Source organism: Leptonotus elevatus, chromosome 4 (genome assembly GCF_054856555.1).
Source record: "Leptonotus elevatus isolate MCC_2025b chromosome 4, RoL_Lele_1.0, whole genome shotgun sequence".
NCBI classification, from domain to species: domain Eukaryota; kingdom Metazoa; phylum Chordata; class Actinopteri; order Syngnathiformes; family Syngnathidae; genus Leptonotus; species Leptonotus elevatus.
The window spans coordinates 4,011,089-4,133,793 of record NC_141242.1 but is presented as its reverse complement, the minus strand read 5'-3'; the positions used below and the strand labels follow the sequence as shown (position 1 = coordinate 4,133,793).

Below are 122,705 nucleotides of genomic sequence, written 5' to 3'. Positions count from 1 at the left end.
TTGTTAATATCTTTATGGCTCTCTTTTGTAGAATAAAAATCAGTTTTGTATGTGTGGGATATGCTTTCTCCCATATTTCTACATAACATTTTTAATTTTTTTGTGTGTGTGAGGGACAACCAACCAGTAGTTCAACAAATTCTTCACTTTATTTATTATGGCATTTGATATTGCTATTTTTGATTTAACATAATTTATTTGCATTTTCCAATTCAATTTATGAACAGGGGTGTGTAGACTTTTTTTATACTCACATTTCTAAATACATACCACACATACTTGTTTATTTTATTATTTTTTGTTTTTTGGGGGGGGGGCATTTAAGCATGTTTTGCTGTCAGAAACAAATAATATAATAATAATAAAACAATTAAAACAGTGAGGATGCACATAAAATGCACTTCCTCTAATTGGTTCCCATTCGTGCATGATTTCAATTCAGCAACCTTCCACCAAAGTAAATCCAATTCATGCTGCTGCTGCTGCTGCCCCCAAAAAAAGAAAAAAAAAAAGCCAACTGTCATTTTCAAGCAAAAAAAAAAAAAAAACTTTAAATCACATCCTCCTTCCCCCCGACGGGCCGGCAGCGCACAATTAGCGGGGCCGTGTGCAATTAAATGCAGAAAGGAGGCAAACGGGGCCAGCGAATTAGCATTTTCCATCACCATCTGGCATGGGCGCAGGCGAGCGGCAACAAAGGCGAGCTGCACGGAGACGAGAGGCGAGTGTGCCATCGCATTGACCTGCAAATCAGGCTTTGTCACAGAGTTAAAGCTCCCTGACCCCCCTTTTACACCCACACCTTCTTTTTTCTTTTTCTTTTTTTTTTTCAAGCCCACAGTGTGATGAATGGGATGCTAAATTTAGCCTGGTGTTTGTTTTGAATGTGCAGACCAGACACTATTGGACACCGCAAGTCCATCCAAGATGAATCTGCACTTTTACATCCGTCTCGTTAGTGCCACCGTCGTCTTTTCCAGAAACAAATACACCGAGTTGACAGTCGACATGTGAGTTTATGATTAAAAATACAACAATTATATCCAAAATTGTGCATTTTAAAAAAGTCACGATGTTTCATTTAAGAATACGTTTATTATTTGAGAGCTGATTCTGCATATTTCGGTTACCTTTTACTGCAGTGTGAGATGGAGTAGTAACAGTTCAGTTGCAATTAAAAGCACATCCGCGACATTTGTCAAATGAAAAACAGCATTAAAGCGCTTATATATATAATGACGAGATTAGATTGTGCTGAAAGTGAGTGCGACTGAGAGATTACGAATGTTCACTTGAGTGGGATTTGGGGCCTGAGGTGCAGGCACACGCACGCACACACATCTTTCGGTTTGTTTTCTCTCTCTCTCTCTTTCTCTCTCTCTCACGCACACTCACACAAACACACTCACTCACTCACTCTACCTCTCTCATTCCACGCACACACAAAATGTGAAAAAATTAACTCAAAATTAGTGCGTTAATATTGAGTTAATTTAAAGTTCCTTTAATGGCACGAATTTTTTTTTAACGCGCGATACTTGGAAAGTCTGTAGTCTGAAAGTCGCAAAGCAGCAGACACGTCCCCGTCAACATTTAGCAGTTATAAATGTCATAATAAATGCATATATTTGTGTAGACTGGGGTCAAGTTGTATTTTACTTTTTTTTTTTTTACTCCATGTTAAAGTTTAGAGGGCTCTTAATATGAAAAGAAAAATGCACTGAGCTGTCACCAACTTCTTACATATGCAATTATGCTGTCCAGTGGCAGAAAAATGACCTCAACACAAATTAATATCACACTTGCTTTTTTACAGCACAGTACATATTTTTAATGTCAACTCAATTTGATGAATTATTATGAAACTACTGTATCAACGACTAAAAGATGCAGCCATATTTATATTAGTTTAACATTTTTCCCACTTTTATGGTAAGAGTATGAAAACTTTAAGATTTTATTGTACGTTTAGAACAGATATACAATTTGAGATTTAATCGTGAGTTAACTGTTGTCATGCGATTAATTACGATAAAACATTTTCTATCGACTGACACCTCTCATTTAAATTATATATGATCAAATAAAGTTAACAACCAAATATCAATTGGTGTACTGTATCGTAATTATATTGCATACATTTTTTGGGGGACGATTGAGTGTAATAAATATTATATGTGTGGGTATGAGTAATGATTTATAAATGTTAGCGAGTACAGATACCAGGTATCGGTATCGAGCCTTATTTCAAGCTATCGGTATTCGTGACAGTTTGCCCTTTTGTTGCCGTTTTACGAACTACAAATTAGAAGACAATAAACTGCCATTAATTTCACGCAATTTCATGAATTTTTTTTTAATCAGACTGTACATTAAATGCAATCATTTAAATATTGTACCACAGTTTTTTTCTTTCAATTATAATAATATAAAAATAATAGAATGTCGCCAAATAATAAAATAAAACAAACGCTACACACACGCATAATGCACCGTTCATCCCATTTACAGAGCGGCCACGACAATGCCGATTTTCCCCTTTTCTCTCCCCCCTTACATCCACTTTGTATTCATGCGGCGTGGGACAAAAGGGGCCCGCAGGCGGCTTCATCCACGCAGGAGGCGACATGACAGGGAACTTGTGGCTGCTTTTTAAAATATCTTCTTTTCTGCCTCCTTTATTTTTGCATCTCTACTTCGGTGCATGTGTGTGTGTGTGTGTGTGTGTGGGGGGGTGTGTGTGTGTGTGTGCGCGCAACAAAGGCGGAGGAGGAGGAAGGAGGGAGGTGGGTGTTAATCAGACTCCCACCCTCATCTAATTCACTTTGCGCTTCACATGCATCAAGAAGATAATATTTAACACACAGATGACCTTTTTTTTTTAAATGTTTGAGAAATATAGCTTTAGAAAAAAAATGTGGTTTTGTGGCACAATACAAAACTTTGATTTCAGAGGCCTTTCCTTTCATTCTTTTTGCTTTTTATCTTCTTTTTCTTTCTTCTCCAACGGCTTCTTCTCAGTTTGTGTCAGTCACAATTCTGGTTTTCACTTTCTTTCTTCTTTTTTTTTCTACAATTCTGTTCTTTCTTTCTGTGGATTTGCGCAAGGGAAAAATAACTTCTGAAGACACATAAACCACATTAAGCCTTTTTTTCTCATCCCCTTTTTTTTTTATGGCCATCCTGCAGATTTTTTTTAAATCCCCTTTCCGACCTGACGTATGGTCTTCCCCTCTTTTCCTGCTCTTTCCAACTCCTCAAGAACAGTTGAAACCCCGCGTGTCTTCTTTTTTCGTATGGCATGATGAATTTTTTGCTCAAAAATTAAGAATGGCACATACTTTTAGTGATCAAATGTAAGAAATACAGTTTACAACAACGATAAAATACAATAACGTAATTTAGAGTAAATAATCCTAATTTAGGGGAAGCCGTGTCACCGGCACAATTGAACTCAGGCCCTTTGTCACAAGTTACCCCAAGCCCACCATTTTGAAAAAAAAAATGCATCCCCCAACTGTTTTGAGCTAGCATCATGCTAACCATTAAGACTCATGATGTAGCTTACTAAAGCACTAAAACATGCGCAAACTGTTTTCAAAGTTGTCTATAATTGTTCAAACACAGCCAACAAAAAACCTTAATCATAGAAATGTAATTTGGAGGGCAAAAAACACGTTTTTTTGAACTTATATGTTTTTACCTCTCAAGCCATGCGTCTCCCTTTTTTAACCGGATGAGCAAAATGGATGTCTCTTCAAAAATATGTGGTCACATGACCAACTTCTTCTATGGTTTTCTAAATACCCCACTCTCCCCTATTGAACATTAAAAAAACATTTTAGGTTAAAAAAAACAAAAACTATCTAATGATAGCTTAATACAAAGCGAGTAGAAATGCTCCGTTTTGATTGACACTGTCTGTTGAATAGCATCTTTGTCATTGTGGTTGTAGGCTTGTCATATTTTGCATTTAGAAAAGATCATATTGCACAAATGTTGAATCTAACCACATGTTTACTATTGTGGTTCGACTTTGCAGTTGTTTGGAATGTGCTTCTTCATACCAAGAGCTGTTTCTAATTTTGGTTGGCGTTTCGAAGATACATGAAAGGATTTGAACAAGATTCCAAACTTCAAGTCCACAATTTGGTCAACGAATGAAGACATACGTGTATTTTTTTTAAACCATGAGAGCAAAATCTAAGATAATAAAATAAGGCGCCGTTTTTGATTTGACACTGTCACATTTTGTGGTTATTTAGCTACACAAGGTAGAGTGGAAATATTTTGCTTTGCCAAAATATTAGGAACAGCCCTGGTTGTAAAGCAACATTTCAAATCCAAAACTCCTTTCAAGGCAGAATCTCCATGCATTGAATGACATCCGAATGTTTGGGTGTACCTAATGAAGTGTCCAGCGAATGAAGCTGGCTTCGTTATGTTGGCCGTTTTTTTGAGAATCGACTAAAGTTATCCTTAGAAGAAGATTTAGAGGCGCTTGAAACGCGTTACCCCTTCAAGTAAGATGAACATTTGCGCCAATTAAGAGCGCATGAAGCGAGAGGCGTCCTTCTCAATGGAACACTCTGTTTCTCCACTTGAGAAGGTTTAAAGGTCACGCGGGTGATCGGGAAGGAATCTCAGAGACAGCAAAGGAGGCGCAGTTGTATCTTGACTTACGAGTTTTTATTCTGTGACTAAGCTCGTAACTCAATTCCACGCGATGGCAAATGAATCCCCCCCCCCCCCCCCCCCCATTGATTTGAAGTGAACGGCTGCTAATCCAATCCAACTTGTCACAGAACGTGAGGAGCGCACGTTGCGTGTAAACGCGTGCGACTCGTATGTTCGAAAGAGCATTTTTTATTTCAACTGCGAAGCAGTCAGTGACTAAAGCCCAGTTGAGCAGCGTATCAACGCCTTTGTGCACTCGCCGCTGGCCTCTTGTGCTGTCCTAGCGAGGGAGACCAAATACCAAAAAATACCCCAGGTTAGCTTAGCGCAGGGGTCTCCCAACCTTTTTCCCCACCGCGAGCTACTTTTAGAAAAGCAAAACAGCAGAAAGCTACTATATGTGTTTCACAAGATTTCTTTTATAACCAAATTTGTGTTATTTGGCTTCACTTCAAACACAACAGTGCTTACAAAATATATACGTGGGCATATTTTTTTTATTTTTTTTACCAAAATGATGTTGAATATGCTAGTGGTGCAACGGAAGTCATGGTTTGAATCGGATGGTTTTTCGGATCAGCAAAAATAAATAAATAAATAACATAGTACTTGTCTTAATTTCTTTTGTAAGACACTTTTGTCCATTAAAATAAATAAATAAATAAATAAATAAATAAATAAATAAATAAAATGTCTAATATGGCAGTTTAGGATTTAGGAACACAACTTTAAGTGCAAAATGAAGCAGATACATTCTTATTTTATACATGGTCCATGTGTAAAATAACAACAACAACAACAACAATAATAATAATAATAACAATAATAATAATAATAATAATAATAACAATAATAACAATAATAATGACACGGTATTAATGGCTTAAAGTTGTGTTCCTATAATCTAAACGGCTCTATTTGACATTTTGAGTTGAATGTTTTTTTTGTTTTTTTTAATACATTTATTTAATGGGCAAAAGTGTTTTATAAAATAAATGAAGGCAAAGTCCTATTTATCTTTTTCTTCTTCCTAATAATGAAAATAACTCAAAGTGCAATTTAAGGCACATTCCCTTCCTTTAAACATGGAGAGGGAATAACAAATTAGCCTCGGCCCAGAATAAATAAAGCAAGTTTATGTTACCAGCCAGGCACCCGCTACTAATGCTAACAGCTAGCTGCTAGCCACGAACGTCGGAGATTTGTGCTGTGCCATACAATAGCGGCGTAATTAATTAGCGGTTTCCTAGCGTGCTAAATTAGCAATTGAATATGAGCTAAGGATAGAGTTGTTTTGATTGTTGTCGTAATTATATAATGTCAATAAAAAGTACGATAAAGAAATCCTAAACGGCGAAAAGAAAGTCAAGGTAGCCATTACGCCATGACGCAGCTCAACTTCAAAGTCTACTAAGGCTATTTGCATTTCCGTCAGTGTATTATTTGGTCAACTTTATTTTGAAGTTAGCCTTAACTATCTTGCCGCGAGATACTCAAACTACGCCACGAGCGACCGGTAGCTAAACCTGGCTTAACGCTAGCTAGCAGTTGGCACGACGCAAGCGGATAATCTAAAATTGTTCCAAAAGAAGAACCTGGTCTCTGTTGTTGGCCAGTGTACGGCGAGGGATCCTGGAGGTTAAAGTAAATTATTTTCACCTAAAAAGAAAATGGCTGCTTTAGCGTGTCGGTGTACACACTGCTATGTAAAAAAAAAAAAAACATAAATTGTCACACGTGAGCTGCCGCTTAAACAACATCCAACATGCCAGCTGTCTCTTTGTTTTCCTGTGCAGCTGACCCCCCCCCCCCCCCCCCCATCAAACCTCACACATACACAAAATGGCCGCCAATACGTGAGCATCAACATATGGCGGATCAGAGACACAATGAGGTTTTAGATTCCCACACATGAGACACAATTGAAGCCAGGGATGCCGTGACATGGTTGCCTTCACGGCATACACAGTCAGGAAGTGGGGGGGGGGGGGGGGGGGATGCTTACTCGGACAGACAACAAAATCAATATATTGATCAATCAGGGGTTGTAGTAGAGCTCTTATTTTCCCATACACTCACACAAATTGCTGGGTTACAAATGATTATTTCGCACATCTTTATAGGATGTTATTTGCTTGCATGTTTTTGTTTGTTTTATTTGATTGGTTAATCGTTGCACTTCTAATCTTCACATTCAGGAAAAAAAAAAAAGTGTCATCTGGACTAAGATGACCTTGATTATAGATAACTGAATTATCTTTATTTATTATGTCTGTTTTGTTGCAATTTAGTCGCAAGTTTCTTTGTATTTTTTGCAAATTTATAAAAGCTCTCACAAAACCAAAGCATTGTTTTAATTATCATTAGTAGCAATAGATGTATGTAGTTATATTAGTAACAATGGCAGCTGTTTGATAGAGAATGATTTTACACTCTAAAAAAAGTAACCCAATTATGGATCAAAAATGGGCCGATCTACTTTATGGGTCAATTTGACCCAACATTCTGTGTTATTTTATACAAAATGACCCAATTTTTTTGACCCATGTAAAGGATCTGACCAATATTTATGAGTTGTTTTACACTAAAAGGGCCATTTCTTGACTCAAAGTTGGATCAAATAAACCCATTTTTGACCTATAGTTGGGTTATTTTTGATGCGGCGGGCCACTAAAAAATGGATCACAGGCCACAAGTGGCCCCTGGCTCAAGGATTTGAAGACATTAAATATACACAGACAACGTATGACGACAGTCTTGACAGATGTGAAAGATTTGTGGGTCAATAGCGGTCTACACTCTTAAAAACCGTTAGGTCAAAAATTGACCGATCCTCTACTTGGGTCAATTTGACCCAACTTTAAATCAAGAAATGGGTCCATTTTTGATCCATAATTGAGTTACTTCTGACCCAACTTTTTTTTTTAGAGTGCAATTATTAAATCCTGAAATATGACCGACATGGTTGCCATCAGCAGCTCGTCGTTGGTCAAACAATCTCGTGGGGCTCGTCCACATACCGGAGCCGTCAAAATCTCATCGCTCGACTCGGTGTCGGGCTTTGCAAGCGGGCCGGCATATGCGGCCCCGCAGGAAAGTGGGGACCTCGCTCTTTGTGGCGGTAATTGGTGAGAGAGGACGGAGGAGGAGTCAGATAGCGCCATGACACTTGAGAAATGAGATCTAACTCCGGCCCAGTGCCAGTCCTGACCGCCTCCATTCTTCCCCTCGCGCCTTTTGTCCGGAGCCCTTTCAGTCCCTCGGAGGCAAACCTGTTCCCCTTCACTTCCCGCCTTGCGCGGGGATGCCAGGCTTCTGTTAGGCGTTTTTTTTTTTTTTGTTTATCTTGTCCGTCCATCCATCGTCCTTCCTCGCCTCGTTTCGTCTTCCCTCAATCATCTCGCCGTATAAAAGTTGGGCTGGAGGCCCCGCAGCCGGCGTTTCAGGCCTGGTCACACAGCTATGGGTGCACTGACTTGCACTAATGCTATTCACGCCTCACTTTTGCCCGTCTTATGAAAGGGGGCGGAACGGCAGCCTTTAGGAGATACGCCACAAAGGGTCATCATTCATCACACGGCACAAAAGTGAACAGCTTCGTCCTGCTCAAGAGGTGCAACGGCGTCATTTTTTTTTCAAACCTTGTTGACTTGTCACTAAAATCTTGTTTTGCAGGAGGTAAACCACACAAGTCCAAACATCTTTTTTTTTAAAGGGATACTTGAGCCATTTTCAGCAGTAAAAAGTTATCATTTTGTATAGAATTAAATGGATAACAATTAATACCTTTAAAAACAATTTTTTCCACTTGTTGTTGACTGAAGATGACATCACCTGTGCCGAGGAAGTAGGTAACGACCAATCATCCAGACGGAATCAAAGCCGGCTTCGTTCCTCAAACGAATCTCGTACATACAGAAGCATTTCAAGACCGGACTGGTCGACATGACTTGACGGGACGTAAGTAGACTGGTCGCCATGACTGGATGAGACATGGTTAGACTGGTCGCCGTGACTTGGCGGGATGTGACTGGACTGGTCGCCATGACTTGACGGGACATAGGTAGACCAGTCACCACGACTGGACGGACGGGACTGGTCGCCATGACTTGACGGGACATAGGTAGACCAGTCGCCATGACTGGACGGACGGGACTGGTCGCCATGACTTGACGGGACGGGACTGGACTGGTTGCCATGACTTGACAGGACGTGAGTAGACTGGTCGCCATGACTGATGTGACATAGTTAGACTGGTCGCCGTGACTTGACGGGATGTGACTGGACTGGTCGTCATGACTGGACGGACGGGACTGGTCGCCATGACTTGACAGGACGGGACTGGACTGGTTGCCATGACTTGACAGGACGTAAGTAGACTGGTCGCCATTACTTGACGGGGTGTGACTGCACTGGTCGCCGTGACTTGACGGGGCGTGAGTAGACTGGTCGCCATGACTGGACGATATGGGACTGGACTGGTCGCCATGACTGGACGAGATGGGACTGGACTGGTCGCCACGACTGGAACGAGCGTGATGTGACAGGACCTGATTTGCCTTGACTTGACTGTGATGAGAACGACTTGACTGTTATGAGGACTTGACACACGAATTTCACAGACAATGTACCCACACCGACTGGACAAACACGACATACTAAATACACAAACACTAATGTGACACACCTGGGGAAGGGAAGACACACAGGTGGACGTGGGTAGACATAACGAGACAAGGGAAGAAACCAGGAACACAAGACAAAAACAACAAGAACACCCATAACAAACAAAATCCCAACCCCCACAGAACCGGAACATGACATTATATCATAAATACTATCGGTATCAGTCTTTGGTATCATGGTGAGTACTGAAGAGTGAATGCTCATACTACACTTATCAGCGGAGTGCAGAATCTGTCTGCCTGCGCCACCAGAATCACATTACACCACCTGCGCCACAACTTAGACCTGGTTTCACCGAGTGTCACGTCCCGTCTGCTTTCTGTCACCAAATTGCCGTGTAACAGAAAACGCCCACAGTCCGCCAGAATGCTCAGCGAGGTCTGCCAAATTCCCAAACACAGTGAACTAGACTTGCCCCAGCATGAAAATGAAGACGGGCCAATTTTGACACCAAGCACACGCGCGCCTGACTCCCAAAACCGGGCCTTTAGTGCCAAGTGTCTCGTACTGATATGAATTCATCGGGGAGCTCGCGGGTCACCGGGCCGCCATCAATCTCCTCTTCTTCCCCGGCTGCTCCCTCTCACGGGGGCCACGGGCTTTTGAGACCAGCGGCCGCTCACAACAATACCCAGAATGCTGCGGGTTCTTGTCGGCCTGTCCTAATTTGTGGCTGTCGTCCCGGAGTTGAATTCAACCGCCGCTGGCTGCTTGACCCGCGGCTTTATGCCGAGGGGATTAGCAACATCTTTGAGCCGCCACGCAGGGCAGAGCCAATGGGCTGATGGGCAGCCCGCAATTACACAGCGGGAAAGGGCCCATTTAAGACACATGTGCGCGCACACCAAAATTGCGCGTCGATGGAGAGGTGGCCGAGGAGGGGGGTGCGAGACGGGAAGGGCGGCTCTGATGGGGACTTGAGCATAAAGGGAAAGCGTCTGTGTGTGTTTTGGGGAGGGTTTTGTACGTCCACACCGCGCATTCAGCCGTCAATGCGGCGGCTTAGGGTCAACCAAATGCCACTGTGCCCCAACCAACGCTGGCAGACATGAAACGACCACATGTCTACCAGGCAAATGGCATCGCGGGGGGGGGGCGGGCGGGGGTAATTCCAAGTGACCAATGTCTCGCAGTGTGTGGGCTTTGCGGGGGCCAAAACACTCCTTGGCAACACTGGGGGAGTGGCTCGTACTGTCCAGGAGTAATTATCTGATCATTGTTTTTAAAAGACGTAAGAAAGATGACTCTGACGTGAATCCATTACGATGATTTTGGCCTTTTGTATGGCAGAGAAAAGAAGAGGACGGAGAGCGGGTGAACTGGCCGCTTTATTAGGTACACCAGCACAGCCAAATATACAACGAGGGAGCGCTATCAGTGTTTACAAAAGTCATTCAAACACAAGCAGCGCCTGCCTCCTCTTGCATAACTAATTTGCAAAGTTATCATTTTTCAAGATACAAGCTGTTGTTCAGTCGTTTTTTTTTTTGTCTTCAGTTTTGGGCAGAAACTTGTAGCAAACTTCACGGAACAAATTCATTATTTGCATTTTATTAAATTGTAGTATGTTGTTAGTAAGGATGTTTGATACTTTTTTTTTCAGACTGACACTGATACTCAACTCTTGAGTAGTTACCGATACTGATACTAACTCATTCACTCGCAGTCATTTTCACTGAAGCAACCCTCTTCGCTCTCGACTGTTTTACTGGATTTTGACTGATTTTGCAAGGCCCACAGAATATTGTGTATCTGTTTCCGTTTTGCAGAAATTAGCAATAGAATATAGCCAAGTTTCATCATTATTCACAAATCTGTTTAGAACAGTGGGGCCAAGAGCTCTTTTGCAACATGGCCCTGGCTGATCTCTTATACTCTGCTGCCACCTGCTGGCCGTCTTTTGTAATGACTACCGTTGCTTTAAGCTTTCTCTTCAGTTCAGAGGCTGCCTTAAAGCCTTCTGTATGCTCTAGCATTAAAAAACGATTGAAAAACAAAAACAGATAAACACGTTTTTGGGACTATGGCAATATTCAAAAGAGAACGTGTTTATCCATTTTTGGAAGCAAATGAGCTAATTATCAATACCACTAATTCCCCCCCAAAATGATCATTTAAGACCTATATTTCAATATTATATATTTTTTTTACTTTAAAATTATTTTCCTTTGGGCTTTTCCCTTCAATAATTGAAATTAATGGCAATTTTCTATTCCTCTAATTTCTCATTTCTAATTCCTGATACTGGTATCGGCCATCGTCTCGAGTATCAATACCTTAAATGAAGGCTGGTATCGGCACCGAGACCGATACCTGGTATCAGTACTCGCCCATCCCTAGTTATTAGTGTATATTTCTATAAAATACAATAATGTAAAATAAGTATTGTGAAGAAAATATTAATCACGATTATTTTGGTAATAATTGAAATCACAATTAAGACGATCATTTATTTTTTGGTACAAACCAAAGAAAATGTTTAAACATGAAAATTATTAAGACAAATAAAATAATTATGCAAGTTCCTTTTGGATGAGAAAAAAAGATGAGTTATTTAAACTTTTTTTTTTTAAGGTGCAAATGTATAAATTTAAATGACTCAAACAACTCAAAATTACTATTAATAATCTTTTTTGTACAATTATTTTGATTTTGTAATTAACAATTTAAATTGTAATTGAATTTCGATTAAATGCACAGTCCTACTATACAGTGCTAATTTTGGTTGAAATAGTTTTTTATTGATGCATTTGGGGGTGCTTAGAAGGATTAATGACATTTCCATTTCATTGATATATGAATATTTTTGAGTTACAAGTCAAGGCTCCTCTGCATAATACAAATAATAATCTTATCTCAATGTAATCCCAAATCTACTTTATGAGAAACAATGGCCCATTTATTTAAACACAAAGTTGATATTTGCAGGAATTGAAGTAAGACGCCAGGGGAGCTTAAATAATCATTTTTAGGCCAGTTAAGTGAATTTGGATCACTTCCCACAACACACCTGTTGCTCATTCAATTTGTTGGAAATCATCCAGACGCGGTACTCCTCATGTCAAGGCTCGGCCACTCGTACCGCCGCGCGCCACTGCAACAATTACACTCGGCGAAGGACAGATGCACGGCTGCTTCTCCGTGAATGGCTCGCGGGGCTCTCCAAAACTGTACACACACGTGTGCACAATGGCTGAAAGGCTGCGCGTAAAGCTGGATAACAACAAGCAGATATGCGGCAAGTCAAGCGCGGATCAGAATTGGCAGCGTCAATGGGCGGCGCACAAAACCCCCCCAGCGATGGGAAAAGGGGAAATTGGCAAAGGCAACATGCTCCCCTGCCATCCTCCTTTGCCGCCTGCCCATTGTTTCACAACAGATGCTATGTTCCATTAAGACGCCGTCAGCTGCACAAGAATGGCACCAAATTTGTCCACAATGGGAGACAAAAAAAGGGGGGGGGAGGGGGAAGAAGATGCACTGAAAAGTCAGCACCAAAGCTCGCTACGGGACTTGTCCAATGTTAGAGCTGAAATGGAAATACCAATAATACAGTAAAAACAAAAAAAATCTGTAAATACAATGTAAAGAATTTAATAGTTTGTCCATCATGATTAATTCATTCATTGAGACTCGTTCTAGTGTGCGCACCATGGCCACTGGGAGGCAGTATAATATAGTCATGAAGCCACAAATGAAGAAGACTTTCACAACTACTGAAAGTGATTGTAAATTACCGTAATATTAGTTGTTATATTGTCCATCTTCATGTGTTTGTGTTCAAATATGCTTAAAAGGATATAGCGACTCGCGTTGCTATTTGGTAGCCAATAGCTATTTATAGAAAAATAACAAAATAAGGAAAACTAAACTCGAAAAAAAAAATTACGCTAACGAAATTACAGTAAATAAAAATGAAAATTGGGGTGAGAAGCTCGGTTATCGGGGAGGGACTCAGTGTCGAGCCGCTACTCCTCAGCGTTGAGAGGAACCAGTTGAGATGGTTCGGGCATCTGGTTCGGATTCCTCCTGGACGCCTCCCCCTGGAGAGGTGTTTCGGGCATGTCCCACCGGCGGGAGGCACCGGGGGACGACCCAGGACACGCTGGAGAGACTATGTCTCTCGGCTGGCCTGGGAACGCCTTGGGATCCCGTCGGAGGAGTTGGCTGAAGTGGCTGGGGAGAGGGAAGTCTGGGCTTCCCTGCTGAAGCTGCTGCCCCCGCGACTTGACCCCGGATAAGCGATAGATGATGGATGGATGCATAAAAATGTTTTTAAAAACACAAACTGAAACTCATCTTACATTTCTATAATCGTTGTGAAAATGCCCTTTGTTTACATTTCTGTCAATTAATATCCCACATGAGCTTTCAGTGTTCATTTTAAACATATTTATTTCTGTACATCCGTAGCTACAAAAAAAAAATTAAGGTCAGTTGTTTGATAATTGTAGTTTACTTTATTACACAATACTTGGTGACCTTTTTTTTATTTTTTATTTTTTATCTTGCTCTTGGCAAATACTTCATATATTACAAAATTAAAACTAATACAAATTGAACTAAAATGAAGCATTTTTGAAAAAATTAAAATGAATAAACATGAATATGTTCAAAGAACTGATTAAAACTAACTTTAAAAAATAAGATTCCAAAATGAACTAGACTAAGTGCAATTTCTGCAGCGTGGGAATGCTGTAAGCTGAATGCTAATAGACGAATGCTAAACTGAATGCTAATAGCTGAATGCTAATGAAGTAAATTGAAAGATAAATGATGTGAAAATTACAAAATTAATTCTAGTTGAAAGATAAATTAATAAAAAGAACACAAGTTGAGGCAAGTTGAAATTTAAATTTTTAATTAAATTAAAAAATATATATTTTTTAATTTATATGGAAAAGTGTTATCTGAAAGTACCCTCCATTCATTTAGATGGTAAAGTGGAACTAATGATATCCAATGTAAAAATGTAAAAAAAAAAGAAGTTATTCACTCAATAGCGCCACCTGAGCATGCAGTACCCTCCATTCACTTAGATGGAAAAGTGGTACATGTATACCCCTTAGCATAATTGCCGTGGATATTTTTACAATATACAGTTGGAGGTCGGATTCAAACCCGCAACCTCCTGGTTACTGTACAAGGCAATTGACCAAATGCGCCACTGAGCAGTTTCAGACAGCTGGTAATGATGCTCAGTTGTATGTATGGAAGTGGGCGTGAAAAGCTGGACTTAGAAAAAGCTCCATATCATGAAAATGAATGGAGAAAAGTTGATATTTAACGACAAATTGTGCAAATATTGTAAGTAATGTGGAATCGGACAATAAATACCCCGGAAGGTGTGAATTTTTGAAGCACGTTTTAAACTTGAACGGTGTAAATCGGAAGTATTATGTGGGAGTTGTTTCACGGCAAAAAAACTGCGGAGAATAAAAATCACAATAATAAAAAATCCAATACTATTGTAAGGCTGGTTAACATTAAGATAGCAGAAAGCAAATTGATGTGGCGTGTAAGATAATGACATCTTTGTCTTCTGTTTGTGTGTTCTGGCCCATGTTTAGTTTGACAGTAATCTTCAGATGGGAGCGGCAATAAACAGTGTGAAGGTTTTTTTTTTTTTTTTTTTTTTTTTTTTTTGTGTGACAATTGTTTACTCTCTGCCAAACTGCTGCTTGTCGTGCAAACAGAAACTATCCCCCTTAACACAAACACATCAACGGCCTCGTCAGCCATTAGTCAAGTGAAATGTGAGACGAGACATCCAAGATAAATATTTAGAGAAAATTCATCTACGATTGTATGAATGATCCATCCCAAAATCACTATGGAAACACCAAAGACCGCAATACGCCGAGACCAGCGCACTTGTCATCTGCAGGCCAGGCGCCCTCCCGGCCCAGATGGTGGCCATGCAAGTGCATAACTCACTTATCTGTCCACGGCCTCTATAGGAATGCTTAAAGGCCTCTCCAATTCCCAGTGGACGTCACCAAAAAAGACATGAGAGGGAGAAGCAACGCCATCTGCTTCCAAACACTCCCCGCAGCTCTCGCGTCCCAGTCCGTGTCCCCCAAAGATTTCGCAACCCCCTTGGGATAAAGTGGCTGGCGATGGCGGCGGGCAAAGGGTCGCCGAGGTGAGCGTTGAGGACGAGAAGATGAACGGCGAAACATCAATGGGAATGACATGCCATGGCATCACAGCGACGAAAAGGATGCTTTGGAGAAGCAGCGTATTTGCAATTGGAACTCTGGAAAAATGAAAAAGTGCTGATTTTGGAATTTCTAAATTGGAAAATGAGCCACAGGAGGGCCGAGTTAGATTTAACTAGTGCTGACAAGAGATTTTTTTTTTTTTACTAATTACTCTAGCAATTTTTTTATAATTAATTACGATTAATCACAATTAATCAAAATTTTCTGCTTCTACTTTTTTCTGAGTTAGATTTTAATTAGTGCTGACAAGAGATACTTTTTTTTTAACTAATTACTCTCACAATTTTCATAATTAATCGCGATTAATCGCAATGAATCGCATTTTTCTACTTCTGCTTCTAATTTTTCCCAAGTTTGATTTTAATTAGTGCTGACAAGAGATTTTTTTTAAACTAATTACTCTCACAATTTTTTGTAATTAATCGCAATTAATCGCAATGAATCACATTTTTCTACTTCTGCCTCTACTTTTTATCCCGAGTTTGATTTAAACTAGTTCTGACAAGAGATTACATTTTTAAACTAATTACTCTCACAATTTTTTGTAATTAATCGCAATTAATCACATTTCTACTTCTGCTTCTACTTTTTTTTCCGAATTTGATTTTAACTATTTCTGACAAGATATATATAAAAAAAAGTAAACTAATTACTCAAAACTTGTAACAGATGTTGCTTGTGTAAAATTTGGGAACGAACGTTAAATCATCAAATAGAAAGTATACTTCGCATCAAAGACTGACTAACAGCGTTCTTTGATCGTTAAATACTGTCAAATACAACAATGCAAATGAACATATGCTAACTTGTCGCTGCCACAGTCAACCAAGTCATACAGTGAACATAAAAAGTCTACACACCCCTGTTCCAATGTCCAGTTTTTGCAATGTAAAAAAATGAAACAAAGATCAATTCAAACTTTTTCCCACCATGGAGGTGACTGACCTGTACTGTACTTTTTCAAACAAACTTTTTGACAAAGTGAGTAAAAATAAACTTGGCGTCGCAATACTTTTGTCTGAATTTAACATGGCAGCGCATACGGCCTCTGGCAAGTGTGTTTCTGAGCAAGTGTCGTCTTGTGAACGTGTGTGTATATGTTTTGCGGAGTGAAAGGCAATTGTGGATTTTCAAAAGGAGGGGCGGCTTGTGGCTCTTGGTGAGTAGAAGTGTGCGAACGTGCGTTATGTGTCAGTGTGTGTGCGTGTGTGTGTGTGTGTGTGTGTGTGTGTTTCGCAACAGGCCAGCATGAGCGAGGAGCGCTTACTTACTTACTGCCGGTTCAAGTATGCCCCCATGTGACCGTTGTGAGAAGTCGTGGCCAGGGAACGACAGACTTGTTGTTTCACATCAACCCGCCCTTCATGATCTTCACCAACTAGATTAACCAACTAGTTAGCCGTCGATGACGTGCGAACGAGGACAGTACTGCTGAAAATGGAACCGACACACGTATCTCCTTTGACTACGGTCAGCCAATTACATCCATTTTGTTCCGTTTCGTTCCATTGTCATTAGCCAATCAAAAGGCGTTAGCCACAGGGCGGCCATTTTATCACTCCCATCTCGCGAGCAGACTACTGTATAAATGACTAATATACGTACAGATTATATTATATTATACACAGCTTGCAGGCTATTATCATCTAAATCATGCTGTTTCTACAAAGTACGGTCTCAAATGTTTTTTTCGAAATTCCGAAATGTAAATGTTTAGGAACGTATGCCGAGAAACGTTTCTTCGGAGTGGTCATATGGCAGCCTCGCGGCATCGAAGCGAAGCGACTCCCTTGCAAACGTCGGTAAAACCAAATTAAATACAGTATATTATGATGTACACAGCATTGTATTGGACATATTTAAAAATAATAATAATAATACATTAAAGAGTTGAAAGTACAAGTTCACAAATGCAATTTTATTGTGCAAATCTGGGAATACGTCCCACGTTTTGAAAGGTATGCATCGTTAGGAGGCAATTTTAAAAGTTACATATCTTAAATACAACATAGCTTATTATAATTGCATCTCTCAGCCCTCAACTGACGTTGGTGAGTTAAACAAAACATTTAAAAATCCCTTTTTTCTCCCTCCTCCTCCCTTTCTTTACATCTCCCCCCCAGGGGAAGAAAGGGAGGAAGAAGGGGAAAATCGTACCCCCTCACCTCAAACCTTCAATATCTCAGTTGGTAGAGCGGAGGACTGTAGCGGTTCATGTCTTCAGGTCGCCGCTCAAAACCAACTTTGTGGATGAAAAATACAAATATTGTGAAAATTCACTCTGACGTCATTCTGGTTCTCGAGGTCTGCCGCGGATTAATAATTGAATATCCACATACTTTGGAGAAAAGGAAGGTTTCGAGATGAAAATTAAATCCTAAGTTGGTTTATGGAGTGGCGAGTTTGATCCCTCCGAGTGGCCTTTTTGACTGTAAACACTAACAGATGAAATCTCCGTCTTGTAGTGGATTTGCACCTCATTGCACAAAGTGCTGAGATTTGAAGACAGCGGGATCGAGCAAAGTAAGCAAACAAAAAGCCCCTGGGACGAACGACGGAGACCTTGTGTGTTTGTCTTTTTGTCACGACATCCAAACGCGCTGCTTTGTTTTGCCCTCGTTGTCAGATCGCCGTAATGAGCGGCCTTCTGAGTGCTTTTTGCGCTCCTCCGAGTGATAAGCCGCCGTGATCAAGAGGGCCGTCCTTATCGGCAAGCGCAAGGCATCAAAACCGGCCGCAAATGTTTACGACGTAGCCCCGGAAGTGCGTCTTGTATCTGCTTCCTTCCTGTCTCGCTAATCTCCCAAATCGTCTTCCTGTTGCCAAACATGCGCCGACGAGGTCGGAAACATCTCGCCACCAAAAGCATTAAAAAAAAGTGTGAGAAGAAATGACAACGGAAAACATTTGCATGCATGTACCACTACACTGCTCGTGCTTTCAGACGCCGTATTTAAAGACACAACATCAATCTATTTGTATCAGGACATTTGGCCGACGCAATCTAGCCTGGAAACGGTATCGGCGAACGAATGAGTCCGGTCACAATCGCAATCAAGCGCATTTCTGAGGCGGAGCAAAGCTGACCAAACAGGCAGTAGAAAGAACCAATCAGCGACGAGTGCGCACTTCCTACATGTTTTGACCTAGTTCACTTGCCGTAGTTGGCGAACAAATATGGCTGAGCTTCTGCGTATGCGTGCCGGAGATCGTATAATCCCAGAATTGTGGGCACAACTGTCCGTCACATATGTTGACATTTTCGCTGTAGAGGCAGAAAATAATGGTGACATTTATTCAAATGTATTCATTCGAGTTAGGCTGCCTCAAGATGGCCGCCGGTGGCTTCACTTCTCCTGATGATGATGTATTGACCAGTGTTATTACAGTTTTATCATTTTTATTTCATTTTAGTTTTTTTTTGTTTTCAGTTTTTTAAATTGAGTTAGTTTTAATTAGTTTTCAGGGTGATTCTGTTAGTTTTTATTGGTTTTAGTAAAAAAAAATAGTTTTTATTAGTTTCAGTATTTGCTGTGTTAATTTTATTTATTTATTTAATAAACACCATGGTAAAAATGAAAAAAGTAACTAATTTCTTACCAAGCGTTGCATTTCGGCTGAGTTAAGTGAAAAAGCGATGTCGTCTGAAGGTGCTTTTCTATTGGATGCTGCGAGATGAAGACACTTTCAAACGTCCTTATTCCGGTTAAATAAATAGACTTTAAATCACATTTAAAATCATCTCCAAAGGCTCATGCATTATATTAATTATCAAAGACTAAAACGAAAGACATTTTCGCTATATGTATAATTTGTTTTATAAACATAAAAAGTAGTTTCAGTTAGTTTTTGTTTTTTAAAAAGCATTTTTGTTTTTATTTTATTTCATTAACAAAATAGTTTTTTTTTAGAATTTTTGTTTTTTCGTTGTCATTTAGCGCTTCTCCCAGACTTTTTGTCATATACGTTGGTATTCCTGCCGTAGAGGCAGAAAATAATGTGAAAACGCCACGGAGAAATCAATGTATTCAAGCTAGGCAGCCTTAGCGAGTGGCAACGTAAGATGGCCGCCGGTGACGTCACTTCTCCTGACAGCGAGTAAGCGGCATTGTTAGTCCAAATGAAGCTTCCGACGCCATCAGCTGCTTGGGCTTTAATGCCCCCCGATGTGAGCGAGTCTCGTTAAATGCTGAATAAAAACTACCGTCTCTCCCGCGCGCCATTTTGAATGTTAGGATGAGCTTGCGCCGAAAAATGAAGCGACTCATGAAGAATACGTCGCAGCAAATAAACAAATTTGAAGTCACGTTTCGTTTTGAACCGGGCCGAACGAAGTCTGTCCAGACAAGACAAGACAAGAAAGTGGGTGTGGCTTGCCAGGCTAGACGCGATCCTGCCACATCTGTCCGCGTGAGCAATTAAGTTCACGCCATAACATTTCGCGCTGTAAATCAGAGCCTTGAGGGCGAAGCGTCTTGTGCCCTAAGACGGTTTTCGTGTAAACCTCACTGGCATAATCAAAGTGACTTTGATCCAGCTGCAGCGTCACATCTGGGCCGGGCTGCGATGCCACAGCGCAGATGTGGCTCCCAACGAGCAACCCTCAACAAGGCCAGACACGAAAAGAACAGAGGGAGAGCGAGAAGTGACTACACCGCGTCGCGTAAACGCCGCCTCGGAGACATCTGTCGCGATCAAAGCGTCGGTGAGAATTTGCGGGTTGGCTCGTCGGAAGTCTTTCTGACTGTAACCCGGTGCAGCTTGATGGGAGACGTGACGCTAATGTGCTAACTTATGACGCACAAGAGTTTGTGTGTTGTTGAGCAGAGGATCGCAGACTGATATGGAGATATTTGGGGGGTGTTGGGGGGGGGGGGGGGGGGTGGTTGACAGAAAATATCACTTTTCTAGTCATTGAAAAAAGAAAAAAGAAATAAATATATATATATAAAAAAAATATAGGGGACACAAAGCGGTTAGTTAGCACATCTGCCTCATAACTGTGATGTTTCGGGTTTGAATCTGAGCTTGGGCCTTCCTTTATGGAGTTTGAATGTTCACCCTGTGTTTGTGTATGTTTTCTCGGGGTACTCAAGTTTCCTCACAATTCCCCAAAACGTATAGAGATCCTGACGTTGACGTCACGCGTCCCAAAATGGCCGTTAGAGAAAACGACAAACGCCACACTTAGACAATGATTGACAGCTGCCAAAATTGAGAATGTGATTTTGAATGGATGTTTGTGCTCTATGATTGGGCGTATTTAAAAAAAAAAGTGTTTGAACTCATTCACTGCCATTGACGGCTATAGACGTAAAAAATAATAATAATAATTTGATCTATTTCTATTAGTTTAACATTTTTTCCCACTTTTGTTGACAAGAGTATGAAAGCCTACAGATGAACAGATATAAAATGTATGATTAATCGTGGGTTAACTAGTGAAGTCATTAATTAATTAATTACGATAAAAAAAAAAGTATCACGTGACGCCCCTCATTTTTAATATTTTTTTTTATGGCGTCAGGCGGTTAATTTTTTTAAAATTGTAATTAATCGCATGACTTCAATAGTTAACTCACGATTAATCACACATTTTATATCTGTTTGAAATAAAATGTTTTTTCTAGGTTTTCATACTCTCGTTAAAATGTTAAACTACTAGAAATAGCTTGAATGTATTTTGGACGTCTATAGCCGTCAATGGCAGCGAATGAGTTAAAAAGTTTAAATGTGTGGGAAAGGTCAAACTATTACACAAATGTCTGATGTGGTCTCTCTATTTCTCTACAACAGGTGGCAATGGGACATTCCGTATCCCTCGTTGTACAGCTCAAGGTGTAGTTTATCCTATAACTTCATATTTGCAGTTATCCATCGAGCCTGGTTGGAAAACAACATGCAGTACTGTACAAACACAAAGCAAGTGTCCCGGCCTCCACCCCCGCCTGCTGTGCATTTGCACGTGGTACAGCCCATATTGCTCAACGGCGCAGGGTATTCAAGGTCGCCTGGAAATGAGAACATCGCGGACCCGAAGCAGGACTGATTAGAAAAACAAATGTGGCAATCAACTAAAGATACTTTGTATGGAGGGAAAAGCTTCATTTTTATCTTTATTTTTTTCATTCATTTTGATTTAGTTCCACCCACTATTGGTGAAATAAAAAAAGCTATTTTGAAAACACTTAGACATATTAACTCATTCACTGCCATAGACGTCAAAAATTCATTTGAACTGTTTCTATCAGTTTCACATTTTACATTTTTTTTTCAAGAGTATGAAAACCTCGATTTTTTTTATTGTACACTTAGAACAGATATAAAATTTGTGATTAATCGTGAGTTAGCTATTGAAGTCATGCGATTAATTACAATTAAAAAATGTAATTACCTGATCCCCTCATTTTTAATAATTTCTTCTTTTTTTTTAATTAGAAGCATCAGGCGATTTTTTATTGTAATTATTCACATGACTTCACTTGATTAAACACACATTTTATGTCTGTTCTAAATGTACAATACTTTTTTTCTAGGTTTTCATACTCTTGATTGAACAAAAGTGGAAAAAAAATTGAAACTAATAGAAATAGTTCAAATGAATTTTTGACGTCTATAGCCGTCAACGGCAGTGAATGAGTTAAAATACACTTTTTTAACAGATACGTTAAAAAAAACATGATTTAAGGTAACATTTGAACAATTTATTGTGTCATTATACTTTTACATGAATTGAGTATTGTCCTCGAATGACTTTATACAGAAAAAGTTCAACGCCCCAGATATCAATTCGTTTTTTGTTGTTTTTTTGATAGTATAAATTGCGGTATTCCTTGTTTTCACTCTACTTTTCTTTCTCTTTATTGTTTGCCACTTACTGGCCTCCTCCTCCTCCTCACGTTACTCCCACACCTCCTCCTTATTTTCATTGTAGCACTCGCAAGGTCGGTCAACCCGTTTTTTTGTTGTTTTTTTCCCCCAGCACACCGCCTATCTGCTCTCTCTCTCTCTCTCTCTCTCTCTCTCTCTCTCTCTCTCTCTCTCTCTCTCTCTCTCTCTCTCTCTCTCTCTCTCTCTCTCTCTCTCTCTCTCTCTCTCTCTCTCTCTCTCTCTCTCTCTCTCTCTCTCTCTCGCTCTCCCCACACGACATCCTCCCCTGCCCTCGCGTCTCTTTTGGGTCACTTTCACCCTTTCGCTCCTCTCCATTTCTTATTATAGACAGCCGAGAGAAGCTGAGGGGTCCTTTGGAAGCGGGCCAGTGCAAACACTGATATCCAAAATCCTCCCCAAATAACCCGACTCCTCCTCCTCCCTGCCTCCCTCCTCTGGCACTTGTCCACATACAAAAACATGCACACACACACACACACACACACACACATTTCAGAGCCGTACTAAATGTATGAAAAAAAATCTGACGCAACGATCCAGCAAATGTTTCTTATCATATATCTTAAGCCTTTGTGGGTCAAATATTTCGGCTTTTCCGAGGTTTTATTTGCAAGGAGGCCGAACTATATCAAGATGCAGATGTATGGCGCTGCTAACCCGTCCATGCATTTTCTATAGCGTTCATATAGCGTTGAAATGTATAACATTGAGTATTCCGTCCTTTTGCGCATATTTAATGACATCCTCAGTGACACGATCCTTCGCAAAGTTTTCGTCGTACCGCAACCTGCCGCACTTGTCTCCGATGTGAGCCTTCCATTGTTTCCACGCACACACATGCTGACAGCTCGTTAACGAGCGGTAATAAAGGTGCTGTGTAAACACATCTGTCGGCGCTGAGTTAGCAGACAGTAAAAAAGGGGCGGCCTCGTCTGCTTGTAAAAAAGTGCGTCCCGGCAGGCCGAGGCACAGAGTGAGCGGCCTTTATCTGCGCGTTTGTCCTTGGTCTTGCTGCGCAGCTGCTTTGCCAGCGTCGTGTTTGCTCGTTTGCCGTTTTGTGGAAGTCTTGTTTGAGGGATGCGGTGGGGAGGTTCACTAACAGCGACGCCCCCTTTTTTTAACCTCCTCGTTTTCACAGTCCGTACTATTTTCGCTCAATCTGCTTTTCAATATTCTCTGAACACTCTGAATCCCACTCTGCCCAACTGTTGTATGGTGTTCCACAGGGTTCAATTTTGTGGCCCCTGCTCTTTTCATTGTATTTGCTTTCCCCCCTGGGTTCCATCTTAAGAAAGCACGGTATTTCCGGATGACAAAAATAGATGTACACTGACAGAAATATTTAAGCCTAACTTTTAAGATGTATGTAATTTTTTTACATAACAAATTTCCATGTACTTTTTTTTAAAGATTATTTTAACACAAACCTACAAAATAAACTTTATATGATAGATATTCATTAGTAGTAATAAAACCTATTTATTTGAAATGCATAATACTCAAGTTTAGTATTAATAAAAATAATAATAAATAATTACTTTTTTTTATTATTACGTTTTTGGGATGTCTGCATTCCGTGTTATCCCAAAAATATAAAAACAATGAAAAAATGACGAAAAAAAGTGTTTTTCACATTAGCAGCAACGATACGCTATTTATTGTGTATAGGTTACCTGATTATTATGCAATTCAAACAATATACTTTATGTATTTTAAATAAATACTTTCATTATTATCAATTTAGAGTAATTATAATGTATTAATAGTAAGTACATAAGCCTGAGGACTATGCATTTCAAATAATGGGCTTTATTAGACTAATGAATATGTATCATATAAGGTTTAATTGGTAGGTTTGTGTTAAAATTATATTCAAAAAAAGGAAATGGGAATTTGAAAAATAAAATTACATAAATCTCAAGTTAAGCTTAAATATTTCTGTGAGTGTATGTAAGGTTATGTTAAAATAGGGTTAACTAAACTCTCAATCAATCTTCTTTTGTCCAACTTGATGTTCTCTAACAAAGAGCTGCACGGCCCGTAAATATCTTTTAGCCCATTTATGGCGTTTTACATTATATGTTAGCATTAAGCTAGCAGACGTTCATTGGACAAAATTATTTGGTTTGTTTGAACATTTTGATATTTAAATACACAACGTTTAATTCGATTAGGGAATGGTTTCTGCGTGACCGCATCTGCATGACGCACTGAACAGATGGGAGGGAGGGCGAGGACGGGGAGGGGTGTATCGTTAGCACTGCACCAGATGAGATGACACCAATAGCAGCGATTAAAACAATCAATAGCGGTGATTAAATGAGACTTGACACAAAAGAGAGGACGCCGCGACAGAAGTTCGAAACACGTCCCAGAGCGCTTCTTAAGAGCTCCCGGGGCTGCGGTGACACTCCTGATGCGCTAATGAGAACAGCTTGACGTGAAAATAGCAAAAATCTGCATATAACTGATGCTCATTGAATTGCATTGGAACAAAAAAAAAGTTGGAAACCTCCAATCTAGCTTCTCTGCGAAAAATGGGTTTTTATCAACCTCCCCCTGAAAATTAAAATGAAAAAATACAAGTCTTAAGCTATTAATGCTCGTGAACGCTCCGCCGTGCAGCATTATGTTGCCTCAAGATTGAGAGTCTGGATGTTATTTAGTCAATAACAACTAAAAATGATCAGGTCAAATGCATTTGAGTAACTCTGTTTTGATAATAATGGATTGAATTCTTGACACGTGTCAGCCATAAAAAGTGCCTACAGATTCCATTCCTAAAAAAAAATAAAAGTGACTCATCATTTTATTTAGTGCGTCACCCATGGCTCTAAGATCTTTGAAAAAGAGCTTTGCAAGATGACGTAACCAAAGACTTTGGCTTTTAGGTCTGCCATTTAAAAATTTTCAAGATATTAAATTAGCATTCGAAAATGATCTCGCGGCGTGTTGAAATTGGCGCACAAAGTTTTGTGATAGTAATATAAGGTATAGTACCAACTGGAATGATGTGTTGTTAATGTCATTTCTTGAAAAGTAGTGGGTTTGTAAGGAAGACCAAAACTGCCAAAATAAAAATAAAAATAAATGACTAATAGTGAAAATAAAAACGGACATAAAAAATATATTTTTTATTTATTTTTTAATTCTATTTTTTATATAAATAAATAAATGAAATTTTAAAACGGATATAAAAAAGAAACATATTTTTTTATGTCCGTTTTTATTTTCACTTCTATTTATTTATTAATTTTTAATTTAAATGTGGGATTCTGCCCATCAGCAAAGATATGCAGCTTGTGATTGCTGACGTTTTTACTAAATCTTCGTGGTTTTCTAATAAGTCAGAACTGGCGAATACACAACCCATTCTTCAAGATATGCACATTTAAAATATGGATTTTTTTTTCTGACATCTTGGCTTTAGTTCCTCCTTAGCTATGCATGCATTTTTTGCTTTTTCCCATGTCTATTTTTGGCCTTTTCAGAAAAGCGAAGAAGCACATCTCGAGGAAGTTACAGTTAATTAGCACTGTCAGCTGCTATTAAGCAACTTTTTTTTTTCTGAAACGAGAAGCACTTTCACTCCTTACTAAATACTTTCTATTTATAGACAATATGGAGTGATGAACGTGGAATGGAGGCTTTTGCAGCGTCATGCTTAATTGTAGGTTTTTCTGGGAGCTCTTTTGTGTGAGCCACGGTTCACATCAGGCAATGCCTCCTGAGAAAGGAACATTCCAAAACTGGTGTGTTTTTATTTTTATTTTTTATGAGGGACAGAGCAGCTTTTACCAAATCCTCCAATCTTCTCACATTGATTGGACTCAAGGTTACAACTTCAAGAATTTGTTAGCTTAAGGGCTCACGTACTTTTCTTGCAACTGTCTACTATATATATATATATATATATATATATATATATATATATATATATATATATATATATATATATATATATATATAGTGTCAAGTCTGTCACTGTATTGTCATGTCCTGAATCTTTCCTCCTTTTGCGAGATCCGCAGCATTCAATGAAGCAATAACCAGAACGTTAGCAGTGAGACAAGTCCAGACTTGTTCTCATTCAACCCTTGCGAATTGTTTACGTCAAATCAGCAGCACACCGCAGGCTACTTGCTGGATGAGGTGAGCGTGTTACCCACAATGCACGCCTGTTTTGGCAACACACAGTATATCATTGAAGACGAAACTAGCGAGCGGCAACGCTGACTTCTCTTGAAATCGCATGACCGCGAACGTGACGGCAAAGAGTCAAAGCTGTTTTTCTTTGTTTTGATCCGCGCACCGAGAGCAAAGAAAGTACGTGACGTGAACACCTGCGTGGGTCCAGCTGGACTGCACATTGCTTGATGAAAAAAATCTCAGATCGGAGGGTCAGCTGACACACCTGTTTTTGCTCTTTGGTTTTGTTAGGTTCACTGGCAAATCAATATATAAAATAATTTTAAAAAAACTTAAGTGAAGATGGCTGAGGGGTAAATTGTCGCTGATGGTTGGGTTCATTGAGGACTCAAAAAGTGTCTTTGAAGTTGAGCAAAACATATATAATATTAACTCATTCACTCTCATCCATTTATACTGATGCAACCCCCTTCGCTCCCGGCTGTTTTGCTGGATTTTGACTGATTTTGCATAGCCCGCAGAATATTGTGTTATATTGCTTTAAAAACATGGAACCTACCAAAAGAAAGATGAGAGTCTCTTCTTTCATCAGGAAAATTAAAGTATACTGTAATTGTATATGTTTCCGTTATGCAGCAATTAGCATTAGAATACAGCTAAGTTTCATCATTAGTCACAAACCTGTGGAAAACACTGTCAAAAAGAGCTTGTTGCAACATGGCTCTGGCTGATCTCTTATACTCTGCTGCCACCTGCTGGCAGTTTCTTGTAATAACTACCATTGCTTAAAGTGAGTGTAGTATAAATATAAGTTTTTGGGACCATGGCAATATTTAAAATATAACTTTTTTATATGTTTTTGGGAGCAAACGAAAAAAGTTTGAGGTTAAATAAAGACTCAAAATTGTCTTTGATGTCAACAAGAAGTTAAATAATTTGTCTTTGATGTTTATGACAATGGCCGTTCCAATTAATTAATTAATTGGCTTTGATATTGGCAGAAATATGTTAGATGATTGAAGTTTACTAAAACTGTACTGTAGTAAAGTTTGTCTTGGTGTTCGGTTCTCTGAAGTCTAAAAATCGATGTTGACGTCTTCAAGTTTTTTCAAGCCTTTGGTCTTTGATGTCTATGAAAAATTGTTTGGTTCATCGAGAACTCATATTACATGTGACCTCACTAGTCTAAACATAACATTCTGATTAATATTAAATTTGTGGAATATGAAGCAAAATCCAGCCGTTTTTATCCATCTCAGGGGGCGGCCATTTTGCCACTTGCTGTTGCCTGAAGATGACATCACAGTTGTTCAAGGCTCAGGTAAAAACCAATCAGAGCTCAGCTGTTTTCTGAAGCGGCGCTGTGATTGGCTGTTACCTGAGCAACATTGATGTCATCTTCAGTCAAATAGCAAAATGGCCGCCCCCTGAGATGGATCAAAATGGCTGGATTTTGCTGCTTAACTCATATTTAACATGCACAATATTAACCAGAATACAAAATTTACACTAGTGGGGCTGCATAGAACATATTATTGTAAAAAATAATAATAATGGGGGGTTGACTTCCCCTTTAAGTTTGTCCATAACTAAAGTCATGGATGTTTATAAGAAAAATAAATAGACTAAGTTGAATTTTCTGCCCAAAAACGTCAAAACCTTTAAAAGCAACGTCGGCTACCGTGCAAAATTGAAACAAATCTTACTGTTCAGTGCGCTTGAGGTCCACCAGCCCCCGAACATGAATCACATTTGAAATCAGAGTGTTTATGACAAAAAAAAGTTGATTTATTCAAGACTTGCAGTTGTACGACCACAAAAAAGGCAGCAAAGGTGAACTCTTTGCACCTTTGAATTAATGTTCCTTCCCCGGGATATTTTTACTCGTAATATCGGACCGCAACTGACTCAGTTACAGCTGCACTCAGTTATGTCATAACCACTTGCTGCCCGCTTTGGATTATCACCCACCTAAACAGCTGCAAAGGCTAATTAGACGGGCATGGAAAAAAAAAAAAAAAAAAAAGGAGCCACGTGGACAAAATGTAAGTCCCTAATACTTGCATACGCGCTCCACTGCGCACACTCACACATATACAAATATCCTCACACGACGACGACCACCCAAGAAGGCTGAGCCGCTTTGAAAATAATGAAAATTCCTCCCACGGCTGGTTGTGCGCAGCGGGCGGAGGCGGCTACACTGGACGGGTATGGAAGCCCGCGTCCCACCTGGTTGCAATGTTTGCCGGGCCGGCCATAATGATAAACATCAAGGTGTGTTTTTCTTCATTTTTTTTTTAAACATCTGTTAGAAACACGTTCATGCCTTCAGGTTAACTCGATGAATGGGATGTTGTGCTCGTCGTAAAAGTTTTTATTCATGACATTAAAGACTTGGCTGATGCTGTGAATCGCTGCCAAGTCAGTCAGTTAAAGAAATGTCAAAACAATTTTATGGTGTGTCTCACAAATCAATCAATATTATTCTACATTAATTAAGGATGTTGGTAATTTTAATAATAATTTTTAAAGAAAGACCCATTATACCCCAATATAGAATTTCCATTCAAATTGCATGAAATGAATGGGAATTTTCTATTATTCAAATTTTCAATTTCTAGTTCCTGATTGTAAAACAGACACAAAAGAACAGTCAATACTGATATTGGCCACCGGCGCCAAAAATTATACATTCACATTCACGCCCAGCCATTTTCACTGAAGCAACCCCCTTCGCTCCCGGCTGTTTTACTGGATTTTGACTGATTTTGCAAAGCCCGCAGAATATTGTGCTCTATTGCTATAAAAACATGGAACCTACCAAAAAGAAAGATTAGAGTCTCTTCTTTCAACATGGGAAAAAAGTACATTTCTATCTGTTTCTGTTTTGCAGCTTCATAACTCATATTCCACCAACGTAATATGAATCAGAATGTCATGTCACATTATTGTCAAGAAATGAGAGTAAGGTTGACTACCACTTTAAAGATGCAATTCCAACCACAGCACTTCTGACCAACAACCGAGTCTAAACGCAGACTGAACCCTCCGAACAAGGCCGCATTCACACGGCTCCACTGCTCATGCTGTCAATCATAAGGTCATAAAATGATCACCCCCAGGTTCGAAATGAGTAATTATCAAGCGTCCACGAGCCCTGCCCTGACAAGCTCTCATTGTGATGGTGCTGCAGGATCACGGTCACCCCAAGGTTCCCGAAGCAAACCATCAATTCGCCTTTTGTTGTCGACGCCGAGTCATTTGTGCATGTACGCCGGTCAGAATATTGCAATTTGCTCGTAAAACACGAGGAAGTATTCTTCCGGGAATCACCTCGGATGCTTGCTTTTGATGCGACAAGAAAAGCAAACGGAAGAAAAGGAACCCTCATTCATTTGAAAGTTGATTTCAAAGAAAATACCTTTGATTATTTAAATACTCACATTTAGTTAGGTTTGGGGCTGTGGGTTATGGTAAAGCGGTAAGGGTGAAGGTTTAGTGTTGGGATTAAGTGAAGTATGTTGGTTTAGTTTCAGGGCTATGATTTAATAATGGCAGTTGGGGTTAAGGTTAAGGTTAAGAGTTAGAGCAGGGGTCAGCAACCATTTTGAAACTGAAAGCTACGTCTTGGGTACTGATTAAGATCTACCAGTTATGTACCCATTCCTGGGGCGGGGGCGGGGGCGGGGGGCGGGGGCGGGGGCGGGGTGGGGATCCTCACACTACCTTTAACTACATGCCATATTTACTAATTAATTTTTTGCTCATTTTACGAATTAATTTGAACTAATTCATTGTTATTGATTTCTCACAATAACTATTAACAATGAGAAATGAAATGAACAATGAAATATCAAACTTCATTTCTATAAATCCCTGAACAATCACTTCTAGAACATTCCTAGGAAATTACAATCCAGGTCCAGAAAGTAAAAAACCCTGCCACCGTTTGGCTTCAGCGCCAATTGCTAGCTAGCTAGCTCCCATGGTGCTGATTTACATGCTAGGGAGCTAGCTAGCTAGCTAGCACAAGGGACTGAAGCCAAACTGTGGCGGGGTAATAAGAACTTTCTGGACCTGGATTTGCCACCTCTGCCCATCACTGATGAGCTATTTTTAGAACAGCCTCCGCGGACTACTCACGTGGCGCCCCAATTAGAGTTTCAAGGTTTTAAGAAGGGCCATTAGAGTTAAAATTGCTTCCAATAAATATGCTCTGTTCGGGAACTTCCATTTGCAATCCAGTTAGATTCAAATGTTTTCAGGCTGTAAAAATGCTGTTGCGTAAACAAAAAAAAGGTCATTGTTTTCATTCAAAACATGGCACCAGTAGGTTTCGTCATAGTTTGGACAGGAGGGTTGCCGAAGAAAAGCTCGACATTGCGCTCGGCAGTGTAAACGACATTTCCTTCAAATTGTTTAATGGCTTGAAATTGCGAGACTGTTGCGCACAAGTTGGAATCTTGTTATATGAAGTGAAATAAAAGGCATGAAGTCGCAGGCGGTCTGTTATCAATCGGTCTGGACTGCAAGCAGAACACAAACAAACATGGCTTGCTTTTACAACATGCGAGTTGTTTTGCTGCACATTGTCAGTCAAAAGACTTGTGTGTACTGTGTACTGTGTGTGTGTGTGTGTGTGTGTGTGTGTTGAGTTCATCTTGACAGTGATCTAGCGATTGGGGGAAGCAGTGAAAGTGAGACGGTTCCAAGTCCACAGGCTTGGCTTCAGGCCAGCTGCTCTGACCCAGAACATTTTGTACTTACTACAGGAAAGGCACGCAGGCAGAAGCCATTGTGCCCGTGTAGTGTACTATATCTTCAAGTCTTATGGTAATTAAGTGACTTACGTAGTTCATTTTTATTTTTATTTTTTTTATTGCTTAAATATAGGTCATTTGCATACAATTTTACCAATAATGGTAAAGACGTGCCTCACTGAAATTTTGTTTTTTAAATTTCAATTAATCTTTCGATATGAGTATTTGACAGTTCAAAGCAAACATGGTGTATCAGCATTTAACTGTTGTGCTGCACATATATACGGAATAAGATCCCTTGCCTTGAATTATTGGTAGTTGTTATCACTCAAATGGCAATAATTGGTTTTAAGAAAAAAAAAACTAAAGTAATGTTTTTCTAACCTATATATAGGAATATTTTTCTAACCTATATATAGGAATATTTTTCTAATTACTCAATTAAATATTCCTTTTCCATGCAAACAAACACAAATGTCAATTAAAGCTCAATTCAGTGGATGCTCCGGAGAGTGCTAAAGCTCTACCAGTACCAACTCCAGGTTGTTGAAATACTAGAACATTTAATAAATCAGAAAGGAAGACAAGAGGGTTAAATTATTTTTGCTCGCGAGGAGAACAGAGAGAGATGTCCCCAGTACAGTCTCTTATCGCGCTCTGGACACACCTTGCCGTACCCTCTCTTTTTATTGGATATTCACAAGTTACAAAGCGATCGCCGTTCTAAAGGGGAGGGGGCACACACAACAGCAACCTCAAATCAGTCACGGATACAAATCATCGTGCAGAGAATAATGTTGACATGTTTTTCTTCAGCACTGAACGTTTCAAAGTCAAAGCTTCAAAAGTTCAATTACAAAATATTCCAGTCGCCATCTTGCGATAAGGCCACAGTTCTTGTTTTTGAAGAACTGAATAAATGCGTAAAAGTAAAAAAGAAAATGTATGTACATTAATCCTAACAGTTATGATGCTCAACAACCTGTGGGATGAATGATATGCTCATAAAAATAAAATAAAAATAAAATTAATATATTCATGAAGAAAAATGAAATAGACTAAGTACTACAAAAGTATCGCGATACGCCGCCGCCAAAAATGATACCACATATTTTTAGAACCGGTACTTTACAAGTTCATTTAATATCCACAATGCCAAATATGATTCTGCTACTTGCCATGGTATAGTTTCAGTATCGCTCATCGGACTACGTAATGCCGGCATAGTATCAACGTTTTCTGGTATGATGACAACACTGAAGCAAACGCACTTGATTCGCTTGAGCGGGCCACCAAAAATGATGTGTGGCAGGCAGGCAGGAACTGTGATTTTGACACTTATGTCCTCTTTGTGACAGTTATGTCAGCCGTATCAGATCCTTGAGCGCAAACGTAATCCTGAACTCATTTTGTGATGACGGCAAAACAACAGGACACCTCATCAGTCTCGAACGGCCTCGGCCCAACCTTGCAGCAAACACACTGGCGGCGTTGTCGCGCAATACAACAATACAACGCGGTCACTCGACACCGCGGCTAATGAGAGCGCAGGACCGGCTTGACATTGGATCTTTTCTCGTCGCCGGCATACAAAGCAGTCTGCGCACTTTGCTCCCGTTCTGCTGAGCTTAAGCACGACAACGGCAGCAACAACGCCCCGATTGCACAAATTCATTACTGATCATTGGAAGCTAATGATCGCATTCATCCAAAGATGAACTGGTTTGCTTTTTCGATGGAATGATCTCCTTTTTTTGGGGGGGGCGGAAATATCTTTTGGATTATCTCACATATTTAATGACATCATTTGTATTTGTAATGTTTCCTTCCCTTATTAAATGAGAATTGGTTTTGAGAATCAAAAAGGAATTGGATCAATAAGCAATATAGGTCATGGGATTTTCACCTCTCGTCTGAGGAGGCTTCTCAGTTCATGCAACAAAGCAAAAACCCAACTGTTTATTTCTCCAAGTTGGAGGCACGCCCCACCACAATGAATGGTATCGTTCTTTTGGGATACAAACGACCAGCGTTAAGATGCCTCTCAGGGAGGCCTCTGTCCATCAAGAAGTTGTTTTGGAAAAGTATTTGGTATTGGAATTGGAATCACAAAATCCTAATTTGTTGATGTTTTTTGGCATGTTGGATAAATATGGATTCTGAACTGCTCAGGATGATGTAAAGGACATGGCATGATTGTATGCTTTTGTATAGTATTAATTATTTATTAATTATTTGTGACATAATCGTGGTGGTTACAAGAGGTGGATTAGGTAATAATACCTGAGTAATCATTTGTAATAATACCACAATAATACAACTCACCACTGTTATTATAATTAACCCCCCCACCCCAAAAAAAATATTTATGTTAACAAATAAATGTAAACACATTAAAAAACGTTTTTTTTTTAAATAAAATAAAATAAATAAATAAATAAAAATATCATTTATTTTATTATTTATTATTTATTCATTACTTATTATACATTTTTATTTAACCCCCCCCCCCCCCCCCCCCCCCCAGAAACAGTTCATTTTAAATGTATCTGTCTTGGTCTTGCTATGTACACCCATAAAAAAATATTTTACTTTACTTATATAATACTTAGTGACCTTTAGTGACCTTTTATTTTGATCTTGCACTTGACAAGTAACTCCATATATATATTTTTAAACTAATACTAAAACTAATAAAAACAAAATTAAAACAAACCAATTCACTAATTAAAACTAACGGAATAAAAAAAAAAAGTCAAAATGAAATAAAAACTAACTAATGAAAAATATCTATTACAACCCTGCAACACACATTAAAAAAAACCTACTGTGATAAAAATTTGTATCTATCATCACATCCTTGACCAATTTTGCACTCTTCAAATAAACTCACAGATTTATTTACAGTATGTCTTTATGACTAAACAGTGTTATATTGTTCGACTTGAAAAAGGTATCAGTCCCATCTGCCGCTCCATGCCAGCGTGTCAATATTGACCCACGAATAAAAGTAGTGCCATGACGCCCTCACAAACACATCAACACTCAGTCAGCGTTTTAGAGGCCATTATCATCATTTAAATAGATTTCCTGGACCCCTAAACACATACTCGACTCCCTCAAGCCACACCTTAACATGCCCGCCTTCAAATTGACACACACAATGAACACATATTTTTACACGCTGGGCCTGGATATACAAACAGCTCAATTTAGCTGTGGCTAGCCTAAAGCCCCCCCACCCCAGGAGAATTAATAGGTAGGGGGGCGGACACAGGCATCCCCTTGTCTCCGTCTGGCAACCCCCCCCCCCCCCCCCCCCCCACACACACACACACATCAAGACACACTGCCGGCTCCACACAGGCTACGTTATGCTAAGAATAGACTAACCACACTTTGAGCTCGTGATGTGACTGGGAGGCAGCCCACCCTCCACTTTTAGATGCGGCCGTCACGTATAAACACACCGCACAAAAAGTCGCAGCTATTTCCAGAGGTCCCGGTAGACTGGAGAAGGCCGCCGGTGACAAATGCGCGCAAACTTGCAATAAAGAGACACGCGAAAAGCTATTTTTTTCACAACTAGGGGGTTTATTTTGAACAAAAGTGAGTCTTTCCTTGACATTTACTTACTTAATCATATGGGGATCGTCAGGGATTTTTCCAATGTTCTGTCTGAAAATGATGTGACTTGATTGTATGCCCAACAAACACAGCAGGATGCTCTTTTAGCATGCGCCACAACGAGGGCCCGACCGATTAATCAGCCGCCGATTATGATCAAAAACAATTGGCCAATTTTTTTCCCCTTGAAACGTTATCAAAGGAAACCAAAGTTTCCGACGATGTGAAAGTACCCTGAATGCACCATTTTGCTCGCATAGCATTAGCAACTAGCAAGTGTGTAGCGTGTGTTATTCTGGTTATTCTTGTTGTCCCTAAGTGTCCTTTAAGCTGTTTAGTGACACCCCAGTTGCAGTTAACTGTAAAAACTAAACACACAACGTCAATAATTGCATCCACTGTATATTTAAATACAAAAACATGCTTCATTTTTAAAACATCGCTCACCTAGCGCTAATGCTAAAAGCGAAGGGAGGATCCCATTCAAATGCGAACAGGAAGTTAGCATGGACTTCGGGACAAATCTTGTGGGAACACATACCCACAAGTGTAAAACCCTACTTTGAAACCCCAATCCTAGTTTAAAACTCGACTTTGAAACCCTCACCCAACTTTGAAACCCGACCTTGAAACTTTTACCCTAAAAAAGAAAACCTTACTTACACATTCTGACAGTTTCATCCATCCAACCATCCATCCTGCAAAGCCTAAGCTGCCAAATCTTAATGTCCTCACGTCCTTCGAGCTAAATAACCACAAGAGGAAGCCTTGGCTAGTCGAGGACGTGCAGACCGAGCCGCCATCTTGAAGTGGGAGTCCCCGGTGATCCCTTCCATTCACTTGTATTGCTTTGTTCTCCTCTAATAAAGTCATCAAATTCTTTATCGATTTTGACACCGATTGGTGCGTTAGAAACATCAGATGTGCAGTCATGATACCAGATACATATTTTATAATCGGGGACATCATAGCATTATATTTGAATGTTTACTGTACAGTCGTGCACCTCTGAGGTACTAAGATGTCTCTACCGTACTGTAGAAAGGTTGCGCTTTTCGAATCTTTGATATAATTATTCAGTTTTTTGACATCTTTTAAACAGTAGACGAATTTCCAGCATGCGACTCTCTTGATAAAAGTGTTATCAGGATTAAACAGTGACTAACCCCTTCCTCCCTTTACAAACACACTAGAGTTTTTTTTTTTTTTGCCTTTCAGCTCATAACACAAGGCTGAGTCACTTAAACGTTTTCAAGCGTCGTTAACAATGTCACGACCCCAGACGACAATGAGAACAAGTGACGCAGTGTGTCGTCAGGCAGCCGCAAGACTCGGCTGAGTAACTGCAGCCCCGACTAGCAAATAAACACGATCACTGCCCAATTTTAGTCAAAAATCAACAACAACAACAATTAACACTGCTATTTGGATACTAGCGCCGCTAAAAATGCTAGCGAGGAATTCAATTATGTAGCTTTGGTTTCAAACCTGCATACTTCCACGGTTAATAGCTGCATTTTGACAGAGGCAGGAGGGCTGCCGACGCCCGAAAGTCTGCGGATACTTGGACCCGCGTGTAGCCGAGCCCCCCAGCTGGGAGACAGAACTCATTTAGGTCCAGTGGTTAGACTTTGCGTTGGGTCTCAGACAACTAAAGTTCAAGTCATTCATTTTTATCACAGATTTTATTTTAGTACCGAGAACATAGGTCACAGTTTTATTGCATTCATATTTTCTGTTTATACTAGTGCTTACGATGGGCCAGAGTTAATGGCTGTTTTATAGGGGCGATAAAAATTTGTAATTGTAATTAATCACATGACTTCAGTAGTTAACTCACGATCAATCGCAAATTTTATATCTGTTCGAAATGTACAATAAACGGTACAACAAAATATCTGTTTCTAAGTTTTCATACTCTTAACATAAAAGTGGAAAAACAAGTTAAACTAATAGAAATATGGCTGCATCTTTTAGTGATACAGTAATTTCATAATAATTCATAAAATTGAGTTAAAATTAAAAGGATGTAAAAAACGTACTGTAAAAAATGTACTGTAAAAAACGAGTGCGTAATTGAGTTGCGTTTCATTTTTCTGCCACTAAATGGCATCATTGCATTTGTAAGACACTGGTGACTGGCATTTTTCTTTTCATATTAAGAGCTATCTAATCTTTAACATGAAGTAACGTTTTTAAAATTGTAAAATACAACTTGACTCCAGTCTCCACAAATATATGCATTATTATTAAATATATTACTGCTACTATTTTGACGTGGACGTGTCTGCTGCGTTGCGACTGGAATTCCACCAGTACAGGCTTTCCAAGTAAGGGGCGGTCATTAATCGCGCGTAAAAAAAATTGGGGGTGGCGTTAAAGGAACTTTAAATTAACTCAAAATTAGACCACTCATTTTCACACATCAAATTTTTTTTTTTTTATGAGACTAGCTTATAAAATATGGATTGCTTATATATATGAGACGATGAAGCAACGAAGAAATGCTGATCAATCAATAACATCTTTATTAGAAAAGTGATCGGTTAATGCTAACATGGAAAACTCCAACTAGCATTTGTCTCAAAAGTCAACGTGACCCTCGCACACTTTCAGTTTTCTGTAGGCGACCCTTGGCAGAAAAAGTCTACACACCCCATGCTCTAGCATATTAGATCCATGACACGTCTTTGTGAAGCGTCCTCAAATGTTTACAATGTGAGCACATGGCGTTTTTTTTTCCAAATTGCGTTTTCTCACTTAACATTTCAAAGAGCTTAAGCAAATAATGTCACGGAAGAGCCCAACCTAAATGTGATGATTTTGAGGACAAATATGACACATTTGGGACATGTGACCCTGTGATGCTTTGGTGTGTCCACACAAGCTCTCAGGGCAAAGGCCAGCTTGCTGATGACTGGGTGGGGCTCGCCGTTGCCACAGTGTTCTGTGTGTGTGTGGGTGTGTGTGTGTGTGTGTGTGTGCGTGTGTGTGTGGAGTCTGCAGGTGTGCGAGTGGGAGGAATGATTTCGATTGCGGTGTGTGAAAAGCTTGCGTCGGCAGTGAGTCAGATGTGTTAAATCGCTTTTTCTTTTCCTATCTGGCGATGACGACGTTGGAATCTTAATGCCTAAAGCGTCTCAATACTTTTGAAAACCTGAAACATTTTGTATATGCGACATAAAAATGGCAGTAATTCCTGCATGGCATATTTTGGTGAAACTCCTTGAATTAAAGGCGAGAATTTATATTTCATTCAGTCACCTTGATTGATTTACAAATGAGTATTAGGGCCACACTGAAAACATTTTTTGTTTTAATTTTATGAAAATAAACTCATCTTCATTTTATTTAGGAACTTGTCTTGAGACCATCACAAGAAAAAAGCTACAGAAGCGTATTAAACTCTCTTAAAATTTCTTTTTTTTCCTGACATTTTTACTGAGTATCATTATTGAATACTTGTCCTGTTTTTTTCTAAGTATTTTTTTCATTTATAATAATATTTATTCTGTTTTCAGATTGTTTTAAAATATATTTTTTAGTGTTTTATAATTTTTTTAAATAGTAGGAAAAAAACTGAAAAGAAGATTCAGTAAAACAGATAACCCAATCTCTAAAAAAACAAAGCCCCCCCCAAAAAAAAAAATCTGAAAATTTCAATGCAATACGCTTTCGTGTAAAGCCATTTAACTTGAGAATTATTTTTTTTAAACAAAATATACTTGTCGCAAACGCTAACAGGGATAAGCCAAAAGTCACTTCTTCCTCTTCTACTGTAAAAAAAAACAAAAAAAACAAGGATAAAGTCTTTTTTTTGTCAATAAAAGTGTAATATTAAAATAAAATAAAATTTTTTTTAGAAAAACTGTCAAAATCCAATTGATGTGTCATTGAACATACATACCTGCTGTAGTGTGATTGTTCCTTAAACAATTATCCACAAACTCAAACATAAGTCACAACTACAATCTTAACTTATCAAATAAAGTCACAAATAAAGTAGATATAATCCAAAAGTAACAAAGATAAATGATGATGATGATGATAATGACATCGATTAATCTTGATTAACTTGCTTTTCATCACATTATGGTTTACTCCCCCCAAAAAAACCCTTCGTCATTCAACCCCATCAGGATTCCCGTTAACTGACACGGGTGTCGATAGAAATAAAAGACAAAACAAAAATCATGCACAAATATGAAAAAAAGTTGTGTGTGGACATAAAACACATGGTACGTGTCTCTGATTTCGACTTTGAATGTTGAATTTTTTTTCCCCTGACCTCATTTTGTTTGCCCCCCTGTGAGGACACGCCCACACACAGATGCACGTATACACGCGGCAAAGTATCAGGACACTCTCCCGTAATAACTTGAGGTCACCTGACTGCTCTCCTATCACTGCAGGGTAGGGAGACGTCAGACGGACAGAATGTCCAACTCGCTTCCATTACACACACACACACGTACAACAACACACACACACACACAAAAACTGTACGTACGGACTCTTGTTTTAATTTTAAGAGACGGGAACCGCGCTGTACATAAAAATACATTTTTTGTTGAGCCAACTTTCATTCTTCCGAAGCAGAGGTGTTCGCAAAGAAAACATACTGACAGTGCTGGCGTGTTGTAATCGCACTCTGCTGCAGGTTTAGGACACAAAAGTAAATACAGGCATCAGTCTTGGCTGTCACTACTGCACCACTTAGGCTGCAAATGCTTAGATAACATCTGTGTGTGTGTGTGTGTGTGTGTGTGTGTGTGTGTGTGTGTGTGTGTGTGTGTGTGTGTGTGTGTGTGTGTGTGTGTGTGTGTGTGTGTGTGTGTGTGTGTGTGTGTGTGTGTGTGTGTGTGTGTGTGTGTATGTGAAGAGGAGGATGAGGGGGGATGGGTAGACTGTACGGCAGAGTTATCTCAAGTACTGAAAGAGAGCCAAGGACAGATACGTGTGCGGGGGAGGAAGGAATTCTTATTTTGGCAAGCGTTGGCGCCAAAAAAGCCCCCCCCCCCCTTATTCTGAGAAAAAAAATAAGAGGAAAAAAAAAAAGCCCCGGTTGTTTAACCTGCACATGTGGGATGAAGTCACAAGTTCTAACCTCTCCGTTTTTGGCAAAGGCCAAGTTAGTGTGGTGAGCAAGTCACAGCATGTGAGTCTTCTAAGAGAAGATTGAGGTTATTTTGCATGGGCCCAATCCCCCCCCCCCCCCTCAGTTTTTTTCAGCAATTCTACAGCAGCGTAATGTTATATGGTCAGAAACCTTCAATGTGATACAATTGTAGCGGGTCAAAATAATAGAAACGAGTCAATTATTGTCCCTTGAGGAGGCTGGGGAGTGAGTGTGCTGAAAAAAAGAATGTTTTCATATTTTCTTTTTTTTGAACACCACTCTTCTGTATAAACAGCACTGACATTTTTCTTTTTTTTTTTTTTTTTTTTTTGCGATAGTATCAGTGTGAAGATGAGGCGAAAGGTGGACCCAAAAGACAACAAAAGACCATTGTGTCTGCTTGTCCATTTGTGAGGTCAGAGGGCACTGACGACCTCCATGTTTACATGCAGGCAATAACCCTTTCAAAAACCCTTTTTTCTTTTTTAAGGCCATGTAAACAGGCGGCAATAATAACCCGAATATGCTCTTATTCGGGTTTTGGGTTACTCCTTTCAGAAGCGGAATTCTTGCTCATATATACGAATGTTTTTCACATTATTTTGTGTCTCTACGGTGAAAACGGCACAGTTTGTGCTCATATATACGCATACGGTAAAAACAAGTATATGAGTCTTTAAATGAGTCCTTAACAGTGTGCCACTGTCGACTCGAGGCCCGCGTCACCCTATCGGCTAAAAGTCCAAGAATTGGTCAGAACACAACCAAAAATGATATGCGCTCTCCCGGGTTTTAAAGGGAGAAGAGCGCAGGTGCGCTCCCGGTTTTAACGGGAGAACCGCGGTCACTTTGATCTTGATGGATTAAAGCACAATTTAAGAGCATAATGTGGTTTTGCCGTTATTCAGGTTTTTAAAGGGATGATTTATTGCATGCAAGCGTAGTCATTGATGATTGACCTGAAGGAGGTTTTGCCGCCTCGCCGACTCCATTCGAGTTGGTAGTTTGTCACCAAAGTCCTGGATGAAAAAACTTTATTGACCTTCGGTTCATCAGCAAGGCAGCAGTGGCTTCACCAATTCATTCTGACAACATTGCAAGCACGCAATTGTCTAATATGAGGTAAAGAATTAAGATTGAGGATCGAGTCCAACCCCCTGATTGTTTGGTTTCTCCTCATTTCTAATCCTTAATTCTAATTAAAAGGCGCTCGAGCCAGCTCACTGTCCAGACAGCCTTGTCATTACAGTTAAATGGCTGCCACACTTTCCGGTACTCATCAGAAGGACAGTGTGCTGGGGGTCGCGGGGGGGGGGGGGCACTTTAGGGAGTCCAAAACGCCCTCAGATGCCTACTGAAGGTTCTTCCCTTGTAATCAAAGGAAGCGGCATGAAAGAGAACGTGTTCACGATGCTTCCCTTTGGTGTGACGCCGTAGTTCAAAGCCACAGAGAGGGAAATCCATCACTTGGAACATCAGAAATCGGCTCTAAAGAGAGTGTAACTTCTAAGTGTGCGGTTACTTGTCTATTGAGGTCTCCAAGTTTTGATCTGCATTCAAGTTTAAAGGGCCAAATGGAAACGGAAATCAGCCCAAAGAAGAGGAAGAGGAAGAGGAGTGGGTGGAGAAGTCAGCCAGGCGGGACGCCGTCGCGCTTCCTTCCAGCCAGTGCGGCATCAGCCGGGCATGTTCGCCACCGAACGATGACTACACTAAAATTATAGTGGCACTAATCGCATGCAGATCGCCGCGTATGTCTGCAGATGAACTGTTAGACCACTGGAGCCGGATTGGAAGCCTCCATGAGACTGATTTGGCCGTAGGGTTAAATGCGCCCTTCATGTTGCTCCAGACCTCCCCCCTCCCCAAAAACAGCAATTTGCTTCCTTTGAGGTTGTTTTGGCTTTCATGAGGGATATTTGCCATGAAGTACTTAAGAACCAAGCTTTAAGCCCTGCTCCAGTTTTTTTTTTTTTCATCACAGTATAGCAAAGAAGAGCTTGTAATGTCATGATCAATCTGTTTGAGCAGACAAGGGGAAGTCATTCACTCCCAACCTCATTTTCACTGAAGTAACCCTGTTCGCTCCCGGTTGTTTTACTGCATTTTGACAGATTTTGCAAGGCCCACAGGATATTGTGTTCTATTGCTATAAAAACATGAAACCTACAAAAAGAAAGATTAGAGTCTCTTCTTTCATCAGGAAAAAAAAGTAGATTTCTATCTGTTTCCGCTTTGCAGCAATTAGCATTAGAATATAGGTAAGTTTCATCATTATTCACAATTTTGTTGAAAACACCTGGCTGATCTTTTATACTCTGCTGCCACCTGCTGGCCATTTTTTGTAATAACTACCATTGCTTTAAGCCACCTCTGCAGGTCAGAAGCTGCATCAAAGCCTTCTGTATGTTCAAGAATTAAAAAATAAAATAAAATAATAAACGTATAAATACGTTTTTGGGAGCGAGGGACAAAGTATTAAAAACAAATTTATAAATTTTTGGGTTCAAATGGGTTAAACATTTTTTGACAATAACGTGTTATATGTGACCTCACTAGTCTAAACATTCTGATTAGGTTTATATTTGTGGAATATGAGTTGTGCAGCAAAATCCAGCTGTGCCGAGCTGTGATTGGTTGTTACCTGAGACCCGAGCAACATTGATGTCATCTTTAGTTGACGGCAAGTGTCAAAATGGCCGCCCCCTGAGATGGGAAAAAAAACAAGTCAAGTCAGCTGGATTTTGCTGATTAACTCATATTCCACTAACACAATATTAACCAGAATATCATATTTAGACTAGTGGGGCTGCATAGAACTTATTATTAACCCTTTAAAGAAGAAGAAACTCTATTGGAGAGCACAAGTAAACAACGTCCTGATGCATCCGACAAAGATCATATGAAGCATGTGTTGCTAAGCAAAGTCATGATGCTATAAAGCATGACTTGATTGTGTGATAACTGCTCCACTGAATAACAGTGCACTGCATTGTTAGCCTGGGTCATACATGAAGAAGAAAAAAAAAGTGGATTACCATGGTTACCACGGGATGACTGAGAATCTACATAAAGAAAAGAGTTTTAGCAAACACATCGGTGATTGTGACAGTAAGTTGTGAACGACTTTTGCTAAAAAAGCTAACGGCCCCTCGCGCGGAATCGACTTTCCCCCCCCCCCCCCCCCCCCCCCCGAAAACGGGAGCGTAAATGGATTCAGGTAAAGTGAGGCGACAGCATGTCGAAGCGTCTTAAATAGCCTCAGAGCACAAACATTTGTTTTGAATTAAGTGGGCCAATAAAACAGTAGCTCTAAAACTGCTCGTGCAGCGAGGCCTCTGTCCCCCCTCTCATTAAAATAATTTGCTGAATTTGGGTTATAAAAACAAATGCAGCAATTGCTGACATGAGGATTCAATTACAAGTACAACTCGAAGAGGGGGAGAGCGTGTGAGCGTTTTCCAGCATGCGTGCCAGTGACTTTTTCTTCTTTTTTTTCTTTTTTAAAGCTATTGTTTGGTAAATGACTTAACCCGGCATACTGCAACATTGTGTCTATTGAATGATTATCGCTCTGATTTGGACTTCTCGGCCTTTAAATAGGTGAGACGTCTTTGCTGATTACGTATGACTTTTTATAGAAGCGGGCAAGCGACAAGCAGCAGTTTGGCTCAGCTCAGATCATGCATGGCTCAACTGGACTCGGCTTTGTTCGGTTTTCCACTTCAAAATAGTACCACTGGAACCAGACAAAACCACGGCACATTGAACACCTCCTTCAAAATAAAACACACTGAAAAGCCACAATGTTATTTAGTTCTCTTTGTGTGGCTGCTGAGACCGCGGAACTAACTTTCCAGAATCAATTATACGATCAATTACTCCATTGATTACTGGGGTAATTTGTTCCCGTGTTGCCATCTCCAAGCTCCGTCAGCTCCATTTCGCAGTAATTCCCCCCAAACTTTTTTTTAAATTTGTTTTAATTTAGTTTAGACCAACCCCAAACCATAAGCATCTTTTTTTCATTTTGTATAATGACGCCATTATAAGCACTGATCTGTACATTACTGGATAGCCGATAGGCCAAGACTTTTGAAGCCGCGAGGCGGCCATATTGCTCCTCCCAAGAAACGTTTCTCGGCATATGATCCTTATACGTTTACAATATCAAAATTGGAGAACATTCGAGACAGCACTTAGTAGAAACAGCATGATTTATGATGTTTTAAATTTGTTAAACATAAACAAGATGACTTGATGATTTACATGAATATATGATGATTACAGGCGGAAACTTGATTTAAATTTTTTTTTATTAATGAATTCTAACTGTAATTCAACAAAAGATACCTCTGCCAAATCTAATATTGGGGTCTAAGGAACTGAGTGATAAAACAAAAAGGGGGTCTTCAAAGCAGCACATACCGTCCACTTGTAAAAAAATAATTTTTTTTTACTTGTTAAAAAAATGTTTTTTTTACTTGTTAAAATTATTTATTTTTTTACTTGTTAAAAAATAGTGACCATCCCGCCACAAACCCACCACCCCTGCCCCCTTTGCGCTATACTAACTGCCTACAAGCTGTATATGTCTAATCTGTACGTATACGGTGTAGTTTATACAGTAGTCTGCTTGCGAGATAGGAGGAGCAACATGGCCGCCATGTCGCTTCAACGGCTTGCACGGGCGTGTACGGGCTATCTGCTATCCGGTCATATATTCAGGTCAGTGATTATAAAGAAGAAAGTCGGGCGGAAAGCAGTGCGTCAACAAATGTCCATGCAGAAAGACAAAAGTGGCCAAACATTGGTTCCAGGTGCCCCAAATATGGTTGAAAATTATTTATTATGCTTTTGAGGCAGAAATGGGGTTTTTTTTGTCGAATAATTTTTGTGGTCGACTTAACAGGGTCCCCCCCCCGACCTGATGTGGAGCGCAAGACTGAGGAGTATAACACTGCGGTGTTATACTCCACAGAGATATGACAGCAACAGGACTCATGTCTTTCAACAACTCTCACATTTGGCAAAGTGTCAGGGTCATGTTCCAGAAAGTTTTTGACAAGTGGAAAATCGGGTTTAAGTCTTCAAGTGTGATTTTGGCTGTTTTGTTTCTATTTCTCAGTGATACAGATTAAATAACTTTGTCATAAAATAAAGAGCTCTCAGTCTGACTCTAATAAGTGTGACATGCTTTGGTCAGAATAACCCGAGGTTCAAGAATTTTAGATCCTCTCTAAACTGCCATGTGACATAAAAATTAGTGCCGTAATATGAACAGACAGGTCGCACACAAAAAAATCAGTCGATGTTTAATCCACAGTAATCCAAACCTCCAACGTGGGGGTTGTGTTCCAGACCAGCCCACCAAGTGAAGTGAAAACCATGATATAGAAATACACTCTTTAGGGATGTTTTTATATCATTTACGCCACTTTTAAGGTCGTTAAACACACTTTTAAAACAACACAAACACATATAACAAGAAAAAGTAAGAATAACACAAACATATTGTACAAACAGCGTATTGACCCCTTTATGTGTTTACAGTAAATAAATTGCATTGATTCCCAAATTAAGAAATTTATCTCATAACATACATCAATAATCATTCTGGAAGATGTACATTAACTAAAGCTGTTGCTTTCTGTAGGTGTAAAAAGCAGGATTACAGAGACTGACTTTCAATCATTTTCAACAAAAACTAGGCTGTGCTGAAGTACACCCCGTTTCGTTCTTCTTCTACGCGTCTCAAATGACATAGGTTGGCTACCATCTTGTGGTTGGTAGTGGAATTACATCCAATATGAGATAGCGTTACACTTAAATTATTGGTAACAAAAAAATCTAATTTTGTCTTCTGGATTATTAAAAGATGTTGTTCTTAGAATCAGTATACATTATTGTTGTCTGAAGATTTTGCACAGGAATTCTTTTTGAATAAAGGAGACCTTTAAATAAACGTTTGCTGGGTTTATTAGATTAAAATCGATTAAAATCGTAATTGTCCTGTTTTTTTTTTATTTTGGCCATATCGCCCAGCCTGACCTTGAACCTAGAACTAGTAATGTCAGGGGTGTCTTTTAAACAAGCCCTTAAAAAGTCACTTTTCCATAATACAGTTATACTTTGACCTTTTTTTTTTTTTAAGTTATGAACCATCGGTTGATAGATTTTTTTTTTTTTTTTTAGCTAAAACTTGAGATACAAGCAAGCTTTGAGTAAATATTGAATTCAGAAGTTATGCTATCCTGGCTCAGCACCCAAAAAATCATGTGATCTTACTTCCAGAGAAAGTTTCGATGAAATGCTAGAATTTTTTTTTTGACAAAATCCTTTCAACATTCCTAAGAAACACACTTGACAAAAAAATACACAATGCAAGCAAAAAAATGAACCGAGAAGAAACCTCTCGGCCGAAACGGGTGAAACATTTCCTGACCCGAGCATCCACAGTGGCTCACAGCCAAAAAAATCTCCTTCTTAGATATTAAATTTCTGATGTGATGCACAGCGCAAAATGTCTCAGGGTTAATATCAAGAGCAGCTGTATGGCCCGAGGCTTGACAAGAATAAACACATCCCGCTCTCCCGTGGGCCGCACGGAATTGAATCCCATCCAACGCGCATGAACAGCAAGGGGTGGGTGGGTGGGTGTTTTGGGGGGGGGGGGGGAGTGGCAGCGGTAACAAGTGATGAGAGGAACGAGAAAGATCCAGATAGCAATCATTATTTCAACTTTATTTGGATTATGAGCACATTTATTTAAAAATGAGATTCATCACATAAACAAAGACAAAATATTCCTCCTGTAATGGACTTTTATGAATAAATCAGGCACGCCAAATATTTAGAGTGCAATATATTTAGCGGGAGGGAGGGTTTAGCCTTAAGTAGTTGACATTTTAAGATGTCTAAATTGTGAGTAGTTGTATGGGAAAGAATTCCACTCTGGCAAACTGTTGCGCATTATTGTCAGACTTGCTGTTTCATGCAAACATCATTGAGAATAAAAATAGCACAAAGGTTTCACTAACAATCTCAATCAAGTTTACTTGCACAACTTTAAAGAACTACAACGCCGCCTCACATTACGAGGTTTTAGAGTTACGAGCCATCCCTGTGTTGCGAGTAAAAATTGGACTTTTTGCTAACCGTGATGTCTAAACTGTCCGTTTTGGCAGATCGCAAAAAGTTTGTTGCCACCCCCAATTGAAATTTACCGTCAAATTAAACATGGAGGAATGTCAATTATTCAACCAAACCTTTTCAATGTATGCTATCTTATTGCTAGCACATAATGTGAAACACCATAGATGAGGGCTAAAGAAACTAGCATCAATAGTGCGGTTGTTTAAAACGTTTAATATATAAAATGTAGTTGGGAGAGGAAAATCCAAATTGAAAAAGAATTGCAAATACGCCGAACTATTATACTACCCCCTGGTGGCCAAGGCAAGCACACCAGAAGGAGCAGCACATTGATTAAAGCAACAACAACAAAAAGCTGTAAAAAAAAAAAAAACGATTTAATTCTTCACGTTCTACTTAATTATGCAATTACTTTACGTTTTCATAAAGTATAATATTACAGAGTGCTATCTTGTCTTTTTTAGAAACATGCAAAAACAACAAAAAAAAAATTGTGGGATCTGGAACAGAGTCATGACATTTCCATTCATTTTAGCTGGGAAAGTGGATTTGAGATATGAAAGTGTGGTCACCGGAAGAATCAAACTTTTAACTCAAGGTATCTCTATAATGCAAAAACAGATTATAACTTCACTTGCACACGTTTAAAAAAAAAAAAGTATTTAGGACATCTGCCATTGTTACATAGACCATAGAAGTAGTCATGGTGAACATGCCCTGACACATCTCTAGTTGCTAAAATGCTCATGCACTGGATTTAGTCATGTATTAAATCAAACATCCTCGAATATGGTCAATTACAAAATAAATAAATGACATAAAATAAAAACAAGGAGTACGATAGACGACCCACCGCTGTTTGAACGTAATAGGAGGGTATGTCTATCATGTTCACCGTACTGCTTCTATAATGCAGTTACTGGAATTATTTCCATTCATTTACAGGTTGTAATTATGTCCAGGCATGTTTCCGACACTTCACAAGTCTGACCACTGAACTTTATTATATATTTATGTGGCTTTCTCGTGACAGTTCAAATAAAACACCAACGTCAAAATACATTCAGTCGGCATGAATCAATAAAAGTCTTTGTTTGCTGGGAATTTTTATATAAACAAATATATTTCTTGGCCATGGCATGTAAACACAAATGCAGATGTTATCAAAAATGGCATTTTTTTCCTATGCTTTATTTTTTTCTTCGTTTTTTTTTCAGCCCCGGTGTAGATTTTCCAAAACGACATCTCCTATGTTTATGTACAGCTAAATATCTCTTTAAAATTTAACTTAAACACGCAACATGTCTACTAATGTTATCGCCTTGTGTGTGCTTTACAAAGCCAATGTGAGTATTTTATACCGTGCATTTTATTATGCTTTTCGTAAAAGTCGGCCCCCCAATGACTTTTAACTGGTGACGAGTAACACGTTTGTTTGTTGTGATCCCTCACACGAACGTCTCAATCACTCGTCCATATTCTTTATCTACGCTGGAATGCGGCCAACGCGATGACTTTCACTACGGGGACAAAGGTGAAGTTGTTTGGCTCGTTGACTCGACACAAGAGAGCAGGGGGGGTTTGACGACTCAGGTGGAATCAGCCTGCCCCGTCTCGAAAACGCTTCTCTTCGACGCCATTCACATGCTAATCAACGGCTAAAAAGACGTGTTCGCATCTGCCAGGTCTTAACAGCATTAACGCCAGTGCTAATGGTCAGAAGTTAATTCAGTGAATGTAGCGGGTAAACGTGAACGCGCTTCATTTTTTTTTTAAATGGCATTTCACAGCTTTCTGTTTGTCAAAACTTTGCTCGTGGTATTAATTACTGTACTGGAAAGATTGTTAGCTAGCTGCAGCCTATCATTGAGGCTAGGTAGGTAGTCAGCCGTTAGCTTTGCTATGATACCTTTCGAGATCTTACACGCTTGTCTTCTTGACACCTAACGGCAAACATGGAAGGCAATGAAGAGGAAGAAGTGCTTCTGGAGGTGAGGAAAACTTCATTTGAGGATACGCTAGCGATTTAGCTTTTAGACGTGAGAGTGTAAAATAAAAATGTCTAAACATTAGCACAGATGCTAATGCTAAAGCAACATGAGGTGTGTCTTGGCTGGTCCACCACTATTATAAAACACAAAAAAATAGGTGATCTAAGCAAACCATTTCAATGACAAAAACACAATTTGCCTCATTTTAGATTTGGTAATGATTAACCAATGTGATTTCAGCCTACCTTAATATTCTCTTTTCTGCCATCAAAATTGTGAATTTTGTCTCAACAAACCCATGACAGGTTCACGTGAATCCGCAGAATACACGACGTGCCCGCCAGCCTCCTGCGGTTAGCTCCCCCCCCCCCCCCTAACCCTGACAAACAAACAACTTCCGGGATTTGCATGCAGCACATCTGATCTTCAACAGATACACGTGATCCCTTCGGTGGCATCTGCGAAATGAATGTGTCAATGTTAAATAAAAACAGAGACTAGAGCACAAGCGAGACACAAGTGTTGATAGAGATTAGATGCAATCGCTACTTTCGGATGTGGCTTGCTCCTTGTGTTGACAATATGCAGTGGAAAAGTGATGAAATCAATGGAAACCACAACAAACACACAGAAGGATTTTTTTTCTCCCTTTTCATTTGTTAATTGAATTGAATTGAACAGGTAAAGTCAAACGCAAGTCATTTTTTGTAGACTAGCTAACGCTGCTAGTTGCTAACCCTGGAGCCACTGGCTCAGGCGCCGAATTATACAATGGCAGCGTAATTAAGTAGTTTATTATTTTTTAGGGTGCTTAATTAGCGATTTAACTTAAACCAACATTATGTTGTTGCCTAAATTAAAGTCAAAGTCAAGTCAGCCTTTACGCTACCGCTCAAAATAAAAGCGTGCTAAAGCATTGCTGTCCATATATTATTTTGGAACATAAGGTTTATTTTGAAGTTGGCTTTCATTGGTGGCGCGTTACCGTCAACAATTGTTGCTAGCTAGCTTGACTTAATCTTCCTGACAGTGTACAGAAAATAAGTGGGTAAACATGCAATACAAGTTTACACATCGAGAAGGTAAACGCAACCTAATAGCAACCAATAAAGGCATTTACATAACAAGGTGAAAAAGGCTTGCTACATGTTGGCACACCTGAAACTTCCACTGGAGAATGATGTCACCTGCAGGTGAAAGTAACGCTGTTGTTCTTAACCCCCCCCCCCCCCCACTCCCCCGCCCACTCCCTGTGCCACCGTGACACAACCCCATGCGAAGAAAGAACAGCAGATACTTAGCTGTCTATTCAGCGTACGTGATAGTGTCGTATCCCTTACATGCGCTGAATAGCGCTTAGTGGAGCGGGTTCTATTGTACCTGCGGATACCAAGACGACGACCCGGCCAGTGATCCGGTGTCCTGCGCTCTTGGGTTTCCTTCAGGGAAGCCCTGGTAACTTTCCATTTGGCAAACATTATGTGTGACTTCCTGTCCAGGGCCAGGACACGACTGCTGGAAGTCTCCTGAGACAAGGTGACAACTGACCTCCTCTTTAGTTTGCCTCTCTTGTTTTATTGTGATACAGGTGGGATATCGCTGAGTGAATGGTGAGATGCTATGGAGATATTACGCAATATCATGGCACGATACCAGAAAGAAAAGTTTCATGACGGAGTATGAAAAATTCAAGGTGTAAAATATGTGCACTCATGCACAATAAATCCTGTAGAGTAAATTTTACTCTAAACAGTGGCCCAACTCTAAACAGAATCAAATTTACACATGGAAGAGAGTAAAATATTCAGGGTAAATTTTACTCCAATTAATTTTAGTGTGTGCGAGAGAATTTGCCTATACTGTTAAAAAAAAAAAAAAAAAAAAAAAAACTATTAAAGATTTTTCATTCAAAAATTCCAAGTCAATTTTGTAAGGAGAGATTTTGACAAAATTTGACTAGTTTATTAAAAAAAAAACTCACAACCTTGGGTTTGGGTGACTGCAACTCTACCACCTGTATGTAGCTTCTTGCTAGCTAGCCCGCTAGCCTACAACCAGAATGAATGAATGAATGAATGAATCCATCCATCCATCCATGAAGTGTGGTTGCTTTCAGTGACAGTTCGAAAACAGAATATGGCCTTCAATCAATCAATCAATAGTTTACATGACTTTTTAATTACGCAAGTATTTTTGCTATTTGTAGGCTGCCCGTGTCCCTATCACCCGCAAATAGCAGGGGCACATTGTATAGAATATATATTGTGGTGATATTTATTTTTATTTTGTCTTCAATGAGCATACTCAATATTGGAGTAATCCAAAAGTAATCCAGTTACATTACTTTAATATAATGGTACTTGGATTACGTTACTAACTACATTTTTTAGCAGGTAACTTGTGACTGTAATGGATTACATTTTAAAAGCAGCCCTCCCAACCCTGCCTGTACGTTACACATTTGTGATTGTGCGATGTTCATCTGCGATTCAAATTTTGAATCTTATCAAAACGAGTGGCCGACAGTCGCCCACTCGCTTAAAAACCCGCTGCGCAACCAAAGCGATGAATCTGCGCTAAAAGGGCTGTCATGTTTTCCTTAACCTGAGAAAAGCGAGAGCATCCTCGAGGGATGCTGGTAAAAGGTGAAACTCAAGACGGGCGCTGCTTGGCGTGGCGCTGGTTAAAGCGTCCGCCTTTCACCAGCGCGGGGAAGGGAGACAAATGGCTTCCCAGAGGCAGAGAGGGGTCAGCACTCCTGGGAAGCCGTTGCACTCTTTTCTCAGCGAGAGAAAGAGACAAGGCTTCCGCCCAGAAACTCACAATCGACTGCCGATGCATGACAACATGCACCGTTCCCCCATTTTCACACACAACCACCGCATTAACCTGCTGTTGCATTAACCCGCCTCTGCCCTTTCCTATTTGTTTCTAGGCATGTATCCATTTCCTCAGCAAGGCAACTTCCCTCACACATAAATCAAATCTATTAAACCCTTGTGGGTTATTTTATGCTGCATAGTTTTTTTTTTCTCCCACGTCCTGGGAGGAGTATATGTAAATGTGATTTGACAAAACTAATTGTGTTGGCTACTTTGTGCCTTTAAAGGGGAAGGAAATCAAGCCCAAAAAATGATTTATATGTTCTAAATATGGCATTATGATTAATAATGCATTTGTGGAATATGAATTAAGCAGCAAAATTCACCCATTTTGATCTATCTCGGGGGCGGGCATTTTGTCACTAAAACCAGAAAAAGTGAGCCATGATTGGTCAGGTATAATAAAAGGTGTGAACAAGTCGTGTAAACATTTTTGAAATGCCAGAAACAAAAATTGTCACGACAGCAATGTCATTTGGGTGATTTTAAGGATGACTTGGAATCAGTCACAAGAAGGTGTCATGCCATTTGGCCTATGATGAAATTTTTTTCAACTCTGTATTTCCTTGTGCTGTCCTAAGTTTTAAATGCAATATTATGCAGGGTGGGCAAATAGAGTGCTTTCTATATAGCGCTTTTATCTACGCCGTATGGCGCCCAAAGTGCTTTACAATGCCTCACATTCACCCATTCAGGCACAGTGGTCGACTGTTGCCCGGTCCACTGGGAGAAAATCGAGGTTCAGCGTCTTGCTCAAAGACACTTCCACATGGTCACCAGGGGTGAGGTACGAACCCACAACCTCACAGATGCGAGACGACCACTCTATCACTAAGCCATGCCGCCCCTACAGTACACTACAGAGTACATCCGGTTGCTATGCAGTCTGGACAAATTAATTCAAGTTGTTTTTTATGTTGTCTTGCCCAAATTTATCAGAGGAATAGTCATTTTACTGCAACTAATTATGTTTGTCTTCCACTAACACTTCCAATCCCATCACTTTAAAAGTGATTTCGCACTTGCAGTGTCAAGAGGGAACATGAGTGGATGAGGGATGTTGGACCCAAATGCAGGGAAACGGGAATCAAACGCAATGTGTGGTATTTTTATTAACCATAGTGAGAAAGGTGAGCAGACAATCATGACTGAATGGGACGTGAGTAGACTGGTCGCTATGCATGGACGGGGCGTGAGTAGACTGGTCACCATGACTGGACGGGACGTGAGTAGACTGGTCGCTATGCATGGACGGGGCGTGAGTAGACTGGTCACCATGACTGGACGGGACGTGAGTAGACTGGTCGCTATGCATGGACGGGGCGTGAGTAGACTGGTCACCATGACTGGACGGGACGTGAGTAGACTGGTCGCTATGCATGGACGGGGCGTGAGTAGACTGGTCACCATGACTGGACGGGACGTGAGTAGACTGGTCGCTATGCATGGACGGGACGTGAGTAGACTGGTCGCTATGCATGGACGGGGCGTGAGTAGACTGGTATCCATGACTGGACGGGATGTGAGTAGACTGGTCGCCATGACTGGATAGGACGCGAGTGGACTGGTCGCCATAACTGTAACGAGCGTGACGTGACAGGACCTGATTTGCCTCGACTTGACTTGACTGTGGAGTGACTTGACTTGGCTGCGACTAAGACGACTTGGCTGCGACTAAGACAACTTGGCTGTGACGAAGACTTGACGCACGATTTTCCACACATAACATAGGCATAACGAGACAAGGGAAGAAACCAGGAACACAAGACAAAAAACACCAACCACAGACAAAAACAACAAGAACACCCATAACAGACAAAAAGCCAACTCCCAGAGAACCGAAACATGACATGCAGTTCTTTCATACGTTTTGTATGGCAAAAAGAGCTACTTTCTGCAAGAATATTGCAAAATATTCTTTTGACTACAGTGCTCTCCATCATTGTTTACATTAAATATGCAACACGCAATTTAGCGCTTGCTAACTGGGATTTTACAAAAGATAGAAATCAAGAGCAGATCACCCACCATCAGCATGATTTTAGTAAATCAGGCCCTAAGTGAGGTTAAGTGTGTTAAAAACGCAAATAAGACCGCGTTACGTTTGGTTCATGTCACCATCTGTAACACTTTAATGAACATGAATGTTTCATCTCCGCATCAAAGGCAAATAATCCTTTTCCAAAGATCTATTCAGGATCCATCCTGCACCCCCCCCCCCCACACACATTGATCAGAGCCGCTCGCCGCGCCTGACCTTTCATCCCGAACCGATAATCCTGCTGTCCGCGGACACGTGTGATGTTTGCGAGTGTGACGAGCCGCCTTGATGAGGGATTTTGTGACACACGCGCTAGCTCGCACCGCCGCTTGAGCCTCGGCTGGCGCTTCAAAGCGTTTTCACATTCAAGCGTCTTGTTTGGGAGCTTGTTTAGACTGTATGCATGTATTTGAACAGGGATCATTGTGTGTGTGTGCGCGGGTGTGCGCGGGTGTGTGCGTGTGTCATCATGTGCCGCCTCCAATGAAAGCCAATAACAGAAGTCTTTATACCAAAGGTCGCGTGTTTAACCCCTAGATTTGCAAAACCATTTTGCAGCCCCTCTGTTTGGATTCTCCCGAGGCAGACGTCGAACACTGCGCTGCTTGTTCGCTGCACAAATGCGTCAAGTAGGCACGTAAATGCATAAAGGTCGACTCCACACACGACTCCATACATAAAACTGGCTTCACTAAAAAATACATAAATATTTGTTATTTTATGTCATTTACATGTTGAAAAGCGTGATCGGGGTCATTCCAGAATTCCAGAGGACATTTTCTGCCTTCTGATTCCAAAAGTAGTTATCCATCAATTTGTTTTGTATATGTGATTATATAATAATTAATAAGGGTTCACAATGACCCTCCAAGGAAAACCATAACTATGACGTGGCCTGCGACAAAAATGAGTGGAATCGATTGAGCAACACATATAAACATAATATAACAATACTCACAGGAATATATTCTTTATCCTCTATTAAAAATTACAGAGTCAGTTACAGTAACTGTGAACGTATTCGTCTTCGTTTGGGTCTACATGACTGCACGATACTGCCCCCTAGTGGTTACACCAGAAAGACGAGCACAATGAATTGAATTGCAACATTAAATCATAATGCACAAACTGTTTAATTTTTTACATTCTCTTTTTTCCATTGTTACGCAATATTTATGTAAAGTATATTATTTTGGGGTGTCAGTGGATTATTTTTTTTAATCACATGACTTCAATAAAATATTTTTGTCCTAAATTTTCATAATCTTGTTCTAGAAAATGTTAAACTAATAGAAATATGGCTGCATCTTTTAGTCATTGATACAATAATTTCATAATCCATCAAATTTAGTAAACATTAAAAAGCTGTACTGTACTGTAAAAAACGAGTGTGATATTGATTTGTGTTGGTTATTTTTCTGCCACTAGATGGCATAAATGCATTTATAAGACGTTGGTGACAGCTCAGTGCGTTTTTCTTTTCATATTAAGAGCTATCTAATCTTTAACATGAAGCCACTTGTAAAATTCTGCACATTTTAAAAATTTATAAATTACAACTTGACCCCAGTCTCCTATATATATATATATATATATGCATTATTTTCAAATTACTGCTAAATTTTGACGTGGATGTGTCTGCTGCGTTGCGACTGGAATTTCACTCGTTTTTATACCCCTAATATTATTAAAGAGTGCTATTTTCGCCCATAACAGAAACATGATTTTATTTTTTTTGGGTGAGGGCTGGAACGGATTAATGACAATTCCATTTATTTTAATGGGGAAAGATGATTTGAAGTACAAGTGGTGTGTTTGAGTTACAAGGGTGGTAAATGGTACTTCATTTATATAGCTCTTTTCCACCTTAGGCCCTCAAAGCGCTTTACATCAGGAGCAACTGGAGGTTCAGTATCTTGCTCAAGGATACTTTGACGTGGTCACAATGGCACGGGATCAAACCTACAACCTCTAGATTAGGAGACGACCACTCTACCACTGATCCACGGCACCTCCAGTGTGGTCATGGAACAAATTCAACTCCGAGCACTGTAATACTTGAAATACTAAATTGTTGTTGTGTTCTTGTATTGCCAGATTTCATTAATCAATTGAATGCGATACGTGTTTTTGGAGGTTCTATAATAAAGTCCGTATTTTTTTAAGTCACACTGGCGACGAGGCCGAAGTTGTACTCGAACGCCACATGTGGCCCGGCACATCTCGTGAGAGAGGAAATTGAAAAGAAAAGAAAAACACACGTACAAGATGTTCACGAGCGCGCTGGTGGTTTTGTGGCCTCGCGTGTCGCCCGCCATGAAATTACAGCTGTGTCAGTCATAACAGATCAGAATCAAAGATGAAACATGGCGATGCCACATTTGATCCATCTGGAAACCCATTTTACATCTTTGGAAGTTTTTTTCCCCCTCGATAGAAGAGAGACTTTAAAAAAATATATATCTATATTTCTTGACTCGGTCCTCCTGAAACAATACTTGACAGACAAGAAGACAAACAATTGCACTTCTGACGGGAAACGCCACAGACGAGAGACACCTGCCAGCCTCCGGGGCCCCGGCGTGACCCCGACACCACTTCCTGTCTCGGCACGGCCCGTCTCACACAGGAAATAGCTAAGAAGGTGACTGTGTGTGCGTGGACGGGCTGCACCTTACAAGTGTGCCAACGCCGCAACTGTCTGCGTGGGAACAATAGCACCTGTCGCTCCGGGCGACCAGACAATGGAGGCCAGATGGGGCAGAGGACGGAAGCGGACGGCGGCCCGCCCCAAGCTGAGGCCCTCCAAGGTATCGGGAGCTGCCATGTGATACATGCATACCGATCGAACAAAGAATATGATTCATTTTTGATTGATGTCCAATGCAAAAACGTCCAAGAGCGCTGGTGAAAATGGGACATTTTTTGTTGCCCTGTTGTTGAGCCTCATTCTGGATTGTGGCTCTGCTGCGACTCAGTTTTAAGGTTTTCATTGGCTATAAAAAGTCTGTACACCCCTTTCTGTGATTTTGCACCAATCTCTCATACCTGATCTTTAAAATGTCTGACCGTCCAATCCCGATTGCACAAACAGCATAAACCTCAAATGTTCCAGTCTTGTTTTCAGGGGTTTCAGGCGATTACATTTTTTTTTATCATAATTAACCGCATGACTTCAATAGTTAACTCACGATTAATCGCAAATGTTATATCTTCTAAATGTACAATAAAATGCAGTTTTCATACTCGTGTTAACATAAAAGTGGGGAAAAAAGTATGACTAATTAAAAAAAAAAAATGCCTGCATCTTTTAGTCATTGCTACAGTAATTTCAAAATAATTGATAAAAAAAATTTGGGGGGGGGGGGTTACATTTTTTAATCGTAATTAATCGCATGACTTCAATAATTAACTCACAATTAATCACACATTTTATTATATCTTCTAAATGTACAATAAAAGGAAAGTTGTCATTTACGTGGAAAAAATGTGAAACTAATAGAAATATGGCTTCATCTTGTTGTCATTGATGCAGTAATTTCATCAAATTGGAAAAAAAGAGATTACAATTTTTAAAGATTAGATAGCTCTTAATATGAAAAGAAAATGCACTCAGCTGTCACCGTCTTACAAATACAATTATGCCATCTAGTGGTAGAAAAATGGCCTCAACACATATCAATATCACACCGTTTTTTTTCTTCTTCACTTTTATGAATTATAATGAAATTACTGTATCAATGACTAAAGGATGCAGTCATATTTCTATAAGTTTAACATTTTCCCCACTTTTATGTTAACAAGAGTATGAAAACATTTTATTGTACATTTAGAAGATATAAAATCTGTGATTACTCGTGAGTTAACTAATTGAATTAGTGGTGTTAAAGGAACTTTTAAATGAACGCATTCATTTTGACACCCCTACTTGTTTTATTGTAAAACATTGAACAATACCTGTACGCATACAAATGGCTTGTTTTTTTAATTGCCTATGAAGCAAGACCTCTGCGGAGGGAGATGAGATCGGTGAACCCGAATGGTTTTATTTCTAGGGATCGGGTTGATCGCCAATCCGCCAAAATTAAGGAAATCGGAGCTGACAACCACTTTTTCAAACTGGTGTTAAATGACAATCGCCAGATTGAAATCAGATGTTCTAAGTAGGCTCGACCTGTTTTTTTTTTTGTTTTGTTTTTTTAACTTTCTAGCAGACGCCATAAGGTTTTGTGCTAAGACTAAAACCCCTATTTTTGTGGCCAAAGTAAGTTTATAGCGCAGTCTAACTTTGATATTTTGCTCGACTAGTGCGGCTAAAACAGGACGTTTTGTGGAATTGAACCCAGCTGACTCCCATCCAATCGAAGCGGCTCCCCTTTTTCCCATTAATATCAGGGTAGCGTTTACAGTTCTTGACATTGCCCAAGGAGAAATTAAAATTGACATTTTTATATCACAAAAAACGAGCATTTGAACAGGGGTGTGTAGACTTTTCATCCACAGTGAGGTTCTTGCTTTTCTCGCATTTTCAGGATCGTTTCAATCTTGATGTCATCATCACGTCCATCTGAAGTCAACCTTTCACTTTGGCAGTCCTTCAGCACTAAGAGGTGTTAAGACGGCCGACAGCCCGTCCGCGTTGCCTCATTCTCCCGTGCGTATTTGCGGAAAAACACACACGCCAACACGAGAGGCACGCTGTGACTTCGCGCCGCACGAGCTACGCAAACATGTTAGAGGAAATTGGCTACACAGTATTTGCATTTTTAAATGGCAGCAGCTTGAGGAAAAGTTAGTTTGTGGGGTTTTTTTGTGTTTATATAGATCAATTGGAATGCTAGTTAAGTGATGTGTGCGGGGTGGCGGGCTCTTCAGTATGATTTATGGATTCATCACTTGACACTTTGACAAGAATGTATTTTTAAAGCAAGAATTTAGGTATTAAGTCCGATTTTTTAGAAACACTACTCAACTCGCTTTAAACTAATTAAATCCAGTTCGTCCAATAACTTGAATGCCAACAAAAGTTTTTGTTCCGTTTTTCTCGCCTCGTGACAAGCGTTGCGTTCAAGAACCAAAAACCAACCTGTCGTCCTGCTGCCGCCGATGTGGAGGAGATGAATAGAAGGTGTGGAAACTGAATGGGTTCTCTGCCCGGTCAGGGTCGCCATCTGCTCTTTATCCGCCATGGCAGCGAGCCCCTCGGCCGGCTCCTTGGCACCTAAAGACATCACAAATATACAAACGGCGCGCTTAATGTAAAGTGTACACAATAATTGGAATGAAAAGCCCAGCGCGATTCTTTGTGGCCAAGCAAACAAACGCTCATTTGAACATGAATGATGACGCTTTGAGTCTCAGGGCTTTTTTTTGTTTCTCATAATGAGTTAGTGAAGTGAAGAACAAGAGTAAGTGTTTATTTGTGGATGTCATGTGTGGAGAAAGGAGGGAGGAGGGGCGTATAGTGTGCATTTGTACACTCCAAAAACAAAATAAAGAATGCGTTTGGCGTTTGAGTGGCAGGACAAGAGAGGGATTTTTTTTTTTTTTTTTTTTAGGTGTCAGTGTGTGCGCTTCAAAAGCAAACCCGGACTTTTGTTTTTCCAAAAATAGTGTGGGTGTGGAAAGTGCGTGACGAGTGAGCGAGTGTTGTGACCGAGCGGGGGCGGTGGGGGGTGCATGCAAACCCAGCAGATGTTTGTACTCTTGAACACATTCACTTCATGCTTCAGAAAATATCTTAGACAAAAAAAGCGAAATGTAGAGTGGACTTTTATTGTGGAGAGACCCATATGGTTTTTTTCAGGGTCGATATCGATTATTAGTAGTAACCGATATTTGGAGCCAATATTTATTTTCCCAGGGTCAGAAGCATCTATAAAAATTTCAATAATTTGTTCCCTGATTTGTTTTTATTTTATTTCCCTGAACACTTTTTTAAATGGATCTAATATCGGCCGTATGATTTTTAGCAGCTAGTAACTAGCTAGCTTGTGAGCTAACTACTACTACAGGAGATGCTAGCTAGCTACTAGCAGCTAGTAACTAGCTAGCTTGTGAGCTAACTACTACTACAAGAGATGCTAGCTAGCTACTAGCAGATAGTAACTAGCTAGCTTGTGAGCTAACTATGTTACATCACTGGGCAGCTCAAAATCTCACACAAAAACTGTAAAAATGATCAAAACAGTTGAATACTATGGCTCCAATTGAGTACTGCATAATTCACAGTGATTTTCATGCTAATGTGTGTGATTTATCTAGAACGAAATCTCAGATTTCACTTTGTAGTGCTTTAGGCACCGCGTTGTACTGTTGAACGAAGGGGAACTGACTCATTCTTGAAAACAATATGGAGTACTTTTGATAACGGTGTTTTTTTCGGAGGCGTTATGCTCAGTAAGCAGACGCGCAACTCAGCCAAACCTGACACACGCTGACCCCTGGAAGCCACTGAAAAACCGCCACAATCTCATCAGGGTTGTACGGCAGACGCCAAGCGACCACATGACTGCGCGTCGCTGTTATTAGCGAGGCTTTTGTGTGCGCGTTGATGCGTGTGCGTCTGGATGTGTGCGCGTGCGTGTCTCTGCTTTGGCGGCCGATGCCTCCGAACGGGGCTGTCATTAACCCCTTGTCGCGTTGGGGGAGACCACCCACGTTTGAGTGTGTTGCCTTTTTGTTTGAGGTGGCTATTCCAGTGCGTGCGCGTGCGTGTGTGTGTGCGTGTGTGGCCTATGGTCCAGCGTTGTACTGTGTGTTATCTCTCCACTTCAGTCCTCCCATTTATGCTGCGAGGATAACAATCATGTCTGGGATTGGAAGCGCTGCCGCTGTAATGCGAAAACATGACGAATGGCCGGAAAACAGCAGGCTTGAGTAGAACGAGATTCGTTATATTGGTACTTCATGCTGCCCCTTTCTATCGAGCTTTATTTTTCGCGGCGCATCGGAGTCATAAAAGTAGACCCGAAATGTATCCTGACTTTGAGTTGAGCATAGAACTCCGTGTTAGTTTAAAGCTTGAAGTTGTTTGCCAAGGTTATTATTGTTGACAAAAAGTAACGATGTCACTGAAGGTAAAGAAAAAGCATTGCTTGTGAAATTACATCTTACGTTTATAAAATTGTATAAAACTAACTTTCGCAAAAATGTCCTTTGTTTTCGTCTTTGTCAATTCGTTCTGTACAGGAGGTTTCAGGGCTCATTTTAAATGTATTTATTTTGGCATTGCTGTACATTCGTAGCCACAGAACAAGCAAGGTCACAATACAAAGTGACCTCTTTTTTTTTATTTTATCTTGCACTCTAATAATCCATATAATAATAATAAATAAATAAAAAACTACTAAGGGCTTGGAGATATGGCTAAAAAATAAAATCTCGATTATTTTTCCCAGTCATTCAGGACGATTACCATTTTAATTGATTTGAATCCAATAAACCCAACATACATTTATTGAAAGGTTTCATTTATTCAAATGTCAGACAGCAATATTGTATACTAATCCAGTTTTAACATAACTACTTTACTTTACTTATGTAAACATGTCTTGTAAAGCACCCATCCAGCATTCTGCCACTTGTGCAAAATTACAACTCACAAAAACAGATTTTAATAATCCATAGGCCAAAATTCGATTTCACGATTTAACAAATTTTCAGCAAGACGATTTCAAAATGACGATTAATCAAATTAATTTGGTTCACTGCCCAGCCCTAAAACTAATACTAAAACTAATCAAACTAAGCAGCGGCACGGAGTGAAGCTCCAAATTCGTTATAGTAAAGCATAATTACAGCAAATCGTCTCTAAACATTTAAATGAAAAACAGCAAGTATGGAAGTAACTAAGCGTACTTTTATTTTTACACCGTAACCCCAAACTAGTTGATTGCGACCCTTCCGTAACCTCACGACTTCGTAAGTCGGTGACAGAGCACCTCCTTTCCTCTTTGAAGCACTTTGTGAATCATCTCTGTGAAAAAGTGCTAAATAGATAAACAAACTAAGTAGCTAACATGGAAATCCGTTCGCTTACTCACTCGTTTTGACTAAAATAAATATACAGTATTGCTAAATCAAATAAAAACAGAGCATTGTCTTTGTAAACGTTCGCCTTTGGTGCGTTCAGCAACGCTTTTTAAAATTGTATCAGTGCTGTGCCTAAATCCTTCCAACAACAGATTATCCCAGCTCAACTTACTCGAAACCCGAGATAAGAGTGTTTGTTATTAGTTACTTTCGGCCGTGTTTGTAAAAATCTGTCAAAACAGCAACAGAAACTTGGAATGATATCAAGAAGAAGAAAAACAGAGAAATCTTTGATGCCGACATGTTAGGACGGTTGAAGCGTTTAAAGGCTCCCGGTGCATTGATGTGTTCAAAGGTTGGTTGAGAGGTGAGAGAGGGTAATGTTGGGAGCTGCGAAACGACAACTGGGCCAAAAGACCTCAAATGCACCCCGAGTCACCAGCTACACGCACCTGTGTAAACCCACGCACTTCCTCTGACACACATTTACTGTGGACCTGCACCCACATAAACACACACACACACACACACACACACACTGCAGTCTCCCGGGCAACTGGACAGAGTGTGTGCGTACAAGATCACACTGTATTCATACACAATGTATGAACTCGTACAACTGTACTTGTAAGTGCAACAGGTCTCTGTTCGCCACAACCACAAATGTTTCTTGATTTATTTCTTCAGACTATTGGCATCGGAGCAAAAATGCGACCGATTAAAACAACTGTTCTGAATTCCAAGATTCATTCATTATTTTATTTCAGAACAGTACAGACCTGATCCTGGATAAGCGGTAGAAAATGGACGGACGGACGGACGGACGGATAGACCAGTGGATGAATGGATGGATGGATGGATGGATGGACGGACAGATGGACAGAAGAGGCAGCTGGATGGATGGATGGATGCACAGATAGACTGATGGTTGGATAGAAAGATGGATGGATGGACAGATGGACGGATGGATAGATGAATGAATAGACAGATGGATGGAGGGATGGATGGATGATGGATGGATGGAGAGAAGGACAGATGGATGGAAGAATGGATGGATGGATGGATGGATAGATGGATTTACAGAGGATAGTTGGATGGACGGATGGATGGATAGACAAATGGTTAGATGAATGGATAGATGGACGGATAGATGGATGGATGGATGGAGAGACAGATAGATGGATGGATGATGGAAGGATGGATGGATAGATGGACGAATGGATTAATAGACGGATGGATAGATGGATGGATGGATCTACGGACGGATAGATGGATGGATGGATGGATAGACGGATAGACGGACGGATGGATGGAGAGCCATGTAAATGTCATCCACAGAGTCACGCTTTACTAACGTTCCTCCTCTCAATTTGTGCTCCTTGAGTTGTATCCACACAGCTGGCCATGCTGAAAGGGGTGTAACGAAAGATGTGTGTGTGTGTGTGTGTGTGTGTGTTTGTGGGGGGCAAGTGGGGGGGGGTCTTTAACACACACTCACACATGCACACATACATCACCTCACTGTTGACGCGGTGCAAAGCAAACGTCTGAAGAATGATGCGGCCTTGAAAAACTAAAGTGAACACAACATCTCACTCAACATCAAGCCGGCATCTGTCCGCAACGCACAGGTGCGCGCGCGCACGCACACACACACACACACACACACTTTCAAAACATTAGGCTTGCAAAACTGAGAAATATCTCAGGTAAAAATTTCCAACAATTTTTGTAAATTTCTATGCAAATTTCAGATTGGGGAATTGGAGAAATAATAAGCACATTGTAACAAACATTTTGTTTTGGTTTCATTGCATTTTCAAGGTATCAATTATATGATGGTATTACGCAACATCCAAATATCATCATCATGATCGTCATGGGCTAAGAGTAGGAGACATGTCGAATTTCTTGACAACTGGGGGCCGCCTGTTATCGAGGGTGTTAGGAATGTCGCTGTTCAATATGCACTCATATTTATATATATATATATATATTTTATTTTTTTATATATATATATTTTTTTTACACATTTAAATGTTTCAGTTCAATCAAGCGTAGAGACGACAAGACAATGACGACATCCAGTGTGTGTGTTTGTGTGTGTGCGTGCGTGTGGTCAGGGCTCAGGGGTTTCGACTTTGCTGTTTGTTTGACACAACGACGCAAGTAAACGCAAGTACTCAAACATCCAGCGCAAAAGATTCACCAAAACCGGCACGAACGCGGCGCTTTGAACTTAGCAAACTTGTCTTTCCCACAATTCCACTTCGATGGGCAAAAACCTTACCAAAAAAAAAACATGCAAATTGTATACAAAATGTTGCGTTATATGACCCTAACGTCAATAATCCTTTCAAAAGGCCATAACCCGAATATGTGGTCATATAAACGCGTATGCTCTATTTGCAACGAATCTTGGTCTGAACTACTTGTATCCACGGCGGCCATCTTACGTTGCCACTTGCTAAACGAGCCCAACTTGATTTCTTCGTGGTGTTTTTTTTTTTTTCATGTTATTTTCTGTCTCTTCGGCGAAAAAGCCGCAGTGTGTGCATGTACACAAACTGTGATCAAGGCTAACAAGTCGAATTGACTTCATCTTTTCGGTCTCCTGCAAGTTAACTTTCGTATCCTTCATGGCCTGTGGCTAAAGTGGCTCCTCCCATTGTTACAAACACAGACTCATAAAAAAGAGAAACAGCTGGATTCCTCGAAACCACAACCAGGTTGGTTTCCTATTATGGGCGCGGTGCTGACAACATAAACACACCAGCAAGCCACTATTGTTAATGAGAATTAAAAAAAAATTAAAAATACATTATATGGGGCTACGCCGCATGAATGATGCTTATTGGAGAGAGAAAAAAAAACACACACATTCATCTCTGTGTATCTACTCGACCACGTCCTACAATGTCGGTGTGTTGGACCTGGCCTCTGAACTTTACCCTCCATATCACCTACCATAAATGTCCAACGTTTGAACAGAGCATTCTTAGTCAGGGTGAGGCAACCGCGGCCCTCGGGGAGGGGGGGTGTGGGTGGGGGGCATGGGGTTTGGGGGGGGGGATCTGGAGCCGGCCCCCTCTCTGCTTTATGGTGCTCATTTAGGAGGCTGCCGACAAACCGTGCGTGAGGGAGGGAGGGGGGAGAGAGCGAGAGAGAGTGAATTGATTTAAAGTTACAAATAATACGGATAGGCCAGTCCTGGAATCCAGCTGGCTCCACAGCGAGCTAACCATCAACTAATAATGTGTGCTGGAGACAGACAGACAGACAGACAGACACAAGGAAACGCCACATGCATTTCTAAAAACAAATAAAACCTTGAAGGAAGTGTTGTAAAAAGTCATCCCCAGCCCCAAAAAAACAAGATTCACCAAATATATACATACAACTCTCCCCCGCTACATTGCAGAAACCTGTTTTTTAGTGAGTGCTTTTAAAAAAAATTAAATATTAATTTTAACGTTGTCAGGCGCAATTTTTTTTTTGCCGTAATTAATCATATAATTTCAATAGTTAACTCACGATTAATCACAAATTTTATATCTGTTCTACATGAACAATAAAATGTTAAAAAAAAGTTTTCATACTCTTAACATAAAAGTGGAAAAAATGTTAAACTAATAGAAATATGGATACATCTTTTAGTCATTGATAAAGCAATTTCCTAATAATTCATAAAATTTTGTTAAAATTAGAAAGATGTAAATAGTGTAATATTGATTTGTGTTGAGGTCATTTTTCTGCCACTAGATGGCATAATTGCATTTGTAAGACGGTGACAGCTCAGTGCATTTTTTTTTCATATTAAGAGCTATCTAATCTTTGCCATGAAGTAACTTGTGAAATTCGGCACATTTTTAAAATTGTAAAATACAACTTGACCCCAGTCTCCACAAATATGTGCATTATTATCAAATTTATTACTGCTAAATTTAGATGTGGACGTGTCTTCTGCATTGCGACTGGAATTCCCCCAGTACAGGCTTTCCAAGTAAGGGTAATTAATCGTGCGTTGAAAAAATGTGTGGTGTTAAAGGAACTTTAAATTAACTCAAAATTAACACACTAATTTTGACACACTTAAAATAAATACTGTACAATGCAGAAAAAAATATAAACATTGATTAAAATGCAGTAAGTCACAATGTAAATAAAATAATGAACATTTAAGCAGATGATTTTCGTACTTCTTTTACTTGTGATACTTTAAAGAAGCAGTTCTGCAATTCTTTTTACTTACTTTATTCTTGTACACAAAAGTAAACCTGCCATCCGACTTGTAAATCCATCACAATTGATGTACTTCTTCGTCTGTTATCTATTCTACTCCTTTTCATAGTGCCCTCTAGTGTTCGGACTGAGACATCACATTACTGAAATATCTTGTATTACAAGGTTACATTAAAGTGAAATGTGTGGTAGGAAAAACATGTAGTTGGTCGTTCAAATTTGTTTGTGTTTTGTTTTTTGAAAAGTTTTTTGTTTAAATAAAATAATTGCTTAAAATGAGAACTGCAAAGACATTATCACGTCAACTGTAGTAGCATATCCTAATAAACATTTATTCCATTATATTTTTATTGAACTAATGTGTTCCTCCAGTAAGTGTAAACAAGTGTTCCTAATTTTGAAGCCCCTTAAAGGCACATGAGCTTCATTCCATTACGAAAGGGCAGGGACGCCATCAATACGGGCAGTCGTATCCTTTAACAAGGAGGAGGTGTTTATAATTAGTCCTGAAAGGGTCAGATGCCCCCGCACACTCAAATACGACACGCCCCTCAAGCCACTGAAAGGAAGGGAGAAAAATGGCTGTCAATTTGTTACGCACTCAACAGGGGACATCTGTTTGAATGTGCAGTGTGCATGTGCAGGGTTGGGGGGGGGGGTTTACGGTGCAGGAAACCATCCCGGGTTCCAGGAAAGAGGACGTGATGATTTTGGTGTCAGTGTGTGCGGGGGTGTGGAGTCGGAGGTACGTCGTCACTGTCTAGTGAAAAGCATGTACCGCCGAGTTTAGTTGTGTTCGCTTTGAAAGACACGTGTTTCTTAGTCAGTTCATCTTTTGAAATGAGATTAAAGCATCCAATTTAAAAAGTAGTTTCCCCTCCCTGCCGTGTCCAGCCTCAAATTTGCATTGCAAGGTGGCAAAACGCAGACAGAAAATTTTAATTAAACAAAATAAAACATACCGTATTTTTTGCACTATAAAGCGCATCGGCTTATAAAGCGTTTTTTGAGAAAATTAAAGGCTATTAGGTTAATTTTCATTTAATTAATTTATTCATTAACAGATGAGCAATAAACTTATTTAGTTTCAAAATTTCGAATAATTTTTTTTTTAAAGCGGGTTTCAAACACAATTTCAACTTTGGTAAATAATCAGCAAAAGGTACGAAATAGGTAAAAACCATAATATTAGGCTGGGTTTGCACTGCATGGTGCAGTGATGCAATTCTATGGTTAACGAAAATGAATCAAATAACTACAATTAAAATTGTCAACTAAGAACGTTTAAAAAATAAAATATAAAAATATAAGTAAAATAAAAATGAGACTTAAAAAAAAACTAACTGGAACCACATTTTACATTTCAAGAAACTAAAACTATCAATAATTATAGCTGAAATATCCTTCGTCTTCATCTTCGTCAATTAACTTCATGCATGAGTTTTCGAGGTTGATTTTAAATGTATTCATTTATTATTATATTAATTTGGAAATTTGTGTTTATTTTACCACAAAATACTTATTCTGACCTTTTTTTTTAAAATCTTGTACTCCACAAATACTTCATATATAGAAAACTAAAACTAATTAAATAAACATGTTCAAAAAATTTAAAACAACTCAAAGTAATTGAATTTGAAAAGCAAACGTCAAAATTATATAAACACTATCTACAATTAACACGGATGTTTGATACCAGGTACCAAGTGCCGATACCACGAGTACTTCTGATACTTTAAATTTCCCAACAAAAAAGACAGGTAATTTCTCAAAATAGCATTCTTACTTAAAATTGCATGAAATTAATGACAATTTTCTATTCTTGAGGGCATCATCACAAGTACCGATACCTTGAAATAAAACCGGGTATGGGCCCGATACGATACGATATTCGCCCATCCCTAATAATAAAATATCCAAAAGTATTCCAATTCTGTTTCATGTGGCATAACTAACTCATTTGCTCCCCAAACGTATAAAAAGGTTCTATTCTAAATATTGCCAATATAGTTTTTTATGCTAGAGCATACGGAAGGCTTTGATGCAGCCTCTGAACTGAAGAGAACGCTTAAAGCAATGGTATTTATTACAAAAAAAAACGGCTAGCAGGTGGCAACAGAGTATAAGAGATCAACCAGGGCCATGTTGCAAAAAAAGCTCCTTTCCCCAGTGTTTTCAACAAATTTGTGAATAATGATGATGATAATAATTTGTGATATATTCTAATGCTAACTGCTGCAAAATGGAAACCAATATAATTTTTTTTCCTGATGAAAGAAGAGACTCTAATCTTTGTTTTGGTAGGTTCCATGTTTTTATAGCAATAGAACACAATATTCTGTGGGCCTTGCAAAATCAGTTAAAATCCAGTAAAACAACCGGGAGCGAAGGGGGTTGCTTCAGTGAAAATTGCTGTGAGCGACTGATCAAGCATTCACCCCAGCAAGGAATTCTTCAGTACTGTCATCTTATACTGTTCTATGTTCCTAATGTGCTGCAATTTAACAAGTTCACACTCTTGTCTATTGAAACGTTGTTGCCATGTAAACATACGGCCTGAAGTCAACGGTGTGCCTGTCGTGACAAAGATGCTTCCACACACAGCATCATTTGACACCTCCAGCAAAACAAGGGCCAGACATGGGCGTCGGTCTTCAATCTTTCGCTCTCACTGAGATAACTTCCCGGAGTTTGCGCCAAGCGATGGCTGGCTACAATACGTCGGACGGCATCAACACCAAAGCGTCTCCTCGTGAGGCGGACGAGTCCTTTTGTGAGGCCACAATCACGCATAACAAGCATGGCACCCACCGAAGGGTATTACATTACGCGCTAAGTATAAGTAAGGATTAAATACATAAAAACACTGCACGTCTTCTTTTACGGCGTTTATTGTGCGGCTTCGTCTTTTCTGTCGGTTATTGTATAAATAAAGGAGGTTTAGCTTTCATGGGACAGCAGATGGTGTGCACGGGGTTGGGAAGACGCCTTTGAACTTGTAACCGCATCCTGCAAATCCACGTGAAGGCATGGATTCTGTTTCCAAAAATCTGTTCACTCCATTGGACCACCGACACGGCGGCGAGGATTTCAATGCAACGTCCTATCGTGACGTCAACTTCCAAGGTAAATTATGGATCTTGGATTTTGAGGATCTTTTGACCATGACAACAATCTTGAATGAGATACTCAACTCTACTTCAGTTTGCATAATATACAGTGGACATAAAAATAAAAAAGTCTACACACCCCTGTTCGAATGCCAGTTTTTGTGATCATTTCCAAACTTTTGCCGCCATTCATGTGAACTATCACAGCTCGATCGAAAAACAAAAATGTTGCGAAGGGAAGCAACATTAAACAACTGCAATAACGTGGCTGCACAAGTGAGCACACCCTCTTATAACTGACTGTTTTTAGAAGTAACCAAAAACATTCAAACTGAAAATCTCACAAACATGGGAAAATGTGCTGTGGTCTGATGAGATTAAATTTTGGGTCATAATTCAAAACATTGATCATCGCCAAAAGAAGACCATATTTACAGTGACGCATGATGGTGGCGGTAGCATTGAGCTTTGGAGCTCTTTTTCTTCAGGTTGAACTCGGGCCCAAGTCAAGGTGGAATGAATTATGAACAGTTTAAAATACAGTTTACAGTACTGATTTATTAGGATTGAAAATCAATAGATTCATTATTATAACATTTCACCATATCTACTGTAGTAGCTGTAGTTTGTGTTTGAATGAAAAATCATTCATTTCCATTGAACAGCTAACAACAGATTTGGCTGGTAGATTTCAGCAATGTCACACATCTGCACAGATAATAAAAGCCTGCACTGCACCCCCCCCCTCCCCCCCTTCCTCACGAATCTCCCAACCCCACTTGACTTCCTCCTGTTCTGTGCGTACGTGCATGTGCATTTTCCCTCCGCAAAACCAGGCCGCCATTGGCTGGCCAGATTTGTTGGAGGGAAAAAGCCCGCGAGTAGCGGGGAGGGCACAACAGCCAGATAGTGCTGACTCAGGCCGTGGGCCCCATTGTTCTTCAAGTGGAGAAACCCGACACCTCCCCCGCCTGCAGCCAGACAGAGAGACGGACCACTGCGCCGGCCCGCAAGCATTGGAGCCATGGCGACTGCCGCGTCAAACAGCGCCACGGCTCTTATCTCTTGCTCCATTAAGTGTCACAATGAGACGAGTCAACAGCCCGCAACCACAATGGACACGGGGCCATTCAGGTTGATATCCCTCCTCAATCGGAGAGAGAGAGATTTCTTGTTTAGGGATAGCAATTCTACCTGCTGCTCTGGAACTGCGTCCATTCAAGGTAATTTGCAGAAAAAAATGCTAACATACACACGCAGTGGCTGGATATAACCACACATTCCAATGAGATCTGATACGGAAGCGCAATCCGAAATCCGACGAGAGGGCACAGAAGGTCAACGAACAGCCTCTTGCACATAGAGATTGAGTATAATTGCAGCAGTAAGACACCACAGTAGAGACGGGGGGACTCAAGTCACGTGACTTGACTCGAGAAAGACTTAAAGATCCAAGATTTTTTTTTTTTTCAAACACATTTGACATGTTTGAAGATAATTGCTGGAAGTATGCGAAATGCCTGATAACTAATCAGTAATCAGTAGTGGACATGTTATTTGGTGCATTTCCGACATGCAGCAAACAAGTTGGCTATGCCGCCTACATCGTGAAAATATGCGACTGGACAGGACGTGACAAGACTGGTCATTGCGACTGGACAGGACGTGACAAGACTGGTCGTTGCGACTGGACAGGACGTGACAAGACTGGTCGTTGCGACTGGACAGGACGCGAGTAGACTGGTTGCCGTGATTGGACAGGACGTGACTAGACTGGAACGAGCATGACGTGACAGGACCTGACTTGCCTTGACTTGACTTGGCTGTGGCTGTGGCTGAGACGATGGCTTTCAATGTGCTATTGAAGTTTTTTCATTTCATCGACAGAAATTAGTTTAAGGCCAAGGATCCTGTAATATTTCATCAACAACAACAACAACAACATCCACAAATATGACCTCTGAGACTGATTGGGGTTCTTAGACAATAAGATCAATTAAAAACAAAACTTTATGAAATTGTTCCCATCATGTCAAGTGCTTGACAAATGTATTTTATTTATTTATTTTATTTTTTTATTTTAATGTATATATTTGTATTTATTTTTATCTATTTATTTGACCTTCTTTTTTTTGTTTTACTTCTACTTTAATTGATTTACTTACTTCTACTTAGCCTTGGTGGAGGTCTCCATTAAAGTACTCAACAAATGTATTTATTTATTTTTATTTATCTATTTTTATTTCTTTATATGTATTTGATTATTTTTTATTAGATTTATTTACTTCTGTGAGAGTCAAAAGGTAATCAAGCATAACAATTAACTAAAACTTACAGACTTCATTAAAAATAAAATTTTCCCCAGTTTTTTTGTAAAACTTAACTGAAAATGAATGACAACAGTAATTGTAATTTAGCTTCCAATATAATTTTATTTCAAAAGCTTTTGGTCTACCAGTGCAGTTAATAATCGGGACGCTATCGCATAAAAGCGCATTTGTTAAGCAATGTATGTGCGATAGGACGGCGCCACTGCCCACATGCATGTTCACATGGTTATCTCCGCCCTCAAATTTACGCTCTCAATAGCCGATTTATTTGGGATCGTCGCTCTGCGTGGCCTGCATAGCCGAGATATTGTTGGCGTGTGACGCCCGGACAACAATTGGTGCCCCTGAGTCCAACGTTTTATTAGATTCCACCCTGCTTAGATGAATATGGAGGAGAGCTAGTGGCCTGAAATTCTGCCCACGGTGACCAGACGGGACAACAAGCCCCTTTCAGCCCTTCCAGGGCAGCCCACAGCCCAAACCAGAGCTGCTTTGTCAGCTCAATTTTGGTGAATTTGTGTAGGACAGTGGAACCTCAAATGTAGACGGGAGAGGATTGGGGCCAGTGAAGAGAGGGGGGGAGATTGGAATTCAGATTTTTAAAGAATTCTGACTTTAAAGTAAATTCTGACTTTAATCACAGAATTCTGACTTTAATCACAGAATTCTGATTTTAAAGTGAGAATTCAGATTTTAATCTCAGAAGTCTGACTTTAAAGTCAGAATTCTGACTTTAATCTCACTTAAAAGAATTCTGACTTTAAAGTCAGAATTCTGACTTTAAAGTGAGATTAAAGTCAGAATTCTGTCTTTAAAGTCAGAATTCTGACTTTAAAGTCAGAATTCTCACTTTATCCTCAGAGTTCTGAATTTAAAAAAAGGGTTGGGAGGAATTTCACGTTATTCTCAGAATTCTAACTTTAAAGTGAAAATTCTGACTTTAAAGTGAGAATTCTGAGATTAAAGTCAGAGTTCTCACTTCAAAGTCAGAATTCTGTCAGAAGAATAAAGTAAGAATTCAGACTCTTTTCCCCCCCTCCGCCTTAAATCGTCTTCCGTAGAAGTCAAACACTCCTGAGGTTGTACTGCTCGAAAATTGACTCAAGCCCGCCTCAAAAGTTGAAAAAAAAAAACCGAACATTAATTAACGTGTTCCAACTGGAATCTCAAAAGCCTCCGACTTGGATATAAAGCGACCCGATGTTTAGGCTGACAAGATTCCTTACAAATTATCTCTTCAAAAGCGGCTTTTAATTAGGAAAGATTAGCAATTATTTTGTACCAGTTGCTCTGCTTTTATGTGTCTCCTTACCCCTCATTATTGTCTCCCTCATGTGCCATCCTCCTTTGCCCCCTCCCCTCTTCTGGACTTTGTCTCTACAATCAGCTGTCTGGCCTCCTTTCTTGAAGCCCATGTCCCTTCAAAGAGTCAAAGCAGGGCCCCTCTGTGGTATTAAATATCTTTATTAAACTGCTGCTCCAAGGGGTTCCCTCTTAACCCCCCCCCGCATCCTTCTTTTCTCCTCTCTACATCCCAACTATCCCCATAAACTTGGACCCCGCTGGCCCGTCTTCAAAGACTCCCGCCAGGCGGCTTCTGCCGGCGACCCGCTGCGCTGCAAGACCCCGCACAATAGCCTCCGCCGGGCCCCCGCCGCGATAAAACCAGGCAGACTCCGCCACACTTGGCTGGGCCACATCTGACGGCGGGACTCGGCCCGGGCCGGGTCTTCGGGATCAGGGGAGGAAAAGCAGGAAGAGGAATTGGAATCGGGCATTGTGGCCGTGTCATGGATTGGCGAGCGCTCGCAAAAGGACAGGCTGACCTTGTCTTAAGTCGCGTCGGTTTGCTCGGCCAGGTAGTGTCACGGTGAACCAACAGATGGCATGCTACAATTTGTTCCCTCAAAGATCCCATAACCGTCGCTACAAGGGGTCTTTCTTGACCGGCATTGTCGTGGTACCTTGGCTGATGGCGAAGTGTGGTATATTCACCTTTGGTACAGACAATGTGGGATGGACTCTGGCTCTGGATCAACGATTTTGAAATGGCTGGGTCGTCAATTTTTATTTTAATTGTATTTTTTTATTATTATTATGTATATATATATAATTGTTTATTTTAATTATTATTATTTATTTATTTATTTTATTTAAAAATAATAATAATTAAAATATATATTTATATATATATATATATATATATTTATATATAAAATAAAATTAAATTAAAAATGTATTAATTGGCAAATAATCAATTCAATTCAATCAATAATCGAGTAATCGTTTGGAGCCATTTTTAAATTCAAAATTGTCCAACTCCTCTGATTTCAGCATATCATTAATTGTTCACTGATTTCTGTAGTCCTTCATGAAAGAATACTGATTATCTTCTGTGTTTAATAAAAATAAGACATTTGCAAACTTCTGTACTTTGGAAAACAATGACAACAATGTTTTCACCAGTGGCATTGCACCAAAAGTAGTTGAAGAAGAAATGGAAGCAGTTTTCATGCGTTACCCCCAGTGGACATCTTCTTCATTAAAAAAATAAAAAAATAAAAAATCATCAAGACTATACGACTGCATTATCAAGTATCGATAATCAGTACTGGCGATTTTTCAAACGTACTCTAACTCATTTGGCCCAAAAACGTATAAATATGTTCTATTTTAAATATTACCAGTGTCCCAAAAACGTATTTATATGTATTTTATTTTATTTTTTTATGCTAGAGCACATAGAAGGCTTTGATGCAGCCTCTGAAATGAAGAGAACGGTTGAAGCAATGGTAGTTATTACAAAAACGGCCAGCAGGTGCCAGCAGAGTATAAAAGATCAACCAGGGCTATGTTGCAAAAAGCGGTTTTCACCACAGTTTTGAACAGATTTGTGAACAGTGATGAAACTTAGCTATATTTCAATGCTAATTGCTGCAAAACGGAAACTGATACAAGTATACGTTTTTTTCCCGATGAAATAAGAGACACTAATCTTTCTACAAACGTCATTAGATGTCTCATTAACTACATGCGTAACATAGCATGTTGCGGTCTTCACTGTGTCATGGAACAGCCTAATCAGTGTAACTTTTCCCATTTTCCACCCTCTGTTGACCGACTTGTGCGTGTGCGTAAAGTGGTTAGTTGTAAAAGTAGACTTTGAAAGCGGCCTCTCCCCCCACACTGCCGACCGCAGCGCACCCTTTGTCTGCCACAATACCAGGCGAGGAAACAAAGGCGCCATTGCGCACCCCGAGGATATTTGGGAGCCTCCTGTCACTCAAAGCCATTGTTGACGTGTGCGGGGCTCAGCGGACAATGACACTTTGTGCAAGGAGAGAGGACACACCCTCCTCCTCCTCCTCCTCCTCCTCCTCCTCCTCCTCCTCCTCCTCCTCCTCCTCCTGTATCTCTACCTCTTATCTGCCTCGCCATCACATTTCTCCACAGCTCTCACTTGTTTGGATTTTTCTCCCCTCCGTTTTATTCACGTCATTCCGTCGACATTTGTTTCAACTCTCATTAGGGCATCAACTGCAGTACAAACGATAATGGCAATATCGGGATATCAAAACTGCCACAATATCGTCGTCGTCATGTCACGGTATTAAAAGCAGCACATCCGTCAAAAAGGCCAGGTCGTAATACATTTGTGCAGTTCTAGCACCCGATGGTGGTTAGTTCATTAGTGCAGTTTTAATTTTAATTAGGAATGTTTTGGCCACTGCGGTGGTTATCGCTCCTATAAATCAGTCATACTAGCAAATATTTTTCAATATCTCTGTCAAAAAATTGCTTTTGGCCCGCTTTAGACAAACACAACATTGAGAACTACATAGGCCAATAGGAGTGCGACAATTAAATGGCCATGCCTTTTTCTTTGTCACTGCTGTTGTAATGTACAAAATGATAATATTGCGCCTTTTTTTTTTTACAACCCAATAAAAGCTTCTTTTTTTTTAAATATATAATTTTATATATTACTTATATTCTGCGATTGGCTGGCAACCAGTTCAGGGTGTACCCCGCCTACTGCCAGCTGGGATAGGCTCCAGCGCAACCCCCCCCCCCCCCCCCCCGCGACCCTTGTGAGGACTAAGCGGTTAAGAAAATGGATGGATGGATATTACTTATATTACTTACTTTATCGTCCACCATTGCTTTGTGACTACAAACGTACGTGTGACGTATTGTCCGGTCAAAATGTGTGACGTGTATCTGGTCTTGTCAGTGTTTATTCGCAAAACCTGTTTCCATAGCCAAAATTCGCTTTTTCCTTTTTTTTGATACACTTCAAAATCCACCCCCTCCAAGCATTAAAACTTTTTTGAGAATTTTGGGCCCTTTTACAAATATCTAGCATTTCCATTAAATTTTATTTTCGCATTTCTTGAAAATTCTAATAAAATGGGAGGATGGAAACCCCACTAGTGAAAAAGAAAGAAAGAAAGAAAGAAAGAAAGAAAGAAAGAAAGAAAGAAAGAAAGAAAGAAAGAAAGAAAGAAAGAAAGCACAGTGATTGGGGGAGATCAGCACTTTGTAAGGTAAAAGTGGTCAAAATGTTGGATTTTTACCATTTTTAATAATTAAATGATTGTGCTAAAATAAAATATAGCATATAGCCACGCATTTGACTTGTATCACATCTTTTCTTTCTCCTCATTAAAAGCAAAGCCAAAGCTTTCCGAACACTGACAAATCCATATTGCCGAGCTCGGTTATATTTACATCCAAACCAGGAGAAAGGGCACCAGGCTACTTCCTGTTTGGTCACTTAGCAACCAATGACAAATATGGGCAATGCACTGTGCACCATAATAGTGAGGCTGCAAAATTATAAAACAAACAAGGAATGCTGGAATAGTATTTAAACCAAACATATTCAAAAAAAAAAAGGCTTTCCAAGCCTTCACTCGTCACTTGAGAAAATGATCTATGGTTCACTTCTGACTGCAGCGTCTCTGTTTCTCTTGTGTTCTGTAACATGAGCAGCGGGTCAACGCAGCCCGATAGAGTCGGGTTTGTTCTGAAGGCCAAAGGCAGTCTGGTGGCGTTGGCTTGGTCGCTTCCCCTTCGACCCCGATGACATCATATGATGGGGCTGTACGGCGTCTTTTGTAACCCACGGTCAAGACTATTCAGTGACTCTCACGAGTGAATTGATGCTAGGCAAGGACGGTTGCGAGTGTTTGCTTAAGGAGGCGCCGCATGGGTGGTCGGCGATATTGTAGCACATATGTACCGACGAGTCCCAACAATATTAGTTTGTGATTAACTCGACAGGCCTGGATTTCACATTGAGTACAATGAAGCACATTGAGTTGCTTTGTGTATGAAATGTACTCAATAAACTAGACAAAGTGCAATTTCTGGAGAAATTGTGAAAATTACCCATTTTTACTTGTAGTTAAATGACAAATTAATACAAAGAAAACTTAAACTGCAATCTGTCTAAGGTGTGATGTAATAATAATAAAAAAGAGTTGAGTTGCATAAATGAAACATACGGTATTTACAAGATGTCTGACCTTGAAAGACATTTCCTCACTGGTTTTCCGGGGCCGCCCTCCGCCCACGGTCCAAGCTCAGTCCATCTGAAATTTGGATGAGAGACGGAGTTACTGGTGCTGAAGTGGTACATTTTCCTGACTTTGGTGCTGGAAATATCGGTTCAGTTAGCACTCAGCAATGGTGTGAATGTGTGCCAACGGTTGACTGTCTCTGTATGTTGCCTGTGACTGCCTGGCGACCAGTCCAGAATGTAGTTTGTCGTTTGAGGAGGGACCACTCCATTACAATGAGCATACATTTTCACTGCTTTTATTTTCTAGCTATTGTAGTAGGCATGATCAATTTGTTTTGGCTTGTCTGACCTCACCAATCAAACGGAGCCGTGCAATCACATGAGCGCACAAGAGGTCTCAGCGGTCCTGCCCACATAGAAGCGTGGCTTTCAAAGTGATTTTTTAGCAGGAAACTACGGTACGTTAACTCCACTTCCAACTTGAGCTGAAAAAAATAATTATTATTATTTAAATTTTCATTAGATTTTTTTTTTTGCTGTTTAAACAATTCAGGCACAAGAAATGGTCTTAAATTAACTATTTGTCTTTACACTACTGAAAAAAATTAAAAAAGAATCATTTTTAAATTATTTATATTTTTTCTGGCTACATATAAGCGTGGTTTTCAAAGTGATTCTTTCACATGAATCAGAGCAGAAAACTACGGTATGTTCACTCCATTTCCAACTTGGGCTGAAAAATAAATAAATTATATATATATAATAAAATAAAATAAATTATATATATATATATATATATATATATATATATAGTGTAGGGCCAATCAAGACAAAAATAATTAATTCATTTAAGACCACTTGTGCCTAAATTAACCATTGTATATGTTATTTTGTAAAGATTGAATTTATATATTCATTTATTTTCTATTGGGCAATATCTGAATTTCCCTTTTTATATTTTTGTCTTTCTGATGTTTATACTACATACGATGCAAGTTATTCGATGTGGCATCTCATGACGGACTGGGACTAAGCCAAAAGTCAAACAACAACCATTTTGATTATTAAAATAATAATAATAATATTAATAAATACAAATTATTAGCCGTTTCACGAGTGTAAAGGCAAACATTTATGAATTTAAGACCACTTATTGTGCCTGAATCGACCCTAAAATGTTATTTTGTAAAGATTGAATTTATTTAGTGACTTACTTACTATTGGGCAATATCTGAATTTCCCTTTTTATATTTTTGTCTTTCTGATGTTCATACTACACATACCATGCGAGTTATTCGATTTGGCGACCCATGACTAACTGGGACTAAGCCAAAAATCAACCAACAATTTTGATTATTAAAAAAAAAAGAAGTTATTCATCAGTTACTTTGAGTATTTTTTAAACTAAATATTTAGTTACTATTACTCAAATAATTAGGAGGATTATTACATTTGAATATTCTAATGTAACTGTACTCAGGTAAAAATTATTGGCTACTCTCGTTTAGCCTAATTTAAGTAAACGCGGGGGGGGATACACACATACAAGTCATAGCAACGCAAAAACGAAATCGCAATCACATACACACAAACACACACGCAGTGATTTCCGCCAAGGGCTCAAGGAGCTCTGAGTGGCCTGTGCCGGCCTCTTGAGTCAACAGGGGCAGGAGGTCAAAGGTCAGAGTTGATAGAAAAGAAGCCCAAGGAGGAAAGGGAGGGTGGGGGGGTGCTGTTAGACGGAACAAACACTTGGATTGGGGGTGGGGTTTGATTTTTGGCGGGAAACCAAAGGAAGACTTGCAAAGCCACCTCTGGCAGACAGACGGTGAGTCACCCGAGTGAATCACACTCGCACACAGATGCCTGAGCACCCAACAGACAAAAGACTTCACGCATGCCCTTTGCAATGATGTCATTCGCTTTTCCTATGGAGCAATGCTATAGAGGCATGACTCAGCAGTGTGTGTGCGTGTGGGTGTGTGGGTGTGTGTGCGTGTGTGTATACATGGGGTCAAGGTCCACATTTTCAGCCTGATGTCACTTATCACTGACTAATCCTCTGAAACATTCAGAGGGCGGGTAGTAGTCGGGAAACGGAGGGAAATGTGTGTGTCGTGTGCGCATGTGTGTAAATCTATTGTCCACCATCTTGCACACACTCCCAAAAGTCATTAATGAGGAAAAACTCCGACTCATTTATGCTCCCAGTACGTACGAATGTAGATGCATTTTAAACAAAATGCCCTCAAGGCCGTTAAACACCGCGACTGAGGCACGTCCGTTGTCTACTTTTATTGGTAGCTGCCATTTCTGCAAATTATTCACTTTGAATCTCAACATAATGGAAGTGGGACTGCAATATCTGATACAAGTTTGTTAACAGAAAATCACATGAATGTGCACTTTTCCTCAGATGATGTCATTGAAATTTGACAAAGCACAATTCCTTGCAGTCTGCTTGACGTACAGGCCCAAAAAGTCATTTAATCAAAATCCTATGCTTATGACCGGGGGTCGTAAACGTGACGCCGAGAAATACAACCTCGTGACAACTTTGACCCTGAGCGCGACATGCAACTTAACGCCCTATAGTCAAGTATCCAGTCGGAATTTCCTTCAAATGAGCAGAGTGTAAACACATCACCATCACCTCCGCTTAGGTGAAATTATTCCACCAGGGGTCCAAATCAAACATCCCCTGGAGCTCGTGTGGCAAATGAGCTAAAGCCGCGATGACATGGCTCAGTGGACATGAAAGGCCTCATAGAGTGCATGTTAGCCAGAAGGGCCATCTAGTATGTACACAACAGTCAGGGTGTAATAGACATCAACATTTCAATGCGGTTCCATTCTGGAAAATGTTTTGATCTAAGAAAGCGAAGCACAGAAATTGAGCCATACTACACATTTAAGTTATTGGGGACATTGTGCTTTTCTTTTTTTTTTGGGGGGGGGGGGGGGGGGGGTTGTACGAGAATAAAGTGCAATTGCTCATCCAATACAGTAGGTGGCAGTGGTGCTCTCATTGTCAAGTATTAGCTCCTCTGCAGAAAATTATATAGACCAATGATTAGGGGTGTCAGGCGATTAATCACAAGTCTTCACTCACGATTAATCGCAAATTTTATATCTGTTCTAAATGTACATCAAAATGTGTTTTTTTAAGTTTTCATAATCTTGGTCACATAAAAGTGGGGAAAAAATGTTAAACCAATAGAAATATGGCTGCATCTTTTACTCATTGATACAGTAATTTCGTAATAATTAATTAAATAGAGTTCAAATTCAAAAAGGATGTACTGCACTGTAAGAAGCGAATACGATATTGATTTGTGTTGCGGTAATTTTTCTGCCACTAGATGGCATATTTACATTTCTTCTTCCTCGAGGGGGTCGTAACAAAATTTGTTTTAGAAGCACTTATTCACACATATTCACATCCAGGAGCGTAGTCAGAATTTTTTTTTTGGGGTGGCCAGGGTGAAACCGTGACTCATAGAGGGGTGGTCATAAGTTCATACCTGAAATGTCGAAATAAGTGTTTTTTTAACCCTGCAGCCATACCGTTTGCATGCCGAAAAATAATATGTTATGAATTCAATGCATTGGAGCTGTTGCAATTGTCAATGAATTGCTCAGTTACGATAAAGCTTTCTGCCACTTGGCGGCAATAAGGCAAATGTCAGTTACTGACTTGTACACAATAAGTGGAAAAGGAAACCGAACTGCGAAATTCACGACTAAGTTAAAAAAAATAAAACTATGTTGATTCCTTACGTCACCAAAAGACGACTTTTTTTTTCCCATTGTTTTTCTTGTGATAAAATCTGTTACCTGTAGTTATTTGTGTGTTATTAAACAGGACTCAAGACTCTAAAGCTTAATTTGATGCAGGAATTCTTTGCCTGTTTGGCATCTTGTTGGGTGTCAAAGTTCACACATTAATAAATGTATTTTTGATGATCACATTGTTTCATGTTATTTGATATATATAAGCATATTTGATTTCATAATTGAATACAATCATAATATCTGAATGGACCATTTTGTACAAGAAAACACAGGTTAAAAAGAACCCTTGGTTTGTTTTTATTCAATTGTTTTCTGTAGTTCTTATTTATGAATTGTTTTATTGTGTCCTTTTAAATGATCAGCTTGTTCCTACTGTACAAGATTGATACTTGATACATCAAATGTATTCTTTTTGTGTCTAATTTTACACACATTCATTTGTTCAAAACGCTGAACATTAAACATACGAATAAATAACAAAAACTAGTAAATTGCCGGCATGCCTAACATAGCACTAACATAGGCTGACATTCACGTGAGCAACATGACAACCGTGTCTAAAAACACACCCGCAGGTGCGACACAGTTGTTTGTTGATTGGGAAAAATATATATATATCGAAGGTTTATAATAATAAATTTAGGTTTGCGTGAACGCCACATGTGTAAGCTCTGAAATATTTTTTGGAATTATCTGCTTCAATAATATGGATAATTTAGTAGGCATTGACGATATTGTTGAATATCCAGACGCCGCCACCATTGTTCACATCTATGAAAATTAATGTAGAGTCTTCAATGAACCTTTATTGCACGCTTTTTGGAAAAAGCCCACACAATTCCAATGACTTGACTGCAAACCTGTATAATAAGATCGACCCTTTTTAGAAGCAGCTTCTCTCGTATACACCGACAGCTACCAGGAAGTGAAAGCGGAAAGCGGTGTGGCATGTGGGTGGTGGGTGAGTCCGTGCGTAGGCTCAGCACATTACTTGGAAAAAGTTTCCTCTGTTCTCCTTTTTTTTTTTTTTTTTTTTGTGAGAACATACTGAAAGTGCTCCGGGGGTGAAGGTCAACAAAGATTCAGACTCAAGTTTAGTCATAAAATGTAGCCAAGTGAAGTCTTGTGAAGGTATTCATGAACCCGAGGGGTTTGTGGGTTTTAATTAGGTGTACACGCTCACTATTTTCCTCGCCAATGTTTTTCGAGTAAAGTGACATGTTTGAAATGCTTGTTGGAAGGTGAAGTACACGACGCCACTCTTATCTCTTATCATCACGAGCCTCAGGTCTCATCAGTCACCTCCTCTTTACCAATCTCCAAAATGTATACGGTCATCATTCTCTTATGTAATGGACGCCTCGGGACCACTTTTACTCTCCACGCACATTTGGCAGTTTATTTCCACGTTCTCTCGTCCACGAGCCGGCACACACGCCGCCGTCGCCATGGTAACAGTCCACGTTGTTTGATTTTGAATTGTTTGCGTGTTTGTTTGTTGCCCAGGTGAGAACAATAGGAGGAAGAGAGGAATGCCTCACCCCCCCCCCCCCCCTCATTGCCATGAGCTTGATATTGTAATAGCAATACAATTACGTCTGCACCTAATCTGTTTGAATGTGCAGCTTTGAGAGGAGGGGTGGACCTCTACTGCCCCCTTGTGTCAGCTGAACAGTTTCCCCTGTGGCTCACTACAGTAAATCATGTGTGAAACGTCCTCAAAATACTTCATCACACTTGGGTAGTTACTTTAGAATATGGCTCAAGTAAAATGTTATCTTCCAAATAATGACTTGAGTATATGAATCATGCAGTGAAAACACTGCTCAAGTACTGAGTAACTGGTGAGCAGGGTTATTATTAGTTTTGTAATTTTCATTTTAGTTAGTTTTTATTAGTTTTCAGGGTGGTTCTGTTTCTGGTTTTTATTTGTTTTAGTTGAAAAAAAAAAAAAGCTTAGTTTTAATTTAGTTTTAGTTCGTTTCAGTATTTTATTTATTTTTTGTATGTGTATTACTTGTGTGCAATATTTAATATATTAAAATGAAAAAAGTAACACATTTGCTACCTAGCGTTGCATTTTGGCTGAGTTATCGAAATAAATATACTAAAAATCACATTTAAAATCATCCCCAGGCTCATGTATTAAATGAATTACCAAAGACTAAAACAAAGGACATTTTCGCTATAATTCTTGTTAGTTTTAGTTAGTTTTGGAAACACAAAATGTAGTTTCAGTTAGTTTTCGTTTTTAAAAAAGAATTTTCATTTTTATTTTATTTCGTTAACGAAAATGTTTTTTTGAATTTTTGTTTTTTCATTCGTTTTCGTTAACTAAAATCACCTTGCTGGTGAGTGACATTGGATTATTATTATTTTATAGCCCATGATTTTCAAATACGAGGGATGTGCACATTCAAATATTGCCCAAGAAAATCATTAAAAAATATATTTAAAAATAAATGATGCAATAAATATCCCGTCTGTACATAAAAATCCAAGCTAGCAGAATGTAGCTTAATGTAAAGTAGCATTTTTAATAATACTCACGTAAAAGCATAAACATATGTTGCATTTATACTCTAGCAAGCATAAACTCTCAAAAGTTAATTCAGTAATTAAGATAACATAACTTACTACTCATCTCTCTTCAGAAGTTCTACTGATGAGTTTGTTATCTATTTTCATGCTCCAAAACAAATATGGAAAAAAAATCAACATATTCTCTCAAAGTTTGGTCTGGTTTGTTGCTGTGACTGTTTTGGTCAAAACAGTTGTTTACATTTAAAAAAAAAAAGATGGATTCTTATCGTGGCACATAAATGTCTACAAGTTTTTGTATTTATTTGAAATATGGGTGTACACCTTTACCTTAAACAAATGGGCACTCTGTTTCTGAAAGAAGGACGGTGTTATTTTAAACCTTCGAAACCATAAGCAGACACAAATACCACACGTCGAGGCTAATCTGTCACTTCGGCCCAACCCGAAAACCTGAAGATGAAACGAGCGCTCTCAAACGCGTCTCTGTGCCTCGAGCATCCTCATGGCTAAAGCTTCATTTTTATTGGTCCAAAAATAGGAACATTCCCCTATGCTGTTCATACACGATCAAGGATTATGAGTCTGAATCGGAAAGCAGCCTTCAGGAAATGTCGCCTATTACCTTTAAGCTGAATCTATGAATAGTGCTGCAGCCGCCATGTTACACAGAGCGCCCTTTCACATCCAGCACAATCACTATACACACACACACACACACACACACACACACACACACACACACACACACACACACACACACACACACACACACACACACACACACACACACACACACACACACACACACACACAGCCAGACAAAGACATGGTTCACCCAGATGAGGGTGTGGTCGACCAGAGGTGGGCCGCCAAAGTGGGGGTGGGCACGAGTGTATGTTTACGTTGTAGATACTGCACAGTCGCATGATGATGAATGAAACGTTGTTAAAGACTAAAACATTAAACAGCAAATTGGTGTTTTTGTCTGGTTATATATGGCGTGTGGGATTTGTACTTTTTTATCTAACACGTTGTGACTAGTGAGGAGACATCGCACCCTGGTGGTAAGGATGGTAAAAACAGGTATGAGGAGTGGTGTTTTCTATTTTTAATAAGATTTTTAATGAAGGATTATGTGTCAAATTTATTAACATTCTTAATCTGTTTATTTTATTGCTATTGTTTTAATTAATAACTAATTATATATATTTTTTACATTGGAAAAAAAATACCATGTTCAAGGTTGTTTTTTGGGCCAAAGACGCTAAAATGAAATTGGAAAGTTAAAGTAGCAGACTTAATCACTTTGTAACCTGAAGCTGAGCTGCCAGTTTATCAGTATTTCCTGTCTTTGATTTACAATCGACTGGTGTGATTTACGGTTTTCCCTTTGAATCTCCATCGTATTGGGTCAGTAAGGAGTGGGTGTTTAATTGTTTTTAAGTCTAAAGTTGAACAGTGGTTGGTTTATTTTTGCCCTTTTAAGATAGTTATGATATAATAGAATTTATATTTCTATAACAGTTGTACCTTGACTTAGTTTAATTCGTTACGTGACCATGTTCATAACTCAAAATACTTGTATCTCAAGTCACCTTTCCCCAGCTGAATGAATTGAAATGAATCCACACAAAAAGGTAAGTTTCACAACTGATTCACTAAAATGCAGTAACATTAGTCGTTTTTCGCAGAGGATGGAAAATATATGCCTGAGTAATTAACTATATATGTTTATGATTATAAACATACCGATAATAAGGCCGGATTTAAGCAAGTCAGCCAAAGCACCGATAGTTGGAAACTAGAAAGATTATCCTGATCGATTATCTTGTGTTATGGGGTGTGTAAGAGTGATTTATCCCCTGCTTGGAAAATAGTCGGGGCTGACAATCGTGAATGCTACACCTGTTTAATATTTACGATCTAAAATCCTGGTGTGTGGTCAACACGCTGAAAACACTGAAACAAACGATCGGCAATTAAGAAGCAACCTGAAGCTCACACTGTTGTCCAACACAAACAGAGGAGCAAATGGTCGTGTGGAGTGTTGGTGTAACGTGCCCCCCAAGTCAAAAGAAAGGACACCCACTTTCCACTGCAATGTTGTTACCAGATTAGACTACAGCCTAGCGTTTTGATTACTACTATTTTATCTCGCCTGTTTGTAATATAAGATTCTAACTTAAAGTTCTGATGATCCAGAAATCAAACACCGTAACAAAAAAGATGACCTCCACAAAACAACAAATGATCGTACAATATGTTTTCCGGAATAAATGTTGACAATATGTCGAGTCCATCTTTGGACTTTATTAACACAATATGTTCATTAAAGAATCGACAATACAAGCATCAGCGGCGCTTTGCAAAGCCACTCGGGGCTCTGTCGGTCATCTGTCATCCATTGTTGGCCTCTTAATCCCACCATTGCCGCCTATGTGCATTTCCCCCAATTAATCAGGGGGGTGGGTTTAAATTAGCCCAGCGCGATTAAAATGCGCCGGCCGATGCTTAATGAGGTGACCTCGGTGGTCATTAAGCAATTCGCGCAATCAATAAGGGATCAATGATCACCAGCGACCTTTGCAGCTCGGAGCAGATGGACGCTGGCCACTTAAAGCAAAGTATAGCTGGTCCACTCTAACGAGGAGCTCTTCTTTGCGCTTTATGACGCAGACAGATGGATTATATGATTGCATGGCGGCCGCCGCCTCCTCCTCCTCCATGACTCTCCCCTACAGCAAAGCTTCTATTTTGCCACCCTGAGGACAGTCACTGAGGCTAAGAACAAAAGCCCCAGATTAATAGTTTTCTCTTGATTAATTGCAAGTAAAGGCAAAATAGAAGGTCGTTGACATGTCTTGTTTACCTTGTTTAATGCACTAAATGGTATGCATAAATCTTTCCTTTACAATTTGCTTCTTTTTTTACCCCCTCGCTGAGGTTTGCTCCTGACCCTGGTTTGACCAGACTTTTTAGGACAAAGAGCTCGGCTTTCTGTTCTATCAACCTCCCGCCTCCCTCCTCTCAAATTCGACTCATTTTAAACTATTACCACCCCCCCACCCCCCACCCCCCACCCACCACAACAACACCGACCTCTGCCAAATGCACCCCCAATGTCCGTACTAGCATGTGGTTAAAAAGATGCCATCGGTTCACAGACAAAACACTCAAGTAAAGCACCTGCCAATTTACATCTTCCAAAGTAAACATTAATATATGTCTTATTTATATATTTTTAATCTATATTGCAGTCAGTTAATCACCATAACCATGGTTAAAAGATTACTTTTTATGTATTGAAGAAAAATTAAGGGAAACATTGATATCAATTATTTGACTTATAAAAAGGCGCAGTAAAGCTAGCTTGCCAAGCTAGTGGCTAATACTAGCCCAGTGACTTAAACACTGCTTTCCAAACAAGCAAACATTTTCAGTCATCACCATAACCATGGTTAAAAGATTACTTTTTATGTATTGAAGAAAAAATTAGGGTAAACATTGATATCAATTATTTGTACTTATAAAAAGGCACAGTAAAGCTAGCTTGCCAAGCTAGTGGCTAATGCTAGCCCAGTGACTTAAACACTGCTTTCCAAACAAGCAAACATTTTCAGTCACTTTAAGAAGCTTATAAAAAAAAGAGGATTTATGTCTAGTATTTTATTTTATTACTAAAAGTGATGATAAAAGAGCAATGACACACAAGCATGCCGAGCTAACGTCTGCGCATGCCAGCTAATAGTAGCAAACAATGCCACATAATAAGCTCAACAAATTGGGGGTTTCATTTCAACAGATTTATAGAAGATTTATGTCAAATATATATAAAAAAAAAAAAAAGAAGATGGGGGAAATCAGATTGCACACCTGTATGCAAAGTAAGCTTAGCTAACATCAGTGAATAGCTTGCGCCATGCTAACATCTACTAATGTTAGCTAAAATGAGCTTAAGTTAGCTAATCGCCCACACGATGTCTTACAAACATGTCTTTGTAACTCAACAGGCTGAAGATTTACATCTTATCGTTGTTTTCAAATGTATAGCGTAAATGAAGCACGCTGAGTAACATCAGCTAGCATATTAGCTTGTTAGCTCAGACTCAAAAAAATGATACAATACAGTACACTAACTGTTCTTAATTAGAAGTGGAGGAAAAATACTTACTGAAATGTGCAAGAGTAATAAAACTGGCATTGCTTGGTTTGTTTTTGTTTTTTTAGTAATGCAGGGAACTACGGTAGACATTTTTAGTAATAAATAAAAAACATAATAAATAAACCATCTTTAATTGAATAAAGGCCTGACCGAGGACTGTAAAGGATCAGTGTTGATCTGAACTGAAAACTAGCATTTTGTTTTCAAACACTCCCTCTGTTGTACTTTCCCCGTGTGGCCTGTTGGAAAGCAAAAGTCATTTTGTGAAACTTGCCAAAATGTTATTTTTCTTGGCTTAATCCCCTATAATTAGTCATCAACACTATATAGGTTTAAATAAGAGGCGGCTTTATCCGCATTATGCTGAGACAAATTTTCCAACTGGCTAGTCCCAAACGTTCCAAGGAAGAAAGCTTCAGCCGCCTCCCATCATTTATTAATAGGCTTGGACATTAAAAAAAAACAGAGCCTGAATGGGGGAGCATGTGTTTAAATGGATCACTTTTGGCAGTGATGTCATTGGCCCACCCCATTCCCCCCCAAAACGCACTCACATAAACACACCCTGTGTTTCCCTGGTAGCACTGACCAGCTGTCTCTCCTGCTGCTCTCAGCTGATGGAGCACTGAGATGCAGTTAGGGCAGGGGGACGGACGGGGGGGTTGTGGGGGTCCGACAGCTGAGCAGATGCAGAAAGCCTTGGTGGCTTTGCCGGGGAGGAGCTTTTTCCCAGCCACCCCGCAGCCGTGCAGCAGCACCCCCCCCCCCCCCCCCTACGCCAGCTGTCATGATGACCACCGTAAACTTCCAGCCGCATCACTCCAGACCAAAATGATCTCACAGCTAACATGCCTTAAAATGACCTGGTCCTCCGCTGCCCCCCCTGCCAACAACCCTCTTGAACTATGACCCCGGAGGTGACAAAGAACTGATTTGTTTTTCGAAAGAAATATTGATCAGCGCATTGATATGGAAATATGCAACACACTATGATGTGATCAAAGACAGCGGGTCAAGACACCTGCTATTTAAACCGTGATGTCATCGACAATATCAGCAAGAGCACCGAGTGCAAGAACTCCTTTTGTGCATTTTTTTCCACAAAAATCACTTCACTCAAAATGTTTACATTATTCACGTATTTTGTTTGTAGTGCATGTCTTCCAAATCCGCAAAAATAATAATAATAATAAAGTTAGGCATATCCGCGTTGTAGTATAGGGCAGTATTAGACAAACAGACATTAGAAAAATGAGCTTATTAATTGATGCCCAGAGAAATGCACTGGGGGGGAAATGTAAAAAAAATAAAAAATAAAATAATTGTTTTTAATAAAATAAAATAAAATGCTGACAAACAAAAAAAGCATTAAAAAATGTTTTCTTTTTAAATGACTAAATAAATAAAATTAGAAAAAAATATTTTGAAAAAAATCATAAATAAATTAATCCGCCGAGCCACGAGTTACGAGTATATGGGGGTCCACTGGATAGTACAGGAAAAAAATAATTACCCCCATGCCCTCCCCCCCTTTTTTTATTACCAGTAATAATCCATGTACTAGTATTTATAGCATTGCACATTTATTTTCACAGTAGTAACTGATGTTTAGATCCAGGTTGTATACAAATATTAATGATTTGTTCTGGTCTCTGAGGGATTCTGTTTTTCCGCGTGGGTGAGGGGAGAGGAAGCGTGAGTGAATGAGTGACCAAGCGAGAGGAGAGTTTTGTGTGTGTGTGCGTGAGTGGGGTGAGTGGCGGGTGGGTGGATTTGTGGGTCCCAGATGGATAATGGATGGGAAGTGTATTTCCAGACTCAGCAACCAGCCAGTGGGAGACTGTGGGCTGCTGACAGGTATGTCCACCTGACACCCAATTATGATCGATGACGTGTGTATGTCTGTTTTCGCCCAATTAAAGTTTCTCAATGAATATGACACTTCAATTCTTCTTTCCAAATGTTTGCTACCATTTGCTGCCGTACAGTGTGAGAAGGTTTAAAGGCGTACATTATGTTGACTAAAATAAAAATAAACAGCGCTACCTCAATTTACGAGTGACACAACTTACAATTAGTTATATCAAGCAACGGTTTGGCAGATAGTGAACAATTAGGTTAAAAGCTTGCTCCAAACAGGTAATTGCCCCTCCTAGTCAAAGTTTACAGTACAACTAAACATAAAAAAAGAGAATTAGATATTGTGTTTTTAACAAAACCACATATTGACTTATGAAAGTCTGTCGATACAATAAGGGGTTAATGCTAACACGATGCAAAACACCATTGACTGGTTTATGGCACCACCATCAATATTGTGGTCATTCTAAAACTTCAAACACATGCAGACAGAGTATGACAATTATATTATTTATCTTTATCCCTAGCAACAACAAAAAAAGTCTCATAGTATTCTGTTTTATTTCAGTTTCATCGTCAAATCAATGTATCATATTGTAGGTCTAGACTGACACCTGGTGGCTAAAGCGCACATTACAATCAGCAACACTTGAGAACGCAACCTGGAACTTTTTTCCCTTTTTCAGAACACAAACAGAAAAACAACTGGTTGTGATAAGCGTTTGTATAGTGTTCTTATGAGTCATTCACCAGAGGAAAAACAACAACAGGGAGTTAGCCATTGCAACGTAGCTACCACATGAGCTAACAGTTAGCCTAGCCTCTTTTATTTCTCCTATTATGGCTTTTCCTGGATTCCAAGCTGGCTTTAAAAAGGTCTTGGTACAATCTTGGTACTTGGACAGGCACGATGCGAGGAGACTCAGTTTGCAACTGAGATGCAATTACCAGATAACAGTGACGAGAACAGACTTATGGTACGTACCATACGTACAAGTGCGTAACATGTCTCCCGCAGTAGCAGTTAGCAATACTAGCTATGAAAAAAATGTTAGAAGCTGAGCTTTAATCTTCTTCAACAGAATTTGAGTGGATGTTTTGGATCCAAGTGTCCCCGGGGTCTGACTAGCCCCTCAACAGATCATTTTTCGGACGGGCTCAGCTGTACTCGTCCATCAGAGACGTCCCAAGACACTGTACCCCCCCCCCCCCCCATTCTTACCTTTCAGGAAAGGTGAGCTGCCGCGTCCCCGTCCCTCCCCTTCACCTGCTGCCATCTTCACACGCAGTCCAGTCACTCCCGGCGACAAAACGCGGGAAGCAGCTGGCCATATAGGACACACACACACACACACACACACACACACACACACACACACACACACACACACACACACACACACACACACACACACACACACACACACACACACACACACACACACACACACACACACACACACACACACACAGCAGTGTCACCTTCTTAGCGTTTGATGGTGGTCTCCTGACTGACTGACTACTCTTTACTGTACAGCTCTCCTCAAAGACAAATGGCAATGACAAAGACAATTTTATCTATCTATCTATCTATCTATCTATCTATCTATCTATCTATCTATCTATCTATCCATCTATCCATCCATCATCCATCCATCCATCCATCATTTCAAATTGCTGACTGACACTTATCTGCCCTTCCTTTTAGTGTTTAGTCAGTGTGTATGTTGTGAGAAAAGGTGTGTGTGTGTCCATCTGTTCTGTGTGGGTGGCATTGAGTTTGTTTGTTTTGCTTGTTTTTAGTGTATAAATGTATCAAAAGGGCTATATAGATCAAGTCTAAGTGATTGATTGATTGATTGATTGATTGATATTTCCTGTCAGAGTCTACTAGTGTAGTTTACAATTTTCAGTTTTTTAAGTATTCACGCAGACGTGTTAACCAGACAACAGCTATAAAAAAAATAAAAAATAAATCCGTTTTACCTGTAGTAAAGGTGTAGTCGATACTTTAATCACGTTAGCAATCAAATCATTGATCACTTCTTTTGTCATTTGCGTCTCAGGCTGCATTGATTGAATCCGAAGGGCGAGTATTGACGCAATTGATCTGAGCAAGGCCCGAGAGCGCAACGAGCCATTTTAGCAGCTGCTCAGCAAATGGCGGATTGATTCTCGTTTTCAGCACCTGCCATCTGATCGTTGGTGTGAAAATCCACAAAAGCCTCGCCAGGGCGAGAGAGTAACTGATCCATAATGATGTGATCACGTTACGTTTGTCGCTCGCGTCGTAGCCGTCGCCTCGTTTACGGGTCTGATTCGTCTGGAGGGTCGGGCGACTTCCCTTTGATACGTCACTTCCCATGTGGTCGAGTGGCAGGAAGTGAGCAATTTGTTGAGAAAATAGCACTCTGTGATATTGTACTTTATAAAAAACAGAGTAATTAATAACATAATTTTAAAGACTGTAAAGAAACTAAACGGTTTGCCCACACTTGTTGTGTTATTCGCTAGCCTGTCTACTTTGTTACCCATTATCAGTTAGCATTAAGCTAGCGGACTTAAAGGCAAAGGTTATGTGGTTGTTTTGGAGTAATTCGCTTTGTTTTATATTTATTAACGTCAACTGCGAGTGGCATTAAACTGATTGAAGCCTTTTTTTGATGAAAAATATGGACGTTTCAGTAGTGCGTGTGTGTGCGAGGTCATCCCGAATGATGTGCCTGACGGCCTCTCAGAGGTGGTCGCGCGGATGTGAAAGTGCTATAGGGCCTCACAGGAAGACAAAGGCTGATCAACACCTCAACTGTCTGCTCATGCTTTGGTGTGAAGGCCACCAAGGAAATGAATTTTGACAGTTTGACCAAAGGGGCCGGCACCAAGCGCCTGGCTGAGTCGAGGACAGAGGAAGACACGATTGTGGGAGGAGCGGAATGGTCAAATGTTGTTATTTGATTAGGCAAACAAAAAAAACAGACCAATTAGCAGTTAAAGTACTTTCCAAAGAACAAAGCGTGTTTTTAGCATCTCGTCTTCCAGCGGCAAAATAAACAGATTTGTGGATGAGAACAGCAGTTAGCCTCGCTAGCTTCCGCTATTCTGATCACCGCTAATCAAAAATGATTCCCACCAGCAAGATCACAGGCCTGGCGGTTGAGTAATGAAGCTCAAACTTCGTCCACAAAAGAACAACCATTTCTCGATTTAACACTTGTTTACAGTACGGCAACATCTTTAGAATCGCTATCACACAAAAAAAATGGGTCAACAAAATGGAAAGACATTCCTGAGCAGTTGGACAGAAGAAAGCATACCATATAGCATACTTTGTTGAGCTTTCTCGCTATCTGGTTTTTAAATTTTTCACTGGGCCAAATTACAAGTATGGCAGTCAACAACAACAACAAAAGAGTCAAGGCCAAAAATGTTAGCTTTGTGGGGGTGGACTACAGCTGAGTAGAACTAACCAGGAAGTCACTCCACTTCATTAAAGGCCCAGCAGGAGAGCCCTCCTTCCTCCAAAGTTCCTCTCGCAGAACTGTTATTTTACTGTCAAATTTCCATACTTCCGTGTGTTCGGCATATTCTTAATTCATGGCAAAAGTGAGGAGCTCCATAATATGGTCTGCTCCAATACTCCTAATGTGGAAAAGTGTTGCTTTAGAGCAGCATATAATGTGATCCCAGGCTGCCATGAGTGACAACAACAAAAAAGCCCACAGGGTCAAGTGGATTATGCGGGTATACCTAAACAAAATACTCAACCAAGAGCAGAATTAAATTTAACTAAATTAATGTTCAATGTTCTGCCACAATCACAACAAATAATTTATTTATAATCATTTAATTAATACTTTAATTTTGTTACAATTACATGGTTTGTTTTAATATATAATTTAAGTGTTGTTTTGTATTGTTTTTGTAGGAAATATATATACTTAAACAATTGGATGTATTTTTATATACATATTATATATTATTCTAGTAAATACAGTATACATGGTATATATTTTTTTCAAACAAATATTAATTTAACATTATTTTGTTTTCATTTGATTCCAAAATCAAAGATACTTCATTTTTTCATTCATATTTCATTTTATTTAATGGTATTGTGTAATATTTTTTAACACCACAGACACATATACATACAAATTGTCCTCCAAAGCCAGTTTTTTCTTTTTATTCGAAGATTTAGGGCCCAAAATAAACTGACCCAGACATTGAATGCCCCGCCCCTTTTTGCCCAGCCCTATCAGCAATGGTCAATCACTTCCTGATTGGCTGGTTCAGCGAGTGATGACCAAGTCGCCCCTCAGCACCACAAAGGAAAACACCTGTTAGAATCTTCTTAATCTCCAGCAGCAGCCCTGTTCTTGGGGGTATTTGGAGTGGGCCCCAAATCCAATCCATAAAAGGGGCACGGGGCCAAGGCCAGTACAGATTAGACCCCCACCACCACTCGTATTTCTACCAGGATTTCAGTCGGCCCCTTAATCCTCTGACTCGGGTGGAGAGACACATCCACCTTCCCCCTCAGTGCAAACCTAATCAAGATGTATCTCTGTTGACCAATCACAGGCCACGTCCAGTCTGATTTCCTGTTATGCCCCCACCGTCTCCGCCCGCCCCAATATATAATCGCACATACTCTTTCCCCCTTCCGCGGACTTAAAGCCTATTGATTTGATTTCTCTTCTTTTGTCTGAGGTTGGCCGAGTGTTAACGAGACAACTAGGGTCCGAGGCCCGGTGCCAGGACTTTTGGCATAGGAGATTATAGGCCTGATCTTGGCATCTGTCACGCCTCGTCACCCCTCAGGTCTCTAGAGAGGTCCCTTCCTGCTGCAGTCACACGCATAGTGGATATATATATATATATATATATATATATATATATATATATATATATATATATATATATATATATATATATATAAATAAAACAACAGCATTAATATTCAGACAGTGCTTAATGTTACAGTCAGTAGGTGAAATATTTTTTCTTTCAAGTAAATTGAATGTATAACGTCATCTGGGAGAATCTCAAGCCAACCAGCGAAACAAAAGACCAAATAAAAATTTATAAATAAATAAAAAATATTTTTCATTATTACTTAATTTGGGGAAAATTGTAGAAATAAACAATAGTAATTGAGAACTCAATTGTAAACAAAATACAGAAATGAAGAGATTTAAAAAAAAAATACAATGTGTTTATTATGTTACAAGTACTGTCATTATATTCATTAACAGCAAACGTACTTTGTCTCCATCTAGCGGCAAACGTTCACATTACAATACAAGCCTTATATTGTACTCAAGTAAGACGAGTACTGTTTACTTTGCAATAATAGGACTCAAGTAAAAGTAAGAAGTACTCCTCCAAACATTTACTTGAGTAAGAGGAAATTAGTATTCTTGAAGACTATACAAATACTGGTAAAATAGTTAAGTAATTTCTGATCTTTTTTAACCCGTCTGAGCAGATAAAATAATTAATTAAAAATACAATATAATTGTGCCAATTGTCTGACAATGTTATTGTAACTAAAGTTGACTGACAAAAATGACTGACTGACTGAAGAAACTTCTTGTTGACTACATTCATTGATAAAGTAAATCTTTTTAGTAGCTATGTCTTATGTTGCACTAACTAACCGAAACAAATAACAATTTAAAACAATCTACAACTTACCGCAACATGCTTAAGTTTCTCAAGTCGACGTCGAGCTTTTGCTGAAATATCCACGTTCCAGCAGACACAGACGACATCTCATTACGTTACACTTATATTTATTTGTACACTTAAATGTGAACATGGGCTTAATGTGCGGGCAGGGGTGTTCAACTTTGAGAGTCTGAAAGTCGCATGAAGACTCCATTACGTTGGCAATAGGGTAGATGCCACGCACGTCCCACTTCCGGGTTTTAAACATCAGCGCCGTTTACGGCCACTGCTGGCCGCGTTCCAACACTCTCACCCCCACCCCTGCACCCCCCCAAACGCGCGCTACCGCTCATCGGCGGAAGCGCAAGTACTGGGACGCGGCCAACACGTCGCAAACCGGAAACGGATACAAAGTTGACGGGTGAAATGAAGTGGCATTCTTCACGGAAATCGTTCACGTTTGACGAGCCCGCAAAGACTGCTTACGGTCATGTGACTACCTGGCTTTGTTTGATTGGCGAAATGACGTCAATGTCAGTCTAATGGTTACGTTTGATTGGTTGAACAGCATTAGGCATTAAGATTTGGGTAGCGAATGGACTATATGCCACGGAAAAGGCGGGAATGAATCGCGCATGAATTAATACTGATTTAAAAATAATAATAATAAAAGTAGCTAGCTATTAAGTGTTTCTTAACATAAATACTCATACTGTGTTAAGGTTAAAAAAAAAAAGTGGGAAAAAAATATGTTGCATGAAATCTACTGCAAGAACAAAGACAACCACAACCCAAGACTATAGCTGCCATTTTAGTTTATAAAAATAACTGCAGCAAAATGAGGACTAGCTTTAAAAACGCTGTCAGAAAATGTGCCTTTTTGAGTCTACACTAAGGCACGTGTTAAGTTTTAAGTTCCGAAATATGATTCTTTGCTTTATTATCAAATGTATAGGCCTATAGTCTATATTGTATATATGTCAAATGCTAAAGAATGACTACATGTTGTATAATATGACTTTATTGCAAAGAATAAGGCACTTGAAATATTGCTGACGACAACAAGCCTTCATGGAGTTTGCTGCATATTGAATATATAAAAATAAGTCATCCAATTCAAAATGTTCTGTCTTAGAACATCACGTATTCTAGGCACTTTAACTGTACATTCACTTGTTCCTCTAACCGCATTGCTTCACTGAGTTGCCAAGTGATGACCGCATCGGCTGGACTTGTATGACACAAACATCGAGTTTTCATTTATTCAGTCGTCGAGTAAAAACATGCAACAGGATCCATGAAAAGAAAGGTGCAGAATTTTTAGTCAACGTAACAGCCGACATGTTGCATTATATTAGTGTGTCACACATACTAAATATGACTAAAACATAATTTCACGCAGTCCCTTATTGACAATTTGGTGTGTTTTTTTGTCTTTAGATGCCACAGCAAGACTTGCTTTCATTTGGTCGCAGTATTGAAAGATGCCAACCAGCCTGCTGGCAGGGAGGAGGACACTCAGAAGAAGACAAGTTGTCACTTCTACTCTGGAATGATTTTGTTACAAGGCAGCAGAGGACTGACACCCTCTTTCTTGGCACATTCATTCTGAAATCAAACAACGAAATTTGTTATTCCAGAGTTAAAGAGCATTGTCTGTCTCCCCAATGAAATTTCAAATAATCAATGCACAAAATACAGAAATATGCAGTTGTTCTGAGACTAAAGTCACTGTGGCTGTAGTGAAAGTGATTCCTAAATGTTATTTAAAATATCGACTCACTCTTGATCACAAGTTAAAATGATTTTTTCCCCCTTGTCACTCTCTCTTAATGACCAATGTAGAAGTTGGCCAGACTTAATGTAAGTCCACGCTTTTAATTGTATTACTATTATTATTATTATTATGTTTACGGCCGCATTGGAGTGTCATTCGAACCACAGCGAGTAGTTTGTGCAGTTACCCATCAGCTCCAGCGGGTGGCGGTGTTGTAAAAAAAAATAGTTTTTTGGGGGGGTTGTCACTGATTCACTTGCTATAGAACGGCTATATTAATTAATATATATTTATATTATATTATATATACAATATTATATATACAATGCACAGTAGCATGTATATACTGCATACAAAATCAAAATGTTATTCCTATTGTGTGTATCTGCAACTAAATTGTGTTTATTTCTCATTTGAGATCTATAAATAAACTAAGGTGTTGATTTGATCATCGGACTTGTTCCTACCATGTAGTTGACGACGTTGATGTGGTACGGGATGCCGCCCATCTTCTCACACTTGGCGATGTTGGCCCTCTCGGGATCTCCGGCGGTCAGAACGGGAGCATCGGCCTCAGCCTGCAGCACAAAAACAACAAAAATGTATCCATCTTGTTGTTTGTTAAGATGTTTTCATTTCCAAATTGTATTTAGCCGACATACATATTTACTCAGTTACGTTTTTATTTATATTACATGTAATTTCCTTCCATTGTATTAATGGATGTTTTATCATTTATCTATATGTAAACATCCTTATAATGCATTTATAAATAACATATTGTATATCCTGTATTTGTTTATTTTTCAGTTTTTTAGTGTATTTACTCAGGATTTTTTTTAAATTGCTTATTTTCTTAATTTAACAAAACATGTCATAAATATGTTAAGAATTTCTATCAATAAACATCTTGACGCTGTTGAATTTGACATGTCTGTCAGACTTTGTGTTCCTGCCGCCTCTCCCCGAGCCCGGTGCCCCTGAACCAAAGCACTCACAGGGTCCAGTCCTCTCTGAATGGCCAGGAGGTCCGCCATGCGTTCGGTGAACCCGGGAGCGAAGTTCTCCGGGTTGATTGCCACGAAACACTGACCCTGTGAAAACGCACGCACACACACACAAACCACCTTGGTTACAGCTCTGACGAGGTCAATGACCCCATTGCAAAGAGTAAAAACATTCACTGGGTTAAAGCAACATGGCATAGGTTGAATTTGCTTAACCCTTGTATACTGTTTTTACACAGGCATAGTGTCAGGTCCTCAGTACACTCGGTAATATTATTCATTCTTCAAAGAGGATAAAGAATATATGCCATATTTTCTTGATTTACCTCACAATGGTATATATCAAATCCATTTTACATGACAAACTTTGTAATACTTGAACAAAAGTACGACTTAAAAAATAATAATTCATATTTGCATATTTTGTCAAATTTAAACTGAACCATGTTTTGTGTGAACAGAAATCCCCACAATAGTCTGCAGTTATTGCAATTTTCCTCATTTACGCATCAAAAACTCACGATCATATAGTTCAAAATAATTTTGTAGATAAAGTGTGCAACCTACCAAGTCTGCAACCTTGTCGGTCACTTTCCATGTGCGGACATGTTTGCTGTATTTGGCGCCAGCCAGGATACCGCAGAACACCTCTACCATCATTCCAAGGCCGTAACCTTTGTACCCTCCTGGACGACAAAAACACGCACAATAGTACAATTCACTCATGGGACACTTCATTAGGTACACACAAATCAGGTCTAACGCAAAACGTGTACCAAAGTGCCTTTAAAACTTTTAATAATGCTCTTGTGCGGTGGTCATTTAACAATGTTCATTTTTACCATAACAAGAAGGTACCCGAGCATTTGGTGTCGATAGAAATGTTCAATAAATTAAAAGTAATTTAAAAAAGAAAAATTTAAAAAAAGAAAAATTTAAAAAAATAAAAGAAAAATTTAAAAAAATAAAAGAAAATAAAAAATAATAATAAAAAAGAAAAGTAATTTAAAAAAGGAATAAAAATAATAATAATAATATTAAAAATAAATAATAACTAAAAAGTGTATGGACATGAGCATGTTCAGTGTGACTCGATGAGACGTTAGAGCAGACCTGTGGCCTCGCTGCCACCGATGGGAACCAAGCCTCCTCCGTTCAGAACTTTCTTGGGGTCAGCAGTGATCTTGCCCTGGGGGTCGCAGCCCCATCCCTCTGGGATGGTGTCACCACGACGCTCGTGCAGCTCCACCTGTGTGCACGCGTATCAAAAATGTCTCACAACAAACTCGAGATGTGAGGAACACCAGTGGAATTTTTTTAGCCGTGGGGCAGAAGAAAAAAAGCCCGTTTCAATTTGGTATCATGAAAAATAAATAAGGTAGTAATAATCCCGAGGAGTATGAAGAAGGTCGTTTCAAAACTGCGACTGTTAAGAGAAGCCTGTTGGCCTCAGTGTACTCACTTTTCCAAGGGCGACAGAGGACGTAGCCATATCCAGGACGAAGCTGTCGCCATTTTTGGACGGAGCTGCCAAACTCAGGGGGTTGGTGCCTAAGGTGCACTACAAACGACAGTTCAATTGAACTCATTTACTGCCATTGACGGCTATAGACGTCAAAAATGATATTTCTATTTCTAGTCATTTTAAAAAAATCCCACTTTTTTTAACAAGAGTATGAAAACCTTGGGAAAAAAATATTGTACATTTAGAACAGATATAAAATTTGTGATTAATCGTTAACTATTGAAGTCATGCAATTCATTATAAAAAAATTTTTTTTTTACCACAGGTGATTAAAACTTTTAATCGTAATTAATTGCATGACCTCACTAGTTAACTCATGATTAATCTCACAAATTTTATATCTGTTCTAAATGTACAATTTTAAAAAATTCTAGGTTTTCATACTTCATAGTAAAACTAATAGAAATATGAATTTTTGACATCTATAGCCGTCAATGGCAGTGAATGAGTTCATCAATTAGAAAAGGAAGAAGAAAAAAAGAAGGCGAAGAAAAAGAAGAAAAGAAGAAGAAGAAAAAAATGAAGTATAATTGCTGACCTCTTTTCCTCGTGTGGGGACCACCAGAGGGGACGTGTTGGTGAAGGACATTCCCTGTGTTGGAGACATGAGCAGTTTGTTTAGATAAAGCAAACGGGACAGCGGTCGGATTCGCAGACATTATTGACTCACGATCATGTTCTCCTTCAGAGCTTGCATGGCGTAGTAGCCGGCGATGCCATAGTGGTTGGAGCCTACAACAGACAGTTCACATATATTTGACTTTGCAGTATTTCATATTTGGAAGAAAAGATCAACTTAACGTTAGATTATATTGTTGTCTGTTATGACACAGCATTGACATACAACTAGCATAAAATGCAAATATTATGGTTTACCATTTTTGACCTAATATAATGTGAATCGCTTTCTTTGGTCATTGATTTAAAAAAAAAAAAAAACTTTAAATAATGTGCCATTGTGGTATTATAATACAACAACATTACTTTCTCACTTTTGTTAAATCAAATCGCTTTTTTACCAAAATGTAGAAAAACAAATTGAGCAGGAAACGGATGGAGTTACAAGTCAATCATTTTTAAAGGTTTGTGCACTTTGTGACATGATTATCAGAAAAATATATTCATATAAAAGTTTTCTTTATTATTTAGTCAGATGCTTATAAGTTTGTTATGACCAGTTAGCATAGCAGCTAACATAAATTGTAAATGTACTTTAGGAGCAAAAACTAGGATTAGCATTGATTTGCAACTCTGTTAGCATTATTCGAGTAAAACTGAATTTCAATTAGTAGTGTATTCAAATAAAAATTAACTTCAATCAATAGTTAAGGATTTATAAAAGTTACTCTGTAACAATTTGCCCCCAAAATATCTTTACAATAGCCTTTTTATTTGACCCTTTATGACTGAAACCTCTTCTAATTAGTCGATTAACACATTAGCCGTTCGCAATGGCTACTCCGGCAAGCCTCTGTCCAATAGTTTTCAGACTGGATTCCGCTTTGAATTTCCCGCCCTCTGTCTGCGGATGTGACGGACGTCATGCGTTGTACGTAAAGAGTGTGTGTAGTTTCATTTTTCTGCCAGAGGTGGCAGTAGCGATTTGAAATTACATTTTCTGCGTTCAGCAGCTTTAAGCCTTTTTTTTTTTTTTTTTTACTACATCCTATTCAATTGTATCGACAACAATGATGCGCCAATCGCAACAAAATAAAGGCATAACAAATAATAGCTCCTGAAAAGTATAATGTTGATGGTTGAGTGGGACAAAATGAATCATGTGATGAGTCATTGTTTTTCCTCACCGTGCGCCACCACCCATCCGATGCCAACTTCTTTGGCCTTCTTGATGGCCAGATCCATACAGAAGTTGCCCACCACGGGGCCCAGAAGGTTCCTCCCATCCACGAGCGCCGTGGCGGGGCTCTCCTTATCCAGGACGGGCTCACCGTCCTTGGCGCAGATTCCCGTCTTAATGTCTTTCACGTACATGTCTGTCGGAAAAACAGTACCAAATGATATTTCAAGTAAAACTGCCAATGCCTCGGCAGCGGTGGCTCTCCTTGCCCACACGTGAGGGCATAGCAGTTTATAGCGATGTTGCGCTAGGCAAAACTGACCCATCCTGTTCAGTCCGTGGCTGTAGTGACCTCTGTGGTCGCCCTCCACCAGAACCTGTGCCAGGCTGCGGGCGTGATGCTGCTTGGTGCCCACCGCCATCATGCACCTCTCGATGAAACTCTGCACCTCCTGCTGGGTAATCAAACACCTACACACCACGAGAGAGACACAAGCTCAATGTTGCAATAGCCCAACGTCACATTATTTGTTTCAAAAGGGAGTGCATGAGGTAAAAAAAAACAGCAACTTCTCTTGTTCACCAAAGCTAGCCTGATGCTAATTTTAGGCAGTATAATAGCTGGCAGAACATCGCGCATCGGATGACGTGCATCGGACAGAAAGGCTTCTTTGTCTTGCTCGGTCACATGGAAACCCTCACAAGTGCAAGTGACTTTGGTCAGTCATCAGCGACAGAATTTTCCCTCGACTTAAAAACAAAATGGGAGTTGATTCAGTCTCAAATAGTAAAGGCTGAAACTGAGGTTCTTAAAGAGAGATCGATTCACATAAGAATCGCGATTATCATTTAGTACGATTCAGAATCGATTTGAAATGCCCCCAAATCGATTTTTTTTAAATTATTTTATACTGTCTTCCCTTTGTTTGTGTGTGCCTTTATTGGGAGCGCTGTTCATGTTGTAACCGATTTGGCCACTTAGGGGCAGTGTGGTTCCACGCGGTCTGATACACTGTTAGGTTGTAGCCACATTAGAGAGTAGAAGGAAAAAGTCACAATCAAGTTATTCCAATAAAAGTTTTTTTTTTTTTTTGCATGGAGCCGTTCTTTTGAATGATAAAAGTGCAGCGAAAAGAGCACTAATTAGCATTAGCGAGTCAGACTGGAGTAGATCATTACGATTCCTTGAACATCTATAAATTGAAGAAAAAATCATTGGCAATCAAATCATTTTGAATCAAAAATCGTTACTAATTCTGAATCGAATCGCGCACCCAAAAATCGGAATCAAATCGAATTGTGAGACATTCAAAGATTCCCACACCCCTACTAAGTTCTACGCAGCCCCACTAGTCTAAATATGGTATTCTGGTTAATATTGTGTTAGAGGAATATGAGTTAAGCAGCAAAATCCAGCCGTTTTTATCCATCTCAAGGGGCGGCCATTTTACCACTTGCTGTCGACAGAAGATGGCATCCATGTTGCTCAGGTTTCAGGTAACAACCAATCACAGCACAGCTTCAGAAAACAGGTGAGGTGTGATTGGTTGTTGCCTGATCCTTGAACAACATTGATGTCATCTTCAGGCTACAGTGGCAAAATGGCCGCCCCCTGAAATGGAGAAAAATGTCTGGATTTTGCTTCATAACTCATATTACACAAATGTAATATTAATCAGAATGTCATGTTTGGGCTAGTGAGGTCACGTATAACATATTATTATCAAGAAACGTTTAAGGTTGACTTCCACTTTAAATTGGTCTTTCACAATAAATGATTGAATCATTAAAAAAGAAAGTTAACACCTTTCATAAGGGACCTGCGTTCCAATAAAACAAACATAATAAACCAATCATTTCCCTTTAGCTTTGGGCATTTTGGGCAAGTGTAACAGTGTTATTTCCAGAATGCAAAGTGTAATATTACAAGAATAAATATGGACACTAATATACATTTATGACTTAGAATTTAATATCATAATACTACAAATTTATCTTGGAAAAAAATACAACTTTGCTCTCTGAAAATTATGCCTTTAAAGCCAACAAAATATGTATTTTTTTTTCTTGTACAGATTAGCCGCATTACTTTAATACTGGGGATTAATTCAATTTTCATAATATTATGGGCCCGAAATGGTAAAGTAGAAATGGGTTTAAAGTGGAAGTTAACCATAAACATTTCTCGACAATAATATGCTATATGTTGCCTCACTAGTCTAAACATGACATTCTGATTAATACTACATTTGTAGAACATGAGTTATGAAGCAAAATCCAGGCGGTTTTATCCATTTTAGGGGGCGGCCATTTTGCTACTTGCTGTCGACTGAAGATGACATCAATGTTGCTCAGGGTCAGGCAATGACCAATCACAGCTCACCTGTTTTCCAAAGCTGCACTGTGATTGGTTGTTACCTGAGACGTCGACAGCAAGTGGCAAAATGGCCGCCCCCTGAGATGGATAAAAAACAGCTGGATTTTGCTGCTTAACTCATATTCTACGAACGCAATAAATATTAACCATCCATCCATCCATTTTATTAACCGCTTGTCCAGAATGCCATATTTAGTGGGGCTGCATAGACCATATTATTGTCCCCAAAAAATTGGGGGTTGACTTCCTCTTTGAGATTGCGCCGTTGTGGGAGTGACTGTGGGAGAGACAGCCGACTTCCTACCCAACAAAAGTGGCTCTACTCATTCCCTTTCAATTGAGCTCAGGAGAGGTGCACACAGTTTTTGACATTACAGAAGCAGAAATGGACTCGCTGGAGTCTATGCAGAAGATCAAAACACGCAAAGTAAGAACTGCAAAAAAAATCTCCACTCGCGCATGATGTAAAGTTGATCAGGGCGATCACCAGACCGCCTTCCACGCTGATCGTTTGCATCAGAATTTTATATATTTTTTTACATATCTCATCTCTCCACATTTCACAAAAACATTCCCAACCCAAGCTCCTCCTCAAGAGGTCATAAAACGGCTTTGCTCTCCCTCCTGTCACAAGCTTGACGAACGCCAGTTCTCCTGATCAGCACCAGATGGCAGCCCGTTATGTCACGAAGAATAACACTTGAAAGATAACAACAAAAAAAAAAGAAGAAAGAAAGAAAGCGCTAATCACCAACAAAATGGTGACTGAAACCCTTCAAGGCCTTTCCTCCCCCGTCCTTTTATTGTTTTTCTCGACCTTCTTGGGAATCTTTTCGGAATGTGCACAATTGCATCCAGATGTGGACTGTGGCGAAAGTTGGCAAAGACCAAACCAGATCAACTCTGAAAAAAAAACATTGTGTTCTGAAATGTTTCCTCTTATTTTTTGCTGACTGGTAATTATATGACCGCTCGTGTTTGCTTATTGGTTCATTGAGGAGTTTCCAATATAAGTGCATCAAAACACTTTTTTTTTTTTTGTGTGAAACTTGTGTCATCTCTAGAAGGAAACAACAACACTCCTTCCTTCAATTCTGAGTTGCTTTATTTTCGGTGGAGGGCTGCCAAGTAATACAGGATCTGATGCTTTTGTATTGTATTCATCAAAGTTATCACAATGAGGTTTCGGGGGGGGGGGGGTGGGGGGGGTGAAGTGTGTTTTGATTACAACAGCACTCGAGAAAGGATTCTGTGACACGAACACACAGAATGCGCAAATATGTACGCGTGTAACATGAGCCCCCAGCGCTAGCAGGATGGGATTTATTGGGCGGGGGAGGGGGTTGGGTGTGAAGGGGGGTGGTTCAAATGCATAGCAGCCCTTCTGGCATGTCGAGGGTCTCAGTGGACAATTATGCAATATCTTACATAAGTCCAGAGGCGAAAGGCTCGGTAACTCGTTTTACGGCTTCCCATAGAGGAAGTGAAATATGAATAAAGAATAAGGGCTGTGTCGATGTGCCCTGAGGAGAGGGTGCGACACCCCACAACCCGCTAAATAGCAAAGCTCCGCTAAAAAAAAATAAAGGGAAGGACTCTGGTCTCGTATAAAAGGTGCAAAACTCGAAAGGAAAATGGACAAACAATTCATATTAAAGCACGATCACATATTTTTTTAGAATGTTTTTTTCATAAATATCTGTGGACTTTGTAAAACAAGAAACTGTCCCCGCGAACGCGATAATCATGCTAACAATGCTAATGCTCACATAGCTTCTTTTTTTTTCTTTTACAGTGGTGGTAAGTAACAAACTTTATTATATTATTATAAATGTATTTGAAAGGGACTATGCACATTGATTAACAACAAATTCAGTAGTAAATATGACAGATTCTAGCAGCAGTTGCTAATTTGCATCTGTAGTCCCCTCTACAAAAGTACATTAAAATACACATCACTAAATACCTTTGTTACTTAAATTATGTAATTTTTTTCAGGTATTGTTACCGTTTTACCTCTTTACTTTACTTTACTTGAGTATTTATTTTTCTAACCCCTTTTACTTTTACTCCCTACACTTAACAACAGCTATTGGTAAAAAAAAAAAAAGAGGTAAATATGAATGAACTTTTTTTTTTTTTTATCTACACGCGTCTTGGTTAAAAAAGTAAATATTTATAATTTTTCTTCTCACTACAAGCAATATTTAAGTTGATAAAAGAGGGACTTTTAAGCTGATGTTTAAAAAAAAATGTTTATACCTCCATTCAAAACAGCCTAATTGATAGGGGGAAACTTTTCTTCTTCTTTTTTTTTACTTTTTTACTTTTCTCATGTCAGAGTCTATACTTGGTTGTATTTTGCAAGTTATATTTAGAGACGTTTTACTAACCTAACCTAATGATGTGCCCTAAGTCCAGCATATTTGGAACGGTTTGTTTTAAATGATAACTTATAATCCCTTTTTTATTTAACATTTGTATCAATGTTTATGTTTTAATGTAATTATTATTCCAAAAAAAAATAATGTTTATACCTCCATTCAAAACAGCCTAATTGATGGGGGGAAACTTTTCTTCTTCTTCTTTTTTTAAACTTTTTTACTTTTCTCATGTCAGAGTCTATACTTGGTTGTATTTTGCAAGTTATATTTAGAGACGTTTTACTAACCTAACCTAATGATTTGCCCTAAGTCCAGCATATATGGAACGGTTTGTTTTAAATGATAACTTATAATCACTTTTTTATTTAACATTTGTATCCATGTTTATGTTTTAATGTAATTATTATTCCAAAAGAAAAAATGTTTATACCTCCATTCAAAACAGCCTAATTGATGGGGGGAAACTTTTCTTCTTCTTTTTTTTTTTACTTTTTTGCTTTTCTCATGTCAGAGTCTATACTTGGTTGTATTTTGCAAGTTCTATTTAGAGACGTTTTACTAACTTTAATGTAATTATTATTCCCCAAAAAAAACACTATTTAGGAAGAAAACTTGAAAAGTGATAAACACTTCGTGTACTTGGTGTGGAAAAAAACAGTTTGGCAACCACTGACCTTTTGTATGCATACACATGATACATGTTATTAGTGAACTGATAACATTGTGTTGCTTTGTGGGGGCAACATTTGGCTCACGTGGAGGTGGTGCGGGTGTGCCGAATGTTGTGAAGCGGGGTGCGACGGCAGGAAACGCAACACCCAAAGACTTTATTTAGGTCGTAAAATGAGAACAAGACCACTGTGTGTGCATAATTATGGATGGATGTGCACAGAGGAAGCAAAAAAATGCAGAAGTTGTCATGCATAAGCATGAAAACGAAACCACACGCCCACGTTGATGTTTTCACTGCTGAACCAAAAAAAAAGTGATTAAAATCCAAATGCAGGAAGTGAACAGTGAGTCCATGCATGCGACAAAGGGCACCCTTGGGTTGACCTTGAAGTGACAAGAGGCCTCTTACCTGCTCATGTTGCCTGTTGTGTGTTGTTACGCTCCCCGAATCAAAAGCAAAAAAGAAAGACTGCCGTCCTTGATTCTGCTCATGAGTTCAACTTGCCCTTCCAGCCCCGCAGACTTTTGCCACGCCCACCCTGGGTTATGTCGAGCAGGTATGTGTAGATGTGTACGCGTGTTTAAGAGTGGGGCGGGATGTGTCGCATGTAGGAGGGTTGTTACACTAACCGGCCTTGTGGTGCGCAGGCCTTACGCAACCTGGAGCTGCTGTTGATCGATAAGAGGGCACTTCCCCTCAGCCAAATGCAAGGCCTATGTGACATTTTTTTAACAACTTCAATTAAACATTGAAGAAGACTAACTGGAGAACCTGAAGTAATCATTGGGATTGTAGTGTACTTTTTGTTTTTGTTATTGAAACCAAAGTTCAGAAATATTTGATAAGGTCTACGCTTTAGTTTTTGACACTGAGGAGCTTTGGCGTAAGTTTGAAAAGTTACTCTCTGGCGCCCACTGGTGGACTGAATCCTTATTACATCCTGTTAAACTTTTCTCAAGCCCCCCCAAAAAAACATTTCCCACCCCATCAAATAATATAAATCGTACTTTGCATTTTTTGGTATACTAGATCTAATTTTTTTAATCTACTTTTGATCTCTACATTTTTTTATTTAATATATTTTTTGTTATATCTACCTTTTTTTTTATTGTGTATTATAGTCAAATGTATATAACCAAAATAAATGGGATAAAACAAAATGTGATCATATTAAAAGTAATGGACTTTTTTTTTAGATACATTAAATTATCTTTGTTTTGTTTTTTTTAGAGCATATTATGCATATTTTAAAATATAAAGTCATTAAAATATATTATAAATGTAATGTCTAAAAAAAAAAATATATATATATATATATATATATATATATATATATATATATATATATATATATATATATATATATATATATATATATATATATAATTTACATGCAAATTTAAGGCAGGACTTGTGGTTACCACCACTACCTAAAAGTTCTGAGGTACAAGGTATAAATCTCAGATGGCATAAGATTGAATAGGTACATTACATTAGATCCATGACATGTTTATATTTACATAAATTATACAATACGCAGCAAAGTAGAGGGAACAGAGGTCAAGTAATAATATTTGGATTTTGAAAGAAAGAAAGAAAGAAAGTTGGTTAAAAAAAACTCTTAACAACTTAGTGGAAAATTTTACGAAAGATGTTTGAATGGTGGGCGGTGGGACCGGGTGATTTGTTGAGTGAAGGAATGAAGCATGTGACTTGTCAAAACAGCCCCATCTTGATTAATTCAAGATGTTTCTCTGCGCGAGCGTTTTTCTTAGTTTGTTGACGTGCTCATGGGACACACAGTGACAAAAGATAACGCACCAGTTTAACTCATGAAGTTAAAATGCTTGAAAAGGGAAGAATAAACAATATGAATGATTGTGCAGATACACTTTAAAAAAAATCTTCAAAGAAGAAATTGTAGACAAAAGGAGCAGTTCACAAATCTTCTCGTTAAATGTGAATAAATAAGTTGGGGAAATAAAAGGTAAGGATACTATGAAGTGACATTTTAGACTTTCTCTTCATTCAAAACACGTACACTCCGTGGCCACTTCATTAGGTACATCAGGTCAATATGATCCGATCCAAATTCAATAACAACGCTTAAAGATTTGATTGACACTGTGAGAAGGGTGTGCATTGAAAGGTTTCTGAATATTATATATATTGAAGTTTTAACGTTGAACTTTGTTGCATCATAAAATTACTGTCAAGGTGTATAAAAATAAACCTTGACACCATGTAATGAGGTGCATATCCACTAGAGGGTGGTACACATAAGACATTTTAGGAAGACGTACTTACCTCCAATCACCAGGAGGGGGCATACGTGAGACTGCTCTGCGTGGGCGTGTGTCATTTTTGTTTGGAAGTTGAAAGTGGGAGTGTTTGGGGAGGGAAAAAATGTATCTTGACCTTCAGCTATGTGGAGGAGTGAGGCATGATAAATAAAGCACGTTGTCATCACTCATACTGTGAGAACCAACACTGTTTGATTCTTCACCATATTTGCACTCACCATCAAATTATTATTTGGATTCATTTTAGAGGATGTGAAAAATGCAAGTCGTGGATATGTTCACCCGAATGTAAGCGGACAACACCCAGAAGCAACATTTGAACACGCTCCCCTCTGCCAGCTACAAGCCTGTAATTCCCCTCACGACAGACATCTGCAACAACTTTCCCGCCGCCGCAAAAGGACAAAATAGAAAGTTGGAGGCCCCGCGCTGTCATTTGCTCGTGTATAAATAAAGAGGGCAGCTCAGGAGAAATGGCTAATATGAGGGGGAGAGTCAAATGGTGGTCGTAACATATTCGACCTTTGTAGCGTGGCCGAGGGCCAGAAACAGCTGCTCGTGCAATTCTAAATCATTGTAAAAAAAGAAAAAGAAAAAAAGACATTGTAAATTAAATACAATAAAATGTATTTCTTGTACTTTGCGACATCGATGTGTGTTATACTACTCTTTTCCTACGTTCCGTGTCATTTCCCGCATCCTTTTACAGTAATTCCAGGTGGCAACACTCCTTGAATACACTCCATCTTGGATTGCTACATTTGAATCTCTGCTAGCTCCTGCGCAGCTAGCATGTCTAGAGGCTAGACATGCTAGCAGCTCCGCTCGCTAGCAGCACAACACTGGCATAAACAAAAACTATCCAGGGTCGACGAACTCAATTTCCAGTGGACCCTCACTATACTGTATATACCAGACTGTTTAATGACATGACACTCATGGGGGGGCGGAGTGAGCTTCCACGCAAAAGTAGCTTGATAGCTACACCACTAGCGCAAAATATAGCACGAAATACAAACATTTCCATTTGAATAGGAGCATTAAGAAGAGGCACTGTATTTGGTTTAGGCATAAAACGATGTGGTCAAATCAACCTTGAATTTGACACCTGTGATTTAGAGTCTTCAATTAACTTAAAATGTTTGGTTTTTGGAATGTGGGAGGAAGCCAGAGTGCCTGAGCAAGCCCACACGCACAGGCACAAATGGCGCGCAGAGACCCAAAAGACGGTAAACCTGTACTGCAATGTGAGTACACTGATTTGTGTATATTGCTTGGGTCCATGGTTCTGGGACTGCAATAATTTAGGGATCCTCAAAATAATTTACAATACATTGTTAAATCATTTAAAAAAAAAAAAAAAAAAAACGTACCTTCATATAGGAACTAGCGTCAATAAAGCTAATTGAGCACATTTAAAGGCTTAGATATGATTATTGTAAAATATCTGACATCCCTGCATGAATAAAGTAGTTTTGTTTTAAAAACAAGTCACATTATTTAAGTAATAATGCAACATTCAAGTTAAGCATGATAGTTTTATTTTTACACTTTTGTCACTATTAACAATATCAACCTTTTTTTTTACAGTTGCACGAGCATTAGGAATTTGGTTATTGTGCCGACATTGTCCTAAAATAAACACAAAGGTCTGAAGCTACAGTAATATATAATATGTATAATATGTTACCAGCAACTACTTTCAGGCCACCGTTGACAAAAATCCCCAAGTGAACACGATTGCAAACCAAAAAACACAAACTAAATAAAAAACACAAACAAAACACGACAGTATTTTTTTTTAAATCACAAAAACAAAAAGGTAATCGCAACTACAAATAAAAAAAACACAAGTTTTTTTTTTTTTAACTCAAATGTAATCGCAAACGCAGATATAGCACAAACACAAAATACGAAACAAAACAACAAAACGTAATCGCAAACACAAATTAAAAAAAAACACGAGCACAAAAAAATAAGCACGTAAACACAAAACCCCGAAACACATTAATAAATGATGAAACACACCAACATTTTTTAACGGAAGTGGTGTTTACGTGAGGGGAGAGCAGGGGAGATCCGAGGAATGTGACGAAAGTACCTCCTACTAACACAGTTAAGCATAGTTTACATGTGCTTAAAATATTTAGAAATAATATTAGTTTTATAGTAACGTTAGCCGTTTAATTTAGTGAGATACCTTTTTGTGTTCATGTTTTTTTTGTGTGCGTGAGTTTTTGTGACTTTTTTTTATTGTTTCATATTTTGTGTTTGTGCTTTTTGTTGTTTTGTGTTTGTGATTCCCTTTTCATTGTTTTAATTTTTGTGTTTTTTTTATTTGTGTTTGCGATTTTTTGTTTTGTTTCATTATGTGATTTTAGTTTAGGTTTTATGCGTTTGTGATTTTTTGTTTGCGATTTTTTTTTGTTTAGGTTTTGTGTGTTTGTGATTTATTTTTTGTTTAGTTTTTGTATTTGTGATTTTTTTGTTTAGTTTGGTGATTTTGTTTAGTTTTTGTATTTGTGATTTTTTTGTTTAGTTTGGTGATTTTGTTTAGTATTTGTGAAAAGATTTTGGATGATTTTTTTGTATTTGTGATTTTTTTGTTTTGGTTTTGTATTTGTGATTTTTTTTGGTTCGTTTTGGTTTAGTTTTTATATTTGTGATTTTTTTTGTTTAGTTTTTGTGATTTTTTTGTTTTGTTTTATTGTATTGTATTTGTGATTCTTTTGTTTTGTGGTTTGTTTTGGTTTAGTTTAGTTTTTATATTTGTGATTTTTTTGTTTTGTTTTGTTTAGTTTTTGTGATTCTTTTGTTTTGTATTTGTTTTGTTTTATTGTATTGTATTTGTGATTCTTTTGTTTTGTATTTGTGATTCTTTTGTTTTAGTTTTGTTTTGGTTTAGTTTTGTTTTGGTTTAGTTCAGTTTTGGTGTTTCATTTGTGTTGCAGATATGTTCACGAAGTGCGCCTTGTGTGTCCAAAGTCTGACCGACTGTGCACACATTATACACAAGAAAGACTTACCTTAGCTTACCTTTAGCGGGGAATCGAACCCACGCCAAGCTTCATCGTAGGCAAGTGACCGTACCGCTCGGCCACCCGGATCCCGGGTCGAATTGTCTTGAAGAGTCAACTCGGTGGCAAGTTCTCCAGCCCCGCCTCCCCCTCTCCCCCTCTCCCCCTCTCCCCCTCTCCCCCTCTCCCCACCCCACCCCACCCCACCCCACGTGTTCGCTCTGCCAATCGTGAAGTGTTGTGTTCAAACTTATGCCATGGCGCTAAAGCATGCATGTTAAATAAGCATGTGTCCTCTTTATTTTTTTATTTTTTGCATGTTTCAGAGCTTAACGAGCCACTTACAAGTTAATTGTTTGATTGACAAGCACCCTCCAACACAGAGCGGTCTGCTCGCGCAGGGAGTGAGGGAGATGGAACATTCCAAACGCAAAGGGGTGTCCGGGCTAAACTACTTCATACAGTAATGTATTGTTTCCTTTTTTCCTTTCTTTTTAAATGCTTTATTGAACAACGTGCACTTACATCGCAACAGACATCGCAAAAGTCCCTTTGAAGTAGGGCAAGTCTACACAGTGTAGCTAAACAGATCGCACCACATACTAAAGACACCAGATTGTGGTTTTTCCCACGCATCACGCTTTCCTTCCTTATCTCCGTGACTCAAATGCGCACATCTCAAGTTTGGATCATTCCGGGAGGCTGGCGAACACAGCTTTACCGACACTGGGAGACAGCACCGACACTGACTACGTTTACATTACCCAGACAATATTCGGGTTACGGTCAGAATTCGGGTTTCTGGAACAATCGAAATAACACGTTTACATGCACAAGTTGACTGAGTTACCAAGTATACATGGCGTTTGGAATAACCCGATGTAAGGGGGTGAAGGACGGACACCGTCATGGCAGAAAAATACGTCATTTCCGCTTCTAACTTTAAACGGGAAATAATATACATGATATCAATTAAAGTAGTCGGTTTCCTACTCGCTCCAGAAGTGCGGTTCGTGTCGGTACACGCCAGAAGCATGGACTTACTTCGTTTGGACAAAGCGAAACTATATGTGTGTCATCTAATGTTCCTACACGGACGTGTATTGTTGAACACTGCAAGCTGGAGATAAACATTGTTTAAGCATTACGAGTGATGTGGCGTCTGTCTCGCATGAATAGTTAACGTGTCACAAAACGGTGGCATTTTCGCCATAGAGGCACAAGAAGCGAAGAAGAGGAAAGTCACTGTTTACACAGTTACTTCTGTTCGCTGCCTTTTTTTTGTTTTTTAAACACACGCGAGCACTAGCATGTGTTTTAGCATAATAGCATGCTACCATATGTTTTGAAAATACGGTCATCTCTGTCTATATATTTGGACGCAGCTGGGATGAAAGGGAAGCGAGCGCGGGCGGACCCGCCTGGGAATTAAAACCTTCCCGGATCCGTGTAAGTAGCAGTTTAAAAGCAGGGTGGAGGTGCACTGGCAGAACCACAAGAACACCCTTACATCGAATCCAGTCCGGTTAGGAAGGAAAAGCATGTTACAAGAAGAACTTCGTGTGAGTCCAAAAGTAAAATGGGAAGAAGAAGAAAAGTATTGGGAAGTTGAAAGAAAAAAAAAGATTGAAATTAATTTTGTGGATTTATTCAAAGTTAGCAAGAGAAAAAAATATATAATAATAATAATCCATACAGGGTATCCCAAAAAAATGACACAATTTAATAGTTTAATCATGTTTAGCTAATTTTTGAGTGTAAAATAATGTTTCAGGACGGAGACAGAAAATCACAATATACTGGCTACAGTTTGTGCTTAGCAGTTAGCAGTTAGCTCACTTTGAAATTGTCTATAAAATCTACATCCATTTGAATATGTTTGTTGGAATTTTGATAAATAAATCCCAACCAAAAAAAACAATTTAATTTTGTATGTCTAACACATGCAACTGCTTTGATATTCATATTCTAAATGATGTCCGTTTTGTTTGTGATACCCTGTAAACGCTATCACAATGAATACATACAACAATTTGACTTGCTTGCAACTTCCTGATTTCAATTTCTACCTGAAAATGATTATTTACTTAAATCCGCTCCATCTCTTTCATTTACAAACCCACGCTAGGAAAATTGTTACACATCTTAAAAGGAAAGTTAACTGAAAGTAAAAACTGATTAAAACAAACCTTTCCATCAATCACTTTGTTGTTCTGATTAAATATGTTTAAAAACGGAAGTGAGAATTGGGGTAAGTTGTGGGAAGGTAATTGGTAGACAGCGGGGTTGCATAAATACAATAAATATAACAAACATAACGTTTTTATAATTTAAAAAAAAACGTTTCAAAATTGGTCACACTAAGGAATATAACAATACAAGAATTCCGCATTCTTTGGTTTTAGGCCCTTGATCAAAATGTGTCCAGAATATTTTTTTAAATGAAGCAAATTCAGCAATTCTCACTTTCAGGGGAAGAAACTATCATCTGTTATTTTCTTGATTTTAAACTGAGGGGCGGAGCTTCATTTAGTCAGGCCGGAGTTGCATCTAATAGAAAAATTGGACTGTTTTCCGCCATTTTGAGACAATTACAAACCTTTTTTTGAGTGGACGTCAATAATTAAGGCTCGGGGCCTTACACCCCACCAATCGGGGGATTCACTAGCTATTGTAGTATTGCTTCATCGCTCGCCACATAGAATCGTCGGAAAGCTGATTCAAAAAAGTAGACCTGCTCACTGCCGTCCAAAGACTCTGCAGCGTCGCTCGTCCTTCAAATCAAATTACTCGATGGTTGTGAAAATTGGGTCGGTGGTTATGTCCCGTCCGTCTACCAGCTGAAGAGGTTCAGGAAATTCTGCAGGCCGTCTTCCCCGAGAAAGTCGAAGGAGCCCTGAGAGGAGCCCAGGTGGACCAGCAGGAGGACCAGCAGGGCGATGGCCAGGAGCGGAATCAGCAGGTTCCAGCCGGCTGCCAGGATGTTGTACCACTTGGCTTTATCCGAGCACTCCTGGGCCAGCTGCAAGTTACCTTGGGTCTTCTGGTCACGGGCCTAATTGGGTCCAACAAGAACAATTAGAATATATGAATATTCATCTGATCTCAAGTTTAGAAAGTGTGGGAAGTGCACAGTAAATTTTGTCGAGTACATTTTACTCTAAAAGAGTCTATTTGGTTCCACTCTAAACAGAATAAAATGTACACTTGGAAGAGAGTAAATTTCACTTTTGGCAAAAAAAAACCCAGTAAAGTTTTTTTTTCACTCATAAATTCTAATTACATTTTAGAAGGACATTTTGTGAGTACATTTTAATAGTTTAAAAAAAAAAGGTACACAAGGGTTGAGGATCGAACTGTTGGGAGATGACCACTCTACCACCTGAGCTATGCCCTCCTACTGTTTGCTACTTTCCAAAAGGAGAACAAAAACATTCTCTCGTAAAGAGTAGAATTGACTAAATTTTACTCTGTTTAGAGTCAAATGACTTTTTACTTGACCTACATTTCAAAACATATCCATATATTCTACTCTTTCTCAAAAACGGGGCTTTCTAGTTTTTCTACCCCTGTGGATGATCACATGACGTAACATCGCGGTTGGGATCTTGACTGATTGATTCATCGATTGATTGCTTGAGATCTGGGGACTCGTTAGCCCAAAAATAAACGGACAGCAGCAACAATTGAGGTACGCAAGTCAGTACGATGCAACACATTTAGAGAAAAAAAAGTTGTCCCCCATCCGTTCGAGGATTATTTTTCTGTTGGTATCTTTAGCTAATTTAGCATTTTTCATTAGTACCGGTAGATTCACAACATTAGAAAACATAATGTCGATTTTTTTTTTTCAGGGTTAGGGGTCGTTTTAGGGTCAAGGCTAACTACATGTTTCTACAGATATTGGGTTAGGATCTAGAGAACAGTTAGGGGTCCGATTAGGTTTGTTTTGACTATTGACATTGGAACCGATTCTGGTTTTAGGATTGGACTAAGGTCAGTTTTATGACAAGAGCTAGCTTTAGGGCTAGTGGCATACTTCTACGGTCACGGTAGACTGGCCCCCCAAAAAAGTGCATCACAGTACAGTAAATTTATAGAAACTAAATAAAAAATGATTGAGTACATATGAACCCATTTGAATGAAATAACAGCTAAACTCGAGATTAAATGTCGGCCTTATTTTGCCCACTCATGGATTAGGATCAGTGTTCATGGTTAGTTTTAAGATAAAAGTTATGATTAAGACTTGGGTTAGGGTTAGCATCCACCACCAAAGTTTAGGTTTTGGGTTAAGATTTGTGACTTCTCCAGACAACGGCTTAGTTCTGGGTTTAGTTTTTCTCCAACCAAAATGTCGGCTACTGTATGTATCCATTCCAAACATTTAACCACTGCTCTTTTAAAACCTCTCAGGTTCAAGGCTGTTACAGCTGTTTAATTTTGGAGCAACCCAAAGTTTCTTCTTCCTCCCTCTCTAATTTCTCTTGAGCACTCGCCCACCAAGAACATGGCAATTACGCCATTTTTAACCACTCGGATGAAGCCACTCGGCGTCTTTAATTACGGACTCCTGGCCAGTCCGCTGCTGGTTCATGAAATTTTTTGTACACTCTGTAAGTTTCTTCTTGTGTGTCAATTGATTTCTTAGCCCCATTTCTGGTATTTTGGAAGACTTAACTTGTAGGATACGACAGCTGTCCGCCATGATGGATCTCATCTGACCGCAACTTGAAGTCTTGAAGTGAATGTTCTGTTCTCATAGTTTGCATTGTTAGACAACTGCTAAAAGACTGTATAATGATAACTTTGAATAACGTTAGCCTAATAGCCTTTTTACCTTACTGTCATACGTCATTTAAAAAGCCGAATGTGCTTGTTATTTTTTATTTGTATTTTTTTTTTTTTTATGTTTGTGTAGATTGTCAGTCATGCGCGATTGAATCAAGACAACTGGATTCCTTTTTTCTGGAAAAAAAAAAAAAGACGTTAGCATGTATGCTAACATGCTAACGATAGAATTTAAATCCGAATGATTGCTGACCTTGGCAATGCAAGTCAAACATTTTGTAAATCAAGCGTAGGGAGCAACAATCCGCCAGTCCTCAAACAATCCCATCACACTTTTCTTCATGCGCCAGCATATTGGCAGTAAAACGTGGCGAGGGCTTACCTTGATAGAATACAGCAGAGCCATGAATCCCAGGCAGCAGAAGTTCACATACAAGGTGTTGCACAGAGACCAGAAGATGTAGTCCCGAGGGGGGTTCTGGCCCACGTTGCCCATGTTGACCGCGGTGGAGCCGGCTGGCTTGCGGGCAGACTTGCAGTTGGTGAGGGGGGTGCAGTCGGAGGGGAAGTTGTACGAATAGCTGTACGAATGGTTGTCCATGGTCGGGTCCCGGTCGGCACAGCTCTTGTCCTGGCTGGTGTTTTGCTTTTGGTGGAAGCAAGCAAGGAGATTCAATGGAGACTTGCCCCCCCTTCCCCACCCCCAAGAGTTTTATATGGGCCAGTGAAAAGGGAGGCGACTGGGAGAGGACGTATGGGCATGGGCCTTTCACATGCACCAACTCGGTCATTATGTGGTCGGGCTGACAGAGCCGAAAATAAGCACGACCAACAAACAGAAAACTTCGAGGGAGAAGATGGAATTTCTTTCATATATATATATATATATATATTTTTTTTTTTACAGGTTTAATGTGCAGGTGGGGGTCGGATGAGAGAAATGATTAAAAACACAATCTGGAAAAAAGCCTTGACAAATTTCCATCTTTTAGATTGTCCTAATCCAATACATCCAGTATAGTTTTTTTCCCACTACAAGAGGCCCCAAAATTCACTCTGCACTTACTTTTTTTTTCTATTTAATTTCTGGTATAGTTAGAAGCTGTCAACATTTGACAAGTTTTTGTAAGCCTAGCATTGCTTTGCCCAATGGCTCACCAATTGACGCCTGGCATGAAGATTTTCTGTCCCCAACTGCGGTTCAGCACCAGTTTGAGCAGCTTTACGACCTTCACTGGAACTCAGCACCGACTTCACGTTGCTGAGCATCACAATCTTTCGCAAGCTGAAGTTGATAGACGAAAAGCTTTTAACCCTAAATGGAGCATTCCCTGACTGGTGACATCTCGCTGGCTTTGCGCAAACACCTGCTCTAGGAGTTTGATGTTTTCATGGTTTGTCAAGAACAGATCCTACTTTGAGAAACTTGCCTGCCCAGCAGCCAGTCAGTCAAAGGACTCAATAATCCGTCAATCTGTCCTTCTTTTCGTCAAATCATCCATCCATAAAACTTATTTAATTGACTGAAAAACAAAAACAAGGAAAACAAAGCACAATAAAAAATATTTATTGTCCAAAATGAGATATGAACAAAAATACCAAAGGAAATCAGACATGACTCCCAGAAAACAGAACAGGTACAGGTAAATGCAATAACCTAACGAGAGACACACGGGACACAAGGAAAACTGGAAAACTGGCCAAAAACAAAAATCTAACAAAAGTCTCAGTTCATGACACATCTGTCATCCAGCCATCATTCATGAAATCCTATAATCCATCTGTCTTAGATTATTTCATGGTCGTGGCCCACTACTCATTCACTTCACTGTTTATCTGGAAATGTTAGTTACACATCACGAATAGGAGTAATACAAAGTTAAAAGAAGCATGTTGCAACAGCACCTCCTGTTGGCCGGTTTCTGTCAATGTCAACAGCTGACAACTGACGTGCCCTTGGATTTAATTCATGGCCCTCCAAATGCATTTATTTACTTGGGCACGCATATTTATGTGATTATTATTATTTGTTGTTGTTATTATTTCAATGAAAATTTAAAAAAAACAAAATCTCAAATTACGGGTACGTCACGGCCATACATTTTGGAGCTGTTCTTGGATTGTATCTTAGAATTTGACTGAGTAGAAATTGTTTTTCATTGAAGGTCCATGCAAGCAGGCGACCACTGGCACTGACCACTTTGAAATTTTTAGCCTTAGTTGCGTCCCATCAGACTGCTAATCGCGACTGAGTAGATGATGATACAAATGACAAATAAAATGCCGAAAATGATGGAGGCTGCGATGTTGAGCTTCTTGGCGGTAGAGGCGTGCTTTTTGGCCGCCTCAACGTCTCCAACCACCTTCCGGTCTCTCGCCTGAAAGCACACACGCAAATAAATAATTTAATGTTACATAGGAAAAAGTATCCATCGGCTACAGCAGTTTTTTTTTTTTTTTTTGTGTGTGAATGAAAAATAGAGAATTGCATTTGGGTAGCCAGAATAAGGAGTAAAGCGATTATTTGGGGTGGTGGCAGGCTTTTTTTTTTTAATGTACAATTTTAGTAAACAGTATTTTTAATTGACTCACAATACTAATAAATAAAATGTAATGTAATAAATCAATAACATTTGAACTAAATCATGACTGCAGTTTTTTTTTTTAATCCTATATTCAAGTCAAGTCATCTCTATTCATATAGCGCTGTCAAACTAGCGGCAGCTGTCACAAACATTAACAATAACACAATCATAACAATCCAACAAATCTTTTTTTTTTTTTTTTCATTCCTACGTAACGCTTTGCTCAGTTTGAAAGTAAACGAGCAGCCGAATCGTCCATATGAGTAACACACGTCGAGAAAGAATAGTTCATTTTCAGATCTGCTCCTATATTTAATCACATTACTGTTCACGCTGTACATAATGTGACGGTGACTTAAAATATTATATTAAATGTACTTCTCTGCTTGGTTTTGATAACTGCATTTGAATGCTGGCCATGACAGTCGTACTTGGCGAGCAAATTATTTTACGAGATGGTACTTTACGTCCTCCGACAAATTCGATCATGTCGGTCGTTTCACCATGCACGAAAATGCGACCAATTATAATAATAATAATAATAATAATAATAATAATAATAATAAACTCAGTATTAGGATTTTTGTGAGGTTTTGCATGATACGTCTTCACATGGGACACTGGTTGTTAGGCCGGTTGACGTTACAAAACATGTAGTCCACACTAAAATACTTTGTAGCCTGTTATCTTAGTCAGCTGGACGCTCGTCTCCCGACCAGACGACACGGGTTCGATTCCCAGTATTTCCCGTTATGGTTCAGTTTACTTAAAAAAAATATTTTTTATTTTTTGATATTTACATGGCCAATAGGGGTCACTAAACTACAATACGTAACACTTTGTTTGTAATTTGGCACATTTCAAAACGACCTATGTGGTCGGTCGTATTAATTGGAGAACTGTCTACTTGAACCACTAACCGAGGTGAACATCATTATAATAAATAGGACCCTCAATTCCAGGAGGAGAAAATCACTCTCAATGCAAACTTGGCTTCAGCAAGAAAAACAAAAAAAGTGATGACCTGACCTTGATGGAGTAGATGAGCGCCACCAGTCCCAAGCAGAAAGGATTCCCCAGGTAGACAAAAGAGAAGAGGGAGCAGATGATGTAGTCTCGCGGCTGCTGCCTGCTCACATTCTGGGTACTGAACTGGACCAGGGTGGAACCGGCGGGCTGGCCTGGATAAAGGCCAGCGCTTGTGGGCTGTAGGGGGACCGCCACGGGTTCGCTGGCTGCTGGGTACATGGCTGCGACAAATCAAATGCAGCATTTCCTTGATACCCTTTTTATACCGTAAGCTTTCGTAAGTTGACAGGAAATGAAACTTTTTGGCGGTTAGGGACACGATGAACACAATGCATTGTGACGCACACATAAACTAAAATGAATCAATGCACTTTATAATAAGCTGTTAACACGTATTGTTAAGGGGAAAAAAACGTGCAAAAAAAACCCTAAACATGCATATAACAAAGCTTTTTTTTTTTTTTAAACCAACAGCGACTTCATGTGTACTGAGTAACTCATTCACTGCCATTGACGGCTATAGACGTCAAAAATTCATTTGAACTATTTCTATTTTTTATACTTTAATTTTTTTCCCACTTTTGTTAACAAGAGTATGAAAACTTAGATTTTTTTTAATTGAACATTTAGAACAGATATAACATTTGTGATTAATCATGAGTTAATTAGTGAAGTCATGTGATTAATTACAATAAAAAAATAAATAATTGCCTGTCGCCCCTAATTTTTATTATTATTATTTTTAAATGAATGTATGGCAGTGAATGAGTTAATGTGAAGGGCTTCCAGTTTGAAACACACTTCTGAAATAGCAAATTCGTATAAATCAATTCATTATCACTATTCATGAGTAAACAATGGACACGACGACACGCACCCTATTTGAATGACCAACGAACCGATAAACCTTGGTGAGGTTCCGGGGTGCTCTGATGGGCTCGGGGAGTGACGATACGCGCACGTCTATCGCGTCAGCGACACAGCAAACTATTCATTCCTAACAAATAGTCCAATACAGTAAGCCAATATTCTGGCAGAGCTCTGAGTCAGCAGCTGTTCCGGATCTCAAGATTGACACGGTTGATCACGCGGCTTCGTCTGTCCTTCCTTCCTTTTCTCGGTCTCTCCTTCGGTCTCTTGAGGCCTCCCTGATTTTATGTTTTTTGGATTTGTTGGGGTCTGGATGTTTCTTGGGTTGGGGAGGAGTTCTGGTGGGGGGTGTCTGGTCGGTGCTGGATTTCACCTTCCTTGGTTTTCTTTGGTCCTTCCTCGGGTCTCCTGACGGCGGTGTTCGGTTTAGGTGAACGGTATGAGATTTTTTCTAATAGGTTTTTTGGTGAGCTAACAAATACACGCACGCACGCACGCACGCACGCACGCACGCACGCACATACACATACTCACCCACACACACAAAAAATAAATAAATAAATAAATAAAAATAAAAATAAATAAAAAATAAATAAATAAAGAGCAATGATGATGACATTTCCGAATGAACAATACTGAGCTCTTTAAGAAAGAAATAAATAAAAATAAAAATAAAGATTGACACGGTTGCCTATCCCCTGACACAGGATACCATTTTCCAAAAGAGGGGTGCTTTGCGCACGCATGTGTGTGTATGCATGTGGTTTGCGAACCGCATTGCCAAATAAGGAGTTGTTTTTATCTTTGGCGCCCTTCGGGTATTTCCGCAAAGTAAAAAAAAACCCGCCATATTGTATTGCTTTTGCTTGTGACTCGCATACAAACGAAGCAGATTGTTATAGAAGTGAAAGCGAAACGACATTTCATCACATTTTTAAATCAAAATAATCCACACGATCCAAAGTCAAATGAGCTTTTCAATGAGCGGAGATCATCATTTGACCGAGTTGGCCGCCATTGTGACTTTTGACGTAAGCTCGGAATTGTTGACGAGATGTTGTATAACAATCTGTGTTGTTTGTTTGTATAA

General features: G+C 39.4%; 4 protein-coding genes across 4 annotated transcripts; all 4 read right to left on the bottom strand.

Annotated features, from left to right (window-relative positions):
* Window positions 1-12,766: 12,766 nt before the first annotated feature.
* LOC147175046 (uncharacterized) lies at window positions 12,767-73,336 on the bottom strand. The gene is made up of 5 exons (XM_086072700.1): window positions 73,234-73,336; window positions 59,292-59,426; window positions 42,781-42,842; window positions 13,435-13,589; window positions 12,767-12,770 (listed from the first exon to the last, which is right to left on the bottom strand). The coding sequence occupies exons 1-5, from the start codon at window positions 73,334-73,336 to the stop codon at window positions 12,767-12,769; spliced, it is 459 nt and encodes a 152-aa protein (XP_085928826.1).
* Window positions 73,337-96,484: 23,148 nt separating this feature from the next.
* On the bottom strand, window positions 96,485-107,595 carry LOC147175045 (uncharacterized). Its single transcript, XM_086074216.1, has 11 exons — window positions 107,429-107,595; window positions 101,909-102,057; window positions 101,594-101,782; window positions 100,459-100,520; window positions 100,327-100,380; window positions 99,726-99,824; window positions 99,377-99,512; window positions 98,831-98,949; window positions 98,255-98,350; window positions 97,724-97,834; window positions 96,485-97,087 (listed from the first exon to the last, which is right to left on the bottom strand). Exons 1-11 carry the CDS (start codon window positions 107,434-107,436, stop codon window positions 97,022-97,024), a joined length of 1,089 nt encoding a protein of 362 aa, XP_085930342.1. The 5' UTR covers window positions 107,437-107,595; the 3' UTR covers window positions 96,485-97,021.
* Window positions 107,596-112,853: 5,258 nt separating this feature from the next.
* LOC147175044 (interferon-induced transmembrane protein 5-like) lies at window positions 112,854-117,803 on the bottom strand. The gene is made up of 2 exons (XM_086074691.1): window positions 117,514-117,803; window positions 112,854-115,395 (listed from the first exon to the last, which is right to left on the bottom strand). The coding sequence occupies exons 1-2, from the start codon at window positions 117,730-117,732 to the stop codon at window positions 115,174-115,176; spliced, it is 441 nt and encodes a 146-aa protein (XP_085930817.1). The 5' UTR covers window positions 117,733-117,803; the 3' UTR covers window positions 112,854-115,173.
* An 879-nt stretch (window positions 117,804-118,682) lies between these two features.
* On the bottom strand, window positions 118,683-120,964 carry LOC147175043 (dispanin subfamily A member 2b-like). Its single transcript, XM_086074692.1, has 2 exons — window positions 120,746-120,964; window positions 118,683-119,509 (listed from the first exon to the last, which is right to left on the bottom strand). Exons 1-2 carry the CDS (start codon window positions 120,962-120,964, stop codon window positions 119,348-119,350), a joined length of 381 nt encoding a protein of 126 aa, XP_085930818.1. The 3' UTR covers window positions 118,683-119,347.
* Window positions 120,965-122,705: the final 1,741 nt, after the last annotated feature.

Coding starts and splice junctions, on each gene's coding strand:
- LOC147175046 (XM_086072700.1), bottom strand. CDS start 73,336: ATGGGCTTCAAGAAAGGAGGCCAGACAGCTGATTGTAGAGACAAAGTC. Junction 59,427..73,233: donor GAGGGAGACAATAATGAGGG/GTAAGGAGACAC, acceptor TGATGTCTTTAG/GTGCCAAGGAGCCGGCCGAG. Junction 13,590..42,780: donor CAATGTTGCTCGGGTCTCAG/GTAACAACCAAT, acceptor TCCGGGGTCAAG/TCGCGGGGGCAGCAGCTTCA.
- LOC147175045 (XM_086074216.1), bottom strand. Junction 101,783..101,908: donor CCACGGACTGAACAGGATGG/GTCAGTTTTGCC, acceptor TTTTTCCGACAG/ACATGTACGTGAAAGACATT. Junction 99,825..100,326: donor TCCCCACACGAGGAAAAGAG/GTCAGCAATTAT, acceptor TGTCGTTTGTAG/TGCACCTTAGGCACCAACCC.
- LOC147175044 (XM_086074691.1), bottom strand. CDS start 117,732: ATGGACAACCATTCGTACAGCTATTCGTACAACTTCCCCTCCGACTGC. Junction 115,396..117,513: donor CTCTGCTGTATTCTATCAAG/GTAAGCCCTCGC, acceptor GGACCCAATTAG/GCCCGTGACCAGAAGACCCA.
- LOC147175043 (XM_086074692.1), bottom strand. CDS start 120,964: ATGTACCCAGCAGCCAGCGAACCCGTGGCGGTCCCCCTACAGCCCACA. Junction 119,510..120,745: donor CGCTCATCTACTCCATCAAG/GTCAGGTCATCA, acceptor GTGTGCTTTCAG/GCGAGAGACCGGAAGGTGGT.